The sequence below is a fragment of the Mobula birostris genome, chromosome 3 (assembly GCF_030028105.1).
Source record: "Mobula birostris isolate sMobBir1 chromosome 3, sMobBir1.hap1, whole genome shotgun sequence".
Lineage (NCBI taxonomy): Eukaryota > Metazoa > Chordata > Chondrichthyes > Myliobatiformes > Myliobatidae > Mobula > Mobula birostris.
Window position 1 is genome coordinate 131,631,660 of NC_092372.1, and position 144,179 is coordinate 131,775,838.

General features: G+C 41.8%; 1 protein-coding gene across 2 annotated transcripts; it reads right to left on the reverse strand.

Annotated features, from left to right (window-relative positions):
• Window positions 1–31,921: 31,921 nt before the first annotated feature.
• Window positions 31,922–106,366, reverse strand: sp4 (sp4 transcription factor). 2 transcript variants are annotated; one of them, XM_072253362.1, is made up of 6 exons: window positions 106,238–106,366; window positions 105,847–105,929; window positions 103,800–105,501; window positions 69,618–69,855; window positions 58,428–58,627; window positions 31,922–34,320 (listed from the first exon to the last, which is right to left on the reverse strand). In XM_072253362.1, exons 1-6 carry the CDS (start codon window positions 106,242–106,244, stop codon window positions 34,070–34,072), a joined length of 2,481 nt encoding a protein of 826 aa, XP_072109463.1. In that variant the 5' UTR covers window positions 106,245–106,366; the 3' UTR covers window positions 31,922–34,069. The 2 variants fall into 2 exon arrangements, with proteins under 2 accessions (XP_072109463.1, XP_072109464.1); XM_072253363.1 differs by lacking the exon at window positions 106,238–106,366 and adding an exon at window positions 106,121–106,201.
• Between the last annotated feature and the right edge of the window lie 37,813 nt (window positions 106,367–144,179).

A 144,179-nucleotide genomic window follows, 5' to 3' on the forward strand; every position in this document is an offset into this window, starting at 1 on the left:
AGTTGCTACTCCCCCCATCGATATTGTCATGCAAATTGTTGACAAATATCACAAGCAACAGAGATCTCAGCACCAACCCTGGCAGAACAACCACTGGTCACAAACATCCAGGCTCAATAACAACCTTCTATCCCTACTCTCTGTCTTCTATTGGCAAGCCAGCTCCAAATACAAACTTGCAATTTGGCTGGAACCCATGAGTCTTTATCTCCTGAATCAACGCACCATCAACGCAACATCAGTGAGGGTCCTTGTGAAATGCCTTACTAAACATCACATGGATAATGCCCACTGGCTTATTGTAATCAAGCTCAGTTGTGATCTGGTCAAAAAGCTTGACCAAGTTTGTAGGACATGACCTTCTCTGCACGAAGCCATGTTGAGTATCCTTAAGGAGGCCATGGCTTTACAAATGTGCATAAATCCTATCACTCAGTATCTTCTCCAATGACTTCCATAACACTGATGTGAGGTTCAATGGGCTATCACTACCTTAATTATCTATATTTCCCTTCTTGAACAAAGTACAACATTTGCTGCTCTGATTATTATACTTGGCTATTATAATACCGACATCTGTCAATGTTACCATGGATACCATGAGTAATTTGATAAGAGAAGTTCCAGGGCTGTGGTGGATCAGGAACCAGAGCGATCTTCAGACATACATTTCCAGAAATGATGAGATTATAAAGTATTCAAAGGACTTAAAACAAAGGAAGTTTGCAAATGGAAGGCAGTTCCAAACAAGTAAGTGTGTAAGGTAATGGTGTCTTGGGCAATTTGAGCCAAGTGACCCATTTCCACGTTGCAAGAATTAGGCAGCACTATCCTAACAAACAAATCCTGAATTTGAAATGCAAAGAAAATGGCCATACAAAATATATCTTTTTAAGAAATGATTTTAACAAACCCAGAACATTTTGGTTATTTTAAGAACAAAAATGTAGCAAATGTTCTTCAGGCAGACAGAACGTAAATTTTGTGGTTGTTCTGGTCAATAAGTCACATCTTTTGCGCTGCATTTCGCTCATCCATATGTAACTTCTGTTATGTTTTATAGGGAGAGGAAGTTGCAAAGCTCAAGGTTCAGGAGAATCGCTTTTTAGGATTAGTTGGTGTCCTTACCTCGCAGGAGGCTGCCAGGAGATCCATGCCACTGCAGAAGCAGGCCAGCAGACACTCTCAGAAACTGTGCCAAGATGTTTTCATTCTCTGCCCTCTTCATGAACTGGACCCACTTTTCCACTTCTCAGCAAGTAGATGGCCCACTCTGCAATGTCCTGCACCTTTATCGTCTGCCAGACTTGCCGAGTCATTTTTTCCACTTCTGGTGTTTTTTTTTAGCAATTTTACTTCCAACCACGTTCAGTTTATTCAAATTGAACCATGCCTAAATTTTATTTTCCTTGCATCCGCCTCACTCTGCGCCAGCCACCCAGCTGGCCATCAACAGTTGTTTGCACAGCTAAGCACTGATTGCTGTCGCTCTCTCGTTTCCTTGGGAACGAAACAAAAAACAGCAGTTCCAGCGGCTGCCACTTCCCCATCTTCCCATAATAAACCATCCCATCTCTCCATACAATGAAGCATCAAGTGCAAACAAAAAACTCTGTTCTCACTAGGGACATCTGAGGTTTTGCTGGAAGAAAGTTGAAGCGGTAGTGGAAGCATATTAATTAATGTGTAGGATGCAATTTTTACAAGAAAAAAGAATAAACTGACCAATGCATTCCACAAATACCCTGAGTTACTGTTAGTATATTAAGTAGTATTTATACTCAGTGGACTAAGGAGTTCCCTCTCTGTCTTCATTGTATCAAAGATGACTTGCTTCCTCTCCTGTTGACTAGTTCTGAAGCCAACATTGGAATGCAGAATGCACAGATTCAAATACCACAATGGCAGCTGTGGGATTTTTCTTGGGGTAAAAAAAGTAAAAGTAACTAATTTTAGTACCAAAAACACAAAGCTACCAGTCGCATCATGAACGTCCTTCAGGCAAGGAAGTCAGGCATCATTACCTGGTCTAATATACAGAACTCACCATTTGTGACTCCAGACCCAAAGCAATGAGATTGATTCTTAAATGACTTCTGAAATGGTCAAGCAATCTATTCAGATGGACCATTGCTATTTTGTTAGAGCTGAGAAAGAACATTACTGGACAGACTATTTGGCATTGCCTAAGGGACCAAATTCAGATGTGGCAAAGTCCACTGAATTTGCAGAGTCACAAAGATCTGACTGCCTGCCATAGTCATCCTTGCAGGATCAGACTTTACCAGCCACCTCCAAAAAAACCCCTTATCCTATCTCACTGGCAGGACAAACCCAACCGAAGAGGTTTATTGGTCCTTGAAGTTCTCAAGACCATCTCATAGCTGAGGAAATAAGACCCCTACCTAATCAGTGACTCCTGTTCTCTCTCGACTGATGAATCAGTCCTCCATATTTTTGACAGTGCTTAGAAGCAGTAAGGGACTTCTGCATCACTACAATAGCGCAGTAAGAACATTGAGGACTAAGTTCTCACAGAATGGTAACTTGATGTGTGGCAAGTATTGAGTGAATCACACAAGGGATAAACTTACCTGACCTTTTGTTTCCCTTTGCAGATATGTCAGTCAGATAATAGCATTCATACTTTTTTTCCACAACCTCTATTGCACTGTGTTCCACTTCAATCCCATTCAATGAGACAAACTCAAAATACACTCAGTGGCCACTTTATTATGATACTTCGTGTACCTAATAAAGTTGCTACTGAGTGTATATCCACTTCAAGATTCAATATGTTGTGCATTCAGAGATGCTGTTCAACACACCACTGTTGTAACATGTGGTGATTTGACTTAATGTCGCCTTCCTGTCCGCTTGAACCAGTCTGGCCATTCTCCTCCGACCTCCCTCATTAACAAGGCATTTTCACCCACAGAACTGTTGCTCACTAGATGCTCTTAGTGTTTTGCGCCATTTTCTGTAAACTCTAGAGGCTGTTGTGCATGAAAGTCCCAGGAGGTCAGCAGTTTCTGAGATACTCAAACCACCCTTTTGGGCACCAACAATCATTCCACAGTCAAAGTTACTTAGATCATTTTTCTTCCCCATTCTGATGTTTGGTCTGAACAACTGAACCTCTTGACTATGTCTGCATGCTTTTATGCTTTGAGTTGCTACCACATGATTGGCTGATTAGATATTTGCATCAACAAGCAGGTGTACAGGTGTACCTGATAAAGTGGTCACTAAGTGTAGATCTGACAAGACAAAGCTGGGTATCCATGAGGTGCTGTGGACCATCAGCAGCAGCAGTAGACATGTGCTCCATCAGGACCTAGGCTTATGGCCAGACATACCCCTCGGCCATTATCATCAAGCTTGGATATTAACTCTGGTTCAGTAAGGAACACAGAGTACCACACAGTTATACAGAGTGAAGCTGCAAAGCAGGAATAAATGTGTGCCAAACAACAAAGACAGCATATAGTAGAGAAAGCTAAATGACCCCAGGATCAAAGGATCAGGTCAAAGCTCTGCAGTCCTTTCACCTGGTCATGAATCATCGTGCACAACTAACAGGAGAAGGCAGCTCCAGGAACATGACCATCGCCGGTGATGGCAAGTCACAGCACATGAATGCTAAAGACAAGGCTGAAGCATTAATGCCCATGTTCAGCCAGAAGCAATGATCCACCTCGACCATCAGAGAAGCCAGTCTTCAGCAATTCAACTGATCCAGCACTGCGATGTTGATAATGGGTAGCTATGTTCTGTACACTAACACAGAACAAATCAAACCAGAATAACCCCTGTCCAATAAATGCACTCCTGATCAACAGCAATGTAGAAGTGTTCTTGGGAAGATGGCTGTGTTTGAAGGACGTTCATCATCCCAACTCTGGGCATCACTTACTAGGACCAACTATCTCCAGCAGCAGCATCAATGGCATTCCTCTCTTTATAAGGCTAGAAATGGGGATTTTTACTTATTGAAATGTTCACTTCTGCTCTAAACTGCTTCCATGCCTACCACATTTCAGGAAATTTGATCACTTGGCTATACTTCTACCTGCATACAGGAAGAGGCTAAAGAGCAAGGTTCCGGAGATAAGGACAAGAGGTGGTCAGTCACGGGAAGCAGGGAAGCAGAGGAGCAGCTACAGGATTGCTTTGAGTCGGCGGACTGGGCCGTGTTCAAGAACTCATCAGAGGATCTGAATGAATACACCATGATTGTCACAGACTATTAAAACATTTGTAGATGAGTGTGTCCTCACAAAATCATTCAGTGTCTTCCCCAACCCGAAGCCCTGGATGAATCATGAAATCCGCAGCCTGCTGAGGGCCAGGTCAGTGGCATTCAGGTCTGGTAACCAAGCAGGATACAAGAGATCCAGGTATAATCTTTGGAAAGCCATCTCACAGCAAAGTGGCAATTGCAGAACAAACTTAAATCACTGAAGGAGGCTTGACTCCTGTGGCAGGGCTTCAAATCTATTATCTCTTACGAAGGGTGAACCAAACGACATAGGTGACAACAGGCCAGAGGAGCTCAATGCCTTCTATGCTTACTTTAACCATTAAAACATGAAGGAACCTTCACAAACTCCCACAGCCCCCAGTGACCCCATGATTTCAGTCTCTGAGGCAGATGTGAGAGCACCCTACAAGAGGGTGAACCATGGAAAACATCCAGCCCAAATGGAGTACCTGGCCGAGTACTAAAGACCTGTGCTGATCAACTATCTGGAGTGTCGCAGCTATCTTTAACCTCCTGCTTCACAGTCTGAGGTACCTACCTTATTCAAGCAGCTTTCAGTTATACCAGTGCATATGAAGAACACAGTCACCTGCCTCAATGACTATCGTCCAGTAGCACTTACATCCACTGCAAAGGAGTGCTTAGAGAGGTTAGTAATGAAACATATCAACTCCTGCCTGAGAGGTGACTTGGATCTGCACCGTTTTGCCTACCAGCACAACAGGTCCATTGCAGATGCCATTTCATTGGCTCTTCGCTCAAGCCTGGAACATGTGGACAGCAAAGGTGCATACATCAGGATGCTCTTTCTCGACCACAGCTCAGCATTCAATACTATCATCCCCTCAAAACTATTCAATAAGCTTCAAGACCTTGGCCTCTGTACCTCCTTGTGCAATTGGATCCTCAATTTTCTCACTTGCAGATCCCAGTCAGTTCAGATTGGCAGCAACATCTCCTCCCACGATTTCTATCAACAGAGCTGCACCACAAAGTTGTGTGCTTAGCCCCTGCTCTACTCACTTTACACTTATGTCTGTGAGCTATGCACAGCTCCAATGCCATTTCTAAGGTTGCTGATGACACCACTGTCACTGGTGAAGGTAATGAATCCCATATAAGAGGGAGATTGAAAATCTGCCTGAGTGGTGATACAACAACAATCTCTTAGTCAACGTCAGCAAGACCAAAGAGCTGATTACTGACTTCAGTAGGAGGAAACCAGAAGTCCATGAGCCAGTCCTTAGAGATGCAGAGGGTCAGCAACTTTAAATTCCTCAGTGTTATCATTTCAAAGGACCTGTCCTGAGCCCAGCAAGTATGTGCCATTACGAAGAAAGCACGGCAGCACCCCTGCCACCGGAGAAATTTGCAAAGATTTGGCATGACATCTAAAACTTTGACAAACTTCTATAGATGTATGGTGGAGAGTATGGACTGGCTGCATCATGGCCTGGTATAGAAACACCAATGCCCTTGAACAGAAATCTGACAAAACGTTGTAGATATAGCCCAGTCCATCCTGGATAAAACCCCACCACAAACAAGAGAGAATCTGCAGATGCTGAAAATCCCCTCAGCCCACACAAAATCCTGGAGGAACTCAGCAGGCCAGGCAGCATCTGTGGAAAAGAGTACAGTTGACGTTTCGGGCCGAGACCCTTCATCAGGACTGTAGAAAAAAAGATGAGGAATCAGAGTAAGAAGGTGGGGGGAGGGGAGGGAGAAACACAAGGTGATAGATGAAACTTGGGGGGAAGGGTAAAGTTAAGAGCTGAGACATTGATTGGTGAAAGAGATACAGGGCTGGAGAAGGGGAATCTGATATGAGAGGACAGAAGGCCACGAAAGAAAGAAAGAAAAAGGGACAGAGCACCAGAGGGAGGTGATGGGCTGGTAAGGAGATAAGGTGAGAAAGGGAAAAGGGGATGGGGAATGGTGAAGGGGGTTGCGGGCATTACCCGAAGTTCGAGAAATTGATGTTCATGCCATCAGGTTGGAGGCTACCTAGACAGAATATAAAGTGTTGCTCCTCCAACTTGAGTGTGGCCTCACCAGAACCAAAGGTATAGGCTGCAAATACTTGTGTTTTACTGGTATTCCTACATTTCTCCCTCCATCTCGTAAGATGCATGTGATCCAAGAAATCACGACATATTAGCACACACAAAATGCTGTAGGAACTCAGCAGGCCAGGAAGCATCTATGGGAAAGAGTACAGTTGAACTTTCAGACCGAGAACCTTCAGCAATTGCTGTCTGGTCTGCTGAGTTCCTCCAGCACATTGTGTATCTTGCAAGGGTAAAGCCTTCCCCACCATTGTGTACATCTACATGGAATTCTGTCGCAGGAAGGCAGCATCAATCACCAAGGGCCCCCATCAACCAGACCATGCTCTCTTCTCACTGCTTCAATCAGGACAAAAGTGCAAGAGCCTCAGGACCCACAGCACCGGGTTCAGGGACAGTTATTACCCTTCTTCCATCGGGTTCTTGAACCAAAAGGGATAGCTTCACTGAATTTCACTCACCTCATCACAGAAGTGTTCCCACAATCTATGGACTCACTTTCAAGGACTCTTCATCTCATGTTTTCAATATATATTGCTTATTTATTTATTATTATTATTTTACTCTTCTTTTGTAATGCAGTTTGCTGTCTTTTGCACGTTGGTTGTTTGTCTGTCCTATCGGGTGTGGGTTTTCATTGATCCTATCGTGTTTCTTCAATTTACTATGTATGCCCGTAAGTAAACAAATCTCAGGGTTGTTTATGGTGATGTATTTGTAATTAGAAATAAACTTACTTTGAACTTTGAAGTTACAAGGAGCATTCATGTTGCAGAAGTGTCAGATAATGACTATTTCCATCAAAAGAAAGTCTGTTCTCCTGCTGCTGATATTCAATGGCATTACCACTAACAAGTCCCCTACCATCAATAACCTAAGGGTTATCAGTGATGAGAAATTCAGCTTAATCAGTCACATAAATACTGTGGCTACAAGTTTGAGGCTGGGTATCCTATGGTGAGTGATGCATCTCCTGATAACCCAAAAACTTTTCAATATTTGCAAGCATAAGTTAGAAATATATGATAATTCCATTTGCATAAATGAATGCATTGCTGACAGCTTCCAAAGAACCTTAATTTCCATCCATGATGTATCAACCCACTTGATTGACGCCTCATGCTAACATGCATTCCCTCCATCACCAGCAAATAGTGACTGGCGTACATTCCATCTGCATCTGCCAAATTCGCTGCAGTTTCTCAACTAGCTTATGTGGAAAGACCTCTCAAACCTGAAATCTCTGCCATGAAGGATAACGACAGCAATATTCCCTGCATTGTGTGATTCCCTCCAATTTGTGTAGTATTTTGTTGTTTCTTACATCATTACTGGGTCTAAAATCTTGTAATTCCTTATGTAACACGCTGTAAGGTTTCACTGCTAAGGTTAATGTAATGGCTTCTATGTAATGTTCCACTATTAAGGTAATGGCTTCTCTACAGCAGCAATGTTTGGGTTATGACTAGAGATAATGGGACTTTGGTATTCAGTGGCTAGCCAATAAGAGATTGTTGCTGTGTCTTGTGATTCTAGAAGCAGTTGTTTTCACGGGCTTTTGCCAGAGGGAGAGAGAGAGATGAGGAGAGAAGATGCGAATGGAGAAATATGGTAGATCACTCGAAGTGGGAGTCCGAAGGTCAGCGACGCTCCAAGGAGATAGATGGTGGAAGAAGAACTACTGAACTGCATGAGCTCCAACTTTGTGTGCACATGACTGTTTAATAAGATTTGGGCCCTTTTTCTTTCATATTTTGTTTCTCTACTTACCATATCGTCAAAGTAAGAATTATAAAGATTAATTGTTTAATCACATATTATGTACTGTTTGTTATTTTGGGGTATTGATGTGTAGCAGGGGACACATCGTGCAGCATCCACCCAAACAAGATTTCTTAAGTTTGGCCAGGCAGGGGGTGATTGCCCCTAATATTAAGCCGCTAGGCGAAGCGAGTGTTACACTTACTCAAGAGCATACTGGGACAATTTTGTTCTGAACCAGCTGGCAACGTTTGGATCCTGAAAAATATATGTGGTAAACTGGGTGGAGGAACAAGTCAAGGATGGGCTTTGATAGGAGAAGTGTCCTGATGGAGCCACTACCCATGTCAGCCAGCTTTGGCAAGTAAAGGCTGCTGAAACATTGAAGGAGGGAAGCAGGGAATGCCCCAGGCATTGTCAGAAGAAATATAGATTATAATTATTAAATGGTAGCTATATTACAATATAGCCTTCCTGATTGTAAGGGATGATGGCAGAACAGCAATGGCTGGAGTTTCTGGGAGCAGTTTAAAAGGCACAGGATAGGTACATCCCAAAGCTGAAGAAATATTCTAAAGGGAGGATGAGGTGACCATAAATGACAAGGAAAGTCAAAGACAGCATAAAAGCAAAAAGAAGTGCAGATAGTGCATATAACACAGCAAAAATTCGCGGGAAGTTAGAGGACTGGGAAGTTTTTATAAACTAACTGAAGGTAACTAAAAAGTTTATAAGGAATGAAAAATGAAAGTAAGCTAGCCAATAATATAAAAGAGGATACCAAAAGTATTTTTCAGATATCTAAAGAGTAAAAGAGAGATGAGAGTGGATATCGGACCACTTGAAAATGATGATGGAGAAGTAATAATGCGGGACAAAGATATGGCGGATGAACTCAATAAGTATTTTACATCAGTCTTTACTGAGAAAGACAACAGCAGTATGCCAGAAATTCAAGAGTATCAAGGGATAGAGGTCAGTGTAGTCATTATTACTAAGGAGAAGATGCTTGGGAAGCTGAAAGGTCTGAGAGTAGATTAGACACCTGTACCAGATGGGACTATATGCCAGGGTTCTGAAAGAGGTAGCTAAAGAGATTGTGGATGCATTAGTGATGATCTTTCAAGAAGCAATAGATTCTGGAATAGTTCCATAGGACTGGAAAACAGCAAATGTCACTCCACAAGGGAGTGATATGTTAAAATGACAGGAAATTATAAGCCAGTTAGCTTGACTTCAGCAGTTGGGAAGATGTTGGAATCCATTATTAAGGACGAGGTTTCGGGGTACATGATAAAATAGGCAAAAGTCAGCATGATTTCCTTAAGGGGAAATCTTGCCTGACAAATCTGGAATTCTTTGTGGAAATAATAGGCAGGATAGAAAAAGGAGTGTTGGTGGATGTTGTTTACTTGCATTTTCGGGAGGCCTTTGACAAGGTACCATGTATAAGGCTGCTAAACAAGATAAGAGCCCGTGGTATTACAGGAAAATAGTAGCATGGATAGAAGAGTGGCTGACTGACAAGAGGCAAAAAGTGAGAATAAAGGGAGTATTTTCTGGTTGGCTGCCAGTGACTAGTGGAGTTCTGCAGGGGTTTGTATTGGGAACATTTTTCTTGTTATATGTCAATGACTTGGATGACAGAATTGATGGCTTTGTGGTCAAGTCTGCAGATAATACAAAGATAGGTGTAAGTGGCAGGTTATGTTGAGGAAAGACTTAGGAGAATGGGAAAAGAAGTGGCAGATGGAATACAATGTAGAGAAGTGTATGGTCATGCACTTTGCCAGAAGAAATAACTGTGCATGCTATTTTCTAAAAGGGGAGAAATTTAAGAAATCAGAGGGGCAAAGGGATTTGCAGTCCTTGTGCAGGGTTTCCTAAAGATTATTCTGCAGGTTGAGTCAGTGGTAAGGAAGGCAAGTGCAATGTTAGGATTCATTTCAAGAGAATACTATATAAAAACAAGAACAAAATGCTGAGGCTTTATAAGGTCATTGGTCAGACCACACTTGGAGAATTATGAGCAGTTTTGGACCCCTTATCTATGAAAAGATGCGCTGGCATTGGAGAAATACCAGAGGAGGCTCATGGACTGAAAGAGTTAATGCATGAGGAGCATTTGATGGCTCTAAGCCTGTACTCACTGAAGTTTAGAAGAATGGTGGGGGTGGGGGAGTGGGGAATCTCATTGAAACCTATTGAATATTGAAAAGCCTAGATTAAGTAGAAGTGGAGAGGATGTTTTCTATAGTTGGGGAATCTAGGGCCGGAGGATACAGTGTGATGGAATCTTAAGTTTTATTCATTATGGACTATGCCTTTAAGAATCATGCCTATAAGAGAGAGAGAGAGAGAGAGAGAGAGAGAGAGAGAGAGACATACAGTGCAAGTAACTTGCTGCAGAGAGAGAGGGGGAGGAGCTACATGATGGACAGCTGGTGTTCAGCACACCGGTATTTAAACAAGCGTTACTGTCTCTTTCACAGGATGCGCAGACGCCACTGAACTTTTAAGTGCCCAAAAGGGTGGGGCTGAGGATTGATTATATAACCATATAACAATTACAGCACGGAAACAGGCCAGCTCGGCCCTTCTAGTCCGTGTCAAACTCTTACCCTATCCTAGTCCCACCGATCTGCACTCAGCCCATAACCCTCTATTTCTTTCCTGTCCACATAGCTGTCCAATTTAACTTTAAACGACAACATAGAACCTGCCTCAACCACTTCTGCTGGAAACTTATTCCACACAGCTACCACTCTCTGAGTAAAGAAGTTCCCCCTCATGTTACCCCTAAACTTTTGACCTCTAATTCTCAACCCATGTCCTCTTGTTTGAATCTTTCCCACTCTCAATGGAAAAAGTCTAACCACGTCAACTCTATCAATCCCCCTCATAATTTTGAACACCTCTATCAAGTCCCCCCTCAACCTTTTACGCTCCAAAGAATAAAGACCTAACTTGTTCAACCTTTCTCTGTAACTTAGGAGATGAAACCAAGGCAACATTTTAGTAAACCTCCTCTGTACTCGTTCAATTTTGTTGATATCTTTCCTATAATTCGGTGACTAGAACTGTACACAATACTCCAGATTTGGCCTTATCAATGTCTTATACAAATTCAACATTACATCCCAACTCCTATACTCAATGCTCTAATTAATAAAGGCCAGCAAACCAAAAGCTTCCTTCACCACCCTATCCACATGAGATTCCATCTTCAGGGAACTATGCACCATTATTCCTAGATCCCTCTGTTCTAAAGCATTCGTTAATGCCCTAACATTTACCATGCATGTTCTATTTTGATTAGTCCTACGAAAATGTAGCACCTCACATTTTTCAGCATTAGACTCCATCCGCCATCTTTCAGCCCACTCTTCTAACTGTCCTAAATCTCCCTGCAGGTTTTGAAAACCTACTTCATCATCCACAACACCACCTATCGTAGTATCATCTGCATACTTACTAATCCAATTTACCACCCCATCATCCAGATCATTAATATATATTACAAACAACATTGGAGGTTGTAAGAGGAATCAATCCGTGACTATCAGTACGTGTAAGGGCGAGCCTGTGGAATCTACCGATGTGTCTAACCCTTGCCTGGGTTGGTAGATTATCACTTGAATTGCTCAAGTTTGGCTAACTTGGAAGATTTGGAGGACATCGAAGAAGATCGACGACATCTGTTTACTTGGATTACAAATCTCTTTCACTTCAATCCCGTGGACTGAACTGACTTCCCTTACCACACCATCGTAAGACTGTCTCACCTACCACCCTTGCTCTGAAGAAGCTTGGGGATTTATCTATACACCTATATATGCATAACACTCTTGATTTACCTGGTTTAAGTTACTATCTGACGTAGTTACTAATAATGTTTTGTTAACAGCAAAACCAGACTCCAGGTGTGTTCTATTGCCGATGATACTTTTACAGGGTTGCGTGCACGTGGGGACATCCATTTAGAATCAACATAAGGAGTAATTTCTTTAGCCAGAGGGTAGTGCTTTGGAGTTTAAGTCAGGGAGTATATTTAAAGCTGAGATTGAAAAGTTCATAATTAGTCCAGCATTAAAGGTTATGGGGAGAAGGCAGGTGAATGGGGTTAGGAGGAATTATGGGTCAGCCATAATGGAATGGCAGACTCGATGGACTAAACAGCCTAATTCTGCTCCTATGTCTTATGTTCTTATAATATGGTCACATGAACTCTTTGGGCTGAATGGCCTGTATCCATGCTATATCGCTCTATAACTCCATGACTTTTGAAAATGTAAATAACTTCTCAGTGTTGTGCCTTGTTCATCATTCAGGACCCACAAGTGACAGGTATTCATTTGATAAAAACGTGAACATACAAAGGAGAATCTCTGAGAAAAGGGTCCACGGGATCTTCAGAAAATGCTGATTTTTATGCACAATTATAGACAAAGATGAGATATGACCATATGTAAGTATTGCCAATAAACAGGTGATCACTTTAGTCATCCACTTGTGCCTCATGTTGGCCAGGACAGCAGGTCTTAGCTCTGCTTAGTAAAACTACAAGACTCTCACAGATCTGACATCCGTAGAATGTACCCGTTCCCTTATCTCCCAATTCCTGATGTAACAAACAATTAATATCCTCATACCAAATATTTTTATCCAAATGTCCTTCAACTAAATGGTAGAGCATGAAGCTTTAAACTACTGACTTTCCTTTTCCTGGTCTTCTGAAACTTTTACTTTTGTCAGGTACCTGTATCTCCACAAACTTAGCCAAGTAGCAGTGCTGATTACACTTTTTAAGTTGAAAGAGAATCATCAGGCTAGAGCCTTAACATAAGTGGCTAGTGAGATAGCTGATGTGTGCGTTTTGATCTTCCAACATTGCCTAGTTTTGGAGGATGCATAATTTTTGAAAAGTAGCAAATGTAACTCCCTTATTCAAAAATAGAGAGGAAATTAAAACAGAATAGAACCAAGAAACTGCAAGCTAGTTTAACATTTGCCATATAGTAAATGTTCAAATGTATTCATTAATACATGATTAGAAAAACTAGAAAAATATCAAGATAATCCAGAAAAATCGACATGTTGTTATGGAAGGAGAAATCATATTTTACCTATTTGAGTTCTTTGAAGAATATCTGCGGATTTGCCCTCTTTAGATCTACAGCTGACTTTTGATAAGGTAGCTTATCAAAGGTTATTGCAGACTATAATAGCTTAGTCATCAATAGTACAGAAGCACCACTTGCCTATATGTGTACTTGGAGACAGAGCTCCTAACTGTCATTGACTTGGGTTAATGAACCGCATGAGATAGTGATCTTTACATTAAGCATTCACTAGAGTGCTCAACTAACCAACTTCCATTGTACAGCATTCTCTCTGACAATCGACCTTGGAAAATATGCACGTGGAGTTCATGTTTCCCTCCCTGTTGTGCCTGGAGCCAGAGGTCATGTTGCAAAATAAGGGATCAGTCACTTGGGACTAAGATGAAGAGAAAGTTCTACAGTGGTTCCTGCATCCATGCTGAGCTTGTCGATATCATCCTTTCTTGTCTTTTTCTTCAGTCCTTTGCCTCTTCAACCCATCCCTTCCTCGCTTCTTAGTTCATTCTCTCTCCCCCACCCACCCACCTTCCTTCTCATCTGTTCTCACCAATCAGCTGCCGGATTGTACTCTTTCCCCTCCCCCCACTTTCTAATTCTGGCTTCTGCCCCTTTTCTCCCCCAGTCCTGATGACGGGTCTTGGCCCAACACGTGAACTGTTTATTCCCCTTCGTAGATGCTGCCTCTGACCGGCTCAGTCCCTCCAGCATTTAGTGTGTCTGCTCTAGAGATTTCTACACCTGGTGCTTAGTGAATCTTTAGAACTCTTCCTCTGGGAGGGCTGTAGAGCAAAGTTCAGGAACATATTAAAGACAAGTAGTAAGGGAATAATATGGATTGGATATTGAAATCTTCTCGGATATTAAGGGAATCATATAATATGGGGTTGGTGGAAGGAGGTGCCAATGAGATAAGAAATCAGCTGTGATCTTACTGCAGTATGATGGGAGGGGCTGAATGGCCTATTCTCATTCTTGTTTATTTTCTTTATATCAGGAGCCACCTCCAGTGCAAGCAGACATTGCTAATTCAGTCACAATGCCTCCAGTGACTCAACCTGAAGAAAAGGGTGCTCAAAACTCAAGACTTCAAACCTGTCACAAAGATCATGACGGTGATTACATGCCCTCTTGCAAAAGATGCACATCTAAAAGCACTGGAGAGGTGCCAACTAATCACTTCCTTCCTTAGCCCGCCTGTGGAGGCATCTGCATATTTAAAATTGTGCTCTTCAGCCATCTCAGAATTCACAATAGCAAACTACATGAATTGGAAATTTACCTCTCGGTTAGTGGGATTAAATTTCATTCTGTGGAAGGAAATATCTCCTGTGGCCTGACCTAATCCTGTGTTCAAGTAACTCATGTTCACCTCAAGCCTCCCTAACACAACCAAATCTACAATACCAATCATCTAAACCTTAAATATTTTAAGTACACAATCTAATCAAATGAAACAACAATAAGTAAATCTAAGCTAAATCTAACCTTGTAATAAAGGGCTTTAAACTGTAAGTTCAAAGGCTGGTCTCTTTATAATTCTTTATTTGGGCATTTTGATCACCCACCAGATGAAGCTGAACAAAATATTCTAAATGTTGCATTTCATTACAATATTTTCTTTGTAGAATTGTATTTAACAACATTTTGACCTTCTTGCCTTTCTCTAAATGCAGCCTTCAACTTTCCTAATGTGACAATGGACTTTACAGCCTATAGAAGAGAATTCAGTAAAATCCTAGATTCTGCACGTTACTCTTCCTCTCACGCCCGCCTTCATCAATTGATGACTGGTTCAGATCAGTGCAAGTAAATAGATTTTCTCAACGTTGGCCAATTCTAAGATGTTACACCGAAGGATAAACATGTTGTATTTTTTCAGATATCATTTCTAAGCATTTTCAGCCTTTTATTTGTGTTTATCTTTATTTTCCAGCATTTATAGCTTTCTTTTAAATTGCTACCACCATCAATTTTCCAGCATTTGAACCTCCATGAGCAATTAAACAACATGGTGGTTCTTTTTTCCCCTCTCATAATTTTCTCTGCATGGTAAAATGGGAATCTGGAGGTTAAGACAGCAGTCAAAGAAGTGATTTACACATTATAGTCTTCTGTATTTCAAATTCCAACAATTATTATGCAAGTAAATTATTCAAACATCTCATGCTTACATTAGAAGTCAATAGTCCTTTGTGATAACTGTACATCTCTGAAGAGATCACTTTTAAAAATTGTGTTCCAGAGATCAATATGTCAACACTTTCCTAAACAGAAAATCTTATTGAGCTCTATATTAGACTTTGAATTCAAAAAGCATTTACTGCAATATTGTACATAGATTTAATCCTATTATATTAACTGCCTGCAGCTTTTTGTATACATTGAACAACTCAAATAAAGAATATGTTGGATTTGATTCCAAGAGTGCATCATAAAAATATTCAAAATCTATGTTTCACAATAAATACAGCTATATCATATTGAATTCACTACGTGACCTGATTATATAAAACACACAGAGAAAGGAGCAGTCTTTCAACATATTAAGTCTAAATCAATCATCTTGTACAATTAGCAAACATTCTGTCATGAGCCCTGTTGTCCTGTTATGAGTCATAGAGCTTTGGGCTTCTAGGTGTCTCGAATATCTGTATTTACTAATTATTGTGTTTGCAAGTGTCGTTATGCCCTTGTGCTTTTTGTTTAATCTTGTGAAGTTTATTGTGACTGGCATGGGTTTTCCACTTTCCATGATTATTTAATGCAGTCTCCCATTAGGCACTGATCACGGAGCCCTTGAGTTGAAAATGATCTGTGTTGCGGTGTTGCTCAGCTATGCCACTGATGCACTGTTGGAATTCTTATGCATAAGCTCTTGTTTCCATACCTACATGGGAGTCTGCCACTCCTCCGCACCTGGGTTCAGTCATTGCCAACACTCACCATGACAGAGTCTGTCGTTCCTCCGCACCTGGATTCAGTCATCGCCAACACTCACCGTGACAGAGTCTGTCATATCTCCACACCTGGGGCGAGCCATCGCCAGTGCTCACCGTGACAGAGACCTCTGTCCCTTCACACCTTGGTTCAGTCATTGCCAGCATTCACCGTGACACATTTAGTACAAAAGGAAGTGGTTGCTTGTGAAAATATACCTAAATCCTCAAGTGCTGTTAAACAGGCAAATCAAGTGCTTTGTTCTGCTTCATGATTCGCTTTAAAATGAACCAACAAATTTTGTATATGCATTATTGTACTATTCCAAGGGTGTATGTTATAATAGTTTCTCAGCCCAGCATAGGAGTTCCGCAGTGAATGGTAAGGCACTGAGGAGTGCAGTAGAACAGAGGGATCTGAGATTGCAGATCCATAATTCCATGAAAGTGTGTCACAAGTAGACTGGATTGTAACGAGAGCTTTAGTACATTGGCCTTCACGAAAAAAAAAAATACTGGGTACAAGAGTTGGTATGTTATGTTAAAGCTGCACAATTTGTTGGCGAGACCAAATTTGGAGTATAATGTATAATTCTGGTTCCTTACCTACAGGAAATACATCAATAAGATTGAAAGATTACAGAGTGAACTTACGAGGTTGTTGCTGGGTCTTAAGGGCCTGAGTTACAGGGAAAGGTTAAATAAATTAGAATTTCATTCCCTGGAGTGTAGGAGAATGAGGGGAAATTTGATAGACGTATATGAGGGGTATAGATAGAGTTAATGCAGACAGGTTTTTTCCACTGAGATTGGGCGAGACTGGAATGAGAGACCATAGGTTAAGGGTGAAAGGTGAGATATTTAAGGGGAACATCTTCACTCAGAGGGTGAAGAATAGGCTGCCGGAAGAAGTGCTTGTTGCCTGGATGCAGGTTTGTTGCATTATGGAAGAGGATATTTTATGTACATGGATGGAAGGCGTATGGAGGGCTATGGTCCAGGCATGGGTCAATGGAAGGAGGGTGAACAACAGTTCTGCATGGACTACATGGTCCCAAGGGCCTGTTTCTGTGCTGTAACTGACTATGACTGTCTAATTTAATGAAAAAAATCTGCTATCTACTCTTGGAGCCTTCCTTTCCACTGCATGTGATGATGGTGGGAGAGGCGATGTGAAGAATTAGGGGACAATGATGTAAAGACTAAATATTCTCAGCAACAGTATGTGTAGAGGATGTTTCCTATAGACTCCCCCACTATAGGAAACATCCTCGCCACATGCACTGTAACTAGGGCTACAATATTCCATATGTTTCAATGAGATCCCCACTCATTTTCTAAACTCCAGTGAGTACAGGCCCAGAGCCATCTGCCACTTCATTGCCCATTCTCCCAATCTGTTTAAATCTTTCTGCAGTTTCACTGCTCCCTCAACACTACCTGCCCCTACACCCATCTTCATATTGTCCACAAACCTGGCCACAGAGCCATCAATTCCATCATCCAAATCATTGACGTATAATGTGAAAAGAAGCAGTCCCAACACTGACCCCTGCGGAACACCAGCAACCAACCAGAAAAGGCCCACTTTATTTCCACTCTTTACTACTCACCCATCAGCTACCTGTGTTAGTACTTTTCCTGTAATACCATGGGCTCTTGTTTGGCAGCATCATGTGTGGCACCTTGTCAAAGGCCTTCTGAAAATCCAAGTAAACAATCTCCACAGATCTAACCTTTTTCTGTCCTGCCTGTTATTTCCTCAAAGAATTCCAGATTTGTCAGGCAAGATTTCACCTTAAGGAAATCATGCTGACTTTGGCCTATTTTATCATGTGCCTCCAAGTACCCAGAAAACTTAATCTTAATAATGGACTCAAACATTTTCCCACAACTGGCCTATAATTTCTTTTCTTCTGCCTCCCTCCCTCCCCTCTTAAAAAAGTAGAGTGACATTTGCAATTTTCCAGTTCCCTGTAACCATTATAGAATCTAGTGTTTCTTGAAAAGTCAGTGCTAATGACTCCATAATCTCTTCAGTTACCGATTTTAGAACCCTGGTCCATCTGGTCCAGGTGAGTTATCTACCTTCAGGCCTTTCAGCTTCCCAAGCACCTACTCCTTAATAATAGCAACTAGACTTACTTCTGCTCCCTGACACTCTAATTTCTGCCATATGACTAGTGTCTTCTACAGTGATGACTGATGCAACATGGGTTACGGTGGGTGCCATGGTAATGTAGCGGTTAACGTGACGCTATTACAGCTCAGGGAATTCCAGAGTTTAGAGGTCAATTCCAGTGGTGTTCTATAAGGAGTCTCTGTACATCCTCCCTGTGGAATGCATGGGTTACTGGGGTGCTGTAGCTTAGAGGGCCAGAGGGCCTACTCTATGCTTCATAGCTAAATAAAAATGCTTATGTTCTTGCACCATTTCTACCTTTCTAACATTGTTTTCCAGTGGTCCAATATTCACTCTTGCTCTCTTTTACCCTTTATATGTCTGAAAATATTCCTGGTATCCTCTTTTGTACTAATGGCTAGCTTATCTTTATATTGTGTCTATTTTCTCCTTTTTTAAAGTTGCCTTTTGTTGGCTTTTAAAAGCTTCCCAATCCTGTAACTTACCACTAATCTTTGATAATATATATGCTCTCTCTTTTTCTTTTATGCTGGCTTTGACTTCTGTCAGCCACGGTTGTCTCATCCTCCAGTTCAAACATAGAACATAGAAAAGTACAGCACAGTACAGGCCCTTCAGGCCACAATGTCGTGTCAACCCTCAAACCCTGCCTCTCATATAACCCCCCACCTTAAATTCCTCCATATACCTGTCTAGCAGTCTCTTAAGCTTCACTAGTGTATCTGCCTCCACCACTGAATCAGGCTGTTACTTCCACGTACCAAACCCTCTCTGAGCCTTCCTCTAATATCCCCCTTGAACTTCCCACCCCTTATCTTAAAGCCATGTCCTCTTGTATTGAGCAGTGGTGCCCTGGGGAAGAGGCACCGGCTCTCCACTCTATCTATTCCTCTTAATATCTTGTATACCTCAATCATCTCTCCTCTCATCCTCCTTCTCTCCAAAGAGTAAAACCCTAGCTCCCTTAATCTATGATCATAATCTCTAAACCAAACAGCATCCTGATAAATCTCCTCTGTACCCTTTCCAATGCTTCCACGTCCTTCCCATAGTGAGGCGACCAGAACTGGACACAGTACTCCAAGTGTGGCCTAAACAGAGTTTTATAGAGCTGCATCATTACCTCACGACTCTTTAACTCGACCCCTTGACTTATGAAAGCTAACACCCCATAAGCTTTCTTAACTACTCTATCCACCTGTGAGGCAACTTTCAGGGATCTATGGACATGTACCCCCAGATCTCTCTGCTCCTCCACACTACCAAGTATCCTGCCATTTACTTTGTACTCTGCCTTGGAGTTTGTCCTGCCAAAGTGTACCACCTCACACTTCTCCGGTTTGAACTCCATCTGCCACTTCTCAGCCCACTTCTGCATCCTATCAATGTCTCTCTGCAATCTTCCACAATCCGCTACACTATCTACAACACCACCAACCTTTGTGTTGTCTGCAAACTTGCCAACCCACCCTTCTAAACCCACATCTAGGTCGTTAATAAAAATCACGAAAAGTAGAGGTCCCAGAACAGATCCTTGTGGGACACCACTAGTCACAACCCTCCAATCCGAATGTACTCCCTCCACCATGACCCTCTGCCTTCTGCAGGCAAGCCAATTCTGAATCCACCTGGCCAAACTTCCCTGGATCCTATGTCTTCTATCTTTCTGAATAAGCCTACCGTGTGGAACCTTGTCAAATACCTTACTAAAATCCATATAGATCACATCCACTGCACTACCCTCATCTATATGCCTGGTCACCTCCTCAAAGAACTCTACCAGGCTTATTAGACACGATCTGCCCTTCACAAAGCCATGCTGACTGTCCCTGATTGGACCATGATTCTCTAAATGCCCATAGATTCTATCTCTAAGAATCTTTTCCAACAGCATTCCCACCACAGACGTAAGGCTCACTGGTCGATAATTACCCAGACTATCCCTACTACCTTTTTTGAACAAGGGGACAACATTCGCCTCCTTCCAATCCTCTGGTACCATTCCCGTAGACAACGAGGATATAAAGATCCTAGCCAGAGGCTCAGCATTCTCTTCCCTCGCCTCGTGGAGCAGCCTGGGGAATATTCCGTCAGGCCCCGGGGACTTAACTGTCCTAATGAATTTAACAACTCCAACACCTCCTCTCCCGTAATATCAACATGATCCAGAACATCAACCTCACTCATATTGTCCTCACCGTCAACAAGTTCCCTCTCATTGGTGAATACCGAAGAGAAGTATTTATTGAGGACCTCGCTCACTTCCACAGCCTCCAGGCACATCTTCCCACCTTTATCTCTAATCAGTCCTACCTTCACTCCTGTCATCCTTTTGTTCTTCACATAATTGAAGAATGCCTTGGGGTTTTCCATTACCCTACTCGCCAAGGCCTTCTCATGCCCGCTTCTTGCTCTCCTCAGCCCATTCTTAAGCGCCTTTCTTGCTACCCTATATTCCTCAATAGACCCATCTGATCCTTGCTTCCTAAACCTCATGTATGCTGCCTTCTTCCACCTGACTAGATTTTCCACCTCACTTGTCACCCATGGTTCCTTCACCCTACCATTCTTTATCTTCCTCACCGAGATAAATTTATCCCTAACATCCTGCGAGAGATCCCTAAACATCGACCACGTGTCCATGGTACATTTCCCTGCAAAGACATCATCCCAATTCACACCCGCAAGTTCTAGCCTTATAGCCTCATAATTTGCCTTTCCCCAATTAAAAATTTTCCTGTTCTCTCTGATTCTATCCTATTCCATGATAATGCTAAAGGCCAGGGAGCAGTGGTCACTGTCCCCCAGATGCTCACCCTCTGGGAGATCTGTGACCTGACCCGGTTCATTACCTAATAGTAGATCTAGCATAGCATTCCCTCCTGTCAACATACTGTGACAGGAATCCGTCCTGGACACACTTAACAAATTCTGCCCCATCCAAACCCTTGGAACTAATCAGGCGCCAATCAATATTAGGGAACTTAAGTCACCCATGATAACAACCCAGTTATTTTTGCACCTTTCCAAAAATCTGTCTCCCAATCTGCTCCTCGGTATCTCTGCTGCTACCAGGGCCCCATAGAATACTCCCACTAGAGTAACTGTTCCCTTCCTGTTCCTGACTTCCACCCATACTGACTCAAAAGAGGATCCTGCTACATTACCCACCCTTTCTGTAGCTGTAATATTTTTCTGAGCTTTTCAAACTGCTTGGTCACCTGACTTCGATTGCCCTATCAGCTGCTTTCTGCTGAATCTGAGTTATTCAAATCTTGATTGTTTAATCAACTGCTTTCTGCTGATCTGTTCAAATCTTGATTGACTTGATTGCACAGTCCAACTGCCAAAACTGCCAGAATTTCTCAAGTGGAGCTTTGAGGCTTTGGCTCCTTCACTGGCCGCTTTCCACCAAACATGATCTACCTAGTCCCGATTTGCCCCCGGCCCTCCATTTACCTACCCAGGTACTTCTTCAATGTTACTACTTAAATTGTACCTGTCTCAACAACAGAAGCACTCCTGTGCAGGTCTAGTAAAAAACTTTAAAAACCCAGTCTCTATAAAAGAGAGGTACTGCCTAGCAGAGCGGTCATCATGGAAGCGGTTGTCATCGGAGTAGTCTGAGTCAGAGTAGTGAGGCTTAGGCTTAACGAGGCTTTGGCAAAACAGGTGGAGGCAAGAAAATTAAGTTGGATGATTGGGAAGCTTTTAAAATCCAACAAAAGGCAACTAAAAAAAGCTATAATATGAGGGCAAACTAGCTGATATATAAAGCAGGATATTAAAAGTTTTTTGAAATTATATTAAGAAAAAAGGGAGGTGAGAGTTGATATTGGACCACTGGAAAATGTGTTGGTGCGGTTGTAATGGAGGACAAAGAAATGGCAGATGAACTTAATAAGTACTTTGCTTCAGTCTTTACTGTGGAAGACATTAGCTGTATGCCAGACATCTGAGAGTGTCAGGGCGCAAGAGTGAGTGCCATTGTTATTACAATGGAAAAAGTGATAGGTAAACTCAAAGGTCTTAAGGTGGATAAGTCACCTAGACCAGATGGACTACATCCAAGAGTCCTGAAAGAGGTTGCTGAAGAGATAACAGACGCATTGGTCATGACCTTTCAAGAATCACTTGATTCTGGCATGGTCCCAGAGGACTGAAAAATTGCAAATGTCACCCCACTCTTTAAGAAGGGAGGAAGACAAAAGAGAAGAAATTATAGGCCAGTTAGCCTAATGTCAGTGGTTGGAAAAGTGTTGGAGTCCATTATTAAGGCAAGGTTTCAGGGTACTTGAAGACTACTGATAAAATAAGTCAGTCAGCATGGTTTCTGTTGAGGGGTATCTTGCCTGATAAATCTGTTGGAATTCTTTGAAAAAGAAACAAGCAGGGTGGACAAAGGAGAGGCAGCGGATGTCATTTACAAACGTACTTGGATTTTCAGAAGGCATTTGACAATGTGCCTCATGTGAGGCTGCTTAACAAGATAAAATCCTGTCATGTTACAGGAAATATACTAGCATGGATTGAGAAATGGCTAACAGGCAGGAGGCAGCGAGTGGAAATAAAGGTGGCCTTTTCTGGTTGGCTGCTAGTTACTAGTGGTGTTCCTCAGGAGTCAGTATTGGGACCGTTACTTTTCATTGTTTGTTAATAATTTGGATAACAGAATTGACGACTTTGTGGCAAAGTTTGTGGATGATATGAAGATAGGTGGAGGGGCAGGTAATGGTGAGGAAGCAATGCGATTGCAGCAGGACTTAGACAAATTGGAAGAATGGGCAAAAAAGTGGTAGATGGAATAGTGTTGCTAAATGTATGATCATGCATTTTGGTAAAAGGAACAATAGTGCAGACTATTATTGAAATGGGGTAAAAATTCAAACATCAGAGGTGCAAAGGGATTTTGGAGTCCTTGTGTAAGACTCCCAGACGGTTAATTCACAAGTTTGAGTCTGTGGTAAAGGCAGCAAATGCAATGTTGGCATTTATTTCCAAGGGGATTAGAATATAAAAGCAAGGAGATAACGCTGAGCCTTTATAAGACACTAATCAGGCCTCACTTGGACTATTGTCAACAGTTTTGCACCCCTCATCTCAGAAAGGATGTGTTGTCATTGGAGAGTCCAGAGGTGGTTCATGAGGATGAAGGAGTTAACAAATGATGAGGTGGTTCATGAGGATGAAGGGGTTAACATATGATGAGTTTTTGGCAGCTTTGGGCCTGTCCTCACTGGAATTCAGAAGAATGCATGGGGATCTCATTGAAACCCACCGAATGTTGAAAGGATTAGATAAGGTGGCTGTGGAGAGGATGTTTCCTCTGGTGGGGTTATCCAGAAATAGAGGGCACGGCCTCAAAATTGAGGGCAACCTTTTAGAACACAGAAATAAGGATGATTTTTTTTTAGCCAGAGAGTGGTGAATCTGTGGAACACTCTGCCACAGACTGCAGTGGAGACCAAGTCTATGGGATATTTAAAGCGGAAGTTGACAGATTCTTGATTGGTCAGGGCATCAAGGGATATGGTGAGAGGGTATATGGGGTTGAATGGGATCCAGGATCAACCATGATCAAATGGTGGAGGGTACTCGATGAGCTGAATGGCCTAATTCTGCCCCTATGCCTTATGGTCTTAACATTCTCTGCCAACTCATTCCATATACTCACGCTAGTGCTACTCCAGAAGGTTTAAACTGGTTTCGCAGAAACATGGGAACCAGAGCACCAGGCAGAAAGTGAAGGGATTGAGTGGAAGGTGGATGTCAGGCCAGGAAAAATAGGCAGGAGCAAAGTAATAGATATGATGGGCTGGAAAATTTGAAGTGTGTCTATTTTAATGCTAGGAGTATTATGTGCAAAGGTAATTAGTTTAGAGCATGGATCCGTGCATGTTGAGGCCATTACAGAAAATTGGTTGAAAGACAAACAGGGTTTTGATGCTTTGGGAAAAAATAAGAGACGGGGGTAAAATGGTGTGGGGGGAGCTGTACTACTTATCAGGGACAATATCATAGCTTCACTCAGAGGGGCTATAATGGAGGGCTTGTCCACAGAGTCTATATGAGTAGAACTCAGAAATAGGAAAGGTGTAATCACTCTGATGGGATTGTACTACAGACCTCCAATAGCCACCGGGACAATGAGGAACAGATATGCAGGCAGATTAAGGAAAGGTGTAAAAACATTAAGAATTGTTGGCATGGGGGACTTCAACTTCCACAATATAAACTGGAACCTTCTTAGTGCTAGAGGTTTAGATGGGGCAGAATTTGTTGGGTGCATCCAGCAGAGTTTCTTAAACCAATATGTAGATAGTTCAACAAGAGGAGGGGCTGTACTTGACCTGGTCAAGTGACCGACCTTCCAGTGGGTCAGCAGTAGGGGAATTGTGACTACAACTCCTTAAGTTTTCAGATAGTTATAGACAGGGATAAGTATGGGCCTTGCAGGAGAGTATTAAATTGGAGCAGGGCAATTTACGAGAGTATTATGCAGGAACCAGGGGAAGTTAGTTGGGAACAGGTGTTCTCAGACAAGTCTGACATGTGGAGGGAATTTAAAGACTACGGGACAGGTGTGTTCGAAGGATGGCAAAGTAAGAGAACCTTGGATGTCGAGAGAGGTGATGAAATTAAATCAAGTAGTAAAAGTATGGAAAGCTTAGGAAGCTAGAATCAAACACAGCCCTTGAGGATTATTTTTAAAAAAGCCAGAACTCAAGAAGTTCATTTGAAAAGACGGTTTGGGGGGGGGGGGGCAGCTATGAAAAGTCCTTGGCAAGTAGGATTAAAGAGCATTCTATAAATACACCAAGAGCAAGGGGATATTTGGGGGAGATGGTGGGACCACTCAATGATAAAGGTGGGAACATTTGCTTGGATGTAGAGAATGTGAGCAAAAAGTCCTTACATCCGTATTTACCAAGAAGGGCGTGGAGGATAGGGAGATCAGTATTGAACGTATTAATATGCTAAGGCATTTCAAGGTAAAGGACAAGATAATGTTGGGTCTCTTAGAAAGCAGTAAACTGGGTAAATACATCAATTACAGGCTATTGAGAGAAGCAAGGAATGAGGTTGCTGGTGCCTTGACCAACATCTTACTGTCCTCTCTAGCCACAGGTTAGTTCCAGAGGACTGTTGTGTAGCTAATGTTGTCCCATTATTCAAGAAGGAAACCAGGGTCAATCCTGGAAACTATAAACCAGTTTTATATCAGTGGCAGAGAGGTTACTGGAGAGAATTCTTAGGGATAGGATTTATGAGCATTTGCAAAACCATAGCCTAATTGGGGGGAGCCAGCATGCCTTTGTGTGGTGCAAGTCATGTCTTACTCACTTGATTGAGTTCTTTGACTAAGTGACGAGGAAGACTGATGTAGATAGAGCTGCAGGTGTTGTCTACGTGGATTTTAGTAAGGCACTTGACAAGGTCCCTGTTGGGAGGCTCACCCAGAAGATTAAGATGCATGGGATCCATAGTGAATTGGCTGTGTAGATGCAGAACTGGCTTGCCCATAGACGAGAGGATCGTGGTCAAATGAACATATTTCAGGTGGAGGTCTGTAATTAGTCATGTTCCACAGGGATCTGTACTGAGACCTGTACTGTATGTGATGTATACAGTACAAGTAACATGGATGAAAATGCTGATGGGTGGATTAGTACATTTGCAGATGATATGAAGATTGGTGGAGATATGGATAGCACAGAGGACTGGCAAAGAATACAGCAGGATATAGATCAGTTGCAGATATGGTCAGAGAAATGGCAGATGAATGTGAAGAGTTGCACCTTGGTAAGGCAAATGTAATGAGACAGTATGAGACCCTTATCAGCGTTGATAAGCAGAGGGATATTAGAGTCTGAGCTCATAGTTCCTTGACAGTGACTGCACAGGTTGACAGGGTGGATAAAAAGGCATTTCACATGCTTGCCCTTTTTAGTCGAGGCACTGAGTTCAACAGGCAGGAAGTTATAGAAACATAGAAAATAGGTGCAGGAGTAGGCCATTCAGCCCTTCGAGCCTGCACCGCTATTTATTATGATCATGGCTGATCATCCAACTCAGAACCCTGCACCAGCCTTCCCTCCATACCCCCTGATCCCTGTAGCCACAAGGGCCATATCTAACTCCTTCTTAAATATAGCCAATGAACTGGCCTCAACTGTTTCCTGTGGCAGAGAATTCCACAGATTCACCACTGTCTGTGTGAAGAAGTTTTTCCTAATCTCAGTCCTAAAAGGCTTCCCCTTTATCCTCAAACTGTGACCCCTCGTTCTGGACTTCCCCAACATCGGGAACAATTTTCCTGCATCTAGCCTGTCCAATCCCTTTAGGATTTTATACATTTCAATCAGATCCCCCCCTCAATCTTCTAAATTCCAACGAGTACAAGCCTAGTTCATCCAGTCTTTCTTCATATGAAAGTCCTGCCATCCCAGGAATCAATCTGGTGAACCTTCTTTGTACTCCCTCTATGGCAAGGATGTCTTTCCTCAGATTAGGGGACCCAAACTGCACACAATATTCCAGGTGTGGTCTCACCAAGGCCTTGTACAATGACTGGAGTATAATGACACCCAGGTCTCGTTGCACCTCCCCTTTTCCTAATTGGCCACCATTCAGATAATAATCTGTTTTCCTGTTCTTGCCACCAAAGTGGATAACTTCACATTTATCCACATTAAATTGCATCTGCCATGAATTTGCCCACTCATCCAACCTATCCAAGTCACTCTGCATCTTCTTAGCATCCTCCTCACAGCTAACACTGCCGCCCAGCTTCGTGTCATCCGCAAACTTGGAGATGCTGCATTTAATTCCCTCATCCAAGTCATTAATATATATTGTAAACAACTGAGGTCCCAGCACTGAGCCTTGCGGTACCCCACTAGTCACTGCCTGCCATTCTGAAAAGGTCCCGTTTATTCCCACTCTTTGCTTCCTGTCTGCCAACCAATTCTCTATCCACATCAATACCTTACCCCCAATACCATGTGCTTTAAGTTTGCACACTATCTCCTGTGTGGGACCTTGTCAAAAGCCTTTTGAAAATCCAAATATACCACATCCACTGATTCTCCCCTATCCACTCTACTAGTTACATCCTCAAAAAATTCTATGAGATTCGTCAGACATGATTTTCCTTTCACAAATCCATGCTGACTTTGTCCGATGATTTCACCGCTTTCCAAATGTGCTGTTATCACATCTTTGATAACTGACTCCAGCAGTTTCCCCACCACCGACGTTAGGCTAACCGGTCTATAATTCCCCGGTTTCTCTCTCCCTCCTTTTTTAAAAAGTGGGGTTACATTAACCACCCTCCAATCCTCAGGAACTAGTCCAGAATCTAACGAGTTTCGAAAAATTATCACTAATGCATCCACTATTTCTTGGGCTACTTCCTTAAGCCCTCTGGGATGCAGACCATCTGGCCCTGGGGATTTATCTGCCTTTAATCCCTTCAATTTACCTAACACCACTTCCCTACTAACATGTATTTCCCTCAGTTCCTCCATCTCACTGGACCCTCTGTCCCCTACTATTTCTGGAAGATTATTTATGTCCTCCTTAGTGAAGACAGAACCAAAGTAATTATTCAATTGGTCTGCCATGTCCTTGATCCCCATAATCAATTCACCTGTTTCTGTCTGTAGGGGACCTACATTTCTCTTTACCAGTCTTTTCCTTTTTACATATCTATAAAAGCTTTTACAGTCAGTTTTTATGTTCTCTGCCAGTTTTCTCTCAATCTTTTTTCCCCTTCCTAATTAAGCCCTTTGTCCTCCTCTGCTGAACTCTGAATTTCTCCCAGTCCTCAGGTGAGCCACTTTTTCTGGCTAATTTGTATGCTTCTTCTTTGGAATTGATACTATCCCTAATTTCTCGTCAGCCACGGGTGCACTACCTTCCTTGATTTATTCTTTTGCCAAACTGGGATGAACAATTGTTGTAGTTCATCCATGCAACCTTTAAATGCTTGCCATTGCATATCCACCGTCAATCCTTTAAGTGTCATTTGCCAGTCTATCTTAGCTAATTCACGTCTCATACCTTCAAAGTTACCCCTCTTTAAGTTCAGAACCTTTGTTTCTGAATTAACTATGTCACTCTCCATCTTAATGAAGAATTCCACCATATTATGGTCACTCTTACCCAAGGGGCCTCTCACGACAAGATTGCTAATTAACCCTTCCTCATTGCTCAAAACCCAGTCTAGAATAGCCTGCTCTCTAGTTGGTTCCTCGACATGTTGGTTCAAAAAACCATCCCGCGTACATTCCAAGAAATCCTCTTCCTCAGCACCTTTACCAATTTGGTTCACCCAATCTACATGTAGATTGAAGTCACCCATTATAACTGCTGATCCTTTATTGCACACATTTCTAATTTCCTGTTTAATACCATCTCCGACCTCACTACTACTGTTAGGTGGCCTGTACACAACTCCCACCAGCGTCTTCTGCCCCTTAGTGTTACGCAGCTCTACCCATATCGATTCCACATCTTCCCGGCTTATGTCCTTCCTTTCTATTACGTTAATCTCCTCTTCAACCAGCAACGCCACCCCACCTCCTTTTCTTTCATGTCTATCCCTCCTGAATATTGAATATCCCTGAACGTTGAGCTCCCATCCTTGGTCACCCTGGAGCCATGTCTCTGTGATCCCAACTATATCATAATCATTAATAACAATCTGCACTTTCAATTCATCCACCTTGTTATGCTGCAGCTTTAAAAAAAAAAAACCCTTGTTCATCTGCATCTCGAGGTTTGCATACTGTTCCGGTTGCACCTTTATAAGAAGGCTTTCAAGGTGCAGAAGTAGTTTACCAGGATGCTGCCTGGATTAGAGGCATGTGCTATAACGAGAGGTCCGGCAAATTTGGGTTGTTTTCACTGGAGCGGTAGAGGCCGAGGGAAAATCTGATAGAGGTTTATAAGATTATGAGAAACTCACAATCGTAACTCAAATTCATAGATGGATAGACATTTTTTCCCAGGGATGAAATGGTTAATTCTACAGGGTATGCATTTTAAGGTGAGAGGGGATATTCAAAGGAGATGCGAAGGCTAAGATTTACTTGTTTGTTTGTTTACAAAAAGTGGGTGCCTGGAACGCACTGTCTGGCGAGGTGGTAGAGGCAGATACATTAGAGACTTTTAAGAGACATTTTGATAATGTGAGAGAAATGAAAGGATATGGACATTGTGTAGGCAGTAGAGATTATATGCTGCACTATACAGACAGGTTAAATGCAAGCAGGCTTTTTCCACCGAGGTCACAAGAACTAGAGGTCATGGGTCATATTTGGAGATACAGTGTGGAACAGGCTCCTCCAGCCCAGCCAGTGGCACCACCCACTTGCCCACCAAGCCAAACCACCCAGTTACTCACTGATCTAACCCTAACCAAATCACAGGACAATTTACAATGATGAATTAACCTACTAACTGACAGTGTATGGAAACTCTTGCATGGACATACAAACTTCTGCAGAGGATGCTGGAATTGAACTCTGAACTCTGACGCCCCAAGCTGTTTAGTACAGTAGATTGGACCAAACACACTACAAGCAGTGATTTAAGGCAAAGTAACTTTCAGTCCTAATTCTTAGCATTGCAAGGAGGAAGGTGTGATAAATCACAGGAAATTATTGCCTGAGCATCTTAGAAAAGACAACAGATAGCACAGATTGGAGATTATAACAAATAGCAGCTTTAGAAATGACCACACTGGGTATTGATGGGGCCTGTGAGTGCAATGACAGTGTTAGTTAGGAAAACTTTGGTCACAAAAAGTCATTCGGTGCCTATAAAAAGTATTCCCCCCTCCCACTTGGAAGTTTTCAGGTTTTATTGTTTTACATTAAATCAGGTTTTTTTTTTGAAACTGATCAACAGAAAGGATCTTTTGTGTCAAAGTGAAAAAAGCGATCAAAGTGATCTAAATTAATCACAAATATAAAACAGAAAACAATTGATTGCGCAAGCATTCACCCCCTTTAATGTGACACACCAAATCATCACTGGTGCAGCCAGTTGGTTTTACAGGTCACATAATTGATTAAATTGAGATTTGTTTTTGGAGACCTGTGTGCAGTCAAGGTGTTTCAATTGATTGGTGTCAAAATAAACCTGCATCTGGAAGGTCCAACTGCTGGTGAGTCAGTGTCCTGGCATGAAGACAAAAGAACACTCCAAGCAACTCCACAAAAAGTTCATTGAAAAGCACAAGTCAGGAGATATAATCAAGAATATTTCCAAGTCACTGAATATCCCTTGGAGTACAGTTAAGTTAATCAACAAGAAATGGGAAGAATATGGCACAGCTGTATTCTACAGCAGGCCATCCTCAAAAGTTGAGTGACCATGCAAGAAGGGGACTAATAAGGGAGCCCACCAAGAGACCCATGACAACTCTGGAGGAGTTACAAGCTTCAGTGGCTGAGATGGGAAAGACTGTGCATACAACTGTTGCCTGGGTGCTTCACCAGTCACGGCTTTATGGGAGAGTGGCAAAGAGAAAGCCACTGTTGAAAAAAAACCTCACAAAATCTCGGCTAGAGTTTGCCAGAAGATACATGAGAGACTCTGAAGTCAGCTGGAAGAAGGTTTTATGGCCTGATGAAACCAAAATTGAGCTTTTTGGCCATCAGACTAAAGATTTTGTGTAAGCCAAACACTACACATCATCAAAAACACACCATCCCTACCGTGAACATGGTGGCTGCATCATGCTCTGAGGATGCTTCACTGCAGCAGAACCTGGAAGGATTGTGAAGGAAGAGGGTAAAACGAATGTAGAAAAATACAGGGAAATCCTGGAGGAAAACTGATGCAGTCTGCAAGAGAACTGTGACTTGGGAGAAGATTTGTTTTCCAGCAAGGCAATGACCCCAAGCACAAAGCCAAAGCCACACAGGAATAGCCTAAAACAATTAACGTTAATGTCCTGGAGTGAGCGTCAGAATCCAGACCTCAATCCAATTGAGAACTTGTGGCTGCACTTGAAAAGGGCTATTCGCTAATGATCCCCATGCAATCTGACAGAGCCTGAGCAGTTTTGTAAAGAAGAATGGGGGAAAATTGCAGTGTCCAGATGTGGAAAGCTGATTGAAACCCATCCACACAGGCTCAAGGCTGTAATTGCTGACTTGAAGGGGGTAAATAATCAATTATTTAATGTTTTTATATTTGTAGTCACTTTGTAGAGATTGGTTTTCACTTAGAGTCTTTTCCTGTTGATCAGTGTCAAATAAAGCTGTGGCGGGGGGGGGAGGAGGGAGGATAATTTTTATAGGCACTCTATGGACCAATGAGGAAATTAAATCATGCACTGACTTCTGGAAATCTGTTTCTGAATCAACAGAACATGCATGTATCAGACCATCTTATCTAACATACTGACAATATTTGCTCAATATTTACATTGCTCATATTTAAATATGCCTCAGGTTACTTTCCACTTTAACAATTTTTTGTTGGCTATTGAAAGCAAAGGACCTTTGTCATCTATCAAAAATGTTAAGGAAAATGAAATATTTTATGAAGTCTCTCCTATCCTGTAGAAATAATCAGCTATTGAAGGATTACACACAGGCCTCTCAACGTAACGATAGTTTAATGGACAACTTCAGTTTTCTGCTGCAGGTGAAAAAAAAACATTTTCCCCCCAGAAAATGTATTCTTTTATACAAATATGCTTTATAAAAATGTGAACAAATCATGCCTTTAAGGCCATACTGGCAGAATCCATTATTAAAAGTTTATGATGCCAAGAAAACACATTTAAAAAAAAGATTTACAAGTGAATTATTGTAACAAAATATTCAGGTTAATAATCTTGTTGTAGAAAGTCTGATATTCAAAATCAAAATTTCTTTCCCTCCCCAAACACCACCAATAATATTCCCTTTTAATTTTTTTTTTTTACACATATTAATTGTGTATTCTTTAATTCTTAAATGTCTGAAAGTTACTTAGAATTAAGTTCTATGGGCAGTTAATCATTTTTAATCATTACATGCATGATTATAATCACAAATGGAAGCAGACATACATTAAAACAAAAGTACCATGCAAGGCCAGAAACAATCTGTGTAATCACAATAAGGTAGCTAAATGACTTTAATGATGCAAATCTATATAAATTTAGATTTCACTGCTTTCCAAGAAGACAAGTTTACTTGCACCTACAATTATATGAACGTTATTCCTGGCCTTGCATAAAAAAGTATAAAAGTACTTGTGATAAATAATAAATCAACTGTAATTTTCTACAGCCATGTCCACTTGCGACAGACACTAACTCACTGGAGAAAAATGCAAGTATTACTAATGGCAACACTTACCATTTATAGAACTATACATATCATAATTCTTCCGTGCAGCTATATGAAATTAAGACCAACAAAGTACACAAGTTAGTCGGTGATATAAACATATTTATACAAAAAGAGATGGGCACTGATTCAGCCTTTGAGGTTTACTGGGACACTAGATCGAATTAGTGCCTAGCCTCTTTCTACAAGCAGGCCTTATCAAAAGATAGTTTAAATATATGTAAAGCATATACTAAATAATTCAAAACCAGAACCAAGCACCAAAACAAAAAAAATGCAGTGAGACAGAAGCAAATATAAAAAAGGCTGAATACATGAATGGAAGTTGAATGTTTAAACCCCTTTTGCAAGGTTAGTAATATTACCTGGTCCATGAAAGTATTTTAACAAATCAACGAGTTTCTCCTTAAACATTATAGTTAAATGAAAAAGAATCTTAACAGGAATACAAAAAATTACATGCACAACTTTAATTGCAAAATTTGTAAAGCAAATGTTTGACAAGAAATATAAGAGCAAAATTTTGTCTTCAGACAGACAGGAGTTGCATCTGCCATTTTCTATCTAAAATTTCTTCTTGATGAATATCCTCCAACACTTTAGATCTTAGAAAGTTATTCCAATAACTAAACAAAGCTGCAGATTTGGAAGAAAATGATCACAATTAAGTGTTAAGTATCAATGATATATCCCATGTACAAATAAAACCTGGAATAAAATCAACCTTCTTCCAGTAAGGTTGAATCAATAGCATTGATAAATGACTCTACATCATTGCAGCAGCTTATCTATGTCTTTGGACATGCTTTTTTCAAAAAGCACATTTAAAAAATATTGGGGACTTGTTAAAGAAAAAAAACAGTATGATGTCATATTCTAAATTTCAATTGTCATCCACACAGAGATCAGAAAACAATGTTATGGAAAAAAAAAACAGTAATATCTTGGAATAATCAACATGATTACCATCAGATACCACTTTCCCAAGATGTCGATGGAAAGCAAAAATTACAAAGAAGTTTTGTAAAAAAAAAAAGTTCTCTATAAATTAATAAGTCCGCAGATTAAGATCAAACAATTAAACTCTTTTTAAAAAATAGTGCCACAGGAAAGTTTTATATTTGAATCATACCAAACAAGTTTACAAGAAGAATAAATTCTTGTAGCATTTCAGGAAAACATTGGTAAGCTGCTGCACGTCTTTTAAATCTGAATAGTCAATGATCTGAACAGCTACTTTGCATGTGACTCCTTTGTCCAGTTAAAATGACAAATTTAAACCTTCATTACAAGTAACCAACGTCAAATTAAAAGTTGCGTTTTAATATCGATAAAGAACTTTGTAAGTTTTTAAAATGGGTTCTAATTTGAAATAAACTGATAAGTATGGAGCCTGGACCGCTGCACGTTATATTATCAATATTCATCTATGCTATTTCCCACAGCTGACATTGCTGGACTGGAATCCTGGGAAGTAGTGGTAATGGCGACTATTCTGGGAGAGACAAGAACCTCTGCCACAGATGGCTCCATGTCCGGCGAGATATTCCCAACAGTTTGAACAACAGTAGCACCTTTCTTGTTCTGATGGGTTTTGACATGTTTTGAAAGATGATCACTGCGCATAAACCGCTTTGAACACTCTGGGCAGGAAAACTTCTTTTCACCTATAACACAACCAGAATAAATAAATTAATGGAGAAAATATTAAAAAGTATAATCACATACGGGAGCTGGCGAGCTGGAGGGTTTGGTGGTAGGCAAGTTGGGGCAGCATTCCAATTTCACAATTTTTAACTCAAGGAAAGCATTTGGGATCGAATTTTCACTAAGACTGTTGTCCTTCGCAAAGTGTGGCACACAGGCTTTGAATTCAAGTATACAACAGGTAATATTTTCTTTTAGGTGAGGAGACCAAAATTGTACACAATACTCCTCGAAGCTTGGATAGTTAAAATCATGGTTAAAAGACAAAGGGGTAAATTACTGGAGGGTACTTGGAATCTATTGAAATGGAAGTTTGATATTACACAGATATCAAATTGCACAATTTGAAGTACTGATGCTCTGTATTTTCATTGTGCCATAAACAGTAAACAGCACAAAATGTGTAGCTGCTTCCACAAATATATCTGTTTGCCCCACCTTCAGGAGAGATTTAAAATACCGTGGATTCTGGTTAGTTGGGCCATCGGTTATTCGGTGCAGCTGTTTACTTGAGCCAACTTTTAAAGACCAAAAACTAATCAAGGAAATTGCTGAGATTCCCTTCATTTATTTGGGACATTATGCTATTTAATTGGTGCAGGAAACTGTTGCCAGCCAGGTTTTAACTGGTGTCAGTCATATGCATTTGAAACTCGCTACAGCGCGCTTAAAGCGAACAGTTATTAAATAGTGTCAGTTGTGTTTGCTTGTGTTCAAAAAAGCAGGGATTTCTCTGATAGTTGGTTAGAAATAAGCAGCAAGGCAATTCAAAACTGTTCTGCTCACTGCAGTTTTAAGCATTCAGGCTTGGAAATGCCAGAAACAGATGGGAGTGAAGATAAAATGATTTCACTACTTTAACAAGATAGGATCTATGAATAATCTGAAGGTATCAACGATCATCTTGAATGTTACAATGAACACAAATATTTGGAGAATGCAATCATTGATAGCATTGTATGAAAGCAGTCCATCATCTGCACTAGGTGTCTGCAATGATTTTGTTCATTTACAGTCAATCAAAAGAACACAGCAGCACACATCAAATTCCTTCATGGATAACTATTAGAAAATAAAAGTTTTATAGTACTGAAGTAGTATTGATAGTGTTCCAAATGTCTTATTTAAATATATAATTTGATACTTAGTTAAATGTTGTTTGCCTGTTTTTATACCTTTTAAATATGTCCATGAAACTTCAGCTAATTGGGGCAGCGGCTTAATTGAGCCAAAATGTACTGGCCCTGGTGTGTCCCACTTAACCAAAACCCACTGTATTTGAAAGATACAATGATCTGGTTTAAACTGCAAGGGTAAATTATTATGGGCATCAGTTCATTCACTAATACACTAAATTTTAAGCAATGAGAGTTCTCCCTAGAAAGAATCACTGGAGTAACCAATGACAAGATTGTATATACGGCACATGAAAAATACGAAGCTCAATTTTCACCCTCTGCAAAAGTAAGCTCTTTACAAAAAAACGTATCCCCAGTTCTATATTCTTACACAAAAGAAAACATCCACTCTATCAAGAACTTCACAGATTTTAAAAATAAAGCCTCCACCACACTTCAAAGTTCAAAGGAAACTCAAAACCAGAGCCTGCCCGATCTCTCTTCATTAGATAATCTGCCCTTTCCAGGTAAAGCTTCTAAAGCTTTGAAAATGTTTCCTCACATACAGATGTCCCCAGCTTTTCGAACGTTCGCTTTACGAAACCTCACTGTTACGAAAGACCTACATTAGTACCCTGTTTTCGCTAACAGGTGTTTCCACTGTTACGAAAAAAATCAGTGCGCGCACCGAGCAACCGCTCTCCCCCAGATTCGAAACGGCATTCTCGCCAGCATTGCTTCAACACGTGCCTGTGAGCAGCCGTTTGCAAGATGAGTTCTATGGTATCGAAAAAGCCTGAAAGAGCTCGTAAGGGTGTTACACTTAGCATAAAACTAGATATAATTAAGCGTTTTGATCGTGGTGAACGAAGTAAGGACTAAGTGAGTTTGGCTTGTGGAAGCTGACGAAGATGATGTTGAAGAGGTTTTGGCATCCCATGACCAAGAACTGATAGATGAAGAGCTGATGCAATTGGAAGAGGAAAGGATAACAATTGAAACCGAATGAGTAACGATAAAGTACGACTTTAATTTTGAAAGGGTACGTTGGTTTAGGGGATATTTGCAAGATGGTTTGAGTGCTTACAAAGAACTGTATGATAGAAAAATGCGCGAGGCTCAGCAGTCAAGCAAGCCTTCCACATCAACCACAGCAGATGACGAATCTCGACCTTCAACATTGAGGCGGGCAGTCATAGGAGAAGATGAGCTGCCTGCCCTAATGGAAACAGACGACGAGATGACACCCCAGTGTCCCACCACCCCAGCACCCAGGCCACGGACAGATACTGATTCACGGAGAATGCAGCAGTAGCCGGGAGACACACAGCACATCTTTAAGAAAAAAGCCGAAATAAACATGCTAATTAATTAGGTGCCGCCCCACACGCAATTGTTGGCCCAGATCAGAGGCGATGCAATCGGCAATGATCTGGGCCAACAATTACGTGTCGGGCGACACCTAATTAACTAGCATGTTTATTTTGGCTTTTTTCTTAAAGATGTGCTGGGTGCCTCCTGGCTACCACTGTACCCCTGCATGATTCACGGATCGGTATCAGTTCGCTGCCCGGAGGATGGGGGTCACTGCACCACCCAAACTCCGACGACTCAGTCTAACACACCATCATCAGTGTGCTCTGCACTTTCCCAATTCCGCTAAGTGATACTACACTGTACATACATTATTTCTACTTTATATCGGCTGTGTATTTTTACGTGTTATTTGGTATGATTTGGCAGCTTCATAGCTTAAAGGTTACTGGAGAGCGCTTGCACCGTGTTTTTGCTGACAGCGCTTGCGTGAGATTTTCACTACGGAGAACAGTTCAGACGATGACTGTGGAAAAGTATTTCTACTTTATATAGGCTGTGTATTTATCATATCATTCCTGCTTTTACTATATGTTACTGTTATTTTAGGTTTTATGTGTTATTTGGCATGATTTGGTAGGTTATTTTTGGGTCTGCGAACGCCCACAAAATTTTCCCATATAAATAAATGGAAATTGCTTCTTTGCTTTACAACATTTCGGCTTACGAACCATTTCATAGGACCGCTCTACCTTCGGATGGCGGGGGAAACCTGTATTAACATCGTTCCTTAAATAATGAGGATCAACACTGCTCTACGTAATTAAAGTGAAGTCTCCTGACTTTAGTGTTCAATTCCCTTAGCAATAAAAAACTGAAAATCTGCTGAAGAATTTTTGACCTGAAGTGAACCATTTTTCTTTAACACTTTTTAGCTACCATTTGACATATGAAATCAGTCAGAGAGTTAAAGCATGAAAGCATGCCCTTCAGCCCAAATTGCCCAAGTTTTGTCCGACTTGAGGTCATTTGGCTGCCTCTGGTCAATATTTTTCTCTAAGTAATTCTCAAAGTTCGAAGTAAATTTATTATCACAGTGCATATATGTCACTATATACAACCCTGAGGTTCATTTCTTGAGGGCGTACTCAATAATATCTATAGAATAACTATGAGAGAAACAATGAAAGACCACTCAACTAGGGCATTCAATCAGAGTGTAGGTAATAACAAACTGTGCAACTACAAAAAGAGAAACAGAATTAATAAATATCTTGTCGAATGCCTTCTGAAAATCCAAGCAAACGTCATCTACTGAGTCTCCTTTGTCTATCCTGCCCATTATTTCCTCAAAGAATTCCAACAGATTTATCAGGCAAATTATTAAGGAAACCTTGCTGACTTCGATCCATTTTATCATGTGCCTTAATACCCCGAAATCTCATGCTTCATAATGAACCAACATCTTTGCAACTACTGAAGTCAGGCTACTGGCCTATAATTCTAATTTTTCTCTTTTTTTTCCTCTCTCTCTGTCTCTCATTTCCTTTACTCCACTGTAATACTGATACAGCTGGTTTTAGCTTCTGCTTTTCAACTACAGAGTAATTTCTATCATATGATGATCACTGTCTCCTAAGGGTTCTTTTACCCAAAACTCCCTAATCAAATCTGATGTCTTACAAAACCCAGTCCTGCCCTGCCCTACCCCCGAGCAGGTTTCTGTAATAGCTATAATATCACATTCCCATGTGCCAATCCATCCCGAGTGCCTCTGCCTTACCTGTTAGCTTCTTGCATTAAGGTAAATGTAGTTTAGTCTATTACATCTTCCTCACTCTGTCTAGCCTCTGCCTGTCCTTTCCACTGGAGTTGCTCGCTTTAACATTTAACTGTCTCAACTTTCCCATCTTTCTCGGTAGTTGAATTAATTTTAAACAGCAAAGACAAGCTTTGAGATTTCAAATGTAGCAGGGCATAAAGTATCACTAGACATTTAACTAATAATTGCTTTAATTAGTAATGTTCAACCGCTAACTGCTTCCAGAGGTTCCCACCCGCTTCAAAATGGGGACAATCATACTGGTACAACTATCGCACAGTTGCACTCACAGCAACTGTACCGAAGTGCTTCGAGAGGTTGGTCATGGCTAGAATCAACTCTTGCCTACGTAAGGACCTGGACCTGCTGCAATTTGCCAATCACCTCAACAAGTCTATAGTGGATGCAATCTCTCTCTCCACTCACCTTGGATTGCATGGACTATAACAATAATTACATCAATCTGCAGTTTACTGATGACAACCTCAGTTCGGATCAACAAGCTCCAAAACCTGGGGTTCTGTACCTCCCTCTGCAACTGGATCCCTGACTTCCTCACTGGGAGACCAATCAGTGCGGATTGGAAATAACATTTCTTCCCTCCCTGGCACGCCTCAAGGATGCGTGTACAGCCCAATGCTCTACTTTCCCTACACCCATGACTATGTGTGGCTCAAATACCATCTATAAATTTCACAATAACATAACTACTGTTGGCATAATTTCACATGGTGACAAGGTGGTGTACAGGAGGGAGATGGATCTAACAACGGTTGAATGATCTAACAACAACTTTGCACTCAACATCAGAAAGACCAAGGAGTTGATTGTGGACTTCAGGAAGGGGAAGTTGAGGGAACAAACACCAGTGCTCATTGAGAGATTAGCAGCGGAAAGGGTGAGCAGTTTCAAGTTCCTGGGTGTCAATATCTTTCAGGATCTGTCCTTGGTCCAACATACTGATGCAATATGATACAAAGGTGGCACAACAGTGTATATATATTAGGAGTTTGAAGAGATTTGGTACATCACCAAAGACTCTAGCAAACTTCTACAGACATATAATGCAGAGCATTCCAACTAGCAGCATTACCATCTGGTATGGAGGAGCCAGTGCACAGGATCAGAAAAAGCCGAAAAGAGTTGCGTTCTCAGCCAGCTCCATTATGGACCCAAGCTTCCCCAGCGTCCATGACATCTTCAACAGGTGATGCCTCAAAAAGTCAGGATCCATCCTCAAGGACCCCATCACCCAGGACATGCCCTCTTCTCATTGATACCACCAAGAAGATGGTACAGTAGCCAGCAGACACACAACTCAATGTTTCAGCAACAACTTCTCCTTTCCACCATTAGATTCCTGAATGGGCAATGAACCCACAAACACTATCTCACTCTTTTTTGTTCTTTTTTTCCCCCACTACTTATTTATTTTAATATTTCTATATACGTACACTTCTTAAGAAAGGAGGAAGGCAGCAGAAAGGAAATTATAGACCAGTTAGTCTGACCTCAGTGGTTGGGAAGATGTTGGAATCAATTGTTAAGGATGAGGTTATGGAGTACTTGGTATCACAGGACAGGATAGGACAAAGTCAGCATGGTTTCCTTAAGGGAACGTCTTGCCTGACAAACCTGTTGGAATTCTTTGAGGAGATTACAAGTAGGATAGATGAAGGGGATTTGATTAGATTAGATTATGAGGACATTCAGTCCTCGTTTATTGTCATTTAGAAATGCATGCATTAAAAAATGACACATTGTTCCTCCAGAATGATATCACAGAAACACAGGACAAACCAAGACTAAAACTGACAAAACCACATAATTATAACATATAGTTACAACATTGCAAAGCAATACCGTAATTTGATAAAGAACAGACCATGGGCACGGTAAAAAAGTCTCAAGTCCAGATAGCCCCATCATCTCACGCAGACGGTAGAAGGGAGAAACTCTCCCTGCCATGAACCTCCAAGCGCCGCAAACCTGCCGATGCAGCACCACTGGAAGCACCCAACTGCAATGGACTCTGAGTCCATCCAAAAACTTCGAGGCTCCAACCAGCCCTCCGACACTGAGCACCATCCTCTGCCCAGCACTTCAACCCCGCCCCGGCCGCCGAGCAACAAGCAAAGCCAAGGACTCGGGGCCATCCCCTCCGGATATTTCGGATCACACAGTAGCAGCGGTAGCGAAGCAGGCATTTCAGAAGTTTCACTAGATGTTCCTCCGTGCTCTCATGTCTGTCTCCATTAAATCAGGATTGTGCACGGCACCTACTTGACAAGTAACAGATATCACCACTGGAGTGGCCGCTGCGTGCTGCGTTGCACCACCATCTTCTCCTCATGAAGAGATGCAGTGAATGTTGTACATTTGGACTTTCAGAGGCCTTGACAAGGTGCCACATATGAGGCTGCTTACCAAATTAAGAGCCCATGGTATTACAGGAAAGTTACTAACATGGTTAGAACATTGGCTCATTGGTAGAAGGCAGCGAGTGGGAATAAAAGGATCCTTGTCTGGTTAGCTGCCAGTGACTAGTGGTGTTCAGCAGGGGCTGGTATTGGGACCGCTTCTTTTTATGTTGTATATCAATTATTTAGATGATGGAATAGATGGCTTTGTTGCCAAGTTTTCTAGAAGATATGAAGATTAGTGGAGGGACAGGTAGTGTTGAGGAAACAGGCAGGATGCAGAAGGACTTAGACAGATTAGGAAATAGGGAAGGAAGCAGCAAATGAAATACAATGCTGGAAAATACATGGTCATGTACTTTGGAAGTAGAAATAAATGTGCAGACTATTTCCTAAACAGGGAGAAAATACAAATATCTGAGATGCAAAGGGATTTGGGAGTCCTTGTGCAGAACATCCTAAAAGTTAACTTGCAAGTTGAGTTGGTGGTGAGGAAGGCAAATGCAATGTTGGCATTCATTTCAAGAGGTCTTGAATACAAGAGCAGGGATGTGATGTTGCGGTTTTATAAAGCATTGGTGAGGCCTCACCTTGAGTATCGTGAACAGTTTGGGTTCCTCATCTAAGAAAAGACGTGTTGGAATTGGAGTGGGCTCAGAGGAGGTTCACAAGGATGACTCCAGGAATGAAAGGGTTATCATACAAGGAATGTTTGATGGCTCAGGGTCTGTACTCGCTGGAATTTAGAAGGATGAGAGGGGATCTCATTGAAACCTTTCGAACTTTTTGAAAGACCGAGATAGAGCAGGTGTGGAAAGGACCAGGGGGAATGTCATACTAGATCTAGTACTAGGCAATGAACTGGGTCAGGTCACAGATCTCTCAGTGGGTGAGCATCTGGGGGACAGTGACCACCGCTCCCTGGCCTTTAGCATTATCATGGAAAAGGATAGAATCAGAGAGGACAGGAAAATTTTTTAATTGGGGAAAGGCAAATTATGAGGCTATAAGGCTAGAACTTGCGCGTGTGAATTGGGATGATGTTTTTGCAGGGAAATGTACTATGGACATGTGGTCGATGTTTAGAGATCTCTTGCGGAATGTAAGGGATAAATTTGTCCCGGTGAGGAAGATAAAGAATGGTAGGGCGAAGGAACCATGGGTGACAAGTAAGGTGGAAAATCTGGTCAGGTGGAAGAAGGCAGCATACATGAGGTTTAGGAAGCAAGGATCAGATGGGTCTATTGAGGAATATAGGGAAGCAAGAAAGGAGCTTAAGAAGGGGCTGAGAAGAGCAAGAAGGGGGCATGACAAGGCCTTGGCGAGTAGGGTAAAGGAAAACCCCAAGGCATTCTTCAATTATGTGAAGAAAAAAAAGGATGACAGGAGTGAAGGTAGGACCGATTAGAGATAAAGGTGGGAAGATGTGCCTGGAGGCTGTGGAAGTGAGCGAGGTCCTCAATGAATACTTCTCTTCGGTATTCACCACTAAGAGGGAAGTTGATGATGGTGAGGACAATATGAGTGAGGTTGATGTTCTGGAGCATGTTGATATTAAGGGAAAGGTGGTGTTGGAGTTGTTAAAATACATTAGGACAGATAAGTCCCTGGGGCCTGACGGAATATTCCCCAGGCTGCTCCACAAGGTGAGAGAAGAGATTGCTGAGCCTCTGGCTAGGAACTTTATGTCCTCGTTGTCCACTGGAATGGTACCGGAGGATTGGAGGGAGGCGAATGTTGTTCCCTTGTTCAAAAAAGGTAGTAGGGATAGTCCGGGCAATTATAGACCAGTGAGCCTTATGTCTGTGGTGGGAAAGCTGTTGGAAAAGATTCTTAGAGATAGGATCTATAGGCATTTAAAGAATCATGGTCTGATCAGGGACAGTCAGCATGGCTTTGTGAAGGGCAGATCGTGTCTAACCAGCCTGATAGAGTTCTTTGAGGAGGTGACCAGGCATATAGATGAGGGTAGTGCAGTGGATGTGATCTATATGGATTTTAGCAAGGCATTTGACAAGGTTCCACACAGTAGGCTTATTTAGAAAGTTAGAAGGCATGGGATCCAGGGAAGTTTGGCCAGGTGGATTCAGAATTGGCTTCCCTGCAGAAGGCAGAGGGTGGTGGTGGAGGGAGTACATTCAGATTGGAGGATTGTGACTAGTGGTGTCCCACAAGGATCTGTTCTGGGACCTCTACTTTTCGTGATTTTTATTAACGACCCGGATGTTGGGGTAGAAGGGTGGGTTGGCAAGTTGCAGACGACACAAAGGTTGGTGGGGTTGTAGATAGTGTAGAGGATTGTCAAAGATTGCAGAGAGACATTGATAGGATGCAGAAGTGGGCTGAGAAGTGGCAGATGGAGTTCAACCCAGAGAAGTGTGAGATGGTACACTTTGGAAGGACGAACTCCAAGGCAGAGTACAAAGTAAATGGCAGGATACTTGGTAGTGTGGAGGAGCAGAGGGATCTCAGGGTACATGTCCACAGGTCCCTGAAAGTTGCCTCACGGGTGGATAGGGTAGTTAAAAAAGCTTATGGGGTGTTAGCTTTCATAAGTCGAGGGATAGAGTTTAAGAGTCGCGATGTAATGATGCAGCTCTATGAAAGTCTGGTTAGGCCACACTTGGAGTACTGTGTCGAGTTCTGGTCACCTCACTATAGGAAGGATGTGGAAGCATTGGAGAGGGTACAGAGGAGATTTACCAGGATGCTGCCTGGTTTAGAAAGTATGCCTTATGATCAGAGATTAAGGGAGCTAGGGCTTTACTCTTTGGAGAGAAGGAAGATGAGAGGAGACATAATAGAGGTGTACAAGATAATGAGAGGAATAGATAGAGTGGATAGCCAGCGTCTCTTCCACTCTCAATACAAGAGGATATGGCTTTGAGGTAAGGGGTGGGAAGTTCAAGGGGGATATTAGAGAAAAGTTTTTTACTCAGAGAGTGGTTGGTGCGTGGAATGCACTGCCTGAGTCAGTGGAGGCAGATACACTAGTGAAGTTTAAGAGACTATTAGGCAGGTATATGGAGGAATCTAAGGTGAGGGCTTATATGGGAGGTAGAGTTTGAGGGTCGGCACAACATTGTGGGCTGAAGGGCCTGTACTGTGCTGTACTATTTTATGTTCTATGTATGTGGGGGAGTCTAGGACAAGAGAGTGCAGCCTCAGGATAGAGGGGCATCCATTTAAAACCGAGATACAGAGAAATTTCTTTAGCCAGAGGATGGTGAATTTGTGGAATTTGTTACAACAGGCAGCTGTGCAGACCAGGTCATTGGATGTATTTAATGCAGAGATTGATAGGTTCTTGATTGGACACGGCATCAAAAGTTACGGGGAGAAGGCTGGGAATGGGGTTGAGGAGGGGAAAGTAAGGATCAGTCATGATTGAATGGCAGAGCAGACTCGATGGGCCCAATGGTCTAATTCTGCTCCGATGTCTTACGGTCTTATTATAATTTATAGTTTTTTAAAATTATGTATAGCACTGTACTGCAGCTGCAAAACAACAAATTTCACGTGCCAGTGATATTAAACCTGATTCTGAGGTTGCAGCATGCATTATATACCTTAATTTCTAGCAAGCTGCAGCAAATAATCTTTGCCTAAGAAATCTGACCAGATTTTCTATTTAAATTTAAGTTTTTGTTAAAGCATCATTGTTTACACATGTATGATGTACAAAGACCATAATCCACTTGTTCTTCACTGTTGTTCAGTGGGTCCAGCTACCAAGGAGGTTCTTGAGCTATATCCAATTATAATTTACTGCCACGTGGTAACGTTTCACTTAGTTGCTGCAGAATCATCACCAACTTCTACAACTGAAAACCATCTGATGTCAACAAATATATGACCGTGTTTGGTACACAGTGCCCTAATTAATAATTCACCAAGTTTCTGCCTATCAGACGCAACTAAGTGCTGAATTTGGGTAATCTGTCACAGGCATTCTTAAAACTGAATTTCAGCCTTTGCAACTTCGTCCGCAACAGCAAAGTTACAAATATGCTTCATCACAGACCAAAATGGAACTGAAACCTCTGCTGAATACAAAACAAACACCACAATGAAACAAAAAATAAAATGAACTAAATTTTGCTCTGCTAGATCATCAAATTACATTGCCATTAATTAGATTTCTCCCTGCAGGTTTAAGTTTGTAGAATGTTTTCAATGGCAAGTTGTGACAGTGAAAGTTGTTAACATCAAAGCGGACAACTCAGATTTTAGGAAGCTGTCTGTTATATCACTCTCTGCAGAACATTGACGACTCCTCCGTAGAGATCGTTAAGAGCACCAAATTTCTTGGTGTTCACCTGGTGGAGAATCTCACCTGGTCTCTCAACACCAGCTCCATAGAAAAGAAAGCCCAGCGGCGTCTCTACTTTCTGCAAAGGCTGAGAAAAGTCCATCTCCCACCCCCCATCCTCACCACATCCTACAGAGGTTGTATTGAGAGCATCCTGAGCAGCTGCATCACTTTCTGGTTCGGAAACTGCACCATCTCGGATCGCAAGACCCTGCAGCGGATAGTGAGGTCAGCTGAGAAGATCATCGGGGTCTCTCTTCCTACCATTACAGACATTTATACCACACGCTGCATCCGTAAAGCAAACAGCATTATGAAGGATCCCATGCACCCCTCATACAAACTCTTCTCCCTCCTGCCATCTGGCAAAAGGCACCGAAGTATTCGGGCTCTCACAACCAGACTATGTAACAGTTTCTTCCCACAAGCCATCAGACTCCTCAATACCCAAAGCCTGGACTGACACCAACCTACTGCCCTCTACTGTGCCTATTGTCTTGTTTATTATTTATTGTAATGCCTGCACTGCTTTGTGCACTTTACGCAGTTCTGGGTAGGTCTGTAGTCTAGTGTAGTTTTTTGTTTTACGTAGTTCAGTGTAGTTTTTGTGTTGTTTCATCTAGCACCATGGTCCTGAAAACTGTTGTCTCGTTTTTACTGTGTACTGTACCAGCAGTTATGGTCGAAATGACAATAAAAAGTGACTTGACTTGACTAATCATGTTGAAGCACTGGAAAATTAACATAAGGAGAGAGGAAAATAAACTACACCAAGTAAATTCAAGGTCAAATCAGTTACAATTAAGTTGGATTTTAATGAGTAGAGTAGGAAAATGGATAAATAATAAGTTAGGTTCTTTTTGTGCTTAAATGGAATTTTCCTCTAAACACAAATAAGGCACTACATGGAACAAATAAATAAGGAATGAGATGTCATGTTAATGTCATGTTAGTCAATTAATTTTCAGGTTGCTCGAACTCTAACAGCATTTATTTAGTCAATGAAAGGCTATTACAACTACAATGGGCAACACTTATCTAAACTTTCCTGATCAAAACTTTAAGTTGCAGCCTTTTAAAAGCTCACCATCATTCTGGTGTGAAAATCTGGGTCAATATCACATGAAGGTTAAAAATTAGTTTATACTTCTAAAGAACTGAGCATCCACTTGAAACTGACTGAAGATTAATAAACAATCACTTGAACAAAATTGGACTGAAAGTTTGATCCAGAAGCTGAGAACCTCAGCCAAATTGTTCTCAGTCAACTACAACACTAACAAAGCATGATACCAAAATGGAATAGGCTCTAAGGCCAAGCAAGAACTCGTGCCTGAGGAGTGACTTAGATCTGCTCCAGTTTGCCACCAGGTCAACAGCAGGGGCCATTTAATTGGTTCTCCACTCATCACTGGAATATCTGAACAGTAACGATGCATACACAAGGATACACTTCACTGTGTGCAGCTCAGCATTTAACACTATCATCTTAATCATTAAGCTCCACAACCAAGGCCTCACTACATCCTTGTGTAACTGGATACTCTATTTCCTCACTTGCAGAGCCCAATTAGTGCAGATTGGCAACAACATCTCCTCCACAATCACCATCAGCATAGGTGCACCACAAGGCTGTGTGCTTAGTCCCAGCTCTGCTCACATTCTACTTATGACTGTGAGATATTTCAGTTCGTTACACGACAGCACTGTTGTTGTCTAATCAAAGGCGGTGCTGAATTGGCCCACTGAAAATCTGACTGAGTGGTGCTTTGGCTTTGCTGACTCACACAACATCAGCAAAACCAAACAGCTAATTATTGACTACAGGAAGAAGAGATCTGGAGTTCATGAGCCAGTGCTCATTTGGGGATTGAAGGTGGAGAGGGTAAGTAACTTTAAATTTCAGGGTGATCTATCCTGAGTTCAGCACTAAAGTGTCAAAGAAAGTATGGAAGCGTTTCTACTTTCTTATAAGTTTGCACAGAACTGGCATGTCATCGAAAACTTTGACAAACTTCTATACATGCATAGTGGAAGAGTATCCTGACTGGTTGCATCATGGCCCGGCGTGGAAACAGGAGTGTCCGAGAAAAGCCTGAAGTGGTAGATACAGCCCAGTTAATCACACGAAAAGCCCTCCCCACTATTGAGCACATCTACAAAAAAAAACAGTGCCACAAGAAAGCAGCACCCATCATTGAGAACCCCTATCATCTAGACCATGCTCTCTTCTCACTCCTCCAGTCTACTTGCATTCAGTGGTCAATATGCAATCTTCACACCAGTGTGAGCACGACTTCAGGATTGAAGGACGTCCATTTAGAACTGAGATGCGGAGAAATTACTTTAGTCAGAGGGTGGTAAATCTGTGGAATTTGTTGTCATGAGCGGCTGTGGAGGCCAAGTCATTGGGTGTATTTAAGGCAGAGATAGATAGGTTCTTCATTAGGCAGGGCTTCAAAGGGTATGGGGAGAAGGCAGGGGGAGTGAGGATGACTGGAAGAATTCTATCAGCCATGATTGAATGACGGAGCAGACTTGATGGGCCGAATGGCCCACTTCTGCCCCTATAACTTATGGTCTTATGGGTGCCCAATTACTTTTAATTCTTCATCGAAACATAGAAAATAGGTGCAGGAGTAGGCCATTCAGCCCTTCGAGCCTGCACCGCCATTCAGTATGATCATGGCTAATCATCCAACACAGAACCCTGCACCGGCCTTCTCTCCATACCCCCTGATCCCTTTAGCCACAAGGGCCATATCTAACTCCCTCTTAAATATAGCCAATGAACTGGCTTCAACTGTTTCTTGGTGGCAGAGAACTCCACAGATTCACCACTCTCTGTGGTGAATTCATTGGACCTTCGTACTCTCACATTGAAGGAGATGAGGAGTAGCACCTCAACTTCCATCTGGGCATAATCCTGAGTCAAAAGGACATTCAACAATTGCAGGTACCTCACCTTCTCTGTTATTATCTGAACTGGCAATTTTTGAACATCCACCTGCAATATTAGGTCACATTTCTCTTTCCCCATTAACAATGGTTGATCTGCTGACTAATCCAATACTGCCTCTTGAATTACACAGCTTTTATATGTTCCTTTGTTTATTTATACTTGGCATGTTTGTCTTTCTTTGTAAGTGCTCTCATCATAGTATGGAGATAACTGCACCAAAATGCTCAACCCTGACCTCATCTTATCAAAAAGTACACCCTTCATCCTATCCATTTCACAACCTCGCCTTTTCTGCTTTTTAAAACTAGTTATTTTTCTTCTATCCACACCTCCCCCCTGCGGTTCTAACAAATGATCATGGACCTGAAACACTCACTGCTTCTCTTCCTGGCACTTCCAGCACATTTGTTTTTATGCCAGCTAGTTATGGTTGCTAAGGTTTATAATCCACATTACCCTATTCAAATACACATAATTCAGATCAAAGCATTTTGTAAAGCTACATTCACCAAAATAAATGGGACTTCAGAGGCCTGAAGAAAAATAATCATATGGAATTTCTTTCTTCAACAACTGATACTTAATCTTTTCACAATAGTATCTCTGACAATGGAATATAAAACAGCAGTGTTCATGAGGAGGTATAAAAAAGACTTCGTTGCTATTAATTTGGTAGCAATAGTGATGCTATTAAAGCTCCAGGCATCAGAGTTCATTTCTGACATTCTCTGTAAGGAGTTTGTACGTCTGCCTTGTGGAATGAATGGGTTTTTCCCAAGTGCTCCAGCTCCCCCCCACAATCCAAAGACATACCAGATAGGTTAACTTGTCATTGGAACGTGCCCCATTATCAGGTTAGGGTTAAATCGGGGTTGTCAGCGGCAGCTAAAGGTGCGCAGCCTGAAGGATCAGAAGTGCCGACTCTGCACTGCATCACTAAATAATATCTGCTAAAAATCAGATAGGGGCACATATTAAATAAGTTCAACCATGCCTGGAACATTGTTAATTACGGCAAAAATGTGTCCTTCATGCTCAAGTTCCTGTGTGCTACTTAGAGATTACAACTCAGTAAGTACCTGCATAAGATGAACTCCATAGTTCATTGTTACTGCAACTTGTCCTGAGGCCAGTTCAGACAGCGAGAATAGCAAGTCATCGTGGTTGCAGCTATTACAAATGATTTTCAAATCAGTTATTAGCTATTTTGATGGTCTTTCAAGGGTTCCCAACGTGGGCGCCCACAGACCCTTTGCTGAATGGTATTGGTCCATGGCATAAAAAGGGTTGGGAACTCCTGTTGGTCACTTTGTTTAACTAGAAGCACAACTTTTGCTGATCCAGTGATATTGATTGAAAATATCATAAAGAATAACAAATATTGAACAGTCACCGAGTTCTCCTTTCTATATGTAGATACAGTATTTTGCTCAGATGCAAGGATCATGTTTTTTGATTTCTCAAGTGTCTTCAATACACTCAGCCCTCATGCTGGCGGAAAAGCTCCATACAATGCAGGTTGGCACTTCCATTGTATCTTGGATAATGAGTGGCAGACCACAATATGTGCAGTTTCAGAGATGTGTGTCAGACATGGCTTCAAGCCACACAGGGGGCTGTATTGGCTCCCTTCCTAATTACCCTGTATACCTCGGACTTTAGATACAACAGAATCATGTCATCCGCAGAAATTCTCTGATGACTCAGCAATTGTTGAGTGTAAAAAGAGAGGATGGGAAGATGAATACAGGGCCCTGGTGGAGGACTTTGTCAAATGGTGCAAGCTGAATCATCTGCAGCTCAACAAAGGAGATGGTGATGGACTTTAGGAAGACTAGGCCTGTACTGCTCCCTGTTACCATTGTTGGTGAGGACATGGATGTGCTGAGGACCTACAAGTACCTGGGGGTGCACCTGGATGACAGACCTGAGTGGGACACCAAAACAGAGGCTGTGTACAAGAAGGGCCAGATCGCCTCTACTTCCTGACGAGACTGAGAAGTCCTTTGGAGGATGAGGGCTGCTTCTTCACATGTTCTACCAGTCTGTTGTCATCATACAATCTTCTATGCAGTGGTGTGCTGGGGCAAAGGCATCAACATAGGCGATGCCAACAGGCTCAATAAACTGATTAGAAAGGTGGTTCTATTATAGGAGTCAAACTGGACACGCTGAAGCCTGTGGTAGAACAAAGGACCCTTTGTCTAGAATTGCCAGGATTTTCCAATGTTTCTCACTCTCTGCATGCCACCTTGGCTGAAGAAAAGAGCGCTATATGAGGCTACTCTTACCCTCCATTAGGCTCTATAATCAGTCAACCTATAGCCGGGGAAGTGATGATCCCTCCTCCTGTTAGACTGCTATTAACCCCTAGTTACCAGAGCTCTGCTTAAACTCTGTTTACCACACCCTGCTATTGTGGACACCCTGTGCAATACTACTGTCATTTCTTATCTGGACAGTGTGAGTGTACAGTGTGAATATTACAGTAATTCTTGAACTACCATCTTAGCAGTGTAAACTTGGAAATTTTGTAATCTATTGACTTGTAAATCTTGTACATATTTTTAAGGCAACTTTTTTTTATTCTTCTTATCTTTATTTTCTAATATTTGTATATCTGTGCACTTGTAATGCTACTGTGACATTGTAATGTCCTTTGGGATCAATAAAGTATCTATCTATCTATTCATTAAACATGGTCCATTTCCCAGTGTCCAAAATCTAGACAGGCACCAGTGCCTTTCCAGGGGAGGCAAAGGGGATTGGGGAAAAATGTCTAAAACATCAATTACAGTGAGTTAGTAGAGTGCAGGGGCAGGATCCCAGCTCCAGAGTCGCTCATTCTCTGGGACAACCGGAATTAGATGCTAGGATTGTTCTGTTTATTTCCATTTAAAACTAATGTAATGCCCTGGTTAAGATTTTTATTGCTATGCTGTAGGTACCTCATTTTAGCATTCTGCAAGTCCTGCTTTCAGCCTGTTTAGGTTTGAGCTGAGATAAGGGGCTTTCTGTTCACCTTAGGAATGTGCTGTCAGCCAATCAGGATGATAGGATTGGGAGAAGGTTCTAGAAATCACTGGGGGGGGGGACGGGGGGGGAGGCTTTTGTTGGAGGGAGCTGGGAGAAAACAGGAGGGAAGGTGGTGGAGGATGTCGTCCCTGTTGCACAAAGTGCTTTGTGCAGATGAACGGCTTCAAGGAGGAAGAACCAATACTCCCGTGGGTGAGCCCGTTTGTTCAAGATGGATTTCGAGTGACATTCGGAAAGTAGTGTGTGCTTTCACACAGACCACGGGTCAGGCGCCGAGTTACAGACAAGGTCAAGATTTGAGCTCCACTGTGCACATGTGACTGTTTCAACCATAACAGGCTCTTTTTGGTTTTTTTTCTTTCCTTTAATTACTATATTTGGGTGCAGTGTACGATCTGTTATTTCTTGCTGATGGGCAACTGCTGGGGGCAGTAAATCACACAGCATTCACACAAACCGAGGCTTGGGTGGGTAAGACATCCCAATCTCAAGTCATATCCATCCTAGACGTACGGAGCCTGTGAAAGGTGGGTTCCTCACCTCGGAATCCAGTGGCTGTTAGTGAGGGGCTAATGAGTCACATTTCCAGAGACGCCCAGTAAAAAGGGATTTAACCAAAAAAAAAAAAATAAATCGCAATCCTGGGATGCAACAGTCATGGTAGGGGAAAAAAAGTTTATTGCCTATGCCAGGTATCCAAAGGGTGTCAACCATATTGTCTGTTACTCATATTGCAAAGGTTGCCAAAGGGATGAAGGCAGCAGTTTTACTTTCCTAGATATCTTAATAAAATTTGCTGAGTTTTACATCAATGCACCTGCAATCATACCCGGGTTTTTTAACCGCTGCTCTACAAATGTTATTTTACTGCATTAAATCACTTGTCACAGAATGACCAGAATTTCTAATTTTGAGCTTACCAGTCCAAAAACATGAGACTATCTTCTACTACACATCAGAAACTGGACACAGATCCTCCCCTAATTAAGTGAGGGCCCTGCTCCTGAGAACTGTCTATATCTCAAATAGCTCACAAGTAGGAAATGCAGCTGTGAACTGAGTTCTCATACAGCAGATTCCTACAGCTTTACAGCAGCCCACTAATCCACTCTACTGGTCTCTGAAAAACTCACTCATATGTATGGGCTGTACATAAGCCAGGCACTTGTAGACTGGGAAGGACCTACAGTGTTTCAAGACAAGAGACAAGGGATCTACAAAGTGATCTAAATTAATCACAAATATAAAAAAAAATTGATTGCATAAGTATTCACCCCTTTTAACATGACACACCAAATCATCATTGGTCCATGGTTTTAGAAATCTCATAATTAGTTAAATGGTGCAATCAAGCTGTTTCAATTGATAGTAGTAAAAATACACTTGTATCTGGAAGGTCCAACTGCTGGTGAGTCAGTATCCTGGCAAAAACTACACCACGAAGTCCAAAGAAGACTCCAAGCAGTTTCACAAATAGGTTATTGAAAAGCACAAGTCAGGAGATGGATAAAGAAAACTTCCAAGTCACTGAATGTCCCTTGGAATACAGTTAAGTCAATCAACAAGAAATAGAAAGAATATGGCACAGCTGTAAATCTGCCTACAGCAGGCCATCCTCAAAAGGGGACCTATGACAACTCTGGAGGAGTTACAAACTTTAGTAGCTAAGACGGGTGAGATTGCGCATACACGACTGTTGCTCGGGTGCTTCACCAGTTGCAGCTTTATTGGAGAGTGGCAAAGAGAAAGCCACTGTGGAAAAAAACTCACATGAAATCTCGGCTGAAGTTTGCAAGGAACAGCTTCTTCCCCTCTGCCATCTGATTCTCGAATGGACTTTGAAGCTTTGGACACTACCTCACTTTTTTTTTTAAATATACAGTATTTCTGTTTTTTGCACATTTTTTAATAATCTATTCCATATACGTAATTGATTTACTTGTTTATTTATCTTTCTTTTATTTATTATTATTTTTCTCTCTCTGCTAGATTATGTATTGCATTGAACTGATGCTGCTAAGTTAACAAATTTCGCGTCACATGCCGGTGATAATAAACCTGATTCTGATTTGGGAGACTCTGAAGTCAGCTGGAAGAAAGTTCTATGGTCTGATGAAACCAAAATTGAGCTTTTTGGCCATCAGACTAAATGCTATGTTTGGCATAAGCCAAACACCGCACATAATCAAAAACACACCGTCCCTACTGTGAAGTGGTGGCTGCATCACGCTGTGGGGATGCTTCACTGCAGCAGGCCCTGGAAGGCTTGTGAAGGTAGAGGGTAAAACGAATGCAGCAAACTACAGGGAAACATTGGAGGAAACCTGATGTAGGCTGCAAGAGAACTGCGACCCCAAGTATAAAGCCAAACCTATGTAGGAATGACTTAAAAAGAACAAAGTTAATATCCTGGAGTGGCCAAGTCAGATGCCAGACCTCAATCTAATTAAGAATTGTAACTGGACTTGAAAAGGGTTGTTCACTCATGATCCCCATGCAATCTGACAGTTTGAGCAGTTGAATGAAGAAGAATGGGGAAAAATTGCAGTATCTAGATGTGCAAATTTGATAGAGACCTATGTACATGACTCAAGGCTGTAATTACTGCCAAAGGTGTATCTTTTGACTTGAAGGGGGTCAGTAATTATTGCAGAAATTTATTTTCACTTTGACACGAAAGAGTCTTCTCTGTTGATTAGTGTCAAAAAAGCCAAATTAAATCCTCTGGGATTCAATGTTGTAAAAGAATAAAACACGAGAACTTCCAAGGGAGGTGAATAACTTTTTATAGGCACTGCTTATCAAAACTGTCACTGAATTTTGAAAACAAATCAAGTATTAAATTTAAAGTAACAAAAACAAAAATATGGAATTGGAAAGTGTTACTTTTTTTAACTATTCATTTTTCAGCATCTGGGCATTACTGACAAAGCCAGCACTAATTAGGCAATGTCAACAGAGTATACAAGCTGGATGTTACGTTGCAATTATACAATTTCCCACTGAGGCTGCATGTGGAATACTGTATTCACCTTTGGAGACTCTGCTATAGAGAAGATGCCATTAAGCTGGAAAGAGCGCAGAGGAGATTTACGAGGATGCTGTTAGCACTTGAGGGACTAAGTTATAAGATCATAAGAGACAGAAGCAGAATTAGGCCATTCAGCCCATTGAGTCTGCTCCACTATTTCATCAAGGCTGATCTATTTCCCTCTCAACCCCATCCTCCTGCCTTCCCCACATAAACTTTCACACCCAAATCAAGAACCTATCAACCTCTACCTTAATTACACCCAATGACCTGGCCTCCACAACTGCCTGTGGCAACAAATTCCACAGATTCACTACCCTCTGGCTAAAGAAATTCTTCCTCATCTCCGTTGTAAATGAACATCCCTCTATTCTGAGGCAGTGCCCTCAGGTCTTAGTCCTTAGAGGGGAAATACCCTCTCCACATCCATTCTACCAAGGCCTTTCACCATTCAATAGGTTTCAATGAAATTCTGCCCACCCCCCATTCTTCTAAATGCCAGTGAGTACAGGCCCAGAGCATTCAATCGCTCCTCATATGATAACCCTTTCGTTCCCAGAATGATCCTTGGAATCTTATCCAATGTCAGCGCATCCTTTCTTAAAAAAGGGGCCCAAGACTGCTCTCAATACTCCAGGTGATGCCTCACCAGTGCCTTATAAAGCCTCAGCCATTACACCTTGCTTTTATATTCCAGTCCTCTCAAAAACAATGTGAACGTTGCATTTCTCTTCCTCACCAGACTCAAAACAGAAAATTAACCTTCAAGAAATCTTGCACAAGGACTCCGAAGTCCCTTTGCACTCGGATTTTTGTATTTTCTTCCCCTTTAGAAAATATTCTATGCTTTTATTCCTTCCACCAAAGTGTATGACCATACACCTCCAGAATGTATTCCACCTGTCACTTTGCCTACTCTCCTATCTGTCCAAATCCTTCCGCAGCCTCCTGGCTTCCTCAACACTACCTGCCCCCTCTATCTGTCTTTGTATCATCTGCCAACTTGGCCACAAAGCCAACAATTCCATCATCTAAATCACTGACATACACTACAAAAAGCAGTCCCAACACCAACCCCTGCAGAACACCATTAGTCATTGGTAGCTAATCAGAAAAGGCTCATTTTATTTCCACTCTTTGTTTTCTGCCAATCAGCCAATGCTCTATGTGAAAATCTTTCCATGGGCTCTCATTTCATTAAGCAGCCTCTTGTGTGGCACCTTGCCAAGGGCTTTCTGTCAATCCAAGTACACAACATCCACCAATTTGCCTTTGTCTATCCTGCTTGCTATTTCCTCAAAGAATTTCAACAGATTTGTCAGGCAAGATTTTCCTTTAAGGGAAGCATGCTGACTTTGGCCTATTGCATGCTGACTATGGCCTCCAAATACCCCAAAACCACATTTTTAACAATCAACTTCAACATCCTCCGAACCATTGAGGTCACATTAACTGGCCTATAATTTCTGGTTTTTCTGCCTCCCTCCCTTCTTGGAGAGTGGAATGACATTTGCAATTTTCGATTCCTCCAGAACCATGCCAGAATCAATTGATTCTCGAAAGATTATTACTAATGCCTCCAGAACCTCTTCAGCCACCTCTCATACAGCAAGATCAAGCAGATTGGAACTTTATTCACTGGAGTATAGGAAAATGAGGGGTGAATTATTTATTTATTTTTTTAAAAAAGAGGTGTATAAAGTCACGAGTTTTTTTTCTCCCTCGGGGTTGGTGATAACATGAGTTTAAGTGGAGACAGAGGCACAGGGAGACAGAGATTTAATGGGAACCTGGTTGCGCTTTTCAACCCAGACAGTGGTCAGTATATGGAAAGAGTTGCCAGAAGAGGAGGTTGAGGCAGGTACAGTAAAAACATTAAAAAACACTTAGGCAGGTACATGGATAGGAAAGGTTCAGAGGGACATTGACCAAACTAGACTAGTTTCGATAGGGACCTTCTTTAGCTTGGACCAGTTGGGATGAAGGGACTGTTTCTGTGTGGAATGACTATATCTGGTTTATGGGCATAATTAATAAACAAATAAATATACACAAATACACATATATAAAAACATGTTAAGAGTCAAACACAAGTGGATTCAGATTCACACAAAGACGAAATAGATAAGCATGACAGGTTTCCTTTCTGAAGTAGTGAACATGACAAATTAAAAAAAACTATTTAATTTATAGATTCTGAGATTATTATCTAAACTAACGGCTGCAAATTCCAGACTAACAACTTAATTTAAATTCCACAGATGCCATGCTGGGATTTAAACCTGGGTCTTTGAATCACTAGCATTGGTCTCTAGATTATTAATCAAGCTACAAATATACTTTCAAAGAAAAATACTGTTTAAAATTAAAAAAAAGTACCTTCCCCTTTGCCCCTTAATCAGCAGGCCAAGAAGCAACATTGAAATCTACAGGGTTTCACATCCAGACCGGGATCTGAACAATTTCCCATTGTAATGCTTTGGAATCCTGTCAGGACTGGACCACGTCATTCTTTTCTCAACACAGATACCATCGCTGGAGCATAAGGAAGCATATGTAAATATTGGACTTCAGTGATCATATAAAGTGCCAAGACAAGTTTAGAATGAGTCATACTTTGGATTCTGTTTGGTACATCTGGCCACAGTTTACAAGGTTTCTCCTGGAATGCCTCAACCCCATTAATTCCCTTTGGAAAGCTCTTGGGGCAACATTAAGCGTACTTACACTATCACTAAAGACGACATATCATAATGATGGTTGTGGTATTTAACATGAAGTCAGAGAGCAACTTCATTAATGAATGCTGAAGCTATTGCAATGCTCACAAGATGGCAACTATTCTACATTTTATTATACCTGAAACCACACAAAAAAATGGCTACTTATTTGATTTCAGTCACAGATCTAAATCTCCAAATCCCCAACATTAGCTTTGGCTTTCAACCAATCTCACTTAAATAAAAATGGAATCACAATCCAGTTGACTCAAAATTTGATCAGAGCTCATTCCTGGATGTAATAATTTTCTGAGGAAAAAAACCTTAAAACGTGTATTGCTTTCTTTATATTATATTTAATAATAGATGAATTTAAACAATATGATCAAGATTAGTAAACTAGATTAACCTGGATAACATACACTTAGAACAAGATTCATTTAAAGCAAACACTTAATAAAGTTTATGTACTGCAGTACTTTGAACTAACGTCAGCTATCAGTTAATGCAGCATGAAAATTGAATTCAGTAACACCTATCCATTTGGGGATCATGAGTGTTCTAAAGTACAAAAATGGCTGTTGTGTCCTGTGCACCCATTTGTGGCTTTCATAATACTGGAATCCAGACTGGTAAATGTATTTGTATGTAAAAATTGAACTACTGCCAGGTGAGACAGACTGTGATTTGACACCAGAGCTGCTATTCCAGCAGCAGTACTTAGTAAGAGATCAACAATTACCCAGTTCCTTAGTTTCTACCTCAAGATCCTCTATTGCTGTGATTCCACACATATCTGCAATTCATACTTTTTTTTAAACTTTTACGAAGTCACCAGGGACTGGTAATGTCAACTTCTTAAGGTGTTTTGCCAATTTCAAGGCTTCTAGACAAGACTGTTATTGGATAAATTAGGAAGCCTTAGTGTCACAGTAATTTTCCCATGAGAACTACAGTGAGGAATGTCCTGCACAACATCTGTGCTTCCATAAGGATGTCATCAACAGAACCTATCATCAGCAGCAGTCACAACTAAAATTCCAAAATTGTGTTTGGACTGAACCATCTTTAGAATTTTACATTTTTGTTTCTTTTGGGCTCAGATATTTTTCCAGCTCTTAATGCTTGAATGACAGGTCCTCAAGACTAATTTGGAAAAATCACTGATGAAATCAAGACTTTGGAAATATAGTTGCGGTCTCCCCCAGAGTGGAAAGTATGATGGCCAGTTGGTCTCATTAATAGATCTCATCTTGCCACACTGTTTACTTATAAATGCCTCTTATTTGTTAAAGAATTTTTTTTAAAAATCCAGCATTGTACATTGCTAACCTGTGTGAGTCCTTCTATGCCTCTGTAATTCATCGCTTCGTGTAAAACGCTTTCCACAGAAGAGCCAATTACACACAAATGGTCTTTCACCGGTGTGCCAGCGAAGGTGTGCCCGTAGATGGGATGTTTTACCATAAACTTTTCCACAGCCTTCCATGTGGCAGATGTGCTGTTTCTTCTTCCCTGGCTCGGTAGAGGTCCTATTCAAAAGAGAAGTTACAGAATGAAGATCCAAGAGCAAAAAAAAATTAAATCAGCCAAATTATTTTGTAAAGTAGTTACTTGTTAATATATTGTATAGTTCTACTGTAAATGACTGCAAGAAAATGAATTTCAAGTATATGGTGGCATTTACATACTTTGATAATAAATTTACTTTGAGCTTTGCTCAACATTTTAAAAAAAGTGTTTCGTAAAACCCAAAAATTGCCTATTGGCCATAAAACTGTTAGGATACTTCAGTTATATGAACTCAGCTGCTTGTTTGGAAGGGACCCAGATACATTGGAATGATAATTTTAAGTTGGCTTTTCCCAGATGGCATCCACCTTCCTCATTTTGATGGCAATAAACTTTATTAGTAGACAGTGTAAATATAGCAGGAATAATTAGAGGTAAAAAGGGTGAATTCATAAAAGGTGGCCATGTTTCACTTGAAGGTTAATTTGACATAACCAGATATTCCTCTATCCATTTCCTTTCAAGTTAGGTCCCTTCAGAATTGTGATACTCTCAGATGGAAAGTGGACAGAAATTTAAAAATCTGAAGGATTCTCTTCAAGTGCTGCCTCATGTACTCCTTGCAATTTTGGCTTCAATTGCAGATAATCTAGTTAGAGACTTGGTTCACTCAATTATAAAGAAATAACGCCCTTTATGTATTCTTTGATACAAAGATCAAAACTACCCCCGCGTGAACCCCTGCAGCAGCTGGCGGCCCAATAGTATCTGCCTCAGAAGCCAATGTGAGAACATCCATCAGGAGGGTGAACCCTCGCCAAGGTGCCAGGCCCCAGAGTACCTGGCAGGGCACTGAAAACCAATGCCAACCAACTGGCTGGAGCATTCAAAGACATCTTCAAACCCTGCACTGCTTCAGCTGGAGGTTCCCATGTTGCTTCAAAAGAGCATCAATCATACCACTGCCCAAGAAAAGTAGAGTGAGCTGCTCTAACGACTATTCCTCAGTAGCATTTCCATCTACTGTGATGAAGAGTCCTTTGGGAGATTGGTTATGGTTAGAATTCACTTGTGCATGAGTAAGCCTCTGGACCTGCTGCAATTTACCTACTGCCATAACATGTCTACAGCCGATGCAAACTTGCTGGCTCTCAATTGGCCTTGGGACACCTGGACAACAACATGTATGTCAGGCTGTGGCTTATTGGTTACAACTCAGCGTTCAACACCATCATCTATTCAGTACTAATCAACAAGATTCAAAACCTGTTTATTAAAAATAAACTTGTGCATACTATAATATGCAAAATCATAGTAAGCAGTTACTTACATACAAGTAATTATATAAAGCACAAACAGATAATTAATTGTTACACTGCAAAGCAAAGAATAATCTAAGAATTAAACATACAGATCTAGTAATTCCCCCTTTGATTCAAAATCACATGCTTAGAATCATTACATCTGAAAATTCAGAGGCAGGAGAACATGTGCCATCTACATTATGTATAAAATAATCAAAACACTAATTAAATTACAAAATATCAAAGGGTATATATTCTTCAAATGATTCAATAGATCATGTCATGGTTAGGCAGATTAGTATGCACACTTGTGCAAGTTTGAACTATTCTATTAATGATAGCCTTTAAACAAGCAGAGAAAGATGCAAGTTATGATAAGGCATATTGGTATGAATAATAAGACTTGTAATGTAGAGTAACTCCAGCTTCTGAATCCAGTCAAAGAAATCCCAACCATCAGACTGATGTGCTTCAGCTGCTTCTTTATAAATATGATCAGCCAAATTAGTTACATCTTCAGACTCGTCAAGTATATAAGTACAGCACTCCTTGCTGCACATATTCTCTTAACTGCTAAGCAAAGATCCAATGCCATACAATTTTCAAGGACCATCTTACACACAGCGACCATTTCTGTTGTTACTTTTCCCAAGGTTTCAGCAGTATCGTTCTAAGGCTGCAGCAACATTTTAAATCTCTTATAATCCTTGTAACACCATAAAATGGGAATAAAATTGATGCAAAATTATCTGAAATGTCGTTTACTTATAGGTTTGGGAGGTAAAGGTAAGGTGTGTGCAGGAAAAACATATCCTAGGTAACAAGATCCTAGCTAATTACATGGAAGAGGTAAATAAAAAGTTCATGCTCAGGTTCATTGTCATCTGATTGTACATACAGCACTGTGGAAAAGTCTCAGGCACATAAATATAGCAGTACTGCATAAACAACCAAATGAAACAACGTTCCTCCGGTAACAATAATATTGTTCCGTGAACTCACACCATTCCTTATTACTTGACAAGAGCCTTGTTGAACTGTAATATTTTTCTGTTCATCAATGGCAATTCCTGAGTCATTACCCTGTTTAAGACAATGTAGAGCGTAATTGAACTACGTCCTACTGGAGTAGTACCCTCTGAACACAAGCAAAAGGTAGCTTTTATAGTGAACACATGGAAGTATTTAATAGCTTTGTCATGGACATTAGAGGTAGATATATCCCAGGACACGACATGAATAGGTCAAACTCGACAATCCATAAATCATGGTGGTATTTACATAAATTATCTAGCTTAAGGCGATATGTGCGGGGACATGATCATTGTATACTTGTGTCTTCCTTGAGAATAATGAATCAGGAATAATGTCAACATCGCAATTGTTGGAGTGTTTAATAAAGAGGATGCATTTTGTTCTGGATTGGCAGGAATGCCTAGGATCAGTGAATATTTTGAAGTGTGTGGTATATATTGACATACCCAACACCTACAGTCATTGACAGCATCAGTAAATTCAATGTAATATTTGCAAGTATACATTACGAGTCATCTCAGCTATCTTTTGCTTCTGTTCAGAAGGTACTATTCCAGTAGGGCATAGTTCCTGGGAAAATTGGCAAAAATTTACCAAGAGTATTAGAATGAACGTTATAATGACAACTTGATTGACGGCTTCTGTCTGGATAGTGATTTGCTGACTGTAGCCCAGCAATGTAGGCACTAGGTCAAAGGTTTCTAGCACATTAACCACAACATTAGCACTTACTGTCCTCGCCTTCAGTTCGCTCGCAGCGGCTGGCCTGTATCCACTTACTTTTACCTTCTGCCTATACCACCGAGTTGGTAATTAAAAGCACTTGAAAAGGACTCTCCCATCCAGCTCACGGTGGTTACCACTTCGAATAGACTTAGTTTGGGGTTACTCTGATGCTGCAGAAGACCATAGGAAGGGCCGTAAACAATAGTACACCTTCCTCGTGATGCTTGTTGCTGTTTGATGTTTCCATTCACTTGTTCGACTTGTCCTGATGACTCTGGGTGATATGGACAATGAAAAGTCCGATGTTCATCAGTGGAGATAATCCCTGACAAGCACTCCCAGTGAAATGTGTTCCTTGGTCAGGGTCAATATGACATGACAATCCCTGTCTAGAAATATAGTCCCTGGTCAGAGTTTATGCTGTGGGTGTGGCAGCGGCTTTACTTGCTGGAAGAGCTTCCACCCATCTTGTCTATTATTACCAGTACATCTGAGCATCCTTGACAACTTGGTAAAGAAATGTAGTCCACTTGAGAGTGCAGAAATGAACCAGGTGGTGCAGGAACACTGTGACAGAGAGCACTCAGTAAACGCACCACACATACACCCACCCTTGTCATTCTGCTGTCGTTGCGCTGAGTGTACGCACTTCAATGACTTCCCCAGTATATTCTCATAATGGGTCCTAAACTGAGCTGACACACTTCGGTTGGCTTTATGGTGCCTTTCATGCCATACATGGCAGAATTTTCCATTTCTTTAGTAATGGGGATGTGTTAAATGTGTACATGTTGTTTGTATACTATATTTAATGTAGATACCTTCGTTTATTTTGTAATGATTGCAATTTCCTAACCAGAAGACCACAAACTGTTCGGATTAGTGATAGTATCTCCTCCTCACTGACAATCAACACTGGTGCACCTCAGGGATGTGTGCTTAGCCCACTGCTCTACTTGCTGTATACCCATGACTGTGGGGCTAGGCACAGCTCAAGTGGATCTATAAATATGCTGATGATACAACCATCATTGGTAGAAGCTCAGATGGAGACAAGAGGACATACACAAGAGCAAGATATATCAGCTAGTTGAGTGGTATCGCAGCAACAACCTTGCACTCAATGTCAGTAAGACAAGAAAGCTGATTGTGGACTGCAGGAAGGGCAAGATGAGGAAACATGAACCATCCTCCTAGGGAGAGTAGAAGTTCCGAAAACTTCTACAGATGTACTATGGAGAGCATTCTGACAGGCTGCATCACTGTCTGGTATTGGGGGTGGGGGAGTCTGCTGCATAGGATGAAAGAAGCTACAGAAGTTATAAAATTAATCAGCTCCATCTTGGGTACTAGCCACGGAGCAGTTTCTCAGAAAGGTGGCTTGCATTACCCAGGACATGCCCTCTTCTCATTGTGACAGAGGAAGGAGGAACAGAAGCCTGAAGGCACACACACAGTGTTTCAGGAACAGCTTCTTCCTCTCTACCACCTGATTCCTAAATGAATATTGATCCCATGAATATAAAGTTTGCTTTTCGATGCATCTAATAAACAGCCTTGCACTAAGTGCCAGTCATAACCCATGTATCTAATATGTGTGGCAGCAGTGGGATGGCTAGTCACAAGGTGGTGTGTTCAACCTGGAGAAGAATGGGATTGCGGTCCCAAGTCTGGAAATCTCTTGAGGATAAAAATGGAGTAGATGTCTGAGGGACAGTGATCTCAGAGGAGGAAGAACTTCAACCCGGGGACAAAGACAGGCCAGAAACAGGCACTACCTCTGAACCCTTCTTGGAAAATCTGTTCAGCAAAGGAGAGATGATGCTTTTTGGAAGGAATTCCAAAGCCAGGGAAGAGTCCCAAAATGCCTTCCTATCAGCAAGGTGACGATATTGTGAACTAATTCCTAAGGGTTCAAGAGGATGGCCTGGATACGGCAATGGCCAGAGGAGAAGTTGGCCTGCCAGCTAGTGCCACCACTGACGTGTACAGCTCTTGAAGCCTATGCTGCAATGGATGAAAAGAGGTCCAACAACTATCCTGACCTGAAGGAGACACTGCTGGCTAAATTTGATATCTCAGCAGAAACCTATTGCCAACAATTCCATTCCAGTACTCTCCCACCAGGGGTGGTCACCCACTGGGATGAGGGGTCTCTATGGCTGATGGATTTGAGCAGAACAGAAGTCCAGGGAGGAAATTGGTGATGCCATTGTTCTGGAGCAGCTGCTGTGGGTTCTTCCTCCAGACACCAGAACACAGGTCTGAGAGCACGAGCCAGCAGATGGACACACTGTGTTCCGACTGGCACTGCAGTACTTCAATGCCCACAAGGTTGCGCCATCACTCCGAAGCAACAGAGACTCTAATGCTCCAAGGGACCCTCAGGTAACTCAACAGAATGGGGCTGGGAGAAATGAGCATTAAAAAACTTTGGTACTCACTTCTAAGTCTTTTATTTGCTACCATTGTCAGCAAACCAGGCTACAAGTCTTGTGTGTCCTCTCAAGAAGACTAAGATGCCAGACGTGTGCTCTACTAAGAGACAGAGCAGGTGATGATAATGATAATAATAGCCGAGAGTGTGGTAATGGAAAATAAGCAGACTGTGATGAGAAAGAGCCTATGTTTATTTGAAATATTGTGGAATATCAGTAGCTTGGGTTGGCTATTTGGAAGTCTGGCTGATCGCCAAGCTTGGCAAGATGTTTGCAGACGTTTCCGTTCCAATTGAGAAGCTATCATCAGTGCACAATTGAGGACATGGTCTCCTCAGAATGCTGGCTTATATATTCATCCCGGATCTGAATAGATATTAATTAGACATCATGATCTGGTTGGCTGGTTCAAAACACTGAACAGTTTAGCAGTAGAAAATTCTGATTGGCTGTCTTCAAGGGAGGTCTGTTGGAAGTGTCTGCTTCGCTGTCTAGGTTCGATTGTTTATGTTGTTGTTTCTCTTTTCTCCATAATGGTTCACATACCAGATCTATGTCGACGTGTTTGTTGATGGTTCCTTCTATTGAGAACCATGCTTTGAGAAATTCTCGTTCTTTTCGTGTTCTTGTTTGAGTCAAGACCCTTGCTGCTGTCCAGTTGAAATGGTGTCATTCTTCGTCTTTATGAGCTGACACTAGTGAGTGTAGGTCATGCCGTCTGCACACTAGCTGATGCTCATGTAGCCTGGTCCAGTTTTCTACCCGTTTGTCCAATGTCATCACAGGATTGTCTGAGCAGTTGCTGTCTTTTAGCAGAGCGTTGAGTGGTTAAGCAATAGTTGAAGGATCTGCCACTAGCTTGTCAATAATTAACAATGGTTTCATCTTCAGTCCTGTATCTTTTCACTCCCTTGGTCTTTATTGGAGCAAGCTATGACATAGCTGTCAATTTTATTGTTTCATCACTGTCATCCTCACCGCGAGTCACTAGATGCCGCTGTAGAGTCCATGTCATGTCCATCTGTAATTCCTCAGTGTTCAGATGGTGGCGCAGTCTCTGGAGCCTGTCTGCTATAGGCTGTAGTTCTCTGGAGTTCGGATGGTGGCACCGTATAAAGAGACTGTTTGATGTGGACCCTTGGGCGGAGCTTCAGAAACAGGTTTTTCCCAGGACGGACCACCGGTAGTAATGTCACGAAGCACTACTAGCAGGACTGCCCATTTGAAGTCATGGTTGTGCTTTCTTGTTTGTTTGCTTTGAAGCTTTACACAATGCACATTGATTTTATCATGTTTCACTTCAGTTAATGCAAATATTTGCTCTTTAGGCTTTTTACTGCCTCTATCATACGGTTTTCGTAGTTCATCACAAGTTTTGTGATTTCTTTTGAATAGTAGAAGATTTTACTTGTCCCATTAACTCTTCCAGTCACTCTCACATTTGATCAAACTGACCACGCAGTCTTTTCTCTAAACCAGTGGCAGTCATTTCCTGGACATGTCCATACCTTCAAAATATCATGCAAGGGACACTTCATTGGATTCAACACTGAAGGTATATTTTGTCTGGACATGTTCAACAATTTTATCAAACTGAAATGTTTCATTTAGATAACAGCTTTGGCCATTGTTTTGATTTGATCAAAATTCATAAGCATTTTTAATTATTTTGACCACAATGTTGAAACACTAAAAGCTTGCAGTTGAAATTTTAATAGGTTGGCTTGCACGGCAAATTTAATTACTTCCACCCCCCGCCCCCCGTACTCTGCTAGCTTACACATACTTAAGTTTTCTCACACACTCCATTGGCTCACTTATCTTTTTATCAGAATCAGATTTATCATCACTGGTATGTGACATGAAATGTGTTAACTTAGCAGCAGCAGTTCAGTGCAATACATAATCTAGCAGAGAGAAAAAAATAAAATAAAAAATAATAACAATAAATAAGCAAACAAGTAAATCAATTATGTGCTCAACTGCTTGTACTACTTAATTTTTAGGTTCTACTGGCTTGTGTATTTAATCCGCACTCTCCCATGGCTCTACCAGGATGTGTTTTTTTTTTACAGATCTGTTTTTAAAAATAGCAACAGAGCAGTCCCTCACTCCCAACTCCTGACCAATGATGCAGAAGCCAGAATTTTTCTCTCAGGCAAATGGGAAAACAAGAGGAAGTTCTTACCCCTTTTGTTTAAGCACCGCAAATTCCACATTTATCTCGATTGTTCCAAGTTCTAAATCGTGTTTGCCAGCTACACCACTTGGATTCTGGTGTTTTAATCCAAGGTTCTTTTAGAAGTCAGGAAAGAGGCATAAAACTTGTTTCTTTATGATTGTTTCATTACAAGTCAGGTCCAATAACTTCCTCATTGGGAAGTCATCATCTGATTGGAAATAACATCTCCTCTTCGCTGGCAATCAACACAGGCACCACTCAAGGATACAGACTTACCACTGCTTTACTTTCTCTACACTCATGACTGCAGCCAGGCACAGTTCAAATGTCATTTATAAATTTGCCAATGACAGAACTGCATTTGGGAGAATCTCAGATGGTAATGATGAGCCATACAGGTGTGAGGGAGATCAGCTGGTTGAGTGCTGTCGCAACATCAACCTTTCACTCAACAATGGCTGTGGACTTCAGGAAGTGGATGCCGGAAAAACACTCAGTCGGGTACAGCACCAGGAGGAGTAAGCAGATTCACGTTCCTTGATGCGGACATCTCACAGGATCCATCCCGAGCCCAACATATTGATGCAATCATAAAAAAGACACTTATACTTCTTTCAGAGTTTGAGGAGATTTTATTACATCACCAAAGACTCAAATAAATTTCTATAGAAGTACCGTGGAGAACATTTTAACAGATTGCATCACAAACTGTTAACGGAGGCTCCAAAAGCACAGGTTGAAAAATGCTGCAGAGGTTTGTCGACTCAACCAGCTCCTGCATGAGCACCAGCTTTCCCACCATTGAAGATATCTTCAAGAGGCAGTGCCCCAAGTTGGCATCCATCATTAAGGTCTCTCACCATGCAGGACATGCCCTCTTCTCATTACTACCAGCAGGGAAGTGGTAAAGGAGCGTGAAGACACATACACAGGCTGAGGAAAAGGTTCTTTTCCTCCGCCATCGGATTTCTGAACGGTCAATGAACCTATGAACACAACCTCACTATAGTGCTCTCTTTTGCACTTCTAAAAATATTTCCTATTATAGTATTTTGCTGTTTATGTATCGCACTGTACTGCTATTGCAAAACAACAGATTTCATGTTTTTTTCCAATTTATTGAGATACTGCGTGAAATAGGTCCTTCCAGTCTTACTGTGTCGCCCAGCAACCACCAATTTAACCACAGCCCAATCATAGGAGAATTCACAATGACCAATTAACTTTCCAGCTGGTATGTCTTTGGACTGTGGGTGGAAACCGGAGCACCCAGAGGAAACCCATGCGGTCAAACTCCTTACAAATAGCAGCAGGATTGAACCAGGTCACTGGTACTGTAAAGCACTGTGCTAACCATTACGCCACCCTGCCGTCCCAGTATATGTCAGTATTAATAAACCTGACTATGATAACACAAATGACTATTCATGCAGATGCCATTTCATTGGATCTTCACTCAACCCTGGAACACCTGGGCAGTGAAGATGCATACATCAGGATGCTTTACAATGACTACAGTTCTCAATTCAATACTATCATCTGCTCAAAACTAATCAAGAAACTCCAAGACCCAAGCCTCAAGCCTCAGTACCTCCACGTACAACTGAATGCTCGATTTTCTCACTTGCAGATCCCTGTCAGTTCAGATTGAGGGCAACATCTCCTCCACGATCTCCATCAGCACAGGTGCACCACAAGGCTGTGTGCTTAGCCGCCTACTTTATTCACTTTACTTATGACTGCAAGGCCGAATACAACTCCAACGCCATATTTAAGTTTGTTGACAACTCTACTGTTGTTGGCCAAATCAAAGGTGGTGAGGGTCAGTAAGGAGACTGAAAATCTGGCTGAATGGTGCCACAACAAGAACCTCCCACTCAATACCAGCAAAACAAAAGAGCCAATTATTGACTACCGTAGGAGGAAACTGGGGGCCCACAAGCGAGTCCTCATCAGGGGATCAGAGATGGAGAGGGTCAGTAACTTTCAATACCTCAGCATTACCATTTTTGAGAACCTGTCCTAGGCCCAGCATGTAATTGTCATTACGAAGGCAGCCGCACGGCAGCACCTCTACTTTCTTAGAAGCTTGCGAGGATTCAGCATGTTATCTAAAACTTTGACTAAATCCTACAGATGTACAGTGGTGAGTATCCTTTCTGGTGGTATCATGGCCTGGTATGCAACCAATGCCCTGGAATGGAAAAGCCCAGTAAAAGTAATTGATACAGCCCAGTCCATCACAAGTAAAGCCCTCTGCACCATCAAGCACATCCACAAGGAGTGCTCTGGCAGGAAAGCAGCATCCATCATCAGGGACTCTTACTATAGAGGCCATGCTCTTTTCCTGCTGCTGCCATCAGGAAAGAGGTACAGAAGCCTTAGGTCCCACCTCACCAGCATCAGGAACAATTTTTACCCCTCAACTATCAGGCTCTTCAACTACAATAAATCACACACCCCAGCACTGAGCTGACTCCACAACCGATGGACGTAATTTTGACTCAGACTCATGCTTTCAATATTCATTTATTTATTATTATTTTTTCTTTTAGTATTTGCACAATTTGGTTGCTTAGCCGTCTTTGTGTGCAGTTTTTCATTGATTCTGTTGCGTTTCTTTGTAGTTGCTATGAATGCCCACAGGAAAATTAATCTCAGGGTAGTATACAATGACATACATGTGCTTTGATAATAAAGTTATGTTGAATATTGAACTTTCAAATTCCATTTCACCCAGCAAAGACTGCCCCCTTGAGGAATCAGTACAGCTATATCACCTGGCTTAGCCCAGGTATTCCCAGCTTTTTTTATGCCACGGACAAATGCCATTAAGCAAAGCATCTGTGGACCCCAGGTTAGGAAGCCTTTGCTCAGCCAGTCAGCAGAAGACTGATTAGTTGTACTGCTCAATGCACAGGTAAGAAATAAGAATATATTAATCCGCTGAAACAAAGTAAAAAGCATTACTTGGAGAGCAACCATCATATCTAGCAAGGTTTTATGTCAGTAATTAAACCCACATCGTTAGAAACCCAAGTAATTATCAAGAATGAAATTATTAAAAGCATGAAAACTAATTCTGCAAATGAGAGTTTTCAGTGAAATTTAGTGTTTAAAAATACTGCCCTTGTGATAAATATGGATTTGTGAGAAGGTTGACTGTTTTGGGCTCTGGGAAGTGAAGGACAGACAAGTTGATGCTACGGCCAAGAAATCTCATCTGCGCCTCTACTTCTTCAGCAGGTTACAGAAATCTGGAATGTCCCAGTCAACACTAACCACTTTCATTGAAGCACCATAGAACTAAGTAGAAAGTACTCACCTCCCTTCACCATCTCTGCAGTTAGGACATGAACAGGCAACTCTTCTCAATCTTTTTCCGGGTTGAACATCTTGCTCACTAGATGACTGGAGCTGTACTTGAGCGAGGTTGTTAGGGCTAACAGTGCCCAATGCAGCACTGGAAAGACCACCGACTGCCACTGTGACTGGAGTTACAGCTGTAGGCTGTACTTTTAGATGCCATTTTGTATCTCCACCATCCTGGGTCTGCTGTTGACCTGTGAAAATGTATTACATATAAAGCTCTTTTGGCCATCATTTTCAGCAAATTAAAATTCTATTATGTTCACTTCTATTTATATTTCCACTATATTTTTAAGCAATCTCATTTAATCAAACAAAGCAAACTGTAAAGATTTATAGAAATTTCAGATCTTCCCAACAAGATTAAAGAAAAGCAATTCATGTTAGAGCTTTTTCTACCAGTGAATATAAAATTCTACCTGCCTGCCTTTGCTCCACCACCTCAGTAAAAATCAAATTATCCCCTACTGAAATATGCAACAACCACACCATTTTGCCATTTTTGATAAGACAGATCCAGATTATGTAAATGAAAACTCTTCAATTTTAGGCTCTGAACTTCTCCATTAAAACTTTCTACTATAGCCTTTTACGAAATATCAATTGCACAAAATTTGCTGGAGAGTACCCAGTTACCTGGACTAAAGTTGTTGCTTTTCCCTTTGCATGCAGCACAAATATACATTGCTTTACAAGTTGAAAGAAAGGCACACATGGAATGTGGCAATGAAAATGGGGTTGCTGGGGCATGAATGAATTATGAGACCAACAGCATGTCTGTATTATCAATGAGATGCAAGATGGAAAATTAAATGACAGCTTTAAAAATGTAATTTTCAAATTACAGTTCTACACAGCCACTTATTAAAGAAGCTGTCTTTCTGGTTTAAAAAGATTATTTGATATTGTACAAACATAATTATCTTTAAAGATCTGCAACAGAAATACTTGGCCATTAGTGGACTGAACCATATAAAAGGGATTAATCTTTGGATTTGAATGAAGATGCAACAACCATCACCAACTTCAGTTCCTGCCTGAACGAGTATGTGCCTTGAAGAACATACTGAATCTTCCCAAACCAGAAGCGCTGGATGAACAGTCTGCTGAGGGCTAGATCTTTGGCATTAAAAAGTGGTGATCCAACCCCTACATTAGTCCAGCTACGACCTCTACAAGGATATACTAAGAGCGAAAAGACAATTCCATGTGAAGTTAGAGACAAAAATCAGACGTGTGATATCTGTGGCAGGGTTAGCCTGCCATTCCTTCCTATAAAGTGAAATCTAATAGCATAGATGGCAGGGGTTCTCCATCCCTCCATGAGCTCAAAGCCTATATGCAAACTCTGAAAAGGAGAATAACATTATGCCTGTGTGAATTCCTACAGCATTTGACGGCTCTGTCTTGAAGGCTGACGTCAGAACATCTTTCAAGAGGGTGAACCCTTGCAAGGCATCAGGCCCTGATGATGTACCTGGAAGGGCACTGAATACCTGTGCCAACCAACTGGACATCCTCAGTCTCTCACTGCTGCAGTCGGACATTCCCACCTGTTCAAAAGCAAGAAAAGCAGGACGAACTCCCTCCAATGAACATCACCTGATAGCACTCACCTTTACTACGCTAAAATGCTTTGGGAGAATGGTCATGGGTAGTATAACTCCTGACTGAGCAATGGCTTGAATCTGCTGCAATGTTCCTACTGCAACAACAAATCTACAGCAGAAGCAATCTCACTCACTTTGGAGCCTCTGGGCAATGACAAAACATATGTTAGACTGTTTACTGAATACATAACAGCATTCAACACCATCATCTCCTCACTACTAATCAACAAGCTTCAAAAACTGGGCCTCTACACCTCCTTTTGCAACTGGTTCCTCAACTTCCTATCAGGAGACCATAGTTAGTGCAGATTGGTAATAACATCTCATCCTCAATGACAATCAACATAGGCACACCTCAAAGGTGCGTGCTTAGCCCATCGTTCTGCTCTCTATACTCACGACTATGGCTGGATAAACACCATCTATAAATTTGCCAATAACGTCACTATTGCTGGCAGAATCTCAAGATAGTCATAACGCAGCATACAGGTGCGAGACAGATCAGCTAGTTGAGATGTGTTTGCAACATCAACCTTGCACTTGGCAAAATCAAGGAACTGATTGTCAACTTCAGGAAGGAGAAGTCAGGAGAACATACACCATTTTTCATTTATGGGGTCAGCGGTGGAATGGATGAGCAGCTTCTCCGGGTGCTAGCATCTTAGAATATTGATGAATTAATTGAACATTGATTGAATCATGAGCAAGGCACTCTAGCAGCTATACTTTATTAGAAGTTTGAGGAGATTTAGTCTGTCAAACGCTTGCAAATTTCAAGGTGAAACACATTCAAAGGTTTAAGAACAGTTTTTTCCCCTCTATCAGATTTGCTAATAGACCATCTAGTCCTTGTGCCTCCCCTCCACCATCACATTTCCTAATGGTCCATCTAGTTTCTGTGCTATTTATTTATCTTTGTAATATATCATAATCTTTTATCTCTTGTACTCTTCTGCCGTTGCAAAACAACAAACCTCGTGACACATTTCAGATATAATAAACCAGATTCTGATTTGAAAATTTTGTGGCAATTTTGATGGGCACTGAATGTGCAATATGCATTTAGGGGCCAAGGTATCATTGGTGTGACAATTTAAATTCAGATGATAGCTCTTCCTAAACAGTGTTGGGCAATTTATACCTTCATAAAACTCAAGCATATTAAACATGAAATTAATTTAACATCAAAATTGTGACCCAATCTAATTGAATCTTAGCCTAATGAGCATTTACTTTATGACACCTGATAGTATGACTAGACTTTAAGTGTGTGGGCTACAGTGCCATTTCAGCCTCACTAAAGTTTATTTAATTGTTTAATGAAGTGCAACATATGATCAGGAAAACTGACAAATCTAACCATACAAAAATGCAACCACTAAAGTTTCAACGATCATGATGCAACAAAGCAAACAATAATTCTGGGAGTTCCATACTACATGCTAGGAGTGAAAGCAGAAAATACTGCAGATGCTCAGCAGCCTCCTTGGAGAAATGAAGAATGGACATTCCAGTCAAGGATCTTTCATTAGAACCATTAAGATTAAATGCTAACTGTTTTTCTTGACACAGAAGCTGTTTGACCTGTTCAGGGCATGTACATTTCAGCTTTCATTTTAGATTGCCTTCTCCTGCAGTATTTGTTGTATCGAAATAAACAACATGTACTTGGAGCTGAAAAAAGTTCCCTGAAGCAGCTATTTCAATGTAATTATATATAGTCCTCTGCAATTTAGTCAGAATTGAAGGGTTTAATCAGACACTGCTGTGTCCACTCTATTTTTACACCTTGACTGATCTGTTTAAAGAGGAAGGATCTGTAATTTATCAAAGTGAAAATCTAAGATTCAGAGTTACCATGAAGATTAATACCCATCAGCCCACACTATTTAAGAAATATGTCTCTATCAACACACGGATTAACATTAACCAGTTTCATACTAAACATTTGGGAAATAACACAATTCTTTGCCAAATTCTGATCAACACAAGAAATCTAAGTGTAGACTTTACTATGCTCTTTCTCCCAGCAGACTAAATTACTCTTGGGCTGTTTTCCTACATTTATCCAGTTAGTTAACCCAAAAGCTCATCTAGACAGCTAAGAAGAGGCACACGCAAAACCGTTACACCTTAAATTCAAGAAACATCCAGCTGCAATTAATATCATGGAGTCACTGAGAAGTAAAGCACAGAAACAAGCCCTTCAACCCATCTAGTCCGTGCCAAAACCAATTAAAATGCCTGCTCCCAACGACCTGCACCTGGACCATAGTCCTTCGTATCGCCACTATCCATGTACCTATCCAAGCTTCTCCTAAATGTACAAATCGAGCTTGCACGGACCATTGGTGCTGGCAGCTCATTCCACGTTGTCACAACCCTCTAAGTGAAGAGGTTTCCTCTCATGTTCCCCTTAGTTTTCACCTTTCATCCTTAACCCATGATCTCTGATTGTAGGCCCACGTATCCTCAATGGAAAAAGCCTGCTTGCATTTACGCTATCATACCACTCATAATTTTGTATACCTCTATCAAATCTCTAAATCTGCTATGATCTAATGAAGGCATTCCTCACCTATTCAATCATTCCTTATAACTCAGGTCCTCTAGATCCATCAACATCCTTGTAAATTTTCTCTGCACTCTTTCAACCTTGTTTACATCTTTCCTGCAGGTAGGTGACCAAAACAGCACACAACACTCCAAATTAGTCCTCACCAACTTCATAAATGTACTGAGTACAGAAGATGGGATGTTATGTTGAAGGCCAATGTGATGCCATTTTCAATGAATTATGTAGATGTATTCCCAGATCCACTTGTTCTGCTACACTCCTCAGTGCCCTACCAATTCACTGTGTAAGTCAGCGAGGCAACCCTCTACTACACTCTGGCTTCTCTCACAAAGCCAAATGCCGAGCAACTGAATCTTCTTGACCAGCCTCTCATGCGGGACCTTGTCAGATGCCTTACTAAAGTCCATTTAGACCATATCCACTGCCTTGCCTTCGCCCACTTTCCTGGCAACCTCCTCAAAAGACTGGTTAGACATGACCTACCACACATGAAGCCATGCTGACTATCCTTAGTCAGTCCATGTCTATACGAATACTTATATATCTGGTCCCTTCGAATACCTTCCAGTAACTTTCCAACAACCGTGTCAGATTCACCAGCCTATAATTCTCTGGTTTCTGTTTAGAGCCTTTTTTTTTTATATAAAAAAACAGCAGAACAACATCAGCTATCCTCCAATCCTCTGGTACCTCTCCTGTCACTAGGGGTGTTTTAAATAACTCTGCTAGAGCCCTGGTAATTTCTACACTTCTCTCCCATAGAGTCCCAGGGAACACCTTAACAGGCCATGGGGATTTATCTACCCTCATTTGCCTCAGATTAGCAAACACCTCCTCCTCTAATCTGTACAGGGTGCATGAAGATGATGCTGCTTTGCCTCACTTCTATGGACTCTGTACTGTGTATGTCTCCTGAGGAAATACAGATGCAAACAATTCATTTAAGATCTCCCCAATCTGTTTTGGCTCCACATATGGATTACCATTCTGGTCTTCCAGAGGACCAATTTTGTCCCTTGTAATCCTTTTGCTCTTAACTTACCTGCAGAATCACTTAGGATTCCCCTTCATCTTGTCTGCTAGAGCATGCCTACTTTTAGCCTTGCTGAATTTTTTCTTAAGTGTTCTTTGCATTTCTTGTACTCCGTAAGCACCTCATTTGTACCTACCTGCCTATACCTGTTACGCACCTCATTTTTTTTTTTAAAATCAGGGCCTCAATATCTCTTGAAAACCAAGGTTCCCTACACCAGTTTATCTTTTATTCTGACAGGCGCATACAAGCTTTGTACTCTCAAAATTTCATCTTTGAAGGCCTCCCACTTTCCAAATGTACCTTTGCCAGAAAACAGCCTGTCCCAATCCACACTTGCCAAATCTCACTGGCGGACCACCCCTATCTTTTTACATATTTACTTTGAAGGACTGTGGTCACTGGATGCAAGTGTGTTCCCCTACACAAACTTCTTTCACCTGCCATCTCATTCCTTAATAGCAGATCCAATATCGCCTGCTCTCTTGTTGGAACTTCTACGTCCTGATGAAGGAAATTCGCTGAACACATTTGACAAACTCAATCCTATCTATTCCTTTTTCAGTATGGGAGCCCCAGTCATTATGTGGAAAGTGAAAATCATCTACTATAACAACCTGGCAGCATCTCTAGGAAGAGGTACAGTCGACATTTCAGGCCGAGACCCTTCGTCAGGACTAACTGAAGGAAGAGTTAGTAAGAGATTTGCAGCATCTGCAGAATTCCTCGTTTAGTATAACAACCTTGTGTTTCTTGCAACTGCCTGCAATAGCTTTACAAATTTGTTCTTCTAAATCCTGAGGACAGTTGGTATCTGCAATATAGTCCCATTAATGTGGTTATACCTTTCTTATTTCTCAGTTCCACCTATAATGCCTCACTAGTCGAGTTCTCCGGTCCGTCCTGATGGAGCACTGCCATGATATTTTCTTTGATTAGCATCGTCACCCCCTCCTCCTTCAATCCTTCCTGCTCAGTCACATCTAAATCAACAGAACCCCAGAATATTGATCTGGAGAGGACTTGGACTAGCAGTAATTAACATTTACAACTTGCACCAAAATGAACACAACTTCATTTAGTAGCTCAGTTTAAATTGTATTGACCACATAAATGCTAATTTTCACATAATTTACTGCACTTCAATAATGCATCAAATGCTGTTATTGCAAAGATCGTGTGTGGAGGGTCACTTTTCATGCTGTAGTATTATTGGCTTCCCAGAATTTAAACTCAAAATTATAGACCTAAGCTTGGCTCAAATAATCATCCTTTGTAAGTAAGTGAATCTATTCGAGACAATGAATGCTATCAAACAATTTACTGACGACAATAAGCATTATGGCAAGCTCCAGTTGTGTATGCTTCCAAACATTACATGTCAGATTGAGAGAACCCTTCCCAACCCAACTATGCAGAAACTAAAATCCAAATCAATTGCTGCCAAATTGAGAAATAATCAATTGCCTAAAAAGTGAAAACACTATATTCTAGGGTTCCTAGTGATGAAACGCTGCATTACCTGGGGGTGGGGTGGTGCTATAATCTTGCCAACATCATAATTTATCATGAGTTGAAACAAAGCTCTAAGTTGAATTTAATTACTCCCCCACCCCCCACATAATTCTGGGCATGCAAAGTTTATTTTGCTTTTGTGAATTCTGTAAAGGTGGATTTGTAACATGAGGGTCATCTGTACTTAACAATTTTCATGCAAATCACTCTCAGTGGCCACTTTATTAGATAGTTCCTGTACCTAATGAAGTGACCACTGAGTGTACGTTTCTGATCTGCTGCTGCTGTAGCCCCTCCACTTCAAGGTCCGATGTGCTGTGCATTCGGAGATGCTCTCCTGCACACCACTACTGTAATGGGTGATTATTTGAGTTACTGTCGCCTTCCTGTCAGCTTGAACCAGTCTGGCAAGTTCTCCTCTGACCTCTCATTAAACAAGGCATTCTTGCCCACATGCAGAAAAAAAGTAATAATAAAAAAAATTCTTGCCCACAGGGCTGCTGCTCACTGGATTTTTTTTGCACTATTCTCTGTAATCTCTAGAGACTGCTGTGTGTAAAAATCCCAAGAGATCAGCAGTTTCTGAGATACAAAAACTACCACGTCAGTCACTAACAATCATTTTACGGTCAACGTCATCTAGATCACATTTCTTTCCCATTCTGATATCTGGTCTGAACAAATGAACCACTTGACCATGTCTGAATACTTTCATGCATTGAGCTGCTCCCATATGATCGGCTGATTAGATATTTGCATTACGTGAGGGTGTACTGGTGTTCCTAATAAAGTGGCCAATGAGTATATATACAGTCCATACGTTCTTCAAAAAATAAAACATCATTCAAAAAGAAAAGCAAGTTATTACCAAAGCTCCATTCAAAAACAAGGAGATTATAAATTCACTACCCTCTTGTTATGCATAAAATAATTATGCCTGTTAGTGTAACAAAGCAAGTCGATCATGTGAAGGTGCCATCCTGAATAATGTGAAACATTGCTGCACAAGTACAACTGTTCCTCTGGACTAGAATTGTAAACCATCTTCTAGAACATGCCTTCAGGCTTGAAGAACCACTGCTTTGTATTGGAAATTTGAGTTCCATAGATCATTGATCCACCGTGCTCTACTGGAAATTCACCCCATAACTTTCTGACTACTACAATTCAGTTAATGTTTTAACTATTCCTTCATCCTGCACAAGAAATAACTTGGACAGTTCAAGCCGTCCATGTATTAGTGTCTCTGTAGAGGAGGGTTTCCCAACCCTTTTTAAGGCCATGGACCCCTCTCATTAACTGAGAGGTCTGTGGACCCTAGGCTGGGCACCCCTGCTGCAGAGCAAGAGCTGGTCATATAACATGCAAAGTATTCAATTAATCTGTTTCATGCTCTGCAGCGCTGTCCTCATCACCTGTATAATAAATGCTGAGCTAACAAATTTCCACATTTCTTTCCGTGGAATGTGCTTCTGAAAGCTATAAAGCTTGACCTAAAACAGTAGCAATTTCAATAGTAATTCTACCTACAAGCTTCTCAAATTTCCCCACATCACACGGGGAGGGGGTGCAGTGGCGAGCAGGGGAGTAGCTGGTAAGTAATCAGGGGATAATTCTCTAGCCAAGAGAGGCAAACATGAGCACAGTAAAGGGAGAGGATAGGCCATTGGCTCAAACTGCATTTATTTCAATGCAAGAGGCTTGATAGGCTAGGCAGATGAACTCAGGGTACACATTGGCTCTGGCAACTGGAATATCATGGCCATAATAGAAACATGGCTGAGGGAAGGGCAGGACTGGCCTTGCGTTTCAGGATACAGATGTTACAGGCATGACAGACACTCAGGAAAGAAAAGAGGGGTAGTGGACTTCCTGATGAAAGAGGACGTAACAACAGTTATTAGAGAGGATATTCTTGGGGTGGATCTTCCACTGAGGCCAAATGGATTAGAAACAAAGGGATGATCATTCTGAAGGGATTGTATTATATGATCCACCAATACTCAATGGGAATTGGTAGAGAAGATATGTAGAGGGGTTGCAGTTCGTTTTAAACATAATGGGTAGTAGTAGTGGGAGATTTTAATTTTCATAATATTGACTGGGCCAAAGTGTATAAGGCTTGGATGGAGTGGAATTTTAGAAATGTGTTTTAAGAATAATTCCTTTTATCAATTTGTAGAGGGAACCACTGAAGAGGATGCAACACAATCTCCCCTGGGAAGCGGGTTCGGGCAAGTGACTGAAATCGCCGTTGACGAGTACTTTGGGTCCACTGACCATAATTCTATTAGTTTTAAACTAGTAATGGAGAAGGGTACAATCAGTTCACAGTTTAGGATCCTAAAATTGGGCAGAGCAAATTTTGGAAATATTAATTGGGATCTTGTAAAGGTTGAGTGACTGAGATTGTAAGAAAAGGAACAAAGGAAAAAATAAATTGGAGCAAAATCACAGGAGGGTCTTGAACAGCTAGGTACGCGTGTTGAGAATTGGCCAATGGCTTTCAATTCAGATTAATGTGAGGTTTTGCACTTTAGCAGATCAAACCAGTGACTGGAAGGGCTTTGAGGAGTGTTATGGAGCGGAAGGACCTAGGTTTGCAAGTAAAAGTAGCACATCATAGGTTGAACAGGGTGGTGCAGAAGGCACACTGGCCTTCATTAATCAGGACTCTGGGTATAGGAGTTGCGAAGTTACATTGCAAAAAACATTGATGAGGCCACACTTGGAGTATAGTGTATATTTTTGGTCACTTGAAAGGATACAGTAAAGAAAGCATCTAGGATGTTGCCTAGACTTGGGGACCTGACTTACAAGAGGACATGTACAGTAGGATTTTGTTCCCTGGAACATAGGAAGGATGACTCTATCAAGTATGCAAGATCATGAGGGCCAGTGACATGGTGAAAGCATGGCCTTCCCCCGCCCCCCCCAGGGAGGGTGTGTTAAAATAGCAAGGGCATAGGTTTAAGATCAGAGAAGATTTAAAAGGAACATCAGAGGCAGCTCCTTCATGCAATGCGTGGTGAAGATTTGGAATGAGCCGCTGGAAATAGTGGCTGAGGTGGGCACATTAGCCATCTTGCTAAATAGAGGAATAGGAGGGGTTCAGAGTGTTATATGCCCAGTGAAGGACAATGGCACTAGCTGGCACAATCAATTTGGACAAGTTGGGCTATGTCCCTAGGACACTCATGTCCCTTTTCCTTTACTCTGCTTTACACTTGGTTAGAGGTTTTGTTTTGTTGAATTCCAATGAAATCTTTCGGGAATGAAACAAACTTCCTACTCTTGAAATGTGAAACAACAACAGAAAAAGCCAAAACTTTCAGCTGATTGGACATGATCTGTGGGAAGGGAAACAGAGATAAGATTTCAGGTTCAAGACCCTTCATCAGAACCACTGAGTGTTCCCAGCATTTGTAATTCTTCTGTCAGAAACATCAAAGCTTTGCACAATCCTCTTGGGATGTTACTTCCTCAAAAAACAAATGGCCAGAACAGATTACTTACTTAATCTGGGTTTGCTATTTAGGCCAACATTAAAATAAAATATTCTGGTTAACCATTTATAATCAATTATTTTCTAACTAGCATTTCAAAACAACTAATACAAGGATCATGCCACTACATGTTTCCTGCGTTATTTCACAGATAGTTAGCTGACTTATTGGGATGCCTAATGCCTGGACATCTTAGTTGATTTGTCTAATGGCACAAAATATAATATTTCCATGTTTCCTTATGATACTGAACAAGGGAAGGGGGACTGGAACTTGAGGAAAATGTAAAATTGCATTAAGGCATGGACATGCGCACTTGTTTCAAGGGGAATAGAATATCAAAACAAGGAGATAATGTTGAAGCTTTATCAGACAATAGTCACGCCGCACTTAGAGGGCTGGCAACAGTTTTTGGCCCCTCATCTCAGAAAGGATGCATTGTTATTGGAGAGAGTCCAGAGGAGGTTCTCAAGGAAGATTCCAGAATGAAGGGGTTAACATATGAGGACCACTTGGCAGCTTTGGGCCTGTACTCACTGGAATTTAGAAGAATACAAGGGGATCTCATTGAAACCTATTAAATGTTGAAAGGACTAGATAGGGTGGATTTGGAGAGGATGTTTCCTCTGGTGGGGGTATCCAGAACTAGACAGCAAAGTCTCAAAACTGAGGGACAATCTTTTAGAATGTAAGTAAGGAGGGATTTTTTTTAAGCCAAAGAGTGGTGAATCTGTGGAACACTCTGCCGCAGACTGTGGTGGAGGCAGTGGGTAGATTTAAAGCAGGTGATAGATTCTTGATTGATCGGGGAATCAAGAGATATGGTGAGAGGGCAGGTGCATGGCATTGAACGGATTCTGGGATCAGCCAGATGAAATGGCAGAGAGGACTCGTTGGGCTGAGTGGCCTAATTTTCTCCTTTGGCTTATGGTCTTATGGACATAGTGAGCAAGTGTGCAAGAATATGGTGGATAAAACTTATTAAGTGGTAAAAGGCAAAGTCATCCAGTTTGGTGCACGCAACAACAAAACAGAGTATCTATTAAGGCGGCAAGAGATTGTGTATGTTGGTCAATACACAATAGAGCTGGAAAAACTCAGCAGGTCATGATATATATATGAAAACGGTTAATGTTTCCAGTCAGGACCTTTCCAAGACTGAGGGTCTCGACTCAAAACGTCGACTGCCTGTTTCCTCCATTGATGCTTTCTGATCTGCAAAGTTCCTCCAGTGGTTTGTGTGTTGCTCCAGACTTGCAGCATCTCCAGTCTCTTCTGTCTCCACTCTGGGTATGCTGAGGTTCCATTGAGTCGAGGTGCACTTATCCACAAGCCACTGAAGGCCAACATAGAGGTGCTACAAGCAATTAGGGATGCAAAATGATATTGGGACATTGAGTCTGCAGTTGCTGCAATCTGGTTCAAAGCATTCCAAACACTTACCAGTTTCTGAGTAACAAAACAAAAATACCACAAGGTTGCTAAACAAACTATGAGCCCACAGTATTACAGGAAAGATTCTAGCACGGGTAAAGCAGTGGCTGATTGACAGGAGGCAAAGAGTGGGAAGAACGGGAGCCTTTTCTGGTTGGCTGCCAATGACTAATAGTGTCCCGCGGGGTCTGTGTTGGGACTGATTCTTTTTACCTTATATGTCAATGATTTAGATGATGGAACTGATGGCTTTGTTGCAAAGTTTGCAGGCGATACTAACATAGGTGGAGGGGCAAATGGTTTTGATGAATTAGAGAGGCTACAGATTAGGAGAATGGGTTAAGAAGTGACAGATGGAATGCAGTGTTGGGAAGTGTATGGTCATGCACTGTGGTAGAAGAAATAAAGTGTAGACTGTTTTTTTAAATGGAGAGAAAATACAAAAATCTTAGCCACAAAGGGACTTGGGAGTATTCGTACAGGATTCCCCAAAGGTTAATTTGCAAGTTGAGTCAGTGGTGAGGAAGGCATATGTGATGTTAGCATTCATTTCAAGAGGACAAGAATACGGAAGCAAGGAGGTACTATTGAGACTTTACAAAACACTGGTGAGAACACACTTGTGAAGTATTGTAAGCAGTTTTGGGCCCGTTATTTTAGAACTACATGCTAAAAATGGAGAGGGTTCAAAGGAGGTTCACGAAAATTATTCCAGGACTGAACAGCTTACCATATCAACAGCGCTTGATGGCTCTGGGCCTGCATTACCAGAATTCAGAAGAATGAGCGGTGATCACATTGAAATCTATCAAACGGTGAAAGACCTTGGTAGAGTGGATGTGGAGACGTTTCCTACGGTGGGAGAGTTTAAGACCAGAGGACACAGCCTCAGAATATAGGGTTGTCCTTTTAGAACTGAGAGGAGTGATTTCTTTAGCCAGAGAGTGGTGAATCTGTGGAATTCTTAGCCACAGGCAGCTATGGAGTCCAAGTTTTTAGGTATTTTTAGGGGAGAGATCGATAGATTCTTGATTAGTCAGGACATGAAAGGATATGGGAGGGGGAAAGGCAGGAGATTGGAGCCAAGTGGAAAATTGGATCAGCCATGATAAAATGGTGGAACAAACTAGATGGGCCAAATGGCCTAATTCTGCTCCTATATCTTATGGTCTTAACATGTTATTTAAACCTTCCTCCTCTCACATGAAATCTATGCCTTCTAGTACATGATGATTCCACCCTGGGATAAAGACCTTGTCTATCTGCTGGAGGATCTCAGCACAGCAGGCACCATATGTGGAGGGAAATTCATGAGTCGAGACCCTTCATCTGACTGAAAGATAGATAGCCTGTACAAAAAGATGAAGAGAAAAGTTGGAGCAAAAGCTAGCAAGTGATAGGTGGCTCTCATTCAGAAGTGATAGGCAGATGGAGGAGCGGTGGGTGGAAATAGCGATAGAAGCCAGAAGGTGGTAGGTGGAGGCAACAAATGGTTGAAGATGAAGAAACCAAACAGGCAAGGAAGGTAGACCATGGAATCATGCAAGGGAGGTGAGGGGGTTAGCTGGGGGTAGTGGGGGAGAGAGATCCAGTGGGAGGACTGTGTGTGGTGATTATCAGATGGGATGGGTGGAGAAGGGAAAAGAAACAGGGTGATGGGGACTGAGGCAAGCAGAGGAAGAACTGGGTAGATTGGTAAGTATTATCTATGAGTTGCTGGTCAGTGATTTGGGCTACATTGAGTTAGTTGCTCCCCCAGCATTACTTACTCTTAGAAAGGATAATGATCCAGATAGCACTAATGTTTGTCAATAACCAACTCCTCAAATCCCTCAGGGAAGCAAATCTACCACCCTTGTGTGACCGCAGATCTGCAACCTTTAACTTCTTCCTCAGTTCAGCTGCATTTAGGGATGTATAATAAATGTCTGTTTTGATTGTGACACCTACATATATCCCTCAAGTAAGAGAAAAATATCCTTACAAAACTAAACCTAATTGCTTTAACATATCTATCAATGATTTGAGAAATACAAACTCAGTAGCAATGACTGGAAGCACACTGTACTGTACCTCATACTTGATCTTAATTTCACTAATTTGACACCACTGAAATCTCCTTAGTTCATTAGACTACTACATATACACTGAAAACATTCCATTTACTCCCCCAACATCCACCACCACCTCTGCCGAAGAAAAGGACCAGGATGACCAGGATTACATGGTTCCACTTTGTAATTACATGACTGCTCTAGCAAATATGGGACAATCCCACCTGGTCCCTCAACACCACCTCTTCGGTCAAAAAAGCTCAGCAGTGTCTCCACTTCCCGAGGAGATTGAGGTGAACGAGGCTCCTACTGCACCCCCCCCCCCCCATTTTAACTACTCCATTGAGAGTGTCCTCACCAGCTGTATCACCGTCTGGTACAGGAATAGCAAGGCATCTGACAGCAAGTCCTTACAAAGGATTGCAAGGACTGCTGAGAGTATTATTGGGGTCCCTCTTCAGTTATTTATCAGGAACGCGCATATGCAGGGCCCTTAGCATTGTCAAGGATACCTCCCATCTGCCCCACAATCTCTTTGACCCACCACCATCAGGCAGGAAGGTACCAAAGCATTAGGACAAGAACTGTTAGAAAAGCCAACAGCTTCTTCCCCTCAGCAGTAAGACTACAGAACTCTCTGTCACTACCCAAATCTCATCACATATGAAGCAACTGTGTTGTACACCTTGGTCTGGAGGAACATTTTTTTGTTTGGCGGTATACATGCATATTGTTGAATGACCATAAAATGAACTAGAACTTGTTTTCAAGGTCTGTGTATAGGGCAAGAGTTTTTTTTTTAAAGTCAATTCCAAAATGAATTAGATTCCTATGTGCTTGGCAAGGCCCTGTATGCTGGTGACAGATAGGAAATACTACCTATGTATGGCTGGTTATGCCACATCACCAAGCTTAAGTTGCTATCAAATCCATCTGAGTATCAATGTTTGTGAATATCCATAACTGCAAGGGTAAAGTTTAACCACAATATTGAAGCCATTTAAAAACAATGAAATGCATTTAATTTACCTCAGATTTTAAAATACAGACCACCAGAAAGCCTCCTCTATTCCTTGCAAGTTCCTCTTGATCAAAATGAACAGAGTGTAAACTGACAGATTTTCTAGCATTTCTTCTGGGAAATGGCAGGAAATCAGCGCACTGCAGCCAGACACCTTGAAAAGTGCAACACTGCAGCAGTCAGAGAGAGAGAAAAAAAAAATCACACAAATTCCTGACATGCAGACTGGAATTTCATGAGATGCACCTAACTGTCTTCACAGCCACAGAAGGAAATACAAGTAGTTCCATGTGGAACAACCAGTAATTCATGGGGAAATTGCAGATAATAATGAAAAATAGTTCCTTGATTATTCTTCAAGGAATGCTGACAATGAATGCAGAAGAGCAAATGCCACTCTATTCTTGCAATACAGCAGTGTGAAATTGAGATTTTTGCAATTACAATATCATATTGAGTCTTTTGTTTAAAAGACAAATATGATTAATAAATATTCTTGGAGATTATAATGTAATAAATGAAAATGGAACAAAGCATCCGATGTGGCTATTCTGGACAGAATAACAATGGATCTGCATAGTCAAGAATTGAAAGTATGGTCAGGATTGCGTATACCTTTAACCAATAGTTACGCAGAGAAACTTGGCTTTCTGTAGTCAACGGTTCAGCTTGTCTTGGATTTCCACGCATGCATGGTCAATCGCCAAAGACAGAGACAAATTGGAGCTCAACTGCCGATGCATGTGACCTCCCACTCTGTTGCTGGAGAGTCTAGCACAAGAACTGCAACTCCATTCATTTAAATGGGTTGCCAACCCTGTAAAGAAAATGTAAGTGAAGGGAGATAGTTTATTTAATTTCTCTGTTTTAAAGTGTTTTTAAAAATAGTTTTGGCTATTTTAATGATTTAAATATATAAAATATCAAAGGCCTTCAGGGTGTTCTAAAGATAGAACCTCAGATGTTGATTGCTAATGTCCAAAGCAAACCTTCGCACCTAGACGAGTCCACCTCATGAGAAAATTGGCATCTTTGCCACTCGGAATGGGTAAGTGCAGACAGACACCGCAGGTGGTAAATTTAGGCAGTGGACCAGATCCAGGTTAGTTTCCCCTTTACTAGTCTGAATTTTACAAAGTAGGATACACTGAATCTTTTTGTTCCCATCTCCCTGAGGGGGTGTCTTGCCCAATTCATTCTAACTGGTAGGCATTTCAGTTTCAGCTCCAGCTCTGACCGGGATTCTGTTTTAGTGGGTTCCGTCGTGCAGTCTCCAGAGGAATTTTAAATTTACTATGCGACAATACAGGGAATAAAACCAATAAGGACTTTGGGGTTTTAAATTCATTATTCACTTTTTCCCCTCCCTCAGTCTATTAGGGGAATGGCTTGGTGTTCAGTAAAACGTATTTGATTTTGTGATCTTCTTCTGAATTCTTTCACATCTTAAGTTCAATCAGAATTCAGCAGTAGCTGACTGGAACAATCCTTTTCAATGCAGTATCCACATCTGCAGAAACTGTGATCAGATGCTGCATGTGGGCAAGGTCCCTATTCTCTACTATCAAATTCCTTCATGTTCCCTTTGGTTAGGGCATATATAAGATCTTCTCGAAATAAATTTATTTCAGTGAAGTTTGCGGCTCCACTAACTCTGATGTTAAAACTGTTTGGGGTTTTGCCCCTCTGCAGAAAAATACTCAATGTTAAGAATTCTGAATCATGGCTGAAGCTGCATAATTAACTAACTTTCTTTTGTCCCTTTGCTATAACAGAGTCTGCAATTTTTAAGTGGAAACTGGCAAGCAATGTATTACTATTTCACTGTAGCTCCATCAGCAGACTGCTTCCGCCGTACAATGATTTTGCTACTGGTGCCATTTTTAGTCAAAGTACTAATCAGCTGTTTCCTCAGCCACTGTACATTCTCCAGGGGTTCTCAGCCGATTTCGTGGGTTCAGTTCTCTACTAAAAAGCTGTCAGAAGACAACCCAATTAACCAACTTCCAAACAGCTTTGTTTACTAGATGGCTAGGCGATTATAATCCATCATCTTAACTCAGTTTATGACTCAGCTCTCCTTCACGTTGAGCAAATATTAGAAGCAGCATTGAAAGTTTTGAAGGTCACAGGATGTACTGTGGGTGAACTAGAGTGGCTTCATTATGAACATTACAGACCAAAATAAGCAAGTCCTATACGACGTAGATGTCAGGATTGTTTGTATGGCTATTAACAACTAATAAGGGTTTAAACTCATTTGACTTCATCTTTTCTTGTCACCCCACGATAAATCCATCATTCCATGACAGTATTAGTGGAAGAAATCACAACACAGACCTCACATCCATGAAAAGTGTCACCATCCATTGTGTTATGTTGCACTAGCATCATTATACGTACTTGTCTGGCTGTGTCTACCTTTATCAACAATCAAGAAGCTTGATATTATGTCGAACAAACTAGCCTAATTAAATTGTAACCCATATACCACTATGACCACAGACAGACTACTTATCATCTTAATCAGCTGATGACTCAGAACTCTTCCAGCTACTCCAACAGCAACTCCCAGACCTGTGACATCTAACATCAAGGAGGACAAGGTTTTCACTCATCTATGGGCTCTCTTCAAAGATACATTAAATTTCAAAGTGGAAATTGTATGCATCTTTATCTCTGGCCCAAGATATCTCACCTGTGGGAATAACTTCAACACACTGAATGAAGTAGTTCAAGGCAACAGTTTACCACCACAATTAGGGATGGGCAATAAACCTTGGCTTAATTCCCAGATCACCAAAAACAAAAATTGAATGAAAATGTAGACAGAGTCATTAGCATTATGTTCTACGCTCCCCACCTCAAGGGACCACGGCCAGCAACAATCAACATGTGTTTGAGAAGTATACTGGAAAAACTGGATTGCAAGACAGTTTAAAGCTAATCAACCATAAAAAGACCACAAGGCATAGGAGTAGAATTCGGCCATTTGGCCCACAGAATCTGCTCCATCATTCAATCACGACTGATCCTCCCCCCCCCGACCCCCAATCCATTCCCCAGCCTTCTCCCCATAACCTTCGATGCTGTGTCCAATCAAGAACCTATCAATCTCTGCTATAAATATACCCAAAGACCCAGCCACCACAGCTGCCTATGGTAACAAATTCCACAAATTCACCACCCTCTGGCTAAAGAAATTTCTCCGCATCTGTTTTAAATGGACGCCCTCTCTATCGTGAGGCTGTGCCCTCTTGACCGAGACTCGCTCAACACGGGGAACATCTTTTCCACATCTACTCTGTCTAGGCCTTTTAACATTCAAAAGGTTTCAATGAGATTCCCCCTTCATCCTTCGAAATTCCAGCAAGTACAGACCCAGAGCCATCAAATGTTCCTCATATGATAACCCTTTCATTCCTGGAATCATCCTTGTGAACTGCCTCTGGATGCTCTTCAATGCCAGCACATCTTTTCTTAGACGAGGAGCCCAAAACTGTTCACAATACTCAACGTGCAGCCTCACCAGTGCCTTATAAATCCTCAGCAACACATCCCTGCTTTTATATTCAAGACCTCTTGAAATGAATGCTAACATTGCATTTGCCCTCCGCACCGCAGACTCTACCTGCAAGTTAGCCTTTTAGGGTGTTCTGCACAAGGACTCCCAAGTCCCTTGCATCTCAGATTTTTGGATTTTCACCACATTTAGAAAATAGTCTGCACATTTATTTCTACTACCAAAGTGCATGACCATGTATTTTCCAACATTGTATTTCATTTGTCACTTTCTTGCCCATTCTCCTAATCTGTCTAATTCCTTCCGCAGCCTACCTGTTTCCTCAACACTACCTGCCCCTCCACTAATCTTTATATCATCTGCAAATTTGGCAACAAAGCTATCTATTCCATCATCTAAATCATTGATATACAGCATAAAAAGGAGTGGTCCCAACAACGACCCCTGCGGAACACCATTATTCACTGGCAGCCAACCAGAAAAGGATCCTTTTATTCCCACTCACTGCCTACCAATCAGCCAATGCTCTAACCATGTTAGCAACTTTCCTGTAATACCATGAGCTCATAACTTAGTAAGCAGTCTTATGTATGGCACCTTGTCAAAGGTCTTCTAAATGTCCAAATATACAACATCCCTGCATCCCCTTTATTTATCCTACTTGTAATCTCCTTGAAGAATTCCAACAGGTTTGTCAGGCAAGAATTTCCCTTAAGGAAACCATGCTGACTTTATCCCATCTTGTCCCGTACTCCATAATCTTATCCTTAGCAACCGACTCCAACATCCTCCCAACCACCAAGGTCAGGTTAACTGGTCCACAATTTCCTTTCTGCTGCCTTCCTCCTTTTTTTTTTAAAAAAAACTGACATTTGCAATTTTCCAGTCCTCTGGCATCATGCCAGATTCCAATGATTTTTTAAAGATCATTGCTAATGCCTCCACAATCTCTACCGCGACCTCTTTCAGAACCCTAGGGTGCAGTTCATCTGGTCTGGGTGACTTATGTACCCTTAGGTCTTTCAGCTTTTTGAGCACCTTCTCCCTTGTAATAGTAACTGCACTTACTTCTCTTCCTTCATACCCTTCAACATGTGGCACACTGCTAGAGTCTTTCACAGCAAAGACTGATGAAAAATACTCATTTAGTTCATCAGCCACCTCCTTGTCCCGTTATTATTTCTCCGGCCTATATCCACTCTCATCTCTCTTTTTTTTTTACATATTTGAAAAAGCTTTTACTATTATTGTTTGCTAGCTTGCTTTTCATATTTCATCTTTTCCCTTCTAATCATTCTTTTAGTTACTGTGAGTTTTTAAAAAAGCTTTTCAATCCTCCATCTTCCCGCTAATTTTTGTTTTGTTGTATGCCCTGTTTTGTTTTTATATTAGCTGTGACTTTCCTTGTTAACCACAGTTGTACTATTTTGCCATTTCAGTATTCTCTTTTGGCATACACCTGTCCTGCACCTTCCTCATTTTTCCCAGAAACTGGCACCATTGCTACTCTGCCGTCATCCCTGCCAACAGCTTCTTCCAATTTACTATGGCCAACTCCTCTCTCATACCACTGTAATTTCCTTTACTCCACTGAAATACTGCTACATCAGATTTACTTTCTCCCTATCAAATTTCAAGTTAAACTCAATCACATTGTGATCACTGGATCCTAAAGGGTCTTTAAGCTTAAGCACCCAGATTACTTCCAGTTCATCACACAGCACTCAATCTAATATTGCTGATCTCCTGGTAGGCTCAATGACAAACCACTCTAAGAAGCCATCCGTAGGCATTCAACAGACTTACTCTCTTGAGATCCAGTAACAACCTGATTTTCCCCAATCGGCATTCATGTTAAAATCTCCCATAACTATAATAACATTGCTCTTTTGACATGACTTTTCCATTTCCTGTTGTAATCTGTGATCCACATCCCAGCTACTGTTGGGAGGCCTGTATATAACAGCCATCAGGGTCCTTTTACCCTTGCGACTTCTTGACTCAGCCCACAAGGATTCAACATCTTCCGATCCTATGTCACATCTTTCTACTGATTTAATGCCATTCTTTACCAGCAGAGCCATATCACCCTCTTTGCCTACCTTTCTATCCTCCAATACAGCGTGTAACCTTGGACATTCAGCTCCTAACTATGATCTTCCTTCAGTCATGATTCAGTTATGGCCAAGACATTATACCTGGCAATCTGTAATAGTGCAACAAGATCATCCACCTTATTTGTTATAATCTGTGTGTTGACATACAACACTTTTGAGTGCTGTATTTGCTACCCTTTTTGATTTTGCATTCCTAATGCACTAATACTCACTCTGCTGGCTGCAATTTTGTCCAATCATCTGCCTGCCATTCCTGGCAGTCTGACTGCACGCTATCTTTGTTTTTTTGCCATGTATCCCATCCTGAGTCCCTTCATTCCGGGTCCCATCGCCCTGCCAAATTGGTTTAAACCCTCCCCACCAGCGCTAACAAACCTGCACGTGAGAATATTGGCCCCCTCCAGTTCAGATGCAACCCGTCTCTTTTGTACAGGTCATATCTCCCTCAGAAGAGATCCCAGTGATCCAAGAACCTGAATCCCTACCCCCTGCACCAGCTTATCAGCCACACATTTATCTGCCAAGTCATCCTGTTTCTACTCTCACTAGCATGTGGCACAGGTAGCAATCCAGAAGTTACTATTCTGGAGGCCCTGCTTCTCAGCTTTTCGCCTCGCAATCCGAGATGTCCCTGATCCTGGCACCTGGGAGGCAACATACCGTCTGGATGTCCCATTCACATCCACAGAATTTCCTGTATGTTCCTCTGACTATTGAGTCCCCTATCACTACTTCACCTTCTGAAGCATGGACCCATGCTTAGAGCCGGTAATCTGGTCTCTGTGGCATTCCCCTGGGAGGTCTTCCGCCACAAAAGTATCCAAAATGGTATAACTTATTTTTCAGGGTAATGGCCACAGGGGTGCTCTGCGCTAATTGCCTATTAACATTTCCACTTCTCCTGACAGTTACCTAGCTACTCGCCTCCTGCAGCTTCGGGGTGACTACTTCCCTGTAACTCTGACCAATTATCTCTTCACCCTCCCGTGTGAGCCAAAGGTCATGCAGCTATTGCTCCAAATCCCTAACACGGTCTTCAAGGAGCTGCAACTGAATGCACTTCACACAGATATAGCTCCCTGGGAGACTCTGGGTCTCCCAGGACTCCAACATTCAGCATGAAGAACACACAGCAGCCATTTACTACACTAAGTGCAGCAAGAGAGAAAAAAAAATGGAACCTTAACAGAAACTTACCCAGAGCCAAAGCCTGACACTCCTACTTTCACGAGTAGCTTACTCCCAACAATAATGTGTGTGTGTGAGGAGAGACAGGATCATTCCAGGTCTTTCACCCACTCCTTAATTTGTTCATGAAAAGCCTATCTGTGCAAGTTGGAACTTTTCTCACAAATACATCATATGAAATGGATATGCTGCTCAGTACTCTATCCACATGCAAAAACACATCTTATTGTTTTGCTATACATTCTCAGTGCAATGCATGATAAAGTTTGCTTGATTTTGCTCCAGCATAATCTCAAAAGCTGCAGTTGAGGCAGCCGATGGCTACATTTTTGTTAGAGGCCTCATTTCGAACTTTTCTTCCAAAACCTTAAGCCAGTGGAGAAAAGCTTGCAACATTGCTGTGACTATATTGGACTAACAGATAGAATATGGCCAAATAACTCCATGAACAGTGCTACATAATTGCCAGGATGAACCAGGTAGAAAATCTTACAAACAAAAGATGTTTGTGTTCCCATATTTTCCAGAGCAGATCCCAATATCATGAATATTCCCATATATCATACCAGTTCCTTTGTACAGATACAAATAGGGCTGCATTTTAATGCACATTATTCATGGCAGAATAGATTCTGTTGGGATTCAATAGTTATTTGTGACTTTTCTAATGCCTTCATTTCTTCATGTTTCATTGTACAGTTTGTAAGTAATGAAATAAAAGGCATTTGTCTAAAATTAAAGACCAAGAGCTTGTGTGCTTCCAGTTTGTTCATCACTGTTGCTACTAAAATACTTACCACCTCAGTCTCAGGATGCTGCATTTACTCTTTCTAAATTAATGTCTAGAAACCTTCTTCTGTAAATTTCTCAAGAGGGATTGTTCATTTATTGGAACTGATACAGATGGTTCAAAGTTCAAATTTACTATCAAAGTAGGTATACAATATACAACCTCGAGATTTATCTTTTTGCGGCAGACCAAGAAACACACAGGATCCACGAAAAACCACACACAACAAAGACTGACAAACACACAATGTACAAAAGAGGACAAATCGTGCAAATATTAAAAAGTGGTAAACAAATAATGCATAGAACATGAGCTGCAGAGTCCACAGCCGTAGTCAGTCCTGCGCGAGTCAGGCGAGGGAAGCCATTCCGGGATCCCGATGGCTGCAGGGTAACAACTGTTCCCGAACCTGGCCAAGTGGGACCCAGAAGTCCTGCACCTCCCAGCTGATGGTAGTAGCAAGAGAGGGAGTGGATCGAACACAGGCAGTCAGCACTAAACACTGGTTCATTTTCCGTTCTCAGGCCTCGATGCATTAATTGGTGTGGAGTAATGGAGCTGAGCAAGGCTCAATTCTCATCCAGTGCATAGAGAGGTCGCACAAGCTGACAATACTGGGCTCACTTTGTATGATGCTTGCTTAGTCATTGTCATATGCCTAGGTACATACATACACTGAAAGCAAGTACTACCAGGCTTGAGGACAGCTTCTATCCTGCTGTTATCAGATTCTACAATGGATTTCTTGTACAATAAGATAGACTTTGGACCCCACAATCTATCTTACGATCTTGCACTTTATCATTTACCTACACTGCCCATTCTCTGTAGCCGTTAAACTTTATTCTGCATTGTTATTGTTTTACCTTTTCCTACCTCAATGGTTTGATCTGAATGAACAATATTTCAAGACAAGCTGTTCACTGTGTCTTGGTGCAATGAGATCATAATTAACCAATACCAACACTTGAAATACAGACACAGAGCATCAGAAGAAAAATAAACTGAACTCAAAACAAAACTCATTGCAGTGCAAAGTAGCCACAGTGTTGCTACACTGAGTTAATGATTAGGATTGTGCAGGTTGATGCAAGAACCGAATGGTTGAAGTAGCTGTTCTTGAACCTGGTGGTGTGCAAATTCAGGCTTCGGTGCCTCCTGCCTAATGGCAGATGTGAGAATATGGCATGGACCAGATGGTGATCTTTGATGATAGGTGTTGACTCAGGGGTCTGTACTGGGACCGCTACTTTTCACACTGTTGGTCAATGATTTGGATAACAGAATTGATGGCTTTGTGGCAAAGTTTGCAGATGATACGGAGGTAGGTGGAGGGGTAGGTAGTGCTGAGGAACAGTGCGATTGCAGCAAGACTTGAACAAGTTGCAAGAACAAGAATGGGCAAAAAAGTGGCAGATGGAACACAGTGTTCAGAAATGTATGATAATACATCTTGGTAAAAGGAACAATAGTGCAGACTATTATCTAAATGGGGAGAAGGTTCAAACATCAGAGGTGCAGAGGGACTGGGGACTCCTCATGCAAGAATCCCAGAAGGTTAACTGACAGGCTTAGTCTGTGGTAAACAAAGCAAAAGCAACGTCAGCATTTATTTCGAGGAGAATAGAAATCAAAACAAACAGATAATGCTAGGCTTTACAAGACACTAATTAGGCCGCACTATTGTATTGTTAACAGTTTTGGGCCCCATATCTCAAAGGATTATTGTCATTGGAGAGAGTCCAGATGAGGTTCATGAAGACGATTCCGGGAATGAAGGGGTTAACACATGACAAGCGTTTGGCAGCTTTGGGCCTGTACTCACTGGAACTTAGAAGATGCGGCAGGGGATCTCACTGAAACCTACCGAATGTTGAAAGGACCAGATAGGGTGGATGTGGAGAGGATGTTTACTATGGTGGGGGTATTTGTGGAGGACAGCAATTGAAAAAACAGTCATGCCTAGATATCTGCCTTTTCCGCAATGAAGTAGAAGAGGAAGACAATATATTGTTTTCAACCAATTGCAGATTTTTCCTACAAAGGTAGGCTTGTTTTACACACCACGTTAAAATAATAAAAACTACTCCTACAGTGCAGCCTTAACCTCTTCAGCGATGTAGACACTTACACTGCTTTTCATAGACATGTGGCAGGCCATAATGTTGCTACCCACCAGATGCATCCCCTAGCTCAGACTTTAAAGACCCAATGGTAATAAATTTCTAAACGAGGTACCCAATAATGGATTTGCACTCCTGTACCTCCATGTCATAGCTATAATCAGAGTTCTATGATGAAAACAATTATGCCATCTGTTATATGCTTCTCCTATAGCAATATGAGGGCAGCAGAATTCCTGGAGTTGATTTTAATTAGATCTAGCAAATGGAATCATTTATTTTTGAATTTAAATCAACCAATATCTATATTTTATCTGACCCAAAAACTGACCGTCTTGCCTCTCTCATAAATGCTATTCTTGACTGGAGAGGGGTCTGCCTTAGGGGACATCAACAGTATGGTTGCAATTCAGGAAACATTAGAGAGACATTGAGTAACTCAATATAAAATAAAAGCTAGTAGTTTGCAGGGGCAAATTTATAAACAAATTAACAGAGAGACACAAGAACCAGTGATGCTAATCCAGGTCTTCCATTAATCTTTACTATTATCAACCAGGCAAGGAGGAAAAACTCTTGAAGTGTACACCATTTTCTTGATTATTATATTAGATTTAGTTCTGTAGAAGGTACCAATGGGAAAAGTCTGACTATATCATAATCAGCGATTACAGAAAAAGTCACAAAAGACAAGAGGCCACAAAATTCTTCACTTCTTTATATTGCTGTTTACCCATTCCCTCCTTCTTTGCCAATTCCTGGTGATGAGGGTGGTTAAACTTCTTCCTCAATCCACTTGCATGATCTCAGTCTAGCTTGCGCCATTGCACTGGCCACAATGCTCCTGCAGCTATTGACAAGTAACGTCCCTGTCTCCCACCAGTAATAGCATAGCTCTCACTATAAACATTACTCATTCTAATCTCCACTCCCCTAAATCAAACAAAACCGACCGGAACCAATACCATGAACAGCCAGTTTGGATTTCTCATCTTGGGCCTGAACATTCAGTAATCTTTTCTAGTTCACTACTGAGAAGACAGGAAGCTATTTCCAATGCACATTTATAAAACCATATCAGAGATTTGTAAAACTGACCCTGCACAAATTTAGAATTTGTATTCCATGTCTATCTTTTCCCTTTTTAATAGCTAGGCTAAATTTGATCCAATTACATTTGTTATCAAATGTTGTCACACTTCACGTTTCTGTAAGATGAAGTCCACTATCAACTAAGTGAGGCATTAATTAAACAAAGAGACCTAGCATGCCTAACTTAATTTGGAGATACAGCAAGATAACAGGTCCCTGTGGCCCAACAAACCCATGCTGCCCATATGACCAATTAACCTGCTACTCCTGCGTCTTTGGAATGTGGGAGGAAGCCCATGCAGACATGAGAACATGCAAACTCCTTATAGACAGTGATGGGAATTGAAGACTGGTCACTGACACTGTAAAGCAATGTGCTAACCACTGCGCTACCATGTTCTTTCTAGGACATAAATGTTAAGAAAAAATTGAGAGAGGTTATGCTAATGGAGCCAATAAAGTGAAATTCTTCCCAGGAAGTGAGGGTCAATAGTCACAAGATGATCCTGACGAAGGATCCCAGCCCGAAATGTCGACTGTACCTTTTCCTATTGATGCTGCCTAACCTGCTGCGTTCACCAGCATTTTTTGTGTGTGTTGCTTGAATATATTTAAGATGCCTTAATGCACTTGAAGGTTATGGTTTACCACCTTGTTGACGTGTTATAGTCCTAGTCAAAGTATTCGCATAATGCTCTTAGTCAGAAAATTCCCAATATTTGGGCACAATAATAAAAGGACTGAAAATATAGCGTGCAACTTTAAGGTGTACTGCAGACAGTGGTGTTCCCACATGACCACTTATCCTCTCGATAGGGGGAGGTCAGGAGTTCAGTAGATGTTGTTGGACTAGCCTCCACAAGAAGCTATCCAGCACTCTGCAGGCAGAAATCATGGTAGCTACTGTATACCAGTGGAAGCAGTGTTCTTGATGGGGTTGATCTCCATGAGAACTGGAGCTGCAGTCACCGAGGAATGACCCATCATATTCCAGATTGATATACTGAAAATGAAGGAGGTTCTTCAGGTGTCAGAAATTACCCACTAGAGCCCCCAATCTCTGAACTGTTTTTTATGGTGCAGAACTCTGCAATGTAAAAGGTTGAAGATACATGGTGAGAACCTCAATGGAAATGGTCATTGCCTGCCTCTCACCATGAACACAGGGCTGAGCACCTAATCCCTACTCTACGTAATTTGTACTTATGACTGTATGGCTAAGTACAGCTCCAATGCCGTATTTAAGTTTGGTGACTACACTACCTTTGTTGGCCGGGTCAAAGGAAGTGACAAATTGGCATACAGTATGGAGATTGAAAGTCTGGTTGAGTGGTGCGACAACAGCAATTTCTCACGTAAACCAAAGACCCAATCATCTACTATAGGAGGAAGAAACTAGAGGTCCTCATTAGGGAATGCAGTTGGGGAGGATCAGTAGTTAACATGTCAGTGAATCTATCCTAGGACAGGCTCACAAGTGTCATCATAAAGAAGGCACAACAGCAACTCCATTTCTTTATAAGTTTGAGTAGATTAGGCATGTCACCAAAACTGGCAGTAAGATGGTGACTCACTTGGACGCAGCAGCCAGCCCGGGTCCAATCAAGGGCGAAATTGCACATCCTTTATCTTTTTCATGATCACGAGACACTGCTGTTTATCACGATCATCAAGTACTGCAGGCCTACCCCATCAGCGAGCTGCTCGTTGGTGGAAGAGCTGAACTTGGTGTGCAAAGGTGGTGTGCAGTCTAGCAGCAAGTGATTGCCTTGGACATGTTCCTTGTGACAGCAAAACCCAGTTGGATGTTGGTAATATAGAACGCCAAGTCCAGCTCAATAGTTTATTGACAAGACCAACGGTGGGGGAGATGTATGGCCTCAGTTGTAGCGCAGACTAGGCCTCATTCTGTGGGGTAGCCTGTTGCAGCCGCCCAGGGAAGGAGAAGCCACAGGTGGTGTGGCGCAGCATCTGTGCCTGCTCAGAGGCTGGCCCCTTGTCGGTGCTGCCCTCCAGTGCTCGCTTGGTGGAAGACAAGTTGGATTGCATTCATCTGCAGACTGCTGTGGGCTTGTTCTTGCCGACAACGTCCATGCACCATAAATATACGTGACAATCAGGGTCTTGGGCTACTGTCCGTTGTATTTTTGTGTGACTGTGTTTGCTGCTATCTTACATGTGCTATATGTGCCTTGTGTTGGGTGTGACTGTTGGTAAGGTGTTTGGCACCTTGGCCCTGGAGTAATGCTATTTCATTTGGCTGTACTGAACTTGAAAAGGTTGACAAACTTCCATAGATGCACAGTGGAGAGTATACAACTGGTTGCATCACAGCCTGCTACGGAAACACTAATGCGCAGTAACTGAAAAGGCTACAGAAATTGGCAGATACAGCCCAGTCCACAGGCAAAGCCTCACCCAACACCTAGTATATTTATACAGACTGCTGTCACAAGAAAGCAAAATCCATTAAAGACTCCCAGCATAGAGGCCAGGCCCTCTTCTCGCCATTACCAACAGGCAGTAGGTATGGAGCCATAGGTCCTAAACCACTAGATTCGGGAACAGTTATTAGGGCGCAACCGTCAGGCTCCTTCACTCATCACTACTCTGAACTAATTCTTCAGCTTAAAGACTCTCTTTCAAGGACTCCTCAACATTTTTATTTTCAATTTTACTTCTTTTGGTAATTTGTCAGTCTTTCTGCAGTTACTTTTGTAAAGCTCCATTGTATTTCTTTTTTCCTGTAAATGCCTGTAAGAAAATGAATCTTAAGCTAGTGTACAATTACACATACATTCTAAGTTTACTTTGAACTTTCGTAGCTGGAGTATTACTTGTCATTTCCACAAGCGTCTGGAATATTGTTTCGGTCTGCTGCATGCAGTAATGCCATATTTTATTTGCTGTGGAGCAGTGAGTGGAATTGAATATTGTGCAAACATCTACAGACATCCCGTTTATCCCATACAACTCAAACAATCACAACCATCTTCGGTGATGCAAGGTACATCTCCCACCACTAGAGTGTCTTCCTATGATGCCCATTAACTTCAGTTTTGCCAAAACTTGATGCCATACAGTCAAATGCCACCTTTGGCATTCAGCTCCTTGGCCCGTGCTTGGGTGACAGCTGTGATGAAATCAAAATTGGGCACAAGTAGAAACAGTACCTTTAAAAAAAATATTCCGTCCCTAATACTTTATTCACATAAATGAGCATTACAACCAGGGATAAAATCAATTTAATTGAGAATTTTAAATTTTTGAATTACATGCTCCTTTCTTCCCCCCCCCCACAGTAGAGACCCCCTCAAAAAAGGGAAAACTGTAAAGCATAAAAAACTAAAAATGCAAAAACAGAAATGTCAGCAGTTCAAAAGTATTCATCCCCCTTTGCTCAGTACAGAGTTGAACCATCTCTCACAGCTATTACAGCCAGTAGTCTTTTGGATAACTTTTTACTAGCTTTGAACAAAGTGATAGAACAAGATTTGTCCATTCCTCCTTGCAAAATTGCTCAAGCTGTGCCAGATTAGTTGGGAAAAAGCAGTGGACAGCAATCTTGAGTTCTTGCCAGAGATGCTCGATCGAGTTAAGGTCAGGACTCTCACTGGGCTGCACAAGGACATTAATTTTCTTCATTTGAAGCCACCCCACAGCTGCTCTGGCACTGTGCTTTAGGTCATTGCCCTGCTGAAAGACAAACTTCCTCCCCAGTTTAAGTTTTCTGGCAAAGGCTAGCAGGTTTTTAACCCAGGATTTTTCTGTATTTAACAGCATTCATCTTCCCATCAATCCCGACCAGATTTTCAGTCCCTGATGCTGAAAAGCATCCTAATAGCGTGATGCTACCTCCACCATACCTTACAGTAGAGATGGGGCTGCCTGGCTGGCACACAGTGTTAGATTTACACCACATGTACCGCTTAGTGTTGGGGACCGAATGTTCTGCTTTAGTCTCAATTAACCACAAGATCTCTTCTACATCTTTAACCCATCTTCCAAGTGATGCTTTGCAAAGACTTTACTGGCAAGGATATGCTTTTTTTTTTTAACCAGGGCTTCTTCCTCACCACTCTTCCACAAATACCCCTTTTATGCAAGAGCTGAGAGATTGTGAAGCCATGAACATCATCTCCAGTTGCAACCACTCACTTCTGTAGCTGGCATCACACCAGCCTGTCTTGGAAGTGCCATGCTTCTCCAGTGACTCAGTTTAGAAGGGTGGCCAGACCTAGGCAGTGTGGGTGTAGTTTCATTTTATTTCACGTTGCACTGCACTGAGCTCCAAGATATGTTCAATGCCCTTGAGATGGTCTTTTACTCTTCCCCAAATTTGTGCTCCTCTATTATCATTTCCCTGACTTGTGTTGAATACTCTTCATTTTGGTTTGGTCTGTTGAAATGTCACCATGCAGTTGGTCCTTACAGAGAGAGGGGGTATTTATTCTTATGAATTCATTAAAAACAGGTGATCCTCTAATTTTCTACACAAACAAATTAGGTGAGTTTGTAAGATAATATTGCACCTGGGGAAAGTTAGTGAGGGAATTACAAAGGGGATAAATACTTCTACAGCATCACAGATTTGTTTTTTTTTAAACTTTTAATAAATTGTTGACAGGTTTTGGAATTTTTCTTTTGATTTGACACGATGCACAATGTTTTGTAGATTAGCTCAAAAATCCTAATTCAATATATTTTAAGTTTAGAAAATGACACTGCAAAATATGAAAGTAGTGGTGGGGAGCTGAATGCTTTACAAAAGCACTGTTTACTGAGGAGGGAGTGTTGCTCACTAATGTTGCAGATGGCTCCATCAGTTTGCTAATGGCTGCAAGACAAATCAGCCAGATCAGACCCATTCTGCTTTTTTCACCCTTGGAGCAGGATGTATTTGGACAATTTACCACATTTTACAGGAGCTGGCAGTGTTCCAACTGTTCAACAAAGGCTTGGCTGTTCTTACAAGAATTGTATACTGAAATGCAAGTTGAAAGGGCACTACAGTAGTGTAGCAGCTAGCACAACGCTATTACAGCTCTGGGCATCAGACTTCTCTCTACATACACGACTATATGGCTAGCACACCTAAAATGCCATCTATAAATCTGTTGATGACACAACCCTGCCCATCTTAACGACGATCATCCAGCAGCACTCACATCTACAGTGATTAAGTACTTTGAAAGGTTGGTTATGGCTGGAATCAACTCCTGCTTAAGCAAGTACCTGAACCCAATGCAATTTGTCTATCACTACATTAGGTTTAGAGCCAATGTGATCTCATTGGCTCTTCATGTGGCCTTGGATCAGCTGGACAACACTAATACTTGGGTCAGGCTGCTGTTTACTGACCACAGCTCAGTGTTTAGCACATTCATTTCTACAGTTCTGATCAAAAGGCTCCAGAACCTGGGCCTCTGTACTCCCTCTGCAACTGGATCCTCAATTTCCTCAGCGGACACCCACAGTCTGTGAGGATCAGAAGCAACATCTCCACCTCACTGATAATCAATACTGGCGCACCTCAAGGATGTGTACTTAGCCCATTGCTCTACACCCATGACTGTGTGGCTAGGCGCAGCTCAAATGCCAACTATAAATCTCCTGATGACATAACTATTGTTGGTAGAACTTCAGATGGTGATGAGGAGGTGTACAGGAGCGAGATTGATCAGCTAGTTGAGTGGTGTCACAGCAGCAACCTTGCATTTAACATCAGTAAGACCAAAGAATTGATTGTGGACTTCAGAAAAGGTAAGACTAGGGAACACACAAGGGAAGAAATAACTATGCTTTTGGCGATGATCATTGAATCCTCACTGACCACAGGAGTAGTACTAGATGATTGGAGGGTGGCTAATGTCATTCTTTTGTTCAAGGAGTAGGGGGTAACCCTGGGAATTATAGACCAGTGGGTCTTTACAGTGGTAGGCAAATTATTGAAGAGAATTCTCAGTGATAGGATTTACAAGGATTTGAAGAAGCATAGTCTGATTAAGGATAGTCACCGTAGCTTTGTGAGGGGCAGGTTATGCCTCAAACCTGATTGAATTCTTTGAAGATGTGACAAAGCACAGTGATGAAGGTAGCAGTGGATGTGGTGTATATGAATTTCAGGAAGGTGTTTGAAAAGGCTTTCAGAATATAATGAGGCAAGGGATCCAGGAAATAGCTGGGTGAATACTGAACTGGCTTGCCCATAGAAAGCAAAGGGTGGTAGTAGATGGACAGTATTCTGCCTGCAATTTGGTGACCAGTGGTGTTCTACAGGGATCTATTCTGGGACCCCTGTACTTTGTAATTTTTATAAATGACTTGTATGAGGAAGTGGAAGGGTGGGTTAGTAAGTTTGCGGATGACACAAAGGTTGGTGGAGTTGCAGATAGTGAGGATGGTTGTTGTAGATTGCAATGGGACATTGACTGGATGCAGAGCTGGGCTGAGAAGCAACAGATGGAGTTCAACCCAGAAAAACATAAAATGATTAATTTTGGAAAGTCAAATTGGAAAGCAGAATACAGGGTTAATGGCAGGATTCTCGTCAGTGCAGTAGAACTTGTATCCCTCAAAGTTATGCAGAAGTTGATAAGAGTTGTTAAGGTGTATGGCGCATTGGTCAGGGGACTAAGTTCAAGAGCCTCGAGGTAATGTTGTAGCTCTACAGAACTCTCCTTCGATCACATTTGGAATAGAGTGTTCATTTCTGGTCGCCTCATTGTAGGAAAGATGTGGAAGCTTTATAGAGGGTGCGGAGGAGATTTAGCAGGATGCTGGCAGGACTAAAGGGAATGTCTTTTGAAGATACGTTGAGCTAGCTAGGGTTTTTCCTCTTTGGAGTGAGAGAGGATGAGAGGTGACTTGACAGAGGTGTATAGGAGGCATAGCTAGAGTGGACAGCCAGAGACCTTTTTCCCAGGGCAGAAATGACTAATAAAAGAGCCATAATTTTTAGGTGAGCATAGGAAAGTATAGAGGGATGTCAAAGGAAAATTCTTTATACAGTGAGTGGTGAGCACGTGGAATGCCCTGCCAGTGCTGATGATAGAGGTAGATACATTAGGGTGATTTAAGAAACACTTCTATAGGCACATGGATGATAGAAAAATGGGACTATGTAGGAGGGACGGGTTCAATTGATCTTGCAGCTTACAAGGTCAGTATAACATTGTGGGCCAAATAGCCTGTACTGTGCTGCGAAGTTCTTAGTTCTGTTCACTTACAGAATAAAACATAATTGCTTCCCCTGAAGTCTCTGGGTCATCATCCCAGAATCAAACTGCATCCTGAAGAATACATGTATCATATCTTTTCACATCTGAAACCTCCTCAAAGCAGGACAATAACCCAGTTACACATTTGACCAAGTTGCCCAAAGCCTCCAGGAACACTATTTGGAGCAAAGACTACTCTGTAAAGATGAATTAAATTTGAATACTAGCCCATCAGGGGTAAAAAAAAGGCATTTTTGCAGTTTGAAAGTACTGTAGCAATAATGCAACAAACTAAACATCAATCATGATTGAAAATCAACTCAAAAACAAGATACACATTATAGTAAGAAATAACCCAGAAGCGGCCAAGATAACTTTGTGGTAAATTTTATCTCGTCAAGCATTTAATTTAGAAAGCAGAGTTACCAATTTTCATCAGACATTTTTTCTACAAATATTATAAATTGCACAAAACTCAAAGAAAAATTTAGAAGATTTTTCAAATATTTAAGTTTCGGTAAATACATCTCTGTTCAGTTTAGAGCAAAGAGGTTCAATAGCTTACAATACACTACTGTATTTTAAATAATTATTTTTAGGCCGCAGTATAATATGCAAATTATTTGTTAGACTTAAAAATTATTTGCCATCACCATTCATGGAAGCAAAATATTAACTAAAAACAAATATATCAGCAGAAATTATAGAAGACAACTATTCATGCAGTGGTACATCAATTTAAAAGAAGCTGGTGCTGGTCAAAATACTATCTCTTTATCAAAGTTACTAAATGCAGCTACAATCATCATTCTGACATTTTACTGAAACGGAAGTGTATATACAAAGTCTTCTGATCTTCAGGTCTTGAAAGATTTTGTTAAAGCCAATCCAGTAAAGGGTAACCATGTCTACTGCTTGTAGTTCTTGTTCAATTTAGTCAGAGTAAGCAAACTCTGAATTGTAAATGCTACATGAAAACATCTCTAGAGGCCATTTTATCAAAACAAGTGCTAGGATTTATACAAAATCTACCGTTTGTAAATTGAAACACAAAATGATAAAGCTCTGCTCTGCTTCATTTGAAATTCCAAGAATACTAAAACAAGATTCACTTCAAACTTCATTACTCTCATAGTATTTCAGTCTATATGAAAAAAAATTTTAAAATACTTAAAATCTTACAACTCCTAACAAAATGCCTTGCTGGATGCCAGAACATACTTACTTGTCTTGCAAATTTCTAGAAGCTGATATTTAATGCAAATGTACTTGTACATCATAATTTTACTTCAAACGTATGTGAAAAATAGACAAGTTATAAAGAACATTCCTACCTGCCAGATTGGTGATTGCCACCGGTATTCCTTGCACCTGGACTCCACCCGAACTCAAACTCCCGATGTTCACTGTCTGGAGGTTAGGGACAGACGCAAGTTGGGCAGCACTTAAATTAATGGTGTTGCCGGTAACAGTTACAGGGGTAATCTGGGCAACAGCAGTTCCACCTGAACTACTTGAAGACACAGGAGTCACGGTCAGTTGCTGAGCATTTTGAATCTGTACACTTGAAAGGTTCTGGATGTTTTGCACTTGAATGGTCTGCCAATTTATTTGCCCAGATGGTGTCAAACTTGGTGCCCTGATGATCACCTGAGTTGGATTCTGCATTGTTGATAGCTGAGCATTTTGCAAGGCCTGTTGCTGGACATTTTGAAGAGTTTGACCTGGGACTGCAGCACTTTGGATGGTCTGAAGAGCATGGTGTGGGATTGTCTGAATGATCTGCTGCTGAATCTGAGACGACTGCTGTTGCTGAAGTGGTACCTGCTGACCAGAGGCCAACTGCACTTGAAGCTGACCGTGTTCCGGCAAATCCTGCAACCCATTGGGCTGAGAGAGGTTTGCACCTTCGCCCTCAGAGCCGGCCACGGCCGAGGATGGTTCATCTTCTGTGTTCTCCGAGCCAGTGCGGAACAGAGCCTGGACTGTCTCGTTGGAATTTGCCAGCGAAGTCACACAAGACAATGATGGAGAGGCGGTGGTAACACTGGTCGATATTGAGGAGGAGGAGTGAGGAGGAGGAGGAGACGACGAAGGAGATTCGGGCATGCTGCTCAAAGAGGTGGTGGAAATGGGCGTGGAAACTATTTGATTCCCATTCGAGACCCCGCCGTCTGGAGGCTGGACGAACTGGATGGATCCACCTCCAGTGGCCGCCGACAGGCTGTTTATAGGCACGGCCAGGGTCACACCGGCTCCTATGTTGATTGGCAAAGTGGCGACCATCTGGGTCTGAGCCCCGGAAATGTTAACGCCTTGCAGCTGCAGCGGGATGGAGAGGCCGGGTCGAATCTGGATAGGGACGCTGGCGGGCGACTGAGAAGGCGCGGCGGCGTTCGGCGTGGTCGTGCTCGCAGATGTCGTCCTGGTCAGCGGGCCGATGAGGGCCGCCTGACCGTGGCCGGCGGTCAGGATCTGGATCTGCCCGTGCAGATCCTGCTGCAGATTGGCCGAGCTGATCTGGATCTGCTGCCCGTCCACTGTCTGCAACTGCGGAATGACTTGGTACTGCACGCTGTTGGAAGAGCCGCCAGCAGTGGCTGCTGCGTTGACCACCATGGTAGGATTTGGTAGCGACTGCACTGGCACCACGTTGTACTGTCCCGCTGCTGACACGATTGGTCGGGCTTTGACGGGCGAACCCGTGCCATCTTGAACACTTGCAACGTTCCCGTTGCTGGTGGTAGGGGACGCGGGGGTTGTGTTGCTGCAGCTACTGCTGGCAGACGTCCCTTGGTGTTGTGCAACGCTCTCTTTCGTCGTCGCGGGGCCGGCGGCGATGATCTGCCACCCGTTCCCACTGAGCTGGGCGGTCACAACCTCCAGCTGCTGCTGCTGCACCGCTCCTGGGCTCTGGTCGATCAGTAGCTGTCCGCTTTGCAGGGCGTTGGAGCCAGCCGCACCATCAGCCGAGCCCGGAGAACCGATCTTGCTGCAAGTGGCTGCGAGGAGGGCGAGAGGAGACGGCTGGGTGTCCTACCAACACAGACACACAGTGGGCGGGTTTAGAGAGGAAAGAGTGGGTGTGAATTTACTTTAGCACAAAAAGGGGCTTCACGCAGGAAGTACAGAGCAATTAACAATTAAACACCCGTGTTTCAATAAGATAACATAATCCGAAATCGTACATTTTATAGTTTGTTTAAATCAGGAAGTAGGTGCACAGATCTGCAAGAAAAATGGCTTCACATACAAGTGGTTAGCAAAATTAGTTCAACAACAAGCAGACTGTGGCAGATGTATTTTTTTTTAAAAAAACACGTAAAATAAACTGAGAGATAAGCTTAGTGTTACGTCTTGATTCGAAATTTATATTCATACCTGTGAGCCTGATGTTTTGAGTTGCAAATATTCACCAGGTTTCCCTCCTTCAGTTAGGGTGGCCATACTTTCCTCCTTTTGATCTGTGAACGGAAAAAAATACAAATAATCATAACAAAATAATCCACTTTTAAGGTACACTCTACTTTCACATAGTTACTTAAATCACCCATCAATTCCCCTGGAGGGGAGGGGAAAACCAGAAACGTGGTTTGAAACCCGACCCAGTGGATACAAAGTAACACCCAAAAGAGGGTTGGCTCACACAACTCACTACTGTAGATTCTTGTTGTCAAGCTGATCAATTAGCAGAAAGCTTGTCACCAAGGTAAATTGACTTTTCCCTCTTGTTTTTTTTAAGGAGGGAGGGGATAGAGGGAGGGTTACGTACCACTCATTCTGCATTGCTTAAGAAGGGAGGAAAAAAATAAGGCCAGTACAAAATGTAGGCAGAACAAGGCAGGGCTGGCCCTTTCTTTCCACGAATGGCTGTTTGCGTAGGACGGAATAATCAGGTTCCTCTTGATTGACGGAAATGGAACTAGAAGGCGGAGCTTCGAACCAGCAGACCCGAAGACTTGCCGTTCTCCGACCACTTGATTGGATTGGTGGTGCGGCGGCGGAATGGAGGGCCGCCAGCGCACAGCCTGCTGGGGCTTGTAGTTTCCGGGGAGGCTGACGTTTCACGGTGACGCGGAAACGAAAGGCTGGAACTACATGCCCCGGTAGGGCATGAGAAGCGCGGGGCGCATGCGTACGCGGTATTTACGTTTTTCCCGCCCTTCACCCCTCCCTCCGTGATTCGGAACAAAGGCGGTGCTTGATGGGGGCGGGAGGGTTGTTGCTTTCAGTGTTTTTATGTCGGGTTTCGGGGTTCCTTTCAACTGTTGCCTCAGTTTGAACATCGTTGTACAATGCCCCCAAGCAGATCTAGGAAGAATTAAAGTGGATTCAGCTTTGCAAAATTCGTAGGTGTGGATGGAGTTCTGTCATCTGTCCTAGGTTACCAAGAATGAAATTGGGGATGTTTAAATCATCTTCATTCATCGCCACCTCAAGGTCTGGAGCATTGAAAGTCTTCTCACCCTAATTTTTCAGTAAGAGGAGAGTGATAAACAAGCAGGCTGCTGCTGCTCCCGGGCTGCCCAGTGTTTTGTTTTTGAAAGTTATTGGACTCCGTTTCCTTGGGGTAATCGATTGTCTGGCTTATGCAGCGTCTTCCCCCTCCCCCTGAATAATTTCAAAAAGTACCAGTGTCCTCCGGGCAAAATAATGTCCTTGAAATGTCATTATTTGCAAGACTCATTCCTGCCAGTGAAAGATTTCCTGGGCTCTCAAAGTTGAGAGTGATTGAGATTTGCTTTTTTAAAAAAAATAACCACGTAGAGGTAGAAACTGGGGAAGTTGGAGGCCTGATGTCTGCAGGGCCACTGGAGCCCCGGAGGTAGCCTGTACAGGGTTTGGAGGCCTGTCTGTGTTTGTGTGTGGGAGGGAGGGAGGGGACTTGTTTTGCTTTTGTTGCGTGAGTTATTCTGCTGAGCGTTGTGGGCATGGTTGTTGGTGCTGGAATGTATGGCGACACTTACAGGCGGACAGCCTGTCACAACACGTGCGTTGGTTGTTAATGCAAAAGACGCCCTTCACTGTTCACAATGTGCATATGCTAAATAAATGGATCTGATTAGAAAGATTTAAATATTATGCTACATCTTAAGAGTACTATGTTTTGGTAATTCCATTGCTGGAAGAGTAATGAGCAACTGAGAAATAACAGAAGAGAAAAGTCGAAGTTTGTAAACTTTGGAAAGGCAATTCTATGTGAAATTAGTGATACAATCAGACACGCAATAGCTGTCCCAGGGTTAGCATGCCATTACTTCCTAAAAGCATAAAGGTGGTGATGCTTCAGTTTCCGATGAGCTCGACATCTTTTATGCTTTGAAAGGGAGAATAACATCACATCTATGCAAATACCCACAGCATTCACATTCAACAAAACCGTGATCTCTGTCTCTGAGACTGACCATCCTTTAAGAGGGTAAACCTGTGCGGGCATCAGGCCACAACAGTGTACCTGGTCGTGTACTGAAAACCTGTGCTGACCAATTGGCTACAGAATGTTCAGAGATATCTTCAGCCTCTCATTACTGTGATCTAAGGTTGCTGCTCCTTTCAAAAGGCCAGAAAGCATACTGGTGTCCAATAGGAGCAAGGTGTCTCGTGACTTATTGATTGCTGACCCTCACATCCATTGTAATGAAGTGTTTCAAGAGGTTGATTACGGCTAGAGTTAACTCCCGTCTGAGCGAGGACGCCTACTCCTACTATAGCAACAGGTCTACGATAGATGTAATCTCACTATCTCTTCATTTTGCTTTGTATCACCTAGACAACAGCAAAACATTCGTCAGGCTGCTCTTTATTCCCTACAGTTTTGTGGTTTAATACCATAATCCTCAGTATAATCGCAAAGCATACTAAAACTAGACTCTGTAACAGTAGGGGGAACTTAACTCAGGGTGGTGAGAGTGTGGAACAAGCTGCCAGCAGGAATGGTGGGTTTGATTTCAGTATTTAAGAGAAGTTTGGATAAGTGCATGGAGGTCCATGGTCCAGGTGTGGATGGAAGGAACTAGGCAGAATACTATTTCAGCATGTACTAGATGGGCTGAATAGCCTGTTACTGTGCTGCAGTGTCCTATGACTCTAGGCCTCTGGATCTCCATTTCCTCATCAAGGAACTACAGTCACTACAAATCAGTGATAATATCTCCTCTCACTGACAATCAACACAGGCACACCTCTAGGATGTGTGCTTTGCCCGTTGCGCTGCTCACTAGACTCAAAACTGTGTGGCTAAGGACAGATCAAACACCATCTATGGATGATATCACTATTGTTGGTAAAATCTCAGATGGCAGCAAAGAGGCACATTGGGAGTGAGATAGATTGGGTAGTTGAGTGCTGTTGCAACGACAACCTCTCACTCAATATCTTCAAGACCAAACCAATGAATGTGCTCTTCAGGAAGGGAACGTACACCAGTCCTCACAGATGGGTCCAAAGTGAAAATGATGAGCAGCTTCATGTTCCTGGACATGGGCATCTAATCTCAGAGGATGTACTGTAGTTTGGGCCCAACACTTTAATGCAAAAGATGCATTAATGAAGGCATGCAAGGGACTCTACTTTGTTAACTGTTTGAGAAGTTTTAGTGTCATATCAAAGACTTGCAAATTTCTATCAATGTATAGATGAGAGCAATTTGAGGTGTTGCTTCACCGCCTGGCATAGAACTTCTCATGCATGGTATTCTGACATCACAATGCGGTAGAAGGTTGTAGGTTTGGTAAGCACCATCATGGGCACAACCCACCCCACCATTGAGTGCACCTTCAAGAGGTGGTGCCTCAGGAAGGCAGCATCCATCGGTAAGGACCCTTATTATCCGGGGTATGCCCACCTCCCATCGCTACAGCCATGGAGGTGGTGCAAGAGTCTGAAGACCCACACCCTGCAATTCAGTAACAGCTTCTTCCCTTTCGTCTTCAGATTTTTGAATGGTCCATGGACCTATGAACACTACCTCATTGTTCTTTTTTCATTATTTATTTATTTTGCAATTTATGGTGATTTTATTTATTTGCACTGTACTGGTGCAGCAAAAAAACAAATGTCACATTAGATAAGACGGTGATAATCTGATTCATATGCAAAAGTGCATGTATTCACAATGTAATGAAAAAAATTACTTGAAGCAGGCTCACTGGTTCATAGCATCACAGAAATATTTGCAAGAAAAGTATTTTAAACATAAATTATGCACAATTTTTACAAGAAACAATTATAGGCATCCATTTAGTCTCATGAGACCATGGATTTGTGCCTTGGAAAGTTTCCAGGGCTCAGGCCTGGGCAAGGTTGTATGGAAGACCGGCAGCTGCCCATGCTGCAGGTCACCCCTGTCCAGGGGAAGGGCGTTAGGACCCACACAGCTTGGCACCAGTGTCATCACAGAGCAAAGTGTGGTTAAGTGCCTTGCTCAAGGACACACACGCTGCCTCAGCCAAGGCTCGAACTAGCGACCTTCAAATCACTAGATGAACACGCCATGCACCAACACACAAGAAACAATTAGAACAATAATAAAAAAAACAAGTTTGTTTTAGTACATAGTGGTCAAAGTCATCACAGAATTGCTAAGCTATAGTGATTAGGGTTTTGCTGGTTGGTTCATTAACCAAATGGTTGAAGGCATGTAGTCATTCTTTAAATTGGTGGTGTGGATTTTCAGGCTTCTGGACTTTACAGCTCCTCCCTTGGAGGGTCAGACACCCTGAACCGATAGGCTGGTCCTGGACTTATTTCATAATTTACATATTACTATCTAACTATTTATGGTTCTATTACTATTTATTATTTATGATGCAACTGTAATGAAAACCAATTTCCCCCGGGATCAATAAAGTATGACTATGTTCTGTACCTCCTGCTTAATGGTAGCTGTGAACTGATGGTTTGACCTAGATGATTTTACGTACTTGAGGCAGCATTTCCAGTTGATACTACCAGTGATGGGGGAGATGTGCACATGATGAGTCCACTATCACTGTCAGGCTGATGTCGTTTTCTTATGACTAAAGTGAAATTTATTTGAAGTGTAAAAAAAATGAAGAGGTGACAAAGGGATAGGAAGATCTGTTCGTCTTATTGGATTATCAGTGTTAATGTGGTCACAAGTTTAATATAGTTAGTAGAAGGGTTTCAGGACAGCTGAGAAAGCATTTTCACATAGAAGTCAGTGGATCTCTGGATTTCATTGGCAGAAAATAGTAGATGTTATAAGCATAGCAGAAGATTGATAGTATGTTAGGTTTCTCTTAACAAGCAGGCTTGAATTCAGAAGTACATTATCCAGGGCCCTGTTGAGACGGTACCTTGTGTGTAGATTTGGTCTCCTTGCCTAACTATGGGTGTACTTATCAAAAGTTTCAGTTATAATAGTTCAAGGGTCCATTGGGAATCCCTGCACTATTGTCCAGAAGGCTGACAGATTGTGTTGGAAGTTGCAGAATTCCTTTAGGGATCAACAGGGTGGTTGCAGGTAGCATGTTTTCCCTGACTGATTTTTGGTCACTGTCTAAGAAGCTGTGCAGTTAGGACTCAGTTGAGGAGTTTTGTTCTTCTTCAGAAGTGGTGAATCTGAAATTAGAAAAAAATTTGAGGGTATATGTGTGTAAAAGTTTGATATGGTATTGAAGACATGTGTCTTCAATACCATATCAAAATGGATCCGTTTTATTTTTAAAATAGTAGTTAGGTTCCTTGTAAGAGTGTATTGTTAGGCTTTGCTATTATAAAGTATTCTTTTTATGGGCATTGGCTTTAGGAAAGATGTCATCCTTACAGAGACTGCAGAACAAGTTGACTAGAATGGGACTAGTTTGAGGAACTTCAGTTACATGAAGAAACTGGGTTTATTCTCCTTGGAGCAACGGAAGTTAAGAAATTTGACAATGGTGTTCAAAATCATAGACTGGTTTGACTGAATAAAGATGAAATTTATGAACTGCAGAACATCTAGAACCAGAACACAGATTATGGTGATTAGCAAAAAAAAGCCAGAGGCAGCCTGAGGAAACAGGCTTTTACACAGTGATTAGTGATATGGAATGCATTGTCTGATTGGGTGGTGGAACCAGGTTTGAAAGGAAATTGGACAAATAATTGAAAACATGTTTTGCACCATGGTAACATACACAAAATGCTGGAGGAGCTCAGCAGGTCAGGCAGCATCAATGGAAAAAAAGTACAGTCGACGTTTTGGGCTGAAACCCTTTGGCAGGACTGGAGAAAAAAAGACTGAGGAGTAGATTGAAAAGGTGGGGGAAGGGGAGAGAGAAACACAAGGTGAAAGCTGGAGGGGGAGGGCTGAAGTAAAGAGTTGGGAAGTTGATTGGTGAAAGAGACAGAAGGCCATGGAAGAAAGAAAAGTGGGGAGGAGCACCAGTGGGAGATGATGGGTGGAAAAGGGGATGGGAAATGGTGAGGGGGGGGTGGCATAGGGGACATTACCAGAAGTTTGAGAAATCAATGTCCATGCCCTCAGGTTGGGGGCTACCCAAACGGAATATAAGGTGTTGTTCGACCAACCTAAGTGGATGACAGTGGAGAAGGCTATGGATGGATATGCGAATGGGAAATGGAATTAAAATGGGGGGCCACTGAGAGATCCTGCTTTATCTGGTAGACAGAGCATAGTTGCACGGCGAAGTGGTCTCCCAATCTATGTTGGATCCCACTGATGTACAGGAGGCCACACTCTAGAGCACCGAACATTTAATACGACCCCAACAGACTCACAGGTGAAGTACTGCTTCACCTGGAAGGATTGTTTGGGGCCCTGAATGGTAGTGAGGGGGAAGGTATAGGGGCAGGTGTAGCACTTGTTCCTCTTGCAATGATAAGTGCCAGAAGGGATATCAGTGGGAAGAGGGTGAATAGACAAGGGAGTCACGTAGGGAGCGATCTGTGCGGAAAGCAGTAAGGGGGGGGGGTGGGGGATGATATGCTTGGTAGTGGGACCCCGTTGGAGGTGGTGGAAGTTTCAGAGAATTATGTGCTGGACGCGGAGGCTGGTGGGATGGTAGGTGAGGACAAGAAGAACCCTGTCCGTGGTAAGGTGACGGGAGGATGGGGTAAGAGCAGACGTGCGTGAAATGGAAGAGCTGCGGTTGAGGGCAGGGTTGATGGGGGAGGAAGGGAAGCCCCTTTCTTTGAAAAAGGAGGACAGCACCATGGCGAAAGGGTGTGGGAGTGCATGTTGTTCTACCAACAAGTTGGCGCAGGCATAATGGGCTGAGTAGCTTCCTTCTCAATAACCATTTAGTGAGATTTGTATGTGAGCACAGAATCAGCTTACTATTTAAGGTATTAAGTGAGTGGGAGACATTTTTTTCTTTTGCAGTGTTCAGAGCAAGATAAGTTGATGTAGATTTCTGTTGGCTGCATGTTGGAGAAGAATTGTTTTATCATTTTGCCTGTGGAAAGGCAATATAGTAGAGTAGGGGATTAAGGTCGACAGTTTGACTGAAATATTGAGACTCCTAATCTTAGTTATTGTCTTGGTTTATGCAGTTTGGACCAGTAAGAGGTTCCTTTCATGCAGATCAGTAATTGCAACACGTGACCAGAAATGTTTCTGTAGAGATTAGTGCACTGTAAACCAAGGACTTGAGCAATATGTTCTGAGGAGCTGAGGATTATGTTGTGTTTTGAACAAGAGTCCAGGATATATTCTCCGAAATGAACCCACATCATATACTTGACTGCATTAAAGTATATTTATTCATTATCTATTCAATAATTTGAGCATTTTAAGCACAGAGGTTTGTGCACTCAACTTTTGTTGGAAATTGTACATGGCTGAAATATCAGATATTCACGTGACTGGCAGGATAAAATGGTGGATTTCTTTTTAATTATCAGTGGTCTACATTCGGCTTAACTTGTATTAATAATAAAAGCTGGTCTGTTCACAGTAATATTTTTATGGGTTATTTCAATTGTGAATGTTAGTTGATGATAATGGATTCTGTGAACTTATAGGGAGCTTTTAGGATTTCAGTAAAAATTCACACACTAAAATTGGTAAGCATTATGATATATTCAGATCTTGCTGTTGGTGCCTTATTGGTATCATACGTTACATAGCTACTTATGACAATATATCCTGAAGTCAAATGACATTATTTGATTCCAAACGGAATGTCATTCTTGATTAGAGTTGTAAGTATTGGTATGTCTTTTAATCTGTTTGTTCTTACTATATGTGGTGTTACCATTTTCAGGCTTGAATCTGATACTGATTCATTTCAGTGTGTTTTTTCCAGTTGAGAAGAGTTCTGATTATGTTTAAAGAAATGGGCAAATCATAGATGCAGAAGGCTGGGGGACACATGATTAGATGAAATTAGGATGTGTGGGAAATGGCCACAAAATGGAGGGTGAAGAGGCGTAAGTGAATATATGCCTGTCTCAGTGGTTATGTTAATACTTTGAGGGTATGTTACTTATCTGGTTTTCAATTACACTGCTACTAACAGCATCAATGATTAAATATTATATCATTGTGTTATAATATATGTCATCAGTTGTATAGGTGGCTAGAACATCAAACTATTGGTGCTCTGATTTCTATATCCAGGATTTTTTACCTGGGTGACTCCTGAAATTGAGTTTTTATTATAAAACGCACTTCTTCACAAAATTGAAAATCACAAGGACACCGGGTGTGGTGCTTCCAAAGTATTGGTTACATCCTCGTTCTCTCCACCAAAGATACTTAGTGAAAGGATACATCTATGCAGGAAATATTATGGAAAGGTAAAATATTTGTACAATGGAAAAGTGTAAGGTATAACATAATATTTTAAGGACATTTTCATTCATATTTACTTGTAACGATCAGATGCCCAACTGTGCAGTTAACCCTTCAGTCACCATTGTATTTCCCCCGAACATTTTCAGGTAGTTTCACATGTCAAATGAGGTAGAATGTTCAAATCAGGTGTAACGTGAAATATAGGCTATGTGAAAACTCATTCACCATGGTGTCAGGAGGAAGTAGCTTATAATTTAACATTAATGACAGGTTTAGAGTTGATGTGTAGAACTGTTAGGTGGTCTCCCCGTGCTGGGGCTGACACACATCACAGGAATATGCTAGAAATAATCAGCATATCAGACTTTATTGTCTGCGTTATCAGACTGCAAAGAAAGAAACAGAGTTGATGCTTTTCCTGATGACGGGTCTTCAACTGAAAATGTTAATTTTGTTTCCCTTACAGACATGGCCTGATATGCTAAGTATGCCCGCACTTTGCTTTAGCTTCCAGCGTCTGCAGTCGTTTTTTTGATTTTCAGATCACAGGAAGTTTACCATGCATCAACATTCTTTGCCTCACTTTGGGAGAGTTGGATGCTGTCAGTGAATGGCTGATGTAAAAAGAAATGGACCACTTGAAACTATTGGTTTCAGTTTATCAGCAAGTTATCATCTTTAGCAAATAGTGTCTCTTAATCATTTTAGAACTGCACACTTTCTGTAATTTGTAATTTCTGCAGTTCTGTAAGGATGACAGACTTCAGTGGAGCAACAACACAGAGGCTGTGTACAGGAAGGGCCAGAGTCGCTTTTACTTCCTGTGGAGTCTGAGGGCCTTTAGTGTATGCAGGCTTCACATGTTCTACCAGTCTGTTGTTGCCAGTACAATTTTCTTATGCGGTGGTGTGCTGGGGTGATGGCATCAACATGGGTGATGCCAACAGGCCCAGTAAAATGATTAGAGAGGCTAGCTCTGTTATAGGAGTCAAACTGGACATACTGGAGCCTGTGGTAGAACAAAGGACCCTCCAGAAAATCCTGGCAATTCTGGACAATGATTCTCACCCTCTGCATGCCACCTTGGCTGAACAGAGGAGCGCTTTTAGTAATAGACTAAGACAACTGTGCTGCTCCGAAGAGTGCTATGTGAGGTCATTCTTACTCTTGGCTATCCGGCTCTATGATGAGTCAACCTATGGCCGGGAAAGTGATCTTTAATTTTTGACTTGTGTATCTTGTACATTTTATATTTGAGGTAAGTTATTTTTTATTATGTGTTCTCTTCTAATATTTGTATACTTGTGCATTCGTAATGCTACTGTGACACTATAATTTCCTGTGGAGTCAATGAAGTTACTATCTAATCCGTGTTTGCCATTATGTGTACTTAACAGGTTAACAGTTTTCCTCCAATCTTTTGCTTGGCCTCGTATATTGTTTTCATGTGATGCATCTAACCTACATATTCAGAATCTGAATTACTTTATTGCCAGTATGTGAAACATACCTGAATGGTTTATGGTTCGGTGCCAAGCATAAAACACAGGACAACACAACACAGTAGCAACCAACAATTTGCAAGACAATAGTGCAATCTGCCGCAAACAATCAACAATTAGCAGAACAGTCACATGTGCAAACTCAATCATTACCAACAGAACAAAGAGCAGGAAAGACCATTTAACAGATGTTGTGCAGGGACAGTTAGGGTATTACACCTGAGTGAGTTTTGTTCAGAAACTGGATAGCTACAGGAACGTTAAAACATGAGGTCAGAGTATAAACACAAATAAATCTAATTTGTATAAAATTACAAAGAAATCAAAGGTAGAAGTTGGCTCTTTGTTCTACTAATTTGTGTTTTATTTTAAAAATAGTGTAGTCCTAACTTAATATGCTTGCTTTTCTCACTACTTTAATTTTTTTCATAAATTATTTGGCTTCTGTTTAAATTTTAGACCTTGATTACTCACTGTAACCAAGGAGGACGGTGGTTGAAGAAAACCAGAATGTTTACACATTCTTTGACCCTTCAGTTATAGGCAATGTGGACACCACCCCATATCCTGGAGATTTCTCTTCAAGCATACATTTTGTTATTCCATTGATGTTTTATTAACCCAATCACAGGTACTGTCTTCTAGGGCAAAAAAAAAGCATCTGCCATGAACAGGAAATATAGTTAAAACAGTTGCAGGAGGTTGTTTCTTGTTATAGCTGCCTTATGAGGTGCAGTTTTTAGACAGCCTGACTTCTCTCTCCTTTTCTGGCACTAGTTTTACTGTGATCTTCTGTGGAGATTCTTAGCTACATCTTTATTTTTATTTTGTACATCTTTCCACGAAACACAAAACTTCATTAGTCTTTACAGGAGAAGCCGCTGTTTAAACTCCTTGAAAATCTTGATAAGTGGACTTAAACAAAAACAGGTGAAGTGTTGCCTCACCTGGAAGGACTGTCTGGGGCCCTGAATGGTGGTGAGGGAGGAAGTGTAAGGGCATGTGTAGCACTTGTTCCGCTTACAAGGATAAGTGCCAGGAGGGAGATCAGTGGGGAGGGATGGGGGGGGGAACGAATGGACAAGGGAGTTGTGTAGGGAGCGATCCCTGCAGAAAGCAGAGAGAGGGGGAGAGGGAAAGGTGTGCTTAGTGCTGGGATCCCGTTAGAGGTGGCGGAAGTTATGGAGAATAATATGTTGGACCCGGAGTCTGGTGGGGTGGTAGGTGAGGACCAGGGGAACCCTATTCTTAGTGGGGTGGAGGGAGGATGGAGTGAGAGCAGATGTGCATGAAATGGGGGAGATGCGTTTGAGAGCAGAGTTGATGGTGGAGGAAGGGAAGCCCCTTTCTCTAAAAAAGGAGGACATCTCCCTTGTCCTGGAATGAAAATGAGGCGACACTTCACCTGTGAGTCGGCTGGGGTGATATACTGTGTCCGATGCTCCCGATGTGGCCTTCTATATATTGGCGAGACCGGACGCAGACTGGGAGATCATTTTGCTGAACACCTACGCTCTGTCCGCCAGAGAAAGCAGGATCTCCCAGTGGTCACACATTTTAATTCCACATCCCATTCCCATTCTGATATGTCTATTCACGGCCTCCTCTACTGTAAAGATGAAGCCACACTCAGGTTGGAGGAACAACGCCTTATATTCCGTCTGGGTAGCCTCCAACCTGATGGCATGAACATTGACTTCTCTAACTTCTGCTAATGCCCCACTTCCCCCTCGTACCCCATCCGTTATTTATTTATATACGCACATTCTTTCTCCCTCTCTCTCTCTCTCCTTTTTCTCCCTCTGTCCCTTTGACTATACCCCTTGCCCATCCTCTGGGTTCCCCCCCCCCTTTCCTTCTCCCTGGGTCTCCTGTCCCCTGATCCTCTCACACCCCTTTTGCCAATCACCTGTCCAGCTCTTGGCTCCATCCCTCCCCCTCCTGTCTTCTCCTATTATTTTGGATCTCCCCCTCCCCCTCCCACTTTCAAATCTCTTACTAACTCTTCCTTCAGTTAGTCCTGACGAAGGGTCTCGGCCCGAAACGTCGACTGTACCTCTTCCTACAGATGCTGCCCGGCCTGCTGCGTTCACTAGCAAATTTGATGTGTGTTGCTTGAATTTCCAGCATCAGTAGAATTTCTCGTGTAAGGGTTTAAACTAGTTTTGCAAGGGGCTGGGTCAGTAGTGAAGGATTGGACCAGAAGGGAGATGTCAGGGGAAGTATTGAAAGGCAAAATTGAAATAACAGGTATGATGGGTCAGATAGTTTGAAGTATGTGTATTTTAATGCTAGGAATGGGTAAAGGTAATGAACCTAGAGCATGGATCAATACATGGAACTATGATGTTGTGGCTATTACTGAAACTTGGTTGAGAGAGGGGCAAGAATGGGTGATTAATGTACCAGGTTTCAAAGTTTTAGAAAAGAGAGAAGGAGATAAAAAAAAGGGAGGGGGGTTGCACTACCATTAAGGGACAATATCACAGCTGCACTCAAGGGAGACATAATGGAGGGGTCAGACACTGAGTCCGTTTGGGTAGGACTCAAGAATAAGAAAGCTGCAATCACACTGATGAGATTGTAATGCAGACCCCCAATAGCCACCGGGACATTGAGGAACAGATATGTAATCTGATTAAGGAAATGTGCAAAAATAATTGGGTGGTTGTCATGGGGGATTTCAACCTCCTTAATATAAACTGGGACCTTCTTAGTGTAAGGGCAGAATTTGTTAAGTGTATCCAGGAGGGTTTCTAAAATCAATATGTGGATGGCCCAAAGAGAGGAGGGCTGTACTGGACCTGGTGCTGGGTAATGAGCCTGGCCTGTGACTGACCTTTCAGTGGCTGAGCAGTTACAGAACAGTGACCACAACTCTGTAACTTCCAGGATAGCTATGGATGAGGATAGATATGGTCCTTGCAGGAGAGTTTTAAATTTTTTTTTTTTTTCCAAAAATACTTTATTCAGAAATATTACACGATAAAAATAATTACATACAGAAAAAGAAAACCATTCGTTGACTGTGAGTCCTTATTCAATACAGTTATTAACAATAAAATTTTGCGTTGACTCTGTTCATTTACAAATGAAAGATGTTTACAGTAAATCATGCGTTTTCTCTCAACTCTTGGTCAAGAGTTAAGACTTATTAACAATCAAAATTTTCAACAATAAAGGCAGGCAATGGCTCTAATACTTTCCCAAATTAACAATTCCACCCACTCCTTGGGCACCATGTTGATTATCTGTCCACACCGCTGATGAGGGTAGGTCTCCTCCCCACCCAACCTCTCCCCCTCCTACGGGTGATGAACGTTAAACTGTGGTCCTTCCCCACCGGGCCTTCGCGGTGGCTGCACCAAGTTTGAGTGCATCCCTCAGAACGTACTCCTGCAGACGAGAGTGTGCCAGTCGGCAGCATTCAGTCACGGACATCTCCGTCAGCTGGCAGACCATCAAGTTTCGGGCCGACCAAAGAGCGTCTTTCACCGAATTGATGATCTGCCAGTAGCATCGGATGTTGGTGTCCGTGTGCGTCCCCGGGAACAGCCCGTAGATCACGGAGTCCTCGGTAACGCAGCTGCTGGGCATGAATCTTAGTACTGTCCCTTCCATTCTCTTCCACACCTTCTTTGCGAACCCACAGTGTGCAAAGAGGTGAGCCACCGACTCCACCCCATCACAGTCCTCCCGTGGGCATTGGGGTGTGGAGGAACTGTTCCGGGCGTACAGGAGGGATCTGACTGGGAGGGCCCCTCTCACCGCCAGCCAGGCGAGGTCTTTGTGCCTGTTTGTGAGATCTGGCGATGAGGCATTTTGCCAGATGAACTGGACGGTCTGCTCAGGGAACCACGCCACTGTGTCCATCACGTCCTTCTCCTGCAGTGAGAGTTTTAAATTGGAGTAGGGCAATTTATGAGAGCATTAGGCAGGAACTAAGAAGAATTAATTGGGAGAACCATTTTTCTGCAAAGTCCACATCAGACATGGGAAGGGTGTTTACAGATCAATTGCACAGAGTACAGGAAATGTTTGTTCCTTTTAGAAGGAAGGACAAGGATGAAAAATAAGAGAACCTTGGATGTTCAGAGAGGTGATGAATTTAATCAAGAAGGAAAACTATGTAAAGCTTTGGAAGTTAGGATCAAATTTCATTATTTAAAAATGCCATTTATCAGAGACTTTTAAATATACAATCACCAGCAGAGATACAAATGTTGTCAGAGCAGAGGTTGATAGATCTGTTAGCAGTAATTACCGTGGACATTCTCATGTGTATAATTAATTAGTAATAACAAATAACGCTCAAAGTCTATATAATATATAAGCCTTGTACTAACTAGGTAGGGTTTGTATTTTTCCAGTTTAACTAACTGTAAAAATAACCTTTTAAGTACCTACTCAGAAGATTTGGGAGTTTTTACCATCAATCAGGCTCTTTGTTAATAATATATTTTGTAACTTCAACCATGCATTTTGCTTAAAGGATATAGTTTTCAAAATACAGTCATCATGGATCAACAACTGACCAATCACATTTGTGGCAAATGCGGTGTTCAGCAATGTGATCGGAAGGGTGGGGCGGGGACAGAACATTTTAAGTGAAGTTGGTGGCTGAGTGTACTTACTACAATGAATTTAAAGTTCATAATATTTTAAAACAGAAAGCAAAAATAGTACTTTATTAACTATTAACAATGTGAAAATATATCCAAGCGTTAGAGTGTGTAGCATAATTTACAAAAATAGCTGTCAGCTGGCATGTTCCACTCTGAAGTTCCTCCTGGAGGTTAACATTTTTTCTATTTACATTTGTATTTCTCTAGCTCTGTCTCACTCACACATTCTCATGAATAAGTAGATTCTGATAGATCGTTCACCTATTTTTGTCAAAGGGCTGAAAATCTATCCTTATTGATTTCTGTGTGGCTGAGCTCTACCCAATGTACAATAATTATATATCTATGTCATATATTGTAGCCAATAGTTATAGTATTTAGTGAACATCTCAGAGGTTGTGAGTTCAAAGCCAATGATGGCAGATTATGAAATTGAATTCAGTAAGGCTGTTGTTACAAGGATTAGCCCTTGGTAAGAATGATCATCTAGGCACTGAGAGAATCTGTATTTACTGACAAGGATCTTTGTCTCAACTAACAAGTATGCAAATTCACAAACTGACACTGTGTGCACACCTACTAACTTTCCCTGGCCCTTCATGAACATAAAGAAGAAAAAAGGTAATTCCCAGAGAAAAGAATCTGCACTGGCCAGGCGTTCCTCGTCCAGATCTGATTTCCACGTGTCCGATGTAGGATCCTCCACATCTGCGATGGTTGGTCTCCGGAATTGTTGCTACCTAGCTCCTAAGGTTAAAGGCAACAAGGCCAAGAGTGGAGGATGGGTGGGTATTCGATGTTGTCCGCCTGCATTTCACTCGTCGTCTTCTCCCTCTCACTAGCTGCTGTTGGAGGAAAGTACAGGAATCCTGGGACCCTCCTTGTCAGGATTGATTGGCAAGACTCATTTTGGTGTTTTTGAGGTTCATGGTGTATGTGTTCCTGGATTCTAGTTACTTTTTTTGTTGCTGTTTTTGAGCAGTTTGATGGGGCCGATCGATGAGGATTGGGGTACTTCAGTGAAGAATGGCTAGTGGTGTGGCACTGAATGGAACTAAATGAAATACTGCTGGTTTGATGTTTGATATTCTATGTGCTGTTTGCTTACTTTTTGACATTTGCATAATTTCTGCCTTTTTTCACACGTTGAGTGTTTGATGTTTTCTTGACTGGATTCCATGGTGTTTCTTTGTTTTGTGGCTGGCTGCAGAAGGACAAATCTCAGAGTTGTATTCTGTATACATACTTTGATAATAAATGTACCTTGAATCCTGCTTTCTTATTCTTTTCCTTATCAGATCATTGGAAGTGACGCAAGACTACAAGCAGAATTGCTTTATGGTCCTTTCCTTTAGCATTGTGTCTTAGGTGATTCCTCTTGTTCTGTCCAGCTCAGACTGGTTCAAACCAGTTGAAACAGGTCACCCAAATGCTGGGCCCAGCCAACCAGATCACAGGCTGTTCTTTCTACGAACCTGCCATTTTACATAATAAACAACCTCTTATATGATAATGGTTTTAGTTTTAGCAAAGGATTGGCAGAAACTCCTTTTGTCCATGTTCAACTGTTCTGATTAAGTTACCCTGGAGCAAGAATCAATTCACCAAACAGTTCACAAAATGACTGCTGCCATTCCTGTCATCACATGGCAAGAACAAAGACATTTAGTTCTGTCTGTTTCCACCAGCCTTGCCTCATTCCTGTTCACTTATTTATAGATTGTTGTTCTTTCTGGCCAACATCTTTCTCCTTTTGATCCAAAGATATTTATCTTGGGATCATTGGCCTCCTCTCATTCTGTTGAATGAGGAGAATTAAGGGTTCTGGGGAAAAGGCAGGTAGGTGGAGATGAGTCCATGGCCAGATCAGCCATGATCTTATTGAATAGTGGAGCAGGCTCGATGGGCCGGATGGCTTACTCCTGTTCCTATTTCTTATGTTCTTATGTTGACTGCCAATAGGACAGCCGTGGACCCCCAGCAGATGTACTACACTTACGTTATATAAAGATAAAAGTAAGATTCGCTTACTGAATTCACGTACTTTTTATAACGATAATCCCCTCTTCTGTTTTATAAGAGCATCATTCTCGAACTTTCACATAATTTCAGTCTTTCACCTTCTGTTGATACACATTAAGCATTATAATTATCAACATATTCAAAATTAGTATTACTGCAGCATGCAATACTATACTTATCAACAGATATATTTCTACATTTGAGCCCCAATTCTAAAACTTTCTCCAAAAATCTGAGTCACTCAAAACTTCATTTGCCGTATCAGCACATGGTTTAATTACTCTATAGTGTGTTTAGTCCATTGATGGATTATCTCCCTTGCCTCCCCCTCAACTCGTGTCCAGTCTGCAGTCAAGTGAGGAATCAGTGGCAGCTCAGTAACAACACAGTCCCACAAATATTGATCTGCATCACTGCATTGGATTATAAAGTTCTCCTAAACTACCTTGTCTACTGCTGACCGAAGCAAAGTTTTGTCCTCCAATAGCCAAATCTAAAGTCACATTTCCAATAACTTCCCAAAGGGCTCTAATTCCATCCCTTGGTATAACTCATGACTGCTTTTACTGTATAATATGTCTTTTCCACCAATGCATACAGCAAGAATTGACTGATTATTCACAGGAAAATAGACAGTGAACAATTTTCATAAGTACTGAAACCACAATTTGTAATTTTCTGTCTGACCATTTATTCTGGGTAAGCCCAGTGGTGGCATCTCGATGGCATCTGGATAAATCTATCCCCTTCCTAGTACGAATGATAACAATAGCATGTGTTGGTGGGTTACTTAAAGATATCCAAGTCTTCTCATGATATTTGCTCACATTATGGCAGGTCCGGCCATATAGGCATGCAGTCTCTCCCTTGGTGGAGATGCCATTCCCTGGTACTTCTACTGTACAGATGTTACTTGCCACTTATCACCCATGTCTGAATATCGTTCACGTCTTGGTGTCTTACAGACTGTTTCATTTGCTGAGGATCTGTGAATGGCATTTAACATTGGATACTCTTTAGTGAATCTTACAGTAGAAGGAAGATCATTGGTGAAGCAGTAGCAAATGGTTGGACCCTGGGCACTGCCTAGAGGAAACTTTAGCTGTAAATATTATGGAGCTGGGATGATTGATTTCCAAACCACAATCACCCTTTTTTTCGAGGTATGACTCCAGCTATTTTCCTCAAGATTCCAGGCTTTATCAGGTGCTCTGATGCCATTCTGAGTGAAATGCTGCAATAATATCAAGAGAATTCAGCTTCATCTCACTTATGGAATTCACCCATTTGGCCCACATTTATATCAAAGTTGTGATGAGAACTGGAGGAGAATGGTACTGGCAAAACCCACACTGGGCATGGCAGACATTTGACTGGTGAACAAGTGCTGCTTGATAGCACCTTTGATGACATCGTCCATCATTTTGTGGATGATTGAGAACAGACTGATGTGACAATTAGCTAGATTGGATGTGACCTTTTAGTGGGAAACACACACCTGAGTAAGTTTTCATATTATTTGGCATCTGTAGCATACACATCACTAACAAAGAGCTTTGAAACAAGGTCACTAATTTGCACTTGTATATCACTTATGATGTTATGTAAAGTCTTGGAGTATGGCACAGTAGTGTTACCAACTCAAAACTTGACACAAATACATTAGGGGTTTCAGGGCAGTTGATCAAAAGTTTGGTCAAAGGAATAATGTCAAGGACTGATTTAAGGGAGAGAATAACCAGGGATTTCAAAAGGACTTTGGAAACTGAAGGCATAGTAACCAGTGGTGATGCAATTAAATTTGGAAATAAATGGAATTAGATGAGTGCAGTGATCTTCAGGGGGTTTTAAGGGAAAATAAAGTTAAGAAGATGGGAAATTCTGAAGTGATAGAGTAATTTGAAAACAAGGAGAAGAATTTGGAGGGAGGCATTTCAAATTTGTTCTTTTCTGCTGTTATTTAGTTCACACAGCATTTTGTTGTAGAGGCACGAGTAGATATTGGCAGCAGTTGAGCTGATTTTTTTTTCCTTGAAGTGGTCAGACAAAAATAAATCTCAGTGGATAGAAACGTAGAAACATAGAAAATAGGTGCAGGAGTAGGCCATTCGGCCCCTCGAGCCTGCACAACCATTCAGTATGATCATGGCTGATCATCCAACTCAGAACCCTGTACCAGACGTCCCCCCATACCCACTGATCCCTTTAGCCACAAGGGCCATATCTAACTCCCTCTTAAATATAGCTAATGAACTGGCCTCAACTGTTTCCTGTGGCAGAGAATTCCACAGATTCACCACTCTCTGTGTGAAGAAGTTTTTCCTAATCTCGGTCCTAAAAGGCTTCCCCTTTATCCCCAAACTGTGACCCCTCGTTCTGGACTTCCCCAACATCGGGAACAATCTTCCTGCATCTAGCCTGTCCAATCCCTTTAGGATTTTATATGTTTCAATAAGATCCCTCCCCAATCTTCTAAATTCCAACGAGTATAAGCCTAGTCGATCCAGTCTTTCATCATATGAAAGTCCTGCCATCCCAGGAATCAATCTGGTGAACCTTCTTTGTACTCCCTCTATGGCAAGGATGTCTTTCCTCAGATTAGGGGACCAAAACTGCACACAATACTCCAGGTGTGGTCTCACCAAGGCCTTGTACAACTGCAGTAGTACCTCCCTACTCCTGTACTCGAATCCTCTTGCTATGAATGCCAGCATACCATTCGCCTTTTTCACCACCTGCTGTACCTGCATGCACACTTTCAATGACTGGTGTATAATGACACCCAGGTCTCATTGCACCTCCCATTTTCCTAATCGGCCACCATTCAGATAATAATCTGTTTTCCTGTTTTTGCCACCAAAGTGGATAACGTCACATTTATCCAAATTAAATTGCATCTGCCATGAATTTGCCTACTCACCTAACCTATCCAAGTCACCCTGCATCCTCTTAGCATCCTCCTCACAGCTAACACTGCCGCCCAGCTTCGTGTCATCCGCAAACTTGGAGATGCTGCATTTAATTCCCTCATCTAAGTTATTAATATAAATTGTAAACAACTGGGGTCCCAGCACCGAGCCTTGCGGTACCCCACTAGTCACTGCCTGCCATTCTGAAAAGGTCCTGTTTATTCCCACTCTTTGCTTCCTGTCTGCCAACCAATTCTCTATCCACATCAATACCTTACCCCCAATACTGTGTGCTTTAAGTTTGCACACTAATCTCCTGTGTAGGACCTTGTCAAAAGCCTTTTGAAAATTCAAATATACCACATCCACTGGTTCTCCCCTATCCACTCTACTAGTTACATCCTCAAAAAATTCAACGAGATTCGTCAGATATGATTTTCCTTTCACAAATCCATGCTGACTTTGTCCGATGATTTCACCGCTTTCCAAATGTGCTGTTATCACATCTTTGATAACTGACTCTAGCATTTTCCCCACCACCGATGTCAGGCTAACCGGTCTATAATTCCCCGGTTTCTCTCCCTCCTTTTTTAAAAAGTGGGGTTACATTAGCCACCCTCCAATCCTCAGGAACTAGTCCAGAATCTAAAGAGTTTTGAAAAATTATCACTAATGCATCCACTATTTCTTGGGCTACTTCCTTAAGCACTCTGGGATGCAGACCATCTGGCCCTGGGGATTTATCTGCCTTCAATCCCTTCAATTTACCTAACACCACTTCCCTACTAACATGTAGTTCGCTCAGTTCCTCCATCTCACTGGACCCTCTGTCCCCTACTATTTCTGGAAGATTATTTATGTCCTCCTTAGTGAAGACAGAACCAAAGTAGTTATTCAGTTGATCTTCTATGTCCCTGCTCCCCATAATCAATTCACCTATTTCTGTCTGTAGGGGACCTACATTTGTCTTAACCAATCTTTTTCTTTTCTCATATCTATAAAAGCTTTTACAGTCAGTTTTTATGTTCCCTGCCAGTTTTCTCTCATAATCTTTTTTCCCCTTCCTAATTAAGCCCTTTGTCCTCTTCTGCTGAACTCTGAATTTCTCCCAGTCCTCAGGCGAGCCACTTTTTCTGGCTAATTTGTATGCTTCTTCTTTGGAATTGATACTACCCATAATTTCCCTTGTCAGCCATGGGTGCACTACCTTCCTTGATTTATTCTTTTGCCAAACTGGGATGAGCAATTGTTGTAGTTCATCCATGCGATCTTTAAATGCTTGCCATTGCATATCCACTGTCAACCCTTTAAGTGTCATTTGCCAGTCTATCTTAGCTAATTCACATCTCATACCTTCAATGTTACCCTTCTTTAAGTTCAGAACCTTTGTTTCTGAATTAACTATGTCACTCTCCATCTTAATAAAGAATTCCACCATGTTATGCTCACTCTTACCCAAGGGGCCTCTCACGACAAGATTGCTAATTAACCCTTCCTCATTGCTCAATACCCAGTCTAGAATAGCCTGCTCTCTAGTTGGTTCCTTGACATGTTGATTCAAAAAACCATCCCAGATACATTCCAAGAAATCCTGTTCCTCAGCACCCTTACCAATTTGATTCACCCAATCTATATGTAGATTGAAGTCACCCATTATAACTGCTGTTCCTTTATTGCACACATTTCTAATTTCCTGTTTAATACCACCCCAACCTCACTACTACTGTTAGGTGGCCTGTACACAACTCCCACCAGCGTTTTCTGCCCCTTAGTGTTATGCAGCTCTACCCATATCGATTCCACATCCTCCCGGCTAATGTCCTTCCTTTCTAATGAGTTAATCTCCTCTCTAACCAGCAATGCTACCCCACCGCCTTTTCTTTCATGTCTATCCCTCCTGAATATTGAATACCCTTGAATGTTGAGCTCCCATCCCTGGTCACCCTGGAGCCATGTCTCTGTGATCCCAACTATATTATATTCATTAATAACAATCTGCACTTTTAATTCATCCACTTTGTTACGAATGCTCCTTGCATTGACACACAAAGCCTTCAGGCTTGCTTTTACAACACTCTTAGCCCTTATACAATTATGTTGAAAAGTGGCCCTTTTTGATTTTTGCCCTGGATTTGCCGGCCTGCCACTTTTACTTTTCACCTTACTACTTTTTGCTTCTACCCTCATTTTACACCCCTCTGTCTCTCTGCACTTGTTCCCATCCCCCTGTTGTGAACTAACCTCGCCTCTCCTAGCCTCTTTACTTTGATTCCCACCCCCCAATCATTCTAGTTTAAAGTCACCTCAGTAGCTCTCGCAAATCTCCCCGCCAGGATATTGGTCCCCCTAGGATTCAAGTGTAACCCGTCCTATTTGAACAGGTCATACCTGCGCCAAAAGAAGTCCCAATGATCCAAAAACTTAAGTCCCTGCCCCCTGCTCCAATCCCTCAGCCACGCATTTATCCTCCACCTGATTGCATTCCTACTCTCACTGTCGCGTGGCACAGGCAGTAATCCCGAGATTACTACCTTTGCGGATGAATAGATTAACATGTTAAATCAGCTACATTTCACACAGAATGTATACATTAACAAGACAGAGGTGTTCAAGATAATAAGAAGCAAAGATTGAGTGGATAGCTGGAGACTTTTTTTCTCAGGGCGGAAATGGCTGCTACCGGGGAGAATAATTCTAAGGTGATTGGAAGAAAGTGTGGCGGGGGGACATCAGTGGTAAGTTCTTCACACAGAGGGTGGTGAGTGCATGGAACGCGGTGGTAGAGCTAGATACACAAGGGGCATATAAATTCATAGGCACACAGATGATAGAAGAATGGAGTACTATGTAAAAGGAAAGCGTTAGATTGATCTCAGAGTAGGTTAAAGGTTGGCATAATTTTGTGGGCCGAAGGGCCTATATTGTGCTGTAGTGTTCTATGTTCATGCCAATAGCATGAATGGCAGTGATGCTTCACTAGCAGGTGAGCTCAACGGCTTCTATGCCTGCATTGAAAGGGAGAATATAACTACAGCTGTGAAGATCCCTGCTGCACCTGGTGCCCTGTGAACTCTGTCTCTGAGGCTGATGTTAGGCTGCTTTAAAGAGAGTGAACCCTTGTAAGGTGACAGGCCTCGATGGGGTTCCAGGTAAGACTCTGAAAACTTGTGCCAGCCAACTGGCGGGAGTATTCAAGGACGTTTTCAACCTCGCACTGCTACGGTCAGAAGTTCCCACCTACTTCAAAAAGGCAACAATTATACCAGTACCTAAGAAGGGTAGTGTGAGCTGCTTTAATGACTATTGCCTAGTAGCACTCACATCTATAGTGATGAAATGCTTTGAGAGGTTGATCATGGCTAGAATGAACTCCTGGACCCACTGTAATTTGCCTATGTCTACAATAGGTCAACGGCAGTCGCAATCACAATGGCTCTTCACATGACCTTAGATCACCTGGACAATACAAACACCTATGTCAGGAAGCTGTCTGTTGATTATAGCTCAGCATTTAACACCAGCATTCCCACAATCCTGATCAATAACCTACAGAACATAGGCCTCTGTACCTTCCTCTGCAATTTGGATCCTTGACTTCCCTACCGGAAGATCGCAATCTGTGCAGATGGGTGATAGTATCTCCTCTTCGCTGATGATCAACACTGGCACACCTCAGGAGTGTGTGCTTAGCCCACTGCTCGACTTTCTCTATACCCATGACTGTGTGGCTCAAATGCCATCTATGAATTTGCTGATGATACACTATTGTTGGTTGAATCTCAGATGGAGATAAGAGGATGTACAATAGCAAGATATGTCAGCTAGTTGAGTGGTGTCACAGCAACAATCTTGCACTCAAGATTGAGTAAGACAAAAAAACTGATTGTGGACTTCAGGAAGGGTAACACGAAGGAAAACATTCCAATCCTTACAGAGGGTTCAGAAGTGGAGAGAGTAAGAAATTTCAAGTTTCTGGGTGTCAAGATCTCTGAGAATCTAACCTGGTTCTAACATATCGTTGCAGCTCCAGTGTGATCCATTTTTCCTCTCAGCTCTAATCACCTACCTTCTCCCTGTATTCTGACCAATAAAGAACCTATCGATCTCTGCCTTACATATACAGAAAGACTTGGCCTCCACAGCAACCTGTGTCAAAGAAATCCACAGACTCACCTCTCTCTGGCTAAAGAAATTCCTCCTTACCTCTGTTATGAAAGGACACCCCTCTATTCTGAGGTTGTGTCCTCTGATATTAGACTTTCCCACCACAGGAAATATATTCTGCACATCCACTCCATCACTTGATCGGTTTCCATTAAATTACCCCTCATTCTTCTGTATTCTAGTGAATATAGGCCCCAAATCAATCAAGCTCTTCATATGACAAGCCATTCAATCCTGGAATCATCTTCGTGAACCTCCTTAGAACCTTCTCCAGCTTCAGCACATCCTTTCTAAGATAAGGTGCCCAAACCTGCTCACAATACTCTTAAGTGATGCCTCCCCCATGCTTTATAAAGTCTCATCATTGCATCTTGCCTTTTATATTCTAAAATTCTTGATGCAATAGACTGGGCTGCAACCAAATAGTACTCATGCACTCAATTTAAACACCTGGTTGTGCTGTCAATGATGAACATTGAGAGGGAAGAGATGTTCAGGATGATGGATGCCAGTAGTTCCACATTAAATTTTTCTCTGGTAGATGTATGTGTATTTTTAACTGAGGCAGGGCAATCACATAATTTCTTGGATCTCCTGACTGACCAGGGTGAGCTAATTTTATAATGATGTGCATTCAGTTTCAAATTTGTTATTTGAAGGTATTGAAAATATGTAATTAGATGGATTCTACTATTGGCAACAAAATACAAGAGGGCTGAAGGTGGACTGCTGAGTGCCAAGATTCAGGGCTCTTCTGAGATGTCAGGTTGTTTGCTGAGGACACTCTGCCTTCTCGCGATGGAATAAGCATTATGCAACTCCAAAGCATTAAGTAGCTTGAGGTTACCACAGAAGGCATTATGTTTTCAAATTGTTAAGAGGAAAGGAAAAAAAATTGATCTTATAGGAACATACTGATTTAGGGGAGGGCAAATTATATCAGGATAAGATAGGAGCTAAGGAGTGTTGATTTGGAGCAGCTGCTGTTGGGCAAACCCATGCCTGGCATGTGGGAATTGTTTAAAGACCAGCTTGTCAAAGTACAGCATTAACATGTTCCAGTCAGGACAAAGATTGTAAGGTAAGAGAACCTTGGGCAATCAACTTCCCAGCTCTTAGCTTCATCCCTGCCCCACCTGTCTTCTCCTATCATTTTGGATCTCCCCCTCCCCCTCCCTCTTTCAATTCTCTTACTATCTCTTCCTTCAGTTAGTCCTGACGAAGGGGCTCGGCCTGAAACATCGACTGTACCTCTTCCTATAGATGCTGCCTGGCCTGCTGTGTTCTACCAGCATTTTGTGTGTGTTGCTTGAATTTCCAACATCTGCAGATTTTCTCGTGTCAACCTTGGATGATCCGAGTTATCTGAACTTTAGTCAGGAAGGGAAAAGAAGCATGTATAAGGTTTAGCAAGTTAAAATTAGGCCGTATTGAATATAAAGTTAGCAGGGAAATGCTCAAGCAAGTGATTGGAAAGACTAAAAGAGGCCATGAAATGTTCTTGGTGAGTAGGGTCAAGGAGAATCCCAAGGCATTTTGTACTTGCATTAATAGAGGAGAGGGTAATCCACTCGAGGATAAAGGAGGGAATTCCACAGCAAGTGGCTGAGGTGTCAATATTTACCAAGGAGAAAGATTTGGAAGATAGAGAAGGCAGGATGAGGCATACTTATGTGCTAAGGCATTTTGAGATTGAACGGGAGGTAGTTCTGGGTCTTCTGAAAAGCATTATGATTGGCACATATCCCAGAATATTGAAAAAAGCAAGTAAGGAGATTACTGAGGATTTTCCAAAGATCTTTGTGTCTTCACCAGCAACAGGTGAGATTCCAGAATACTGGAGATTAGATAATTTGCCTTTGTTCAGGAAAGGAAATTGGGATAATCCAGGTAATGAAAGGCCTGTGAGCTTCATATCAATGGTAGAGAAGCTATTGGAGAGGAGACTGAGAGATTGGAAAGGCATGATGTACCTAGTGACAGTCAGCATGGCTTTGTGCAAGGTAGGTCATGTCTTACAAAGTTGATCAAGTTTTTTTTGAGGAAGCTACAAAAAAGTTTGATGAAGTAAGGCAGTGGACCTTATTGACATGGATGGGGTTCCTCATGGCAGGTTGATTCCTAAGAAATAGATGCATTTGTCTCAGGGTGAACTGCAAGTTTTGATTCAGCACTGGCTTGTCAACAGAAAACAGAGAGTAGGGTGGAAGGCTGTTAATTTGGCTGGAGGTCCAAGACCAGTGGCGTTCTGCAAGAACCGGTGCTGGGACATCCGTTGTTTTTTATATACCAATGATTTGGATAAAATGTAGATGGGCAGATTAACATGTCTGCAGATGACACCAAGACTGGTGGAGTAGTGGACACGGTAAAGTCTATCAATGGAATCAGTGATGTATAGATCTGTTTTAGATATGGGCCGATTTAGTTTGGGCAAGTGTGAGGAGCTTCACTTTAGAAGGTCAGATGGAGAGAGAAAGTATACAGTTAATGGTAGACACCCTCAATAGCACTGAAGTACAGAGGGATTCTGGGGTCTATAGTTCACAGAATGTGGCTTACCTTCATTGCTAGGGGTGTAGTGTATAAGAGCAAGCAAGTCATACTGCAGTTGTGTAAAATTCTAGTCAGACCACACTTGGAGTATTGTCATTTGATCTGGTCGCCCTGTCAAAGGAAGGATGTGGAGACTGGAAAGCATGCAGAAGAGGTTCGCCTGGATAGACCATAATACATAGGAGCAGAATTAGGCTATTCAGCCCATCGAGTCTGCTCTGCCATTCCATCATGGCCGATCCTGGCTCCCACTCAGCCCCATGCACCTACCTTCTTGCCATATCATTTGTTTCCTTGATCAATCAGGAAACGATCAACTGCCTTAAATATATGCATGGACTTGGCCTCCACTGCAGGCTGTGGCAGACCATTCCACAGATTTACTACCCTCTGGCTAAAAAAATTCCTCCTTACCGCTGTTCTAAAGGGTTGCCCCTCAATTTTGAGGCTGTGCCCTCTAGTTCTGGATATCCCCACCATAGGAAACATCCTTTCCACATCCACCCTACTAGTCCTTTCAATATTCGGTAGATTTCAATGAGATTACCCCCACGTTCTTCTAAATTCCAGTGAGTACAAGCCCAAAGCTGCCAAATGCTCCTTATGTGTTAACCCTTCATTCCCAGAATCATCCTCGTGACCCTCCCCTATACTTTTTCAATGACAACACATCCTTTCTGAGATATGGGGCCCAAAACTGTTGACAATACTCCAAGTGCAGCCTGACTAGAGTCTTTTAAAGGCTCAGCATTATCTTCTTGCTTTTAAATTCTGTTCCCCTTGAAATAAATGCCAACATTGTATTTGCCTTCTTTACCACAGACTCAACCTGTAGAGTAACCTTCTGGGAGTCTTGCACAAGGACTCCTAAGACCTTTCATACCTCTGATGTTTGAACGTTCTCCCCATTTAGATAATAGTTCGCACTATTGTTCCTTTTACCAAAATGCATTACCATACATTTCCCAGCACTATTCCATCTGCCACTTTTTTGCCTATTATTCCAATTGGTGTAAGTCCTGCTGCAATCACATTGCTTCCTCAGCACTACCTACCCCTCCACCTATTGTTGTATCATCCACAAACTTTGCCACAAAGGTATCAATTCCAGTATCTAAATTATTGACAAACAATGTGAAAAGTAATGGCCCCAATACTGACCCCTGAGGAGCACCATGAGTCACCAGCAGCCAAACAGAAAAGTCCCCCTTTTACTCCCACTAGCTGCCTCCTGCCTGTCAGCCATTCCTTATCCATGCCAGTATCTTTCCTGTAACGCCATAGGATCTTTGCGTTCACCAGCAACTTTCATATATGTTGTTTGAATTTCCAGCATCTGCAGAATTCCTCGTGTTTGCGTTTCTGATTCTGATTGTGGTTTAATGACCAAAGATATTAACTGATATGAAATAAGTGCCTGCTTATGTGGATAAGCCACAAATTAACCCTGAAGTCAATGAATGGCAGAACTTGGACTAAAGCACCAGCAACTTTGAAGAGTAGCAGTCAAGTACGTTGTGTTTACCCCGAAAAGACTACAGTGACCATGAAGACTTGCGCGGGCACCAGTGCGCATGCGTGTACCCGCCGATTTTGTTTTTGGCGAATCTGTTCGGGGGGGTGTTAATCACAACTGGAATATAGGTGATAAGTGGCTAATACACTCAATTTCGTTTCTAAAAGGGTTTATCTAACAAATTTAATATTTAACACACAGTGCATATTTTCCTCGCATGAATATAGTGATAAGTCAATTATCAGGAGAGGATAGGGGAGCTTGAAGTAAGTGTTGAACGGACTTCCAGGTGAAGTGGTAGAAGCAGGTTCGATATTATCATTTAAAGAAAAATTGGATAGGTATATGGACGGGAAAGGAATGGAGGGTTATGGGCTAAGTGCAGGTCGGTGGGACTAGGTGAGAGTAGCGTTCGGCACGGACTAGAAGGGCAGAGATGGCCTGTTTCCATGCTGTAATTGTTATATGGTTATATAAGTAAGTCAATAGCATCATAACATTTTAAGTAATGTTTGGATGTTAAACACTCAGCACATATTTTCCCCGTATGAACATATAAAATCATTGCAACAGGCCAATATCGCTGAATCAGTGGGAGCCCTGGGCTTGTTTCCTGCAACAAGACGGTCCTATCGAGGAGTGATGGGACACAGCGATACTCGAAAGGGGTTCCTTATGTCCAGTCTATTCCACAATTTAGTTTTCGTTGCATTAATTGCAGAAAACTCCGCTTCGCAGAAAAATGTTGGAAACAGAAGCAACGTTTTCAGTGCTCCCGTGGCTATTTCAGGATATTTAGCCTTGACTTTGATCCAGAATGCCGGCAGAGATGTTATGTCAAACATACTTTTCTGTCCGCCGTCACTTGCAAGCTTAAGGAGTTGATCTCCTTCCCGCGCTGACATGGATGACGCGTGGGTAATGACCTCGCATGCTTAATGGCTCAACAGTGCGTGACAGGGAATGAGGAAAGGTGCAGCTGAATCATATCGCCAAATCATATCATTTTCTCGCGGCCCGGTAGCTCATGCTTTGCGGCCTGGCACCGGTCCCCGGCCCGGCGGTTGGGGACCGCTGCTCTACACACTTCCATATTCCTATCTGTGCTGCTACCACCAACATTCAACCTCTGCATGGTGCAATGTAACATTTCACCTTTTGCTGATAATGGGAAAGTAACTGTTAGTGTGAATTGTGATACATCGAACTTTAAATCATATAGGCCAAGAGAGAGAGACAGCAACAATGTAGCAGATGAAGTATAACCTGGAAGAAGTTGAGGCTATGCATTTAGTAACACATTTTTTTATATACAGTAAATGGTTAGAGATTGGGGATGTTGATGCTCAGAGACCTGTATACACAAATCACTTAAAGTTAATGCAGTAGGAGGTAATTAGGAAGACAAATGGTGTGTTGGCCTTTACTGCTTGATGATTTAAGCATAAAGATTATACAATTATATAGGGTCTTTGTGAGACCATATCAAGCATTTTGTGTACAATTTAGCTTTTCATTACCAGAAGATATACATGCTATACAGTAAGTATAGCAGTGATTCATCAGACTAGTTCATGGCATAGCAAAGTAAAGATATCAGATGTTAGCAATCTGAAATAAAAACAGACAATACAGGAAAAGCTCAGCAGGTCAGGCAGCATATGACAGAAAGAGAAATGGTCAACATTTCAGGCTGAAGACTGTTTACCAGAACTGGTGCAGCAAGTCTGTTATGTGAGATGAAATTAGTGCTAATGCTCTAACAGAGATGAAGTAGTAATAAGATATTTAGGTGTGATTGTGTATGAATCATAAAAGATACTTGGACAACTGCAGTAAGTATCTAGACAAATGGGCCTTTATTGCAAGCAGATTTGAGTTTAGAAAACTGTTCAGGGTTTCAATGAGGAGAATCTGGATGTTTTGACCCTGTATTTAAAAAAAAGGATGTACTGGCATTGAAGGCTTTCTAGAAGAGATTCTAGAAAGAGGCTAATTTGTAGGATGAGAGGGGTTAACCTATCACAAACGGATAACAAAGTACTCTGTGAAATATAGAGTAATTGGGGGGAGGATCTATTGGAACATACTTGAGGGCAGACGTCAGGATAGTTGTTGAGATGTTTGCTTTAGTCGGCAAAAAGGAAGATACATAGTTAAGATAAAAAGAGCAGTTGTTTAAAACTGAACTGCATAGAAACCTGTTCCCAGAAAGTGTGATGAATCTCTGGAGTGTTATGGAGGGTAGATATCTGGAAGTTTTTATGGATGAAATGGGTACATTTTTGAAAGATTAAGGAATAAGAGCTAATGGAAGACTGGCAAAGAAGGATATTTACAAGGACGTTGCTGGGACTGAGCTATCGGCAAAGGTTCAATAGGTTAGGACTTTGTTTCCGAGAGCATAGGAGAATGAGGTATGGAAAATTATGAGGGGTATTGATAGGGTAAATGCAAGCAGGCCTTTCCTACTGAGGATGGGTGAGACTACAATTAGAGGTCATGGGTAAAGCATGAAAGGTGAAATGTTTAAGGGGAACATGAGGGGGAATTCCTTCACTCAGAGGGTGGTGAAAGCGTGTGGAACAAGCTGCCAGCACAGGTGATGGATGTGGGTTTGATTGAGAAATTCGGATAGATATGTAGATGTGAGAGGTACGGATGGCTATGGTCTGGCTGCATGTTAATGGGACTATACAGAATAATAGTTTGGTATGGACTAGATGGGCCAAAGGGCCTGTTTCTGTGCGGTAGTGTTCTGTGACTCTATGACTACGAACACTTGAGTCCAGGTGCAGGTAAGCCGTGAAGGTGTTGAATGGCAAGGCTGGCTTGATGATCAGATAACCTATTCCTCGAGTATGGAAATATGTTTCTATTAGCTGCCAGCAACGTGTTGCCTATTTCCAGTGCTATCATTTTAAGTAACTCTCTTATTTCATACCTCTGCTCATATTTTCATGCTCTTGTCAGAGTCGTAGACTTATACAGTGGGGAAACAGCCCCTTTAGCGAACTGAGTCTTTGCTAACCATCAAGCACAAATTTATACTAATCAAGCATAATCTCATTTTAATCTGCTCTGCCAGATTAGACCACTCAATCACACACCAGGGGTAATTTCCTCTGCCAAATTAGACTACAAAATACACTTGCCTTGGCTTATGAAAGACAACTGGAACACCTGGAGTAAACTCACACAGTCAGAGAGAGTGTGCACACCGACAGATCTCATCCTGGTTTCAGACAACCGGAACACCGGGAGTAAACTCACGCAGTCAGAGAGAGTGTGCACACAGACAGATCTCATCCTGGTGTTAGACAAGCGGAACACCGGGAGTAAACTCACGCAGTCAGAGAGAGTGTGCACACAGGCAGATCTCATCCTGGTGTTAGACAAGCGGAACACCGGGAGTAAACTCACGCAGTCAGAGAGAGTGTGCACACAGGCAGATCTCATCCTGGTGTTAGACAAGCGGAACACCGGGAGTAAACTCACGCAGTCAGAGAGAGTGTGCACACAGGCAGATCTCATCCTGGTGTTGGACAAGCGGAACATCGGGAGTAAACTCACGCAGTCAGAGAGAGTGTGCACACAGGCAGATCTCATCCTGGTGTTGGACAAGCGGAACACCGGGAGTAAACTCACGCAGTCAGAGAGAGTGTACACACAGACAGATCTCATCCTGGTGTTAGGAACCCGCTCAAGTATGTCCCGTTGGTTTTTGCACCATATATTTAGATTATATACATTCTGATGATATACATGTAACCCCCCTCACCGGGCTCATATGCGAACTTGCTCGTTAGCTAACTCTGCTAACAGCCACGTAACACAACGGGGAGAGGGCCGCCTTTCATAAACAATGTACGCCTTGAGTCAGTATGATTTGGGGTTCAACCAAACTGGAAAATTGGGATGTTCTGATTAGCAGACCCAGATTTGAGTGAATGCTGTATAAATACTGCCCATACATGATTATCCATCGGCAAGGAATAACAGATTGGACACCGCATGCAACTAGAAAGTAAGTGTACTTACTAATTTCAGCTTTATGAAACAGTTAAGAGAAAGAAAAGGAAAAAAGGGTTTAGATGGGACAGAGTTTGTTAGGTGTGTTCAGGACGGATTCCTGTCACAGTATGTGGACAGGCTGACTAGGGGGAATGCCATACTAGATCTAGTACTAGGCAATGAACTGGGTCAGATCACAGAACTCTCAGTGGGTGAGTATCTGGAAGACAGTGACCACTGCTCCCTGGCCTTTAGCATTATCATGGAAAAGGATAGAATCAGAGAGGACAGGAAAATTTTTAATTGGGGAAGGGCAAATTATGAGGCTATAAGGCTAGAACTTGCGGGTGTGAATTGGGATGATGTTTTCACAGGGAAATTTACTATGGACATGTAGTCGATGTTTAGAGCTCTCTTGCAGAATGTTAGGGATAAATTTGTCCCGGTGAGGAAGATAAAGAATGGTAGGGCGAAGGAACCATGGGTGACAAGTGAGGTGCAAAATCTAGTCAGGTGGAAGAAGGCAATATACATGAGGTTTAGGAAGCAGGGATCAGATGGGTCTATTGAGGAATATAGGGAAGCAAGAAAGGAGCTTGAGAAGAGGCTGAGAAGAGCAAGAAGGGGGCATGAGAAGGCCTTGGCGAGTAGGGTAAAGGAAAACCCCAAGGCATTCTTCAATAATGTGAAGAAAAAAAGGATGACAGGAGTGAAGGTAGGACTGATTAGAGATAAAGGTGGGAAGATGTGCCTGGAGGCTGTGGAAGTGAGTGAGGTCCTCAATGAATACTTCTCTTTGGTATTCACCAATGAGAGGGAATTTGTTGACGGTGAGGACAATATGAGTGAAGTTGATGTTCTGGAGCATGTTAATATTAAGGGAGAGGAGGTGTTGGAATTGTTAAAATACATTAGGACGGATAAGTCCCCGGGCCCTGATGGAATATTCCCCAGGCTGCTCCACAAGGCAAAGGAAGAGATTGCTGAGCCTCTGGCTAGGATCTTTATGTCCTCGTTGTCCACGGGAATGGTACCGGAGAATTGGAGGGAGGCAAATGTTGTCCCCTTGTTCAAAAAAGGTAGTAGGGAAAGTCCGGGTAATTATGGACCAGTGAGCCTTACGTCTGTGTTGGGAAAGCTGTTGGAAAAGATTCTTAGAGATAGGATTTATGGGCATTTAGAGAATCGTGGTCCGATCAGGGACAGTCAGCATGGCTTTGTGAAGGGCAGATCGTGTTTAACAAGCCTGATGGAGTTCTTTGAGCAGGTGACCAGGCATATAGATGAGGGTAGTGCAGTGGATGTGGTCTATATGGATTTTGGTAAGGCATTTGACAAGGTTCCACACGGTAGGTTTATTCAGAAAGTCAAAAGGCAGGGGATCCAGGGAAGTTTGGCCAGGTGGATTCAGAATTGGCTTGCCTGCAGAAGGCAGAGGGTCATGGTGGAGGGAGTACATTCAGATTGGAGGATTGTGACTAGTGGTGTCCCACAAGGATCTGTTCTGGGACCTCTATTTTTCGTGATTTTTATTAACGACCTGGATGTGGGGGTAGAAGGGTGGGTTGGCAAGTTTGCAGATGACACAAAGGTTGGTGGTGTTGTAGGTAGTGTAGAGGATTGTCAAAGATTGCAGACAGATATTGATAGGATGCAGAAGTGGTCTGAGAAGTGGCAAATGAGGTTCAACCCTGAGAAGTGTGAGGTGGTACACTTTGAAGGACAAACTCCAAGGCAGAGTACAAAGGATACTTGGTAGTGTGGAGGAGCAGAGGGATCTGGGGGTACATGTCCACAGATCCCTGAAAGTTGCCTCAGCAGTGGGTAGGGTAGTTAAGCAACTTATGGGGTGTTAGTTTTCATAAGTCGAGGGATAGAGTTTAAGAGTCATGATGTAATGATGCAGCTCTATAAAACTCTGGTTAGGCCACACTTGGAGTACTGTGTCCAGTTCTGGTTGCCTCACTATAGGAAGGATGTGAAAGCATTGGAAAGGGTACAGAGGAGATTTACCAGGATGCTGCCTGGTTTAGAGAGTATGCATTATGATCAGAGATTAAGGGAGCTAGGGCTTTACTCTTTGGAGAGAAGGAGGATGAGAGGAGACATGATAGAGGTGTACAAGATATTAAGAGGAATAGATAGAGTGGATAGCCAGCGCCTCTTCCCCAGGGCACCACTGCTCAATGCAAGAGGACATGGCTTTAAGGTAAGGGGTGGGAAGTTCAAGGGGGATATTAGAGGAAGGTTTTTTACTCAGAGAGTGGTTGGTGAGTGGAATGCACTGCCTGAGTCAGTGGAGGAGGCAGATACACTAGTGAAGTTTAAGAGACTACTAGACAGGTATATGGAGGAATTTAAGTTGGGGGCTTATATGGGAGGCAAGGTTTGAGGGTCGGCACAACATTGTGGGCCGAAGGGCCTGTACTGTGCTGTACTATTCTAAAATAAAAGGGTCCATTACAGTTAAACCAGTCTAAATGCGCACATAGCATTGGAGCACGTATTGTCCAAAAGCTGGGCATGACCGTGTCTCACCATGCTGAATTCTCATCACCAAACGCCGGAAGATCTTCCCAACTTGGACTTCTTCTTCTCCTGAACCACTCCTTGCAATTGCGTCTTCCTGTTGGATCGAATCCTACAGCCACCTTACCCGATCTTTTCTTCTCTATGTCTCCCGCCAAAAAGACTTGGACCTCGAAACCCACCAATGCCCATCATTGATCTCTCTCCACCCCGCTCTTTCCAGAACCTTCTCCAAATCCCACCATTCTGATTGGCTGACACAACAGTCCTAAGTTGAACATCAGCCGAAACCAAAACATTCTACCAGCAGGACACACTGCTTTTACAGAAGCTACTAAGTGACACACCGCACAGCATTAGCAGTAGAAATCTTAACCAGGGTACAGTATTACATACAAGAAACATGTATCTTACAAATATAAAATCAATCTATCCTGTGTCTCCCTCACCTGCTAAATCATTAAATTTCATTTTCTTTTTGTTGGAAGGCTCATATATAATTAGAGGTTGAAAGGGTACTTAGGTTAGTTATAATTGAATCATGTATTGCTCTCTTCATCCCACTATAGGCTTCAGCCACCTGGGGACCAAACACTATAATTGTCCAAGTTACTCAACTTCCTTCTTTACGACATCTGTTTTAAGATGTTGTTAACAAATACTACTTGGAATTAAGTTTTATCAATTTGTCCTAATGCCACCTCTTTTGTCATAAGATCAGTTGTATCTTGTGTCATATGAACCCATGAAGTTTTTTTTATTATGGTGATGGTGTTATCTAAATGTAAACTGTCCTTTTGCTTTACCATTGAGTGTATTTCCTTGTCAATACAAATGCAAGCTCCATCTCCCTTCTTCTATCCTGTGATAAAGCATAAAGTGATTAAGCAACAGTATATTATTTTCACTGTTTCACTCAGTTTTTTCCCCAGCTGTGCACTTTTAATAGATCTCTAGAATTAACTTGAATTTCTCAGAAATCTGCATGTTTCTTATAAAATTATTTCATTCTCTTCTGATTGTTGCTTTTGAACTAAGTTTTTTAAAAAAAAAAATTTCAATTTTTACAGACATCAGGTCGAATTTTACTCAGATAGGTGGATGGGTTATGGTAATGAGAGCTTCAGGGGTAATAGATATCGTGAGCTGCTAGGAGGCTAACTGGAATGGTGATCAGATTAACCTCCTGGGGGAAGAAATTTAAGATGACGTGAAGTTTTTGGTTTAATAACCTATAGCTATTTCTAGAAGGGAGCTTTGGGAAAAGGCAGTTTGCAGGCTGGTTAGTTTCACCAAAAACATTGTAACATGCTCACCTTATTTCATCATTATGTCACAAGTAATAATTTTAAATTGCTATTGATTAAATGAAGTATATAGAAACATAGAAAATAGGTGCAGGAGTAGGCCATTCGGCCCTTCGAGCCTGCACCGCCATTCAGTATGATCATGGCTGATCATCCAACTTAGAACCCTGCACCAGCCTTCCCTCCATACCCCCTGATCCCTTTAGCCACAAGGGCCATATCTAACTCCCTCTTAAATATAGCCAATGAACTGGCCTCAACTGTTTCCTGTGGCAGAGAATTCCACAGATTCACCACTCTCTGTGTGAAGAAGTTTTTCCTAATCTCGGTCCTAAAAGGCTTCCCCTTTATCCTCAAACTGTGACCCCTCGTTCTGGACTTCCCCAACATTAGGAACAATCTTCCTGTATCTAGCCTGTCCAATCCCTTTAGGATTTTATACGTTTCAATCAGATCCCCCCTCAATCTTCTAAATTCCAGAGAGTATAAGCCTAGTTCATCCAGTCTTTCATCATATGAAAGTCCTGCCATCCCAGGAATCATAAGTTAAAGTTGCTTGGGTGTGATTGGAATAGGTGAAGAACTTATCTTTGGGTTAAGTTTAAATAAATTGGAGGAACTCCAAATTTAGAAAGGAAGGCCACTGCTGTCTAGTTAAGGAAAAAAGTGAAATGCCTTTTCTGATGTGTGAGATTGAATGTCTCAAGCACAGGTAATTTAAAATGTCAATAAATTGTGCCAGCACAAGATCTTATGGCCCAGGTAAAATTTATGCATAAATTATTTTGAAGTTGTCTCATGGAACCATGCTAGTGCTTAACAAAATCTAAACAAATTAATTAAGCATCCAATTGACATACTTAACTTAATTATAAATAAAATAGCTAAAATGATTGTTACAAAAGGTCATTGGAACTCTTTTAATTTTGGCCAGGGAACTGGAAAATAAATTACTGCATCATTGATCATTAATATATCTACAGTTTGATGATTCAGTAGAATACAAGCCTTCCTAAATTCCAGTGGAGTCTTTCTCAAAAGTTCTCCAAATGTGAAATCTCATAGACATGCCCCATTCAGATTAGAGTAACTATTAATTATTTAGAAGAAAAACTTACGTCTTCACTAATACTTACAGAAAAAGGTCAGGTTTAGTGTATCATCCAGTTATCCCTTCATTGTTATTTAATGAATTTTTCAAAGTATGGTCACTATAAAAAATCAAACTTACTTGGTGGATAACAATATTTAAATATCAGCATTCAAAGGAAAAATCTCTTTCTCTTAGAGAGATGTTACAGTGAAAGGATACTGTGCATTTAGCTTATTTCTTTGCAAAATGTAATCTATGCTTTTGTAAACGCTTTTCTTTCTTTTAAAATCTTTTTATTGTTATATTATACAAAAGAAATAACACAAGTACATTGAAGTAACAACACTTACAATGTCTCAAAAAAGGCATTATCTTAAAGATTGAAAAAAATTTGTGATAACAAAAAAAACCTACTAAGCAGAAAAAGTGGGGAAAAAACCCCATTAGGGGTACAACCCCGGAGCCAGGCGTCATACAAAACACTCCTAAAAATAAACATCAAACCGCCAGCAAGAAAAGAAAATATACCAAAAAATTTACAATTAGATCAAATGATAATAATGAGCAAAAGAGCCCCATCTTTTCTCAAAATCAAATAAAGGTTCAAAGGTTCGACTTCTAATTTTCTCCAGACTAAGACATAGCATCACTTCAGGGAACCATTGTGACAAAGTGGGAGCTGATGTATCCTTCCACTTCAACAAAATAGTCCTCCTAGCTATCAATGTAACAAATGCAATAACATATTGGTCAGACAGAGAAATACCATGAATATTTTGAGGAATTCTTCCAAAAAGCACAGTTAATTTATTAGGTTGCAGATTAATTTTAAGTGCTTTAGAGATTGTTGAAAAAACTGACATCCAGAACTGTTCCAATAATAGAACAAGACCAAAACATGTGTCAGTGTAGCTATCTCGGTATTACATCTATCACAATAACTGTCAACATCAGAAAATATTTTAGAAAGTCTCTCCTTTGTCAAATGATAACCATGTACAATTTTAAACTGAATCGGTGAATGGCTAGCACAAATTGAAGAAGAGTTAACCAACTTCAAAATCTGCATCCAATCCTCCGTCATAAAAGTCAAATTGAGTTCCTTTTCCTAATCCTGTTTAATCTTAGCTATTGGAGGCTGACCTGTTAGATACTATTATGCGTATGAACCCTTCAATCAAGGGTTCTATTGGAAGAATTTATAATTTATTATTACAATGGGACAAGCGTCCTTTTGTAAACACTTTCATTTATGAATATTGTTTAAACTTGCCTTGTTGTGCAATGTTTCTTTTTTACATTTCTTGTTTCCTGATGTTTACAACAACTATTTTAAATAGTCTGATGTACTGTTATAAAATGTTATAAATCTCCTTAAGTGAAACTGGTAGAGAAGATGAATCACTGAATGCCCAGCGGAGTTTTCTGACCACATTATCGACAATTCAACTTGAGAGTCGTATAAACTTGGGAAGCTGATGATCATTTAAAAAAATTTCCCAGACTTACCCTTTACCTCGTCCTCCCCATTAATTTGGTAAAACTTGAATCACCACTGGTGCCTGAGATTTGGATCTTTAAACATCTTTTACTCAGTCTACCAAAACATTACTTGAATAATTCAATTAATGGGTATCCCAAGGAATACTGATATTAGAATTTACTTTTTAGTCGGCTTTACAGCTTAAGCTACAGAAAAGGTTATTTTTTTCA

What these genes read in the sequence shown, in the direction of transcription:
- sp4 (XM_072253362.1), bottom strand. An exon ending in TCAAAACATCAGGCTCACAG is followed by an intron (nt 105,502 to 105,846) that starts GTATGAATATAA and finishes CTGTGTTGGTAG; the next exon opens with GACACCCAGCCGTCTCCTCT. An exon ending in GCATAGAAGGACTCACACAG is followed by an intron (nt 34,321 to 58,427) that starts GTTAGCAATGTA and finishes GTTGTGTTATAG; the next exon opens with GTGAAAAGAAGTTTTCCTGC.